The sequence below is a fragment of the Mytilus galloprovincialis genome, chromosome 8 (genome assembly GCF_965363235.1).
Source record: "Mytilus galloprovincialis chromosome 8, xbMytGall1.hap1.1, whole genome shotgun sequence".
In the NCBI taxonomy this organism is placed as follows: domain Eukaryota; kingdom Metazoa; phylum Mollusca; class Bivalvia; order Mytilida; family Mytilidae; genus Mytilus; species Mytilus galloprovincialis.
This window is the reverse complement of record NC_134845.1, coordinates 41073531-41217709: the sequence shown is the minus strand read 5'-3', so window position 1 is coordinate 41217709 and position 144179 is coordinate 41073531. Positions and strand designations below refer to the sequence as shown.

Genomic DNA, 144179 nt, shown 5'->3' with positions numbered 1-144179 from the left:
CAAGGATGTGAGCAATTATAGGTTCCTTTATAGCCTAAGGAGAACTATATTACTTCCATGATTAGACCCAGATCATTTGTAAACTGAAAACATAAAACAACAGACCTTTAATGTTAAATAGCAATACCATCTTTGTATTCAATAAAATATGGTACAAAAAATGACTACCAAAACAATATCTTAGTCTGAAAATCTCGAAAGCAAGTGTCATGGTCCTCTAATTTTAATTTTACTTGGAAATTAAAAAATAATAATTTCCAAATGGGCAAAAATTCAATCATAATTTTTTTTTTTAGAGATTCATTTTGACTGGTCATTTATATATATAAACAATAATGTGTCCATAGTACAAGGATGTCCCACTCACACTGTCATTTTATATGATCAGTTGACCATGAAATTGGGGTCAATACTTTAATTTGGCATTTAAATTAGAAAGAACACATCATAGGGAACATGTGTACTCAATTTTCAAGTTGATTAGACTTCAACTTCATCAAAAACTACTTTGACTAAAAACTTAAACCAAAACTTTAACCTGAACTTTGCACTATCTTTTTCTATGTTTAATGGACCGTGAAATTGGGGTCAAAACTTTAATTTGGCATTAAAATTAGAAAGAATATATCATGGGGAACATGTGTACTAAGTTTAAAGTTAATTGGACTTCAACTTCACGAAAAACTTTAACAAACGGACGTACACAGACCAGAAAACATAATGCCCCTCTACCATTGTAGGTGGGACATACAAATCTATTACAGAATTAATTATACAGGGAGTGAATAATTTCAATTATTGGTGTTGTCTGAATTTGAATACTTCGCTAAAATAGGAGATTCAATAACAGGTATACAACATAAATAATACATAATTTGCAAGTAGATTTAAACAAATACTTTACAATAAAAACAAAAAAATATAAATATAATCTTTAACAGGATACTACTCAATTAAAATTTGATAATAAACATAAATTCGATTTTAACAAATGTGATAAAAACAATAAAAAATTCTATAAGTACTCTATTACTCCCAAAATATTAATTTACAATGTTTGTCTGAAAATTTCAGCAGTATCTTCATATCCCCTCTGAGATGCAGCCATCATTGGAGATACCCCATGCTGATTACAATGAGAAGGATCAGCCTTGTGATTAAGTAACAATTTAACTATATCATTATGCCTCATGTCTGCTGCGGCATGCAAAGGTGGCAAAATTGTACAACTAGAAATTTTTGTGTTTGCCCCCTTTTTTAACAGAAGTTTTACAATATTTGTGTGACCCTCCCTTGAAGCTATATAAAGAGGAGACATTCCATCTAAGGTACATCTATTTGTTGTTTCATTTGATCCATATTCAAGCAAAATCTGAACAATTTCAAAATGTCCCCTTTTAGCAGCAATGAAAAGTGGAGATTCCACATCTGCAGTAATTTTGTTTGGATCAGCTCGGTGTTCTAACAAATATTTTACAACACCAAAATGCCCCTCTTCTGCTGCTTTATAGAGAGGCGTCACACCATGCACAGCTTCCAAATTAGGATTTGCCTTCTTCTTCAACAAAACTTTCACAATGTCTAGATGCCCATTTTGTGCAGCTATATGAATACTAGATTCGTTACTATCAGTACAAATATTTGGATCACATTCATAATCTAAAAATAAGTTAACAACATTTTTGTGACCTTTTTTAGATGCTACAAATAATGGTGACTCTCCCTCATTCAGGTAATCATCTCTAGCTAACTTATAATCACCTTGGTTTTTCAACAATAAGCTCACCATATCTTCTTGACCAGATTCTGATGCTCTATATAATGGAGTTCTACCTTCCTGATCACATTGATTTACATTAAGTCCCATTCTTATTAACATGTTTGCTAGATCACAATAGCCTTGACCAGCTACATCTAACATTGGTGATTCAAAACTATCTGATAATTCCTTTAAAGTTTCATCTATAATGGTTCTATTTTTCTCAAGGTATGTTATGAAAAGCTCTCTGAAAATTTTAAATTCTAATTGTCTATTTGAGAAAACATATTTTGAATCATCATTGTTGATGTCTTTGCATAAGCGTCGTAAGTAATTAGATTCATTATGGGATGGTACTTTGATAATACATTCACTCAAACTTTCTCCCAGTATTTCAAAATAAAACCTGTCCCGAATGATCTCAGCATGAGCTAATTCGAGAACAACATCAAACATATTTTGGCCGTAAAATGATACAGTAATATCAAATATTTTGTCATGAATTATGCTATATTGACAACCAACCTTTTTCACATATGATGAGATTAAACTATCTAACTGAGATTCAACATCTTTTTCTGAAAAATTTGACTGCATAATACATTGTTGTGAAACTTCATGCAAAATATGTCTAAACTTTTCATTTCTATTCAACATATTATCATTTATACAATTATTGAACAAAACAAACAAAGCTAATGTTCCATATGTTGTCTGGTCATTCGCTTCCATTATCATTAACAAATCATCTTTGATAACCTCAACTGGATTCGAAAAAAATCGTTGTATTTCAACGGAAGGGTTCCTTGAATACAGTTGACACAGCAAGGGGAAAAAATGGAAACAGTCAGAGTCAGGTAATAATTTCAAATTCTCAACTTCTTTACTTGGCAGGTAAATATCAGCTATTGCCCTCCTTTCTTCACTTGTCATAGCATATTCTGATGAAGTAAAATCACAAACATTGGTTTGAAGTATCTTAATATTCCTAACTTGTCTTTGCTTAAAGACTTGTGACCTTGATGACATTACAACTTTGACATGGGTCTTTGCTAAAATCTTCCTTATTTTCTTAGATAGAGTTGTCCAACCAGATACTAACTGCAAATCAACTGAAAACTTACCAAAAACATCATCATATACAAAAATCTGTTTCATACTTGGATCATACAATTCAACCAACTCTGAAGCAAAAGCAACAGGAACTATAGCATAATTATCTGCCTCATTAAGATTTAAAGCAATTTGGTGGATGGCTGTGGATTTACCACAACCTGAAGGTCCAATTACAGCTACAATGTTTTCTTCTTTAACTAATCTTGATAACTCTTTGATTGCTTTTGTTTCAATAACTTTGCCTTTTTCTGCCTTCCACTCTTCTATAATTTCTTTGTTAATGTCTGTAAATGAACAAATAATTCCAAAATGCAATGTATTCAATTCAACGTTGATCACTATTTTCAATATTAGATAAAACAGATTTATGCCAGTGTGAAAATGGTCTAACATTAATCAGGAATTTTTTATGGTTTTCACCAAGAGTGGTGTTTAAATTTTAATGTGTGAATTGTTTGCACTTTGGTAAATAAGATATTGTGAATTTGCCATAATAGCATTCATTGTTCGATTAATTAAATAAACTCATCATAGATACCAGGCACCAGACATATGTTTAGATTTCAAATGACTCATCAGTGACACTCAACTAAAAAAATAAAAATGCAAAATCAGAGTAGATGTTGTTTTGATAAGTGAGACCAAATAGTCCTTTGTTCTTTTCCTTTTGTCTTTTAAAATATCAGTTTAAAGTTGTATTAATATCATATTACTTACTACAAAGTCCTTCTGACATTGGGTCTTTCCTTTTACTGTTTTTCAATTCTAGTAGAAAGTCTTTGTCATTCTCATCTAACTTTGTCACCTTCGCTTCCTTACAAGTCTGTTTAAATTGGTTTCCACCTATTCTCTCAATCGTCTTAAAGGAATAAAAACAAAAGATTTGATATTTTTTTTAAACTCCCTTCACAAAATTCAACAAATTCGGACAGATGATTTTTTTTTTTTTACCAAAGGTACATCTTCCCGCCTCGGTCGTCGAGGGACCCACAGTAGCCCGCATAAGTCTTGCATGTGGCTTCTTGATTAAAAATTCAGATGATTAATCTACTTGAAAATGAATCTATTACAATAACAGACATAAACTTGCCGACACAAGTCTGGATAGGCAATTTCCATGTATTTCATGCGGAATGTTCTATGACTTCACACAATTACATACAATCTACAAAGTATGAGATTTCCCTGTCAATACGACTCTGAAAAATTGCATTAACAAGGTGTGATAGTGTTACTATGAGTGTTTAAACATGAAGAATTATCAAAAAATCGTCAAATGACAAAAAACATGTCAAATTGAAATGAAGTTATAGCTTGGTCTTATTGGCATGGTTAACATGATAAATCAAAGTGATGAAAATCACTCATGGAAAGATTAGAAGATTAGTTTGAACAATTTCATATTAAGGTATGGTGGGGGGAATGAACATTAACAAAGCACTATTGCTGAAAATTGCATAACATTGAGGTTTTTAGAAGGAAAAGAGCTTTTCAGTATGAGGATAAAATGAGCTCAAATTAAATATTATGGGTCTCCTAAATGCACAATTTTATTTAAACTGCAGTTTATATCTTATCCAAATAATGTTGCCTGTTCTGAACATGTTGCAAAAAAAACAAAAAAAATGCAAATCAAAAATTCTTCTACTAAGTAAATGTTACCAAGTATTCTTGTAAGACATAAAATCTACAGCTAAGAACTTTACAGTGTCAACAAAAATAATCTAAAAATGTCGTTTTGGGGCATTTTGTAAGTTAAAATCAGATTATTATTGGAAATTTATTTAGTAAGTTATAGGCCTTACTTGAATACCTTTTATATATTCATATTTATATTCATATTTCATTTTTTTTTTTAAAAGATCTTGTTCATCAATTAATCATTTATCTTCCAGACATAATTTACAGAATCACTTTATGTAATATAGATATAAAGAAACAGGCAATACATAAATCTATCATCCTTATATATCAAACATCTAATATATACATTTGTGTATTCAATTATAAGGTTGAATTGTATATTGATGGGTATGTATAATTATGTAAGACAGAGGTTGAAAGGTAATGTGGTCAATTTGATAGACAGCTTAGGATGTTGGGCATTGTAATTAAAGGTGTACCTTGTCTCTGATTGTTTGTTGATAATCACAGTTGTCAATCATACTAGTACTGTATCAATACCGAATTACCTAATCAAAATGTTTAGAAAAAAAGCCTGCACATCAACACACCTTAATGACATACATTCTTGAATTAACTGCTCTCAAATTATACCCATTTTGTTAGTTTATATGTGTACTATTTGCACATATAATAATACATGAGAACTATAGGGAACTATATTTCAGTGTGAATACATTTAGTAATAGTAGCTAACCTGTCATGTTGTTAAGGGAGGCCAGTGCCTAAGTAAAGATTTAGAACAAGTTCTAATCTTTCCAAAAACAATTTACCACAAATTAAGAGAGCTTTCTGTCAAATGGTCTCAGAGAATTAAAATAACACTTATAAATTTGGTGTGTCAGGAAAGCTTCACTTAATTTACCTTAATATCCATCTCAAATTCTCAATTACTAAAATTTTAAAGGTGTTATTAAGTTAAAAAAGGGGGTCAAAGTCAGTAAGAGTCTCAGGACGTTAGTTTCTTTAAATTGTCAAATCAAAATGACAGTGTAGTGATATCCTACTTAAAACTTTTACTAAATGGTCTCAGAGGAGCTAAATATGTTCACAGATATCATTGATATGATTGTTTCAAAATGTTTAATTTGATAACTCTCACAAAAAGGGTCAATCAGATCTTATGGTATGATCAAGATAATATGATTGCAAATTATCAAAACAACTATGAAAGCTTTCTATCAAATGATGCCTATGAATTGCGTTCAGAATTTATAAAGACTAATGGGTATTACAATGCTCCTTGCTGAGCCCTGAGTGGAGAACAAACACTGCATGTCACAGTGAGGCCTTCAAAATTGAGCAAAATGCTTTTAAAAAAATGCTTAGAAAAAGTGTTCGAATATGGTGATGTGGGGTTACTTTTTTTTAACTTGTACATGAAAAATTAACTTGATAAAAATAGTAAATTACTGATGGAGAAAGCGACTGTCCAAATACCATGGGGTCTATGCATAGCAAATAACAATCAGGAAAAGCAAACCCCTTCCACATAGTTGCCCAGTAGTGTGACTCCTGTAAACAAACATCTTTTAAAAGTTTACAGATTATACCCCCACCTACACCAAAATTTGTCAGACTATAGATGTCATTTCAGATTTTTAGTATTTTAGTATTTGTCCATTATTTAAATGAATAGAAAGCATCATTCAAATTCAAAGAAGATGGAACTGAAAAAGGTTGCTAGAATACCAACAATAAAGTGATGACAACAGTGGCAGGTCCAGAGGGAGGGTTCCTGGGGTTGGAACCTCACCACTTTTTGGAAAATCAATGCATTTGAATAGGGACATATGGTTGGAACCCTTTTTTTTAATTGGCTGAATCCACCTCTAGACAATCAAACTAACAGATAAGTAAACAGGACAAAAATATTGCAACTTCATTATTTTGAAATGAACTACATGTAATATACCTCACTTATTTCTTTCCACTTTATTTCAAAGATTTCATCAGACATTGTACAATCAGTGGGATGTGCAAACTGGTTCCTGAAATACTTCAATCTAGATAGGTTTGCTCCATCTGTTGTACTGTTGGGATCAGGATGTATATCTACTATAGGTATATCAGCAAGATTCCTTAATAAACAGATCATTAGTGAGAAGTCAAAGTTCTCAGATGATACTGTACCTGAAAGAAACAAATGTATAAACATAAAAGAAAATTATGGAAATATCCTGGGTACTATATATAGCTAGTACAATGTATATGAAACTGGTCAGCTGGTATGGCATAGAATTAAAGAAACAGTATTTAGGCTTTTTATAGAAATAAACTGTTGACCCAGAGATACAGTATCTGGCCAAAAGTATAGGTCACCTGCAAATAGAAGTTTTTAACCACCCTAACTGGCTATATAGTCCTTGCATAGTCAGTCATCACCTGCATACATTTGCTGTATACATGTATTTTATATAAACATATTTTTTCAAAAATATTTTGAAGGCATTTATGGTTGGATTTTTATAAACACGGTAAAAGACAAAGAATTGTCTAAAGACTATTTGTATTATTTGGCAAATGTTTTGTTTTCAGATGTCTTTGTTAGCTCTTGGTGTGAACAAAGAAAACATAATTTCACAATTTAATTTGGTTGAAATATATGACAATCTTTAGAATATTTGTGTTTATCTCATGAGACAAAGAAATTGACCCAAACAAAAATACAACTATTTGTCAGGGTCTTGAATAGTCATAAAACTGATATCCACTGATAGTTATGCAACTTAATATTATAATTAATCTATCTAGCATGTATAGTTCCTATAAAATTGACTTCCTGTAAGCAGAAAACTAAGCAATTGTCATCACTGCTGTAACACATCTGCCTTGCCTTCTGTTACTTTTTGTTTGAGATTGAGCTTTCTAAAAAGCTGAGGACTGTTTGCTCTATCCAATTTAAGGTTATAGGTGTGTATGATGTGGTTGTTGACTTAGTATTGGAAACGTGGTTTTTAAGATATTGATTGATATAAATTGGATTTACTTTAAAGAGTGTGCATTATACTCCCATGATTTTAAAACAATTGTTCACCTAACTTGTTGAAAACATTTACAATTAGACATGACTCTGGAGGTGCATCTCTCTGGAGGTGTGTCTAGATTGGCGGAAGTTATAAAATACAGATAGTGCATTTTTGTTGAATTGTATAGGAACATTATTTAGCAAAACAAATGGTGCATATTGCAGATTAACAAAGCAAATAAACTCGCATTATTAATTCATATTTCAATATTGAATTTCAGTGTGAAATACATGTCGTAAGGGGACAATAAATGTCTGACCCATGTTAAGAGGGAAAGGGGAGCCATATATTTTGCATGTAAAAGACACTCTTCTAGATTTCGAAAAAAGAGCAGGCTAATGCTGCTACAAGGCAGCCCTCTCACCCGCAAAGTGGAGATGAATTAATATAAGTTTCAATAACTTGTTTCCAATCCACTATAAATAAATATATTAAAAAAAAACTAAAAAATAAAAGGCTCCATGTTGAAGTCGTACCTTGACCTATAATGGTTTACTTTTATAAATTGTTTTTTGAATGGAGAGTTGTCTTATTGGCACTCATACCACATCTTCCTATATCTATGAATTAATGAGAGTTGATCGGAACTATAATACCCATAGTAAATTTTCCGGCATTTGATGTTTTATCCCGAGACAACAAAAGTCTATAATTCTTTATCTCATTAAAGCCAATCGCTATAACTTAGCCACATCATGAAAAAAAAAAATTCAAAATCTATTTGTGATAAGTAATATTTTCATATTAGTCTGTTACACCTGTTAATATTTTTGGAAAATGTACAGTTTTTATAAGTATAAATAGTTAGATATAAATGTGAAGATAAATACTGAAGTGTGTCATGTCAATTCCAAATTATAAAATGCTGAATATATAGTAAATAGTATAAGAGATTTTTTTTTTTTGATTTTTTTTTTATTACTAGTAATATAAATTATACTGTCACTATAGAGTATAGGGGAAATAACTCTAACATTTATTATGAAATTATTATAATCTTATCTCCCCTTAAAACATCTATTCCTTTGCTAGATTTATTTATAACTATATAATGCCATACTGTGAATAAGTTTATACATTCAATGTTCAATGAAGAAAATAATATGCGACATCTTATGTTTGTATGTGTGTATGTTTGTGTATGTCTTATTTGTTACAATTGTATATGTGTACTTATGAACTTGCTTATATGTTTTATAAATCATCACTTCAGATATAATCATGGATAATAATGTAACAATATTATCAATGAATGTGAAGGTCTTTTTTCAAACTATAAAAAAAGGGCAGATGTTTTTGATTGGGCTAGGAGTAAAAATACTTCCATAGTGTGTTTTCAGGAAACTCATAGCAATAAAGACATTGAAAAATACTGGGAGGATGAATGGGGAAATAAGTGCTTTTTCAGTCATAAAGACAGTAAAAGTGCAGGTGTCTCTGTTATGTTTAAAAAGGGTCTGGATTTTGTTGTGCATAATTCTTTTATTGATGATAATGGTCGTTACATAATTTTAGATATAACAATTTTTTCACAAAGATTAAGTTTTGCATGTTTGTATGGTTATAATACAGATGAAACTTCATTCTTTGACACAATAATGCAGAATATTTTAATCTTTAAAAACACCAGTGTTTTATTATGTGGTGACTGGAATGTTGTTTTAGATAAATTTATGGATACATATAAATATTAAACATAATAGAAACCTAACTCCCATAAAAAAATCGATGAAATCATTGATATTTTTGAACTACTTTAAATCCTTGGTGTACATGCTATCCAGAAGATAGGAAATATACCTGGCGTCAGTCCTCACCAATAAAACAAAGTCGCCTTGATTATTTTTTAATTTCAGAAGACCTTTTTTTCACTTATGAAGAATACAATTATCATTCTTGGTTATAGAACAGACCATTCGGCAATTCTTTTCACCTTTTCAGCTTGTTTAGAGAAACGGGGCAAAAGTTATTGGAAATTTAACTCTCAGTTACTTAGAGATGCAGATTATATAAAAAGGGTTAAATCCTGTATTAAGGATACTATTTTGGAATACCAACTGTCAGGTGATACGGAAAATCTTATTTCTGTTGAGTTGTCATGTAATGATCAAACATTTTTTGAGATATTAAAAATGAAGATTAGATCCTTGTCCATAAATTACAGCATTAATAAATCCAGAGGGAATAAAAATGTCACTCTCAAACTTGAAAATGATATTTTATATTTTGAAAGTATTATGAATCATTCTCCAAATGATGAGGTTCAATAATCTTTATTTGAAAAAAAACATGGAACTAGAAAATTGTAGACAAAAGAAAGTTGAAGGCTTGCTGCTTAGATCCCGAGCTAACTGGCATGAGAATGGTGAAAAGTGTACAAATTATTTTTGTAAATTAGAAAAGAAAATTTTTATTTAGAAAACCATAACAGAACTTATTGATGATTAAGGTCAGCATGTTTCAGAGCAATCAAAAATTCTGATGGAACAACAAATATTTTATAAAAATTTGTACTCAAGCAAAAAATTAGATTGCAATGATACATCATTTTTTAATCATAACATTAAGCTTACAGAAGAACAAAGTGATCTTTGTGAAGGAAATTTAACTTTTAAAGAATGTGCTGAATCTTTAAATTTATGAAAAATGGTAAAAGTCCAGGTTCTGATGGGTATTCTGTAGATTTTTATAATTTTTTTTGGGAAGATATTGGCCCTTTTGTCTTTCGATCTCTTCACTTTGGATATGCAGGGGGTAAATTTTCTGATTTTCAGTATCAAAGTATAATAACTTTCATTCCTAAAGAGGGAAAAGACAGACAGTATATTAGTAACTGGCGTCCTATTAGTCTTTTGAATACTGATATGAAAATAGCTTCTGCTGTTATAGCTAATAGACTTAAACCCGCTTTACCATTTATCATAAGTGACAAACAAAAAGGTTTCATTAAAGACAGATTTAAGGGTGAGAACACACACCTTTGATATTATTTGATGCACTATCTTGAGGAAAATAATAAGACAGGTCTTTTATTACTTGTTGATTTTGAAAAGGCATTTGATTCCTTGGAATGGTTATTTTAAAAAAAATCTTTGAAAAGCTTCAATTTTGGGCCTTCTTGATGTAGATGGTTTGAAACTTTATACTCAGGGGCATCAAGTTGTGTAATAAATAATGGACACATGTCTAAGTTTTTTCATTTAGAAAGAGGTTGCAGACAAGGAGATCCTCTTTCTCCCTATTTATTTATAATTGGGGTTGAATTATTATCTTTGAAATTAAAAGGTAATCCTGACATAAGGGGAATTACCATCAATGATAATGAATCACTTTTAAGCATGTACGCAGATGACACATTCCTTATGTTAGATGGAAGGGAAATATCATTGAAGGAAACACTTTCATGTTTTGAATCTTTTTATAAAATTTCAGGCTTGAAAATAAATGCTTCAAAGACAAAAGCACAATGGGTTGGAAGTAAAAAATATTCTGATTTTATTTTATGTCCCGACTTAAAACTTCATTGGTCACATTCAAATTTTAAACTTTTGGGGATGGAATTCTCTTTAGATTTAAGCTGTATCACAGAAATTAATTTTGCTAAGGAAATTAAAGAGGTATCTGCAATTCTGAAGAGCTGGCAACATCGAAAACTCACATTATTAGGAAAAATTACAGTAATTAAATCACTTGCTCTTTCAAAGTTGGTCCATTTATTGACTGCATTACCAAACATATCACACTCCAGGTTAACCCAGCTCACTTCATTATTTTATGATTTTATATGGAATGGAAAACCAGACAGAATTAAGCGAAACACACTTATTGGTGATATATCACAAGGTGGTCTTAATATGGTACATCTTCATTCATTTAATATCTATTTGAAAATTAGTTGTATTAAAAGACTGCTGGCAAACCTTAGCGGTGGCTGGCAGCAGTTGTTACTGGCAGACCTTATGCAGTATGGGGGTGAAAGGGTTTTAAATCTTAAGAAAGAAAAGTTTATTGAGATTTCTAAAACATGTAAAAATTCTTTCTGGAAGGATGTTTTACTATGCTTTTCCGCTGCAAAACCTATTACTGAGATTTCTGTCAGTGACATTTTAACCTTAGATATTTTGAACTTTTCTTCTTTGGATGATTTCCCATATTACATTCAATGGGAAAAGGGGCGTGTGCAGTCAGTAAGTGACCTTATTAATCCTGAAAATATGATTTTTTATAAATTTGAGCAATTTCAAGAAAAAGTACAAACCAACAATTTTATTAAATATTATGGTTTGATATCAAAAATCCCTAACACTATGAAAAAATGCCTTAAAGAAAACTGTCTAAATCAAGATTTAGATAAGTCTAACACTGGCGTATGGCAAGCCTTTTGCTATTTATTCCTACTTCAAGATATCTCATAAACTTTATTGATATCTTATATCGTTTATAAGATATCTTATATCGTTTATAAGATATCTCATATCGTTTATAAGATATCTTATATAGTTTATAAGATATCTTATATAGTTTATAAGATATCTTATATAGTTTATAAGATATCTTATATAGTTTATAAGATATCTCATATTTGTTTATAAGATATCTCATATACTTTATAAGATAGCTTATAAACTTTAGAAGATATCTTATAAAGTATATAAGATATCTTATAAATTTTAGGAGATATCTTATATAATATATAAGATATCTCATATAATATATATAAGATATCTTATATAATATATAAGATATCTCATATAATATATATAAGATATCTCATAAAAATGAAATTATATAAGATATCTTATTTAGTTTATAAGATATCTCCTAAAGTTTATAAGATATCTCCTAAAGTTTATAAGATATCTTATATATACTGAGCCAAAAAAGTTTAGCAACAAAAATGTGAAATTTTATTTTATTACAGAATCATAACAGCATATAATTTCAATTATTAAAAAATAGAATTATGACATGTCAGAAGCAACATGAATGTTTATCACTCACATTGACTAGGATTTGTTTTTTGTATGGAGCTGGGGAGGGTAAAAATTGGGAAATGAGTATAGTGTTGTTCAACATCAATTTCTCAGCCATGTCCTCAGTGCACCAATGAAGGATTGGTAGGCACACAAGCAGCTGCCCTTAGTCATGCACCGAAAAAAAAATGGCACTTGGTAATGTAAAGCGAAGGCAGCGCTCCTCCCCTGACGATACTTTTTTGGTCTATGAGTTAACGACCTATCCTGTGCAGTTGCAAGTTGTCGATATCTGTTTGTTAGTCTCTAAACTGTTGCCTTATGCACATTAAATCGAGCCGCGATGTAAGCAACACTCATTCTGGCATCAACCATTCCAAGAGCTTTCTGACGGTCATTTTCGGGGAGTCCTGGTTGACACCCCATTCAATATTTTCAAAGGTGTATGTGTTTTTCTTATCAATGGTGTGTTTCTGAACGTTAATGAAAAAGAAATTTTTAATATCGTTTTGAAAGTACAGTTACAGAAGGTAAAACATCAATTACACGTGCAAAGCTGTAATGGCGCGAAATCGATCACCAGGAAAAAAGTACGACTGTTTTAAATTACAGGTATAACTAAGAATTATATCAATGATGTTTATAAATTTTTTCTCCAAAAACAACAAAATGAAAAAAATAAAAATAAAGTGTTGCTAAACTTTTTTGGCTCAGTATAGTTTATCAGATATCTTATATAAAAGTTGTTTATAAGATATCTCATATACTTTATAAGATATCTTATGAACTTTAGGAGATATCTTATAAAGTATATAAGATATCTTATAAACTATATAAGATATCTTATAAACTTTATGAGATATCTTATAAACTTTAGGAGATATCTTATATAATATATATATATATAAACTACCAACTACCAACAACCAACAATCAAATTTTTGAAATGGGAAGAACTGTTAGGTATTGATACTACAGAAAGTGTATTTCATGATAACAAAAAAGTCTTGTAAAGATGCTTATTTAAGAACTTTTCAATATAAATTTTTACATAGAATTATTCCAACTAAATACCTTTTTGTACAAAATAAAATTAAAAGATACCAAATTATGTACTTTTTGTAAACTTGGAGAAGAAACCATTGAACACCTGTTTTTTGAATGCCCAATAACTTTTCGATTGTGGTAGTCTTTTTCCAATATTGTGATACTTATTTTTGTAAATTTTGATCTCAACAAAGAGAATGTGTTTCTTGGTTGCAAACATGAAAGTTTATTATTGAATTTGCAAATCATAATGACTAAGAATTATATTTACAAATGTAAATTAAATGAAACAAAACCAAATATGATTCAGCTAAAGAATAAAATAAAGAAATACCAATTTCTTGAAAATCATGTTGCAAAGTAAAATGATAAAGTCCAAGTCTGTGAAAAATTTTGGTCTCCTTTACATGTAATATCTAACTAAGTGTTGTTTTCATATTATCTATGTTTAGTTCAGAGAAAAGAAATAATTTATAAATTATGAGCAATTTTATTTCTTTAAAAAAAATGTATTAAAAAGTAAGTCATGATACATATGGTAGCAAAACAGATGAGTGAAAGTATTAGTGTTGTATGTGAGTAAGTCAGAGAGAGAGAGAGAGGAGAGATAAATCTAATACAATTTTTATGTAACCTAAAATATTTTTATTGTTAAAAATTAATTAGTCAGAGATTCTTTTTGTATATTGCTGTATTTTTTCTTCTGTATTTACCACTTGATACCATTGTCAGGTGGTAGTGTAATGGGGTGTGTAAAATCCTGACTATTGAAAAACAAATAAAAGATAAAAAAAAAAAAAAGTAATATTTTCAAGATGTCATGAATGTCGACTGCAGCTAATAGTTCTGCACCGTGATGAGAAGCAATAAATGTTCAAACTATGTTTAAAATATTATTAATTGACTGAAATGCATATAGAGAATACTAAAATATACGAATCTGTAATACCTGCAGTTCTTGGAAATAAACGTTCCCACACTGTAAATCTAAGTGTTAATAAATAGAACACTGCTTGAACGCTTTTTTGTAACACTTTTTGAACGTGTAATGGTGTTCCAAATGTTTACACGGTGTGTTCCCATTTCGCCTTAGTTGTGAATTCCAGGTAAAAAAGGTAAAAAAAATACTAAGGCGAGATGGGAATTGTACTAAGGCGAAATGTGAATTTAGATGAAAAAATTAAATAAACAAATTAAAGCTCTGTGTTTTTATAACAATATAAACATTAAGTAATTAGGGATTTGTGTCTCTTGGATTATTATTTTAACATTTATTTATAAAAAGACACTTTATGATTAAAAAAAATGTGATTTTAGAAGAAAAAAAATCTATAATTAAACATTATTCAGTATCAATTGTATGAATTTCCCACTGTCGTATTTAAATATATTACAGAAATTTTAAATAAAATAAATAAAATAATAAATATTGTTTTAAATTGTTTTAATTATATATAATAAAGATAATGCATGGTACTCTTTGACTTCTTAAAGCTTGGTCCAAATAATAATTTACCAATGATCAGGTCATTAGTTAGCTTTGTCTACATACTTACTGAATCAAACTCAGCAATTGGCTTGGGATAACTCTAATTTGTCACTTCACAATCTATGGCTTGCACATTTCTTTATAATTAATAATGATAATTGAGAACTATTCACATTCTTCCATTAAGTATAAAAAAAGTGAGTGTACCCCTTAAGGTATATCAGTTTTCTATTGACCATAGCAGGAGCAATCCTACATGTTGAGTTCCTAGAGACCAGTAGAGTAGGAAGGCATTTGATATGGAATGGCTACACACACCGCCAGAACAACAAAAGAGATACTTGGATCTCTTGGAAGTGCATAGACAGAAATTGCAAGGCTACACTATGCACAAGAAATGATGTCCCTTCAAAGATTGGCCAGCCATACAATCACCTACCAGACCATGCATCAGTCAAAAGTAGAAAGATATTAGAATCTGTTAGATCTAGATGGAGATCAGAAACTACACCTATACCATCAATTTATGATGAAGAAATTACAAAACTCAGAGATGCACCATGGGATGCCCAGACCCTTGAGACTGCACAAAAACTGCCTACCTTCGAAAGTAAGAGGTCATCACTCTATCGTACCAGAAATAAACTTTACCCAGGCATACCAAATACTAGACCAAGAATCCAACTTGAAGGAAAATTTCGCCAGACCACAAGTAGAGAACCATTTCTTCAAGCTGAAGATGGTGACATCAACAAGCTACTCATATTTACAACTGCAGAAAATCTACGACAACTGTGCACTGCAGACACTGTATACTGTGATGGAACTTTCTACACAGCACCACCAATGTTTGACAGCATTTTCACCATTCATGCATTTGTTGGCACAGCCATGTTTCCATTGGTGTATTCTCTGCTACCACAGCGAGATGCTGAATGTTATATAAGATTATTCAATCTCCTGAAAAACATAGCCAACCAACATAATCTCAACTTTCATCCAAATAAAGTGAGCCTTGACTTTGAATGTGCATCAAGAAATGCAGTATCTCATGTCTTTCCAAACGCAGAACTCAAAGGTTGTTTGTTCCACTACGCAAAAGCAATATGGAAAAAGACACAGGAATATGGGCTTCAAACTCAGTATAAAGATGTCCCAGATGTCAACAAACTCGTCCGTCGTGCAGCAGCATTACCATTACTGCCCTTAGATCGTTTTGAAGACTACTGGTTACATGCCTTGGAAAATGCACCACAGTCAGATGCTTGCACCAAATTAACAGACTATATAGTTCTGACATGGCTAGAGGGCACAACCAACCTGGAATTACCACCAAACAGAAGGACCCAGAACAAATAACCATTTAGAGGGCTGGCATAACAAGTTAAAAAAGAGAGTAAAAACTGCACATCCAAATATATTCGAAATTATTAATGTGTTAAAGAAAGAGCAAGCAGCTAACGAGGTAAAGAAGGTACAATATGCAGCAGTTGGCAAGATGCGGGGAAAAGCAAAGAAGTACAGGGAACTAGAAGAAAGATTCTCAACTTTAAAGGAATCACTACACAATGGTACGAAAGACTATATTCAGTATGGTGATGCAGCATCATACATCTTCAAACTTGGAAATTAGATGAACTTTGAACATTCAAATGTGTAAATTAGTGTCTTGCATTTCACAATATGAACTTTATGGAAATACTCATGTTTTATGTATTAGTGCTATTTATTATGCTATTATAATAACATTGTGCTTTGAATTCAGTGCTGATTGAAATAAAATATTTGTTATGATAGTTTGATATTTGTCTTTATTTTTTCATTAAAATATGAAATATCCTTATCCAATTTGTCATCACTACTAAGACTTTGTTTGAAAATATTATACATGAGTAAAAAAAAAATACAATTTCAGAAAAAGAAGAACTAAAAATAACACATTTTTAAAAAGTGGGACACAAGATAGTAAAAAAAAAATTAAAAAAAATATATCTTCTTTTAAATAGTATTTCATGGTAATATTTGACATCAAAATAACAAATATCAACTAATTGCAATACAAACAAAGCATAACTTAATTACAATGTTTACAGAAGCTCCCATTTCGCCTTAGTTAATTCTTGTTTACCTGAAAATTTGTACTAAGGCAAACTGGGATTAATTTTATATGTAAATTTTGACAGCTAAGGCGAAATGAGAATAAACCGTTTACACTAGTGTTCATCAATTGAATGTGTGGTGTTCAGTTTTTAATGCCTTTGTGTTTCATTTTTGAACAGTTGATGTTAAAGACCTTAACATTAGTGTTCAACGATTTAACGTGTCCGAATGTTCAAAATCTTAATACGTCGACGCGTTCAACAGCCATGTAACACTTTTTGAACGCACCGAACATGTTCAAAAACCAAAATGTTAAGATTCAGAACACCAGACGTTAACATTCAGAACAGTTGACATAGGTGTTCAAATTGATGGTGTTCAAATGTGAAACATGTTCTATTGTTAAGCGTACATAATTTTCAATAAGTACTAAACTTGATTAAACTGTTATAAAAACTATATTGAATCAGGCAGAATACAAAAACATATTTTAACAAGTAATTCTTTATATAATCAATTGAGCATATAAGTAAGAAAAGTGCACAAGAATACCTTATGATATCAGTCAGTGAAAACACATACATGACTTAAATATATATCACAAATAATTATTTTCTTCTACATATAGTTGCTATATCATGTGTATCCTAACCAAAATAGCATGTCAATGTGATAAGTAGATAGTTTATGATATAGATATTTGTCACAATGAACGTTTAAAAGTTTTCAAATTCCAACAGTTCTTGTACGATCACACACAATGTACGCTCAACTTTTCAGTGCATCTTCACGTAAAGCTCTCAACTGGGTGGCATTTTATGTGTTATCATCAACTTCCAATGCCAAAATCCTCCACAAAAAGTAATGTCTATGAGCCTATATATCCTGCAAAATAAAAGTTAAAATTATTAGAAGAGAGTTTTTCATAAAGCATCAAATTATGTAATAGTTGTTATGCTTTAATTTCGATATATACTAGAGTACAAATTGATATTCTGTGGCACTGAAATTCAAGTTTTGACATTATAAATTACATAAGTCGATTTCTTGACCTAAGGTATACAGATATAGAAATGATACACCTACATAAGCTATTAATATACATATATTGTCATACCTTTTTGACATCTTTCTTTTTCCCAACACTTTATAGCATGCAGAAATGGCCCTCGTGGGCTTATTGGCTACCGGTTTCTAATTCAAACATTCCAATCTAACGATTCCTGCAAATAAAAAAAATGCATTTTCTACGTCAAAAATGTTGTTCCATATGTTTACACTAGTGTTCATCAATTGAATATGTGGTGTTCAGTTTTTAATGCCTTTGTATTTCATTTTTGAACACTTGATGTTAGAGTTCTTAACACTTAGTGTTCATCAATTGAGTGTGTGGTGTTCAGTTTTTAATGCCTTTGTGTTTCATTTTTGAACACTTGATGTTAGAGTTCTTAACACTTAGTGTTCATCAATTGAATGTGTGGTGTTCAGTTTTTAATGCCTTTGTGTTTCATTTTTGAACGCTTGATGTTAGAGTTTTTAACACTTAGTGTGTATTTCAATTGAATGTGTGGTGTTCATTTTTTAATGCCTTTGTGTTTCATTTTTGAACACTTGATGTTAGAGTTCTTAACACTAAAGTGTTCGGCTAATATACATTGTACGTGTCAAAAATCATCTTTTATTCTGTATAACAGACAAACGATCACAGACTGGTTATTCGTCAGTTTAGAAAATCATCAGAACAAAGCTTACAGTTATTTATGTTAAATAATGTTCTTTAATTCGTCTTTTATGTTGAATAATAAAAATTTGGATATAACAGTTATGAATATTTGACAAATATATATCTGACATGAGAAAATAACAAGTAAGCCATCGAACTACCTACGGAGATTATCCTAACTTGTTACTCACTTCTTTCGTGTTCATGTGGGATAGAAGTCCCTTCTCCAGTTCTCTTCCTTATGTGTATCCTTTCTTCGTTTAACCGCCTAAATCACCAGCCGATATCTGTTTCCGGTATTTGGTACCCTGGTATATTTTTTTTAACGCGAGGTGTTCAAAATTTCGAGCGATTTGAACACTGATTGAACATGGAATGTTAATAAACTGAACGGATCACGAAATTAGATAAACATCGACATATTTTTATTACGATATTATCATAACAAGCCTCATTGATATGCATAATTATGTCACTTATAAGTAAATCTAGTAATAATAATAAAATAAGTTCATAAAATTTACATATATGCCAGCTTGGAAGTTTAATATTTCACAATTACTAAATTATTTGTCAAAAATTCACAAGATCATCATCCCGCGTGTACATTCATATTTTTAAATGAATTTCTTTGTAAATTTGCCAATTAGACGGATAGAAAATCGGACAAACAATTATCCTCTTTTTCAGATCAGAATTTGAACACCGGTGTACACTGTGTCTGAACACACATGCTAATATTTTTAACACAAACGTTAAAACTTTGAACACGTCTCTAAGCATGAACATATGACGTTAAAATATTGAACATTCGGTGTACAAATTTTGAACGCGTCCGGACGCGTCAGGCGTCAGGTAGATTTACAGTGCATTGAGCTGCATTGATAACTCTATCCCTCTTCAGATTGCTCAGCTTAACTTTGTTCTGGTTTAAGGTCTTGTGTAAAAGAATAGGAGCAAATTCTGTGTTAAATTGAATTCTAACTGCCTTGGGTGCTACCTTCATCATCAGATAATAGAACCTCAGATAGTTTGATTCTTCCTTAGGTATGGCTGCAGACATTCTTAAAGCTGAAATAAAAAAAATGTGTATGTATAAAATTACAGGCCTTTAAATATGAATTAAAATCAAGAAAGGATAAGCATTAATTAAGTGAATGAGACAGCATCTTTACATGAAAAGGTTAATCATAATACAATAGACATTTAGATGTGACTTTAGGGTTCCAATTACAGAAAGTTATATCAAAATTGTAGGATTCTCATTCTGTTTTTCCAAGCATGCAGAAGATTGTTAAATAAACAATAAACAACTGAGCCACGACCATATGATACGCCAGTCGTCTTCTGTGCAACGGTGCAACATGTGAAAAAATTTAATTACTCTTAAATAAAACTTTGAATCATCACCAAAAAGTATACAGGTCTTGAGATTAATAAAACTAAAAAGTGTGAGAAGTTTATTGCAATAACCATAAATTGTTTTTGAGATACGGCGTGACATGTGAAAAAAAACCACACCACTGTTTTAGTTATCAAGTCCTGTAACTCAAAATGTTTAACAAGAGTACACACGCTGAAATGTCTCGCCTTCTTTACTAATCATTGATATGATGTTAATAGTCCTAAGTATAAAGCTTTATTTAAAAACTGTCACATAAACTTAACATAAACCAAGATAACTAAACAAAGACCAATGAACCATGAAAATGAGGTCAAGGTCAGATAAACCATGCCAGGCAGACATGTACAGCTAACAATGCTAATATACAACAAATATAGTAGACCTATTACTTATAGTTTAAGAAAAATAGACCAAAACACAAAAATTTAACACTGAGCAATGAACTGTGAATTTGAGGTTGAGGTCATATTAAACCTGCGCGACTGACATATAGATCATAATATATTTCCATACACCAAATATAGTTGAGCTATGGCATATAGCATGTATAGCATTAGATAAAAAGACCAAAACTCAAAAACTTAACTGTAACCACTCCACCATGAAAATGAGGTCAAGGTCAGATGACATCTTCCTGCTAGACATGAACACCTTACAATCATTCCATACAACAAATATAGTAGATCTATTGCATAAAGTATGAGAAAAACAGACCAGAACACAAAAACTTAACTTTAACCACTGAACCATGAAAATGAGGTCAAGGTCAGATGACACCTGCCTTCCATACGCCGAATATACTTGCCCTATTGCTTATAGTATCTGAGATATGGACTTGACCACCAAAACTTAACCTTGTTCACTGATCCATGAAATGAGGTGGAGGTCAAGTGAAAACTGTCTGACGGGCATGAGGACCTTGCAAGGTACGCACATACCAAATATAGTTATCCAATTACTTATAATAAGAGAGAATTTACATTACAAAAAATCTTTTTTTCCAAGTAGTCACTGAACCATGAAAATGAGGTCAAGGACATGTGACTGACGTTCGTAACATGAGGCATCTATATACAAAGTATGAAGCATCCAGGTTTCTACCTTCTAAAATATAAAGCTTTAAAGAAGTTAGCTAACGCCGCTGCTGCCTGATCACTATCCCTATGTCAAGCTTTCTGCAACAAAAGTTGCAGGCTCGACAAAAATGTTATTGATTACATTATTAAAACTGGACAACTAAAATCAGGATAATAAGTTTGTAAATATCTATTTTAAAAAAGTGTTTTAATACAGTTGAATACAAGAATGAATTTATAACACACAACCCTATAGCAAATATATAAACAAACAGACAAAATGAGCTTGATGCTATCTATCTTACTGCACTTTTATACGAAATAGTTTATGGTTTGTGAATATTTTAATTGACTGGTATACCTGCATAACTTTGATTATTCGTATTAAATAAAAGGGGGTCCAAATACGAATATAGTTCCCTTTAATAAAAGTGTATTTTTTCCAGTGGCGGATCCAGAGGGGGGGTTCCGTGGGTGCGCACCCCCCCCCTTTATTTTTGCCGATCAATGCATTTGTATCGGGACATATGTTTTGCACCCCCCCTTTGCCCTGGGTTAGCACCCCCCCTTTCGAAAATTCCTGCATCCGCCCCTGTTTTCTTTCCCTTTCTCATTCATTTCTTAGCTTTTCTGGGTTGGAAATGAAAGAAGAGAGCTGATATAATTTGTTGGATATTTTATTTTAACTGATTTTAATAAGGAAATAGTGATTAGGCCAGGTGCAAAAAGGTAATATTTCTTGACTTGCCTATAGGGGTATGGATGTGTATTGGTCAAATTTGTATGATGTAATCATGCAATTTATCTGAAAATTGCATATATTTTTGGAATTGTACTGTACATTACACACAAAAAAAATTGTACAAAAAGAATAGGCAAATTTTTTTTAATGCAGCATAAAAAATTAGACTAAAATCAAGATTAAACAAATTACTCTATTCGGCAGCTTACATCAGGGGCGGATTTAGGCGGGGGCGTGGCGGGCGTGCGCCCCCCCCCCCATAAAAATTTGCAAAGCATGGGTTGACTTCAACATATTAAAGTATCAGAAGAGACCATTCAATCTTTTTTAACATTCAAATTATATAAAACAGTCAGTTTAAACAGAATCAACATGATTACTAATCAACTGACCTACGCTTTTTTAAAGTTCAATAAATAATTTCAAAGGAAGGTGTCAAACGCGGAGCTGCGTTTGATGACAAATCGATAATTGGTTTTTAGCAGTTAAAGTAAAAAAAAAATGTTACATTGAATTTTCGGTTTTTATAATCAATTTTATTGATAATCGAAGTTCCAAAACATCCCTTACTCACTTCAATTTCACAATTTCATCATGACACGGTCAAGAAAACAGTCGGCAGGTGAAATTCTTTTATTGAAAGATATAATATAGAAATACTGTTTCAAGCGAAAGGTTAGTTTTATTAATTTGTATCTCTGTGTCTTTATGTTCTCACTTGCAACCTAAATATTCAGCCGAATGCTGTACCGTATTATTGTATGCTTTGGATCCCAAAAAAATAAATATAACTGCGTAAATGCATCTCATTCTGATTTTAGTTGTTGGTGGCGAACACAGTAAAGTCTGGCACGACCTCCGAAAATCAAAAAAGTATTTTAAAAAGCAGATAGTAAGATTTAAAGGACAATTAAAAATCGCTGGTAGAAGTAGAACATTTATAGTTTGAAAAATATATTGGTCAGGTGAGCAATTGTGATATCGTCTCACTTTGCGTCCGTCTGTCCGCCCGTCTATCTGTAGATTGTTGTCAGGTGTGGATTAAGGCGGTTTCAGCTTGAAACTTTAATTCCTCGCTAATTTTAACACACAATAGTTCGAGATATCTACATTTCACCTCTTTAGAAGAATATTTCGATAATTTTAGCTAAAAAAAACTCCAAATTTTTTCCTCGCTCCGCTCGCCAAAAAATACAAATTTGCGCCCCCCTAACTGAAAATCCTGGATCCGCCCCTGTACATCACTGGAATGTTACACAAGTGGACTCTTCGGGTTACTTCGCACATATATATGACAACAACTTGTCAGTTCGTAACTGTCCTTGAACACTAAAATGGTTTGAAAGATCAAATGCCGAAAGCATTCCATATCCTAAACTGATTAATGAGTAATCAAAAGATTGGTGGTAATGCAGATGAAATCTTTGAACTGACTTTGTTCTTATTCCTTTTAACATTGTTTCCATGATACCATTCACTCATTTACATTATTGTTAAAATTGTTGTATAGATTGTATCTATTGTTCATATCAATCAATACAATTCACTTTTCTGCTATTACATGGTTGATTGATTTTTGGTGTTTTAATGCCACTTTTAAGCACTGCATTTAGGCTATTACGTGGGGCTCAGTTTTTATTGGTGGAGAAAGCCAGAGCGCACAGAGAAAACCATCAACCTTCGATAGGAAAACTGACGATCCTAGTCAATTAAGATTGGAGTCGAGTGCACCCGTCCACACAAGTCTGGTTCAAACTGACAACCTCAGTATTGACTGTCTAGTGATTACAATAGTAACTAATTAAACCACTAGGCCACTGATGCTCCAATTCCATGGTTGAAAGATAGGTTTTGTTATGACATGTAATTTGAGTTTGAGTAATTTTCCATGGCAGCTTGGAGATTGTATTAAAATGGTTTATTTTCTTATTTGACTAACAAAAAGAAAACTTGCAAACTTAATTAGTCTGATGAAAACCCTAACTAGATAGTAGGAAGAAATCAAGTAAGGTTTAGTGAAATGAAAATTGTTCAGAAAACAGCAAGATAATAATCAGTTTTTTTTTTAATAAATCAAAGTGCTGGATAGCAACTCTGGAAACTTTGCAAGTGTAGATGTGTATTATATAAAATAGGTTTAGTTTAAACTTGTATTATTTCAAATATGTTCAAAAATGTAGTTTATCACAGCTTTGAGGTTTTCACCTAAACCATTTTAATTATAAAAAAATCACATTTTTCATGTTTGTCATGTAAAATATGATATTTTCTATTGTAACCTTCAAATGCCATGACTTTAAATCTAATATAATCAAAATATATACAGAAAGCTCTATTAATTTTTTATGTGCCCATGTTTTAAAAGGACCTGTGATTTAATTATTTTTTTTATTAGTTTCTGTCCTTCATATTTGTTTTTAGTAAATTGTTATGTTACTAATTAACCCGTTAGTTTTCTTGTTTAAATTGTTCCACATGTTTCATATATCAGGGCCTTTTATAGCTTACTATATGGTATCACTAGGAGTTTTTCTCATTGTTGAAGACCATATGCTAACCTATAGTTGTTAATATATCTTCCTCCTCTCTTTTGGATAACATTTGTTCATTTGCCAAAAATACCACCTTTTTGTTTAATAAAGAAGACAGTAAACTTATTTCAACACTAACGTAACTTAGTAAATTATTTTTTCAAGCCCAACTAATCAAAAGCTTCAGAAGCTTAATCATTTGGAAAAATTCATCATCAATAAAATTGAGAATGGAAACGGGGAATGTGTCAAAGAGACAACAACCCGACCAAATAAAAAAACAACAGCAGAAGGTCACCAACAGGTCTTCAATGTAGCGAAAAATTCCCGCACCCGGAGGCGTCCTTCAGCTGGCCCCTAAACAAATATATACTAGTTCAGTGATAATAAACGCCATACTAATTTCCAAATTGTACACAAGAAACTAAAATTAAAATATAATACAAGACTAACAAAGGCCACAGGCTCCTGACTTGTGACAGGCGCAAAAAAACGACGGGGTTAAACATGTTTGTGAGATCTCAATGTCGAGATATGGCACAAAAGTTGTTATGAAATTGTAAAGCACAGAAAAGTATACAGCAAGACTCTTGGTAACGGTTAAATGATTTTACCGCTGGCAGTATAGAAGAATAGAATAGAATATCTTTTATTTCCATAAGAGGTACCCTCAAGGGGCATAGTGCATATACATATATCATGTATATATGACAATATAAAGTTACAATTTCAAATACAATAAAGCAGAACAACAAAACAGTATGCTAAAGTTAGACATTATAAATATTGCTAACAGTATGACTGTATCCCAGTGTTATGAAGTATAGGACTTCAGATGACTTGAGTGTCTTTTAAAGTTTTTCCACCAAAAACTCAATTTTTGTATGCACTGCAGGAGAGTGGAACTATCTTGAGGACTCAGAAGTGTGCTTCAATACAACAGAGGAGTTTAAAACTGCACTCCTCAACAAGTGCCACTAACTTAACCCTCTTGCTATCAGTCGTTTTTGAGGGTTGCATTTCATATGCCAGAAAATATGATCACTCAATGTTTGTGGCGTGACATGCCAAACAATGACGTCATTCAATATATAATGTGATGCCGTAATGACCATTACATTAAATGATACTGTAGAAAATGACTACCCTTTTTAATTTTCCGTTTTTGTTTTTTTAAAGAGGTACAGCAAATTACAACGAGAAGCTAGTAAAAAATTAAAACATGGACATATGTGTCCCTCCTGAAGTCAGTGAGGATACATGTGTCCCTCCAGCAGCAAGATGGCTAATGGGTGCAGACTAACCTGTCACACAATTGCCGAAAGGAATCTGTGACATACAGAAGTGGGAAATACAGACACAATTTAGGTAGACTGCAGTTGATTCAAGATGACTGATGTAAACAGGTAAGATATAGTATTGGACTACCTTTATAAATTTTGCAGTATGACAACAAATGTTACTAGAAAATAGCATCAGTGGATGATGACAATGTTGCTCCAGTGATAATTCAATGTCTGTGTTTATGTCTCATAAGTGAGAACCAAATACAAATGGGCGGGGACATGATTTAACCTGGTCCTTTCAGTAATTAAGTGCTAAGGTAAACTGTTATAATACAAAGGAACCAATGTTTGCACCTGTCCTAAGTCAGGAATCTGATGTACAGTAGTTGTCGTTTGTTTATGTAATATATACGTGTTTCTCGTTTCTCGTTTTGTTTATATAGATTAGACCGTTGGTTTTCCCGTTTGAATGGTTTTACACTAGTAATTTTGGGGCCCTTTATAGCTTGTTGTTCGGTGTGAGCCAAGGCTCCGTGTTGAAGGCCGTACTTTAACCTATAATGGTTTAATTTTTAAATTGTTATTTGGATGGAGAGTTGTCTCATTGGCACTCACACCACATCTTCCTATATCCAGTGATATTAGAATCTACCTAAAATAATAAAACCATTCCGTAGTTTGGACCAATATTAATAAATGCTTATAGTATACTAATAGTATAGTAAATAGATTATTTCACAGTTTTGAGTTGATGTTAAAAAAAGAATAAAAGGGAGAAGATACAAAGATAAATTTATCATCAATTACGACAGTCATTATGAGAATGTTAGAACAATCACTACAGTTCAAATAGAGACCGCATACTGTGACACATTACATGAGGGTTTGGATGGGTTAAATGATTAGAGAATAATGCCCATAAAAAAATGAAGATTAGAGAATAATGGGCTAGAAAAAAAAGATTAGAGAAATGCGTGGTCTAAAAATATAATGAATATTGAATGATTAATAAAAGAAAACGCTAAAAATTAACTCTCAGTTAAGAGAATTTTCCCTTCTTAAAATTTAAAGAAAATTATCAAAATTATCATTGTAAAAATATCATACAAGTGAAAACAAACTTGGTAAACATTTTTGGTTTCGTGATAACAGACTATAGGATTCAGTCGAAGTGAACTGGTTTTCGATACTTCTACTCGGACTTTTAAAAATAATAGCCGACTATGTGGTTGGCTTTTGCTCATTGTTGAATGCCGTACAGTGACCTTTAGTTGTTAATTTCTGTGTCATTTGGTCTCTTTGAAGAGTTGTCTCATTGGCAATTACACCACATCTTCTTATATGTAGACAAAATCACTGGAAAGAACTGATGAGAACTTGGACTTGTTACTTCAAGGAACTAGCACTTTAATCATGCAGAACAATACACATCAACACGTCATTGTTGAGAAACAAATGAAAGCCTTGCTGTTGTTTGGAAATCACCGTTCTCATTCATTTAAAGGAATGTTTTTTACTCTTTTTTTTTAAAGATTAAAGAAAACTGGGGGAAAAATTAGAGAATAATGCGTAAAAATCACTTTTGAAGAATAGACTTATTTTTTGAAGATTAGAGAATAAAGGGGTGAAAATTAAATGTTTACAGAATAACAGACCCCCCCCCCAAATTCAGACCCTCTTACATGTCTTCTTATGACAACAGCTGAAGGACGAGTTTCTCGTTACATTGAAGACCCATTGGTGGCCTTCGGCTGTTGTCTGCTCTATGGTCGGGTTGTTGTTGCTTTGCATTGCTTTGGAACATTCCGGCCCCATTCCCATTCTCAGTTTTATTGTTTTAAAACTAAGGAGACAACCATTTAATATTTTTTTTTAAAAGGGGGTTGGAATGAAAATGAAATATTTGGCCTGGTACTAAGAACCAGAGTCATATAATGCAATACATTGGATAATACAAATGCGAAAGACTGGATGAAAATGCAGGATAGTCGAGAATACAAATGTGTTCAAAAGTTAAATATTCAGTTTTAACAGCGGCAAATATGAACCTGCGTAGCAACAGATGTAAGTTATGTAAATAAATAAAAGTTAAGATTAAGAATTGTGCGTTTTAATTATCTGTTTATCAGGATCACATTCTATCGGGAGACTTGCATGTGGGGCCGGATACTTTGTTACATCATGTTACCGTTTGAGAAATGTCTCGCTAATAAAAAATTAAAAAATGTTTGAGACTGAGTCGACTTTAACTACAGCTAGCGGCTGGCTGACTAATTTATTGTTGTTGTCTAATGTCCAGTGGCAAATAGTACATACATATTCAGTCCTATGCTAACAAAGAAAATATTTAGTTTTAAAAATTGCATTTTAAATATAAGTGTTTTTAAATAACAATGAGTTGTCAAACAATTTCAGTAACTAGTTTTATATATTTGTACATTCGGAGTCAGGGATTGGGTATTGTTTTATTAAACAATATTTACATTAGATGTATGTTTCATTATGATACTTCGTTTTGATTGGCTAACTGTACATCACGTGTTATTCCGTAAAGAATGCATAACTCCATAAAACTTTTCATTCACGATAACACGTGGTCCCACAATAAAGTGCACCCGGTAGGTGAATTAAATAAAACAATAATAAAATTCGTGTTTTCATTATCATTGCTAAAAAATGTAATTATAAGTATTGACTGCTTCTTTTTAATACTTCATAGGGTTGTAAAAGCGTTGACGGCGTGCGCACATTTTACTTGAGTATGAAGCGCGAAAGCGCTTCATACAAAATGTACTTCGGTCAACGCATTTACACCCCAATGAAGTTACAAAAAGAAGCATTCAATTCTTAAATACTACAAGATTTGAATCATAAATAATTATGGACGTACTGTGATGTATACCTGTTCCAGACCGTATGAGTTTTTGGACCGTACGCGTACGGTCTGGACCGTAAGCGTACTTTTTCATAAAAAATTTTAAATTCACGCTAATGAAATATGTTAATCTCTTCGATCAGTAACATTAACCGTATTATGAACACTGAAATTGAAGATATCGGAAGTAAATATAATGTGGGAAGTCAATTGTTTTAGAATATTTAGCAACTTTACCAAAAAATGTGTAAGGGTTCCGCGGAACCCAGTGTCTCGCCTATTTTTGCTGTAAATCGCAGGCTCAACAATAATGAGGAAAAAAATCAATAAAAATATTTCTCTTGTTACTATTTTATGATTGTAAGAAAATCTAAGTCCATTTCTAAGTCCATTTAAAAGTAAATTACAGAAAAAACGGAGTAATCTTTTTACAAACTTTACTGCTGGATACAATAAATAAGCTTCTGTCCAAGTTTGGTACAAACCCAGGATAGTTTAAGAAAGTTATTAAAATTCTAAAAACTTTAACCACAGAGTGAATGTAATGGTTCCCCGCAGAAAAACTAAGTCCATTTAAAAGAAAAATATCGAAAAAATGGATTTATTTATTTACAAAATTTACTTCTGGATACTATCTTATGATCATAAACAAGCTTCTGTCCAAGTTTGGTACAAACCCAGGATAGTTTAGGAAAGTTATTAGAATTCTAAAAACTTTAACCACAGATTGAATGTAATGTTTCCCCACAGAAAAAAACTAAGTCCATTTGTAAGTAAAATACGGAAAAAATGGAATTTTATTTTTACAAAATTTACTTCTGGATACTATCTTATGATCATAAGCAAGCTTCTGTCTAAGTTTGGTACAGACTCAGGATAGTTGGAGAAAGTTATTAAAATTCTAAAAACTTTAACCACAGAGTGAATGTTTTGTTTCCCCGCAGAAAAAACTAAGTCCATTTATAGTATGATATGGAAAAAATGGAATTTTATTTTTACAAAATTTACCTCTGGATACAATCTTATAATCATAAACAAACTTCTGTCCAAGTTTGGTACAAACCCAGGATAGTTGGAGAAAGTTATTAAAATTCTAAAAACTTTAACCACAGAGTGAATGTTTTGTTTCCCCGCAGAAAAAAACTAAGTCCATTTATAGTATGATATGGAAAAAATGGAATTTTATTTTTCCAAATTTACTTCTGGATACTATCTTATAATCATAAACAAGCTTCTGTCCAAGTTTGGTACAAACCCAGGATAGTTGGAGAAAGTTATTAAAATTCTAAAAACTTTAACCACAGAGTAAATGTTTTGTTTCCCCGCAGAAAAAACTAAGTCCATTCATAGTAAAATATGGAAAAAATGGAATTTTATTTTTACAAAATTTACTTCTGGATACTATCTTATGATCATAAACAAGCTTCTGTTAAAGTTTGGTAGAACTCCAGTATAGTTTAAGAAAGTTATCAAAATTTCAAAAACTTTTACCACAGAGTGCATATTTGTTGACGACGCCGACGACGACGGAATGTAGGATCGCTTAGTCTCGCTTTTTCGACTAAATTCGAAGGCTCGACAAAAATGCAAATGTAAAGGAACATGCATGAACTGCATACATGAAAATGTAAAAAAATATTACGTTTATACATGAATTGTTTCACCTTGCGAAGTTGGGCGAGAGTACCAAAAAAGGATTCAGATATACAATTAAACAAATACTTAAAATTTCAATTGTTCGTTTGTTTATTTTATCTATGTAATTGTAATAAATTATCGATAACAATTTGTATAACTAAAAATAAAGATTGTTTTAATTTAACCCATATGATCAAATAACATGTAAGGTCAGCTCGTACTGAACCGTACGCGTATGGTCGGACCGTACGAGTATACGTATACGGTCCGGACCGTACGCGTACGGTCCAAATACTCATATGGTCTTGAAAATACCTATACATGCACGTGACGTGTTTGAAAGAAGAAAAAAAAATTAATAGTTTTAACTTAACATCCGAAATCTGAATATTACAACAATTTTAAGTCTAGTTATTTCAACAAGTTTACGACAATTTTAGAACAAAACTGCTTGAATTAAATTTCAGGATTCGTAGAGTATATCACAACTGAATAATAATTAAATGATCAGATGATTTCATATCAAGAGTTTAACTGTTGTGCTTGACTTTGATAAAATATTATCTGATTACCCCCTATAAAGCAATTACAAAGTTTTTGTCCTGTTCATGTCTGTTCTATTTAATACAATTCGTGGAGTCAAACAAACAAAAACAGAAATAAAACGACCGTACTAGAGCAATTTCATCAGTTCATGGTAATTACCAAATAAGTTACCTCTACAATAAAGATAAGAAGACTAATATGTAAGATTTTTATTTAATCAGCACTATTATCTATTAACCTATACAAATTTGACAAAATATATTTAAAAATTGAACACTGTTTTATAAATCACATAAATTTTACAAATTGGCCAGAGTTTTAATTTGCCGTTTGTCCTTTCGACGAAAACTGTCCCGAAATCTTTGCATCTTTTTTGCTACTGTTCTTTTATCTAATAAATGTATTTCTACACCGTCAGCATTGCTTTGATCTTTCGACCTCTTTGTAAACGATCTTGTAGCAGTCTTTATGGCTTTCAGTATCGATCTCGGGGTCATAGGGGAGTTAGGCGGTGCAGACGTTGGTATTCTTGCGTTTGACGGAATTGTGACATCATTTAGGTTGTAAATTGTACTTGTACGGCGTAGGATATTACTCTTATTGGTTGGTATAAACTTTATGGAATCTTTGTCAGAATCGTCTAAACTGAACACGTCACGTTCGATGGTTGATGACGCAATAGCTGTTAAAGAATCACTGCTGCAACATGGTGTTTCGTCATGAAGATGGACGCTGATCGATTGTTCAAATTCCAAATCGGTGTTTGTTGGATTTAATACAAAGATGTTGCCTGCTGATTGATTTGATTCCATCAATTGTTGACATTCCGAATCGATGTCATTCAAAATATTGTCTCTTGATTGATTGGCTTCCATCGATTGTTGAAATTCCGAATCGCCTAGTGTTTGATTTAAGAATAAAATGTTGCCTATTGATCGATCCGCTTCAATCGATTGTTGAAATTCAGAATCGGCAAGTGTTTGATTTAACGATAAAATGTGGCCTATTGATCGATTTGCCTCTGATTGCTCCCATATAGACGAAGACGCATGTGGAATGAATTCTCTGAGGTTTGTGGATGATGAAGAGAGAAAGAAACAAATATCACCAGTTAGTTCAGACATATCTGATGCACGATCTTCACTTGATGCAGTGTGTACTGTATAGGTTAAGTTGTTGTTGTTCGAGAAACTCTGCACTGTTCCGTCTAAATCATCACAGCCCTCTACTTCTCGTGTTATGCAATCTTCCTGGTAAACAAAACTTGCGTAGTAAAAGAGTCTCGATTCAAGTTCTTCTTGGTAGTCAATTTCCGGCATGTTCTCATTATCAGAATCAGTTGACATGTCGCTATCAGAACTCGAGCCGATGTCCTCGAACTGTTCGACATCAGAAATAATATTTTGATCATTATTGTCTATCTCGGTAATATCAAAATTATATGCACGAGCTATGTTCCTGTTATTGTCTGCTTCTGGTGTCGACGAAGCTCTGTCGTTGTTAATGTTCGTGAAATTGTCATCCCATGAAATATTCAAATTGCGCACTGGAGTGACGGTTGTTTCTGAAGTTCTTGAAAGGTTGCTATTGAGAGGTGTCCGTGTCAAGAATGTTTTCTGTGCCTTGTTTACAATAAGCTCAGGACTGTCTAGATTTACCTATATAAGTAAATAAAGGGGGAAAATATAATATTTTCTAGAAATAAGAAGATGTAGCTTGAGTGCCAATGAAACAACTCTCCATACTGGACATACAATTTGGATTACTCGCTTTTTCATTCTTGACTAGTACAAATGAGGATTAAAATTAGAATATGCGTAAATTAATGATTTGCATATACAAAATGAATACAATATTTAAAGTATTTAAAGCAAATAAAATAAACATTTGAGAATCGTTACATTTTTCGTCAGAAGAATCATCTTTTAAAGTTTTTAGACTGACAAATTGATATCAATTCTAAGGTTTACAACTTTCCATATGATATTTGAGTTTCCGTGTTGTTGTGTAGAGATGATTTGTATTCATTCATTTCTGTTCGAAAAGAAAACAGATCCCTTGAAACGCTACACTTTTAGCACAACACCTGACAATTGCGTAAAATGGTTTCAATTTAATTAGAATCTAAAAAAGTACGTAATGATAAATAAAATGAAAAAAAAAATCAATAATTACAATAGAGAAAATAATTATATTTAAATGTTTTGTCATAGTATATATATAATATAATATATTTACTATACTGAAACTAAACTTACCAATTCATTGTTTATCAAAATACGTTTTCTTCCTTGATTTTCTTCAAACTTCATCTTCACAAATTATTATAACAATCAAGCACTATTTCAAAATATTTTTTTTATATCTACTATACATAAAACTTTAAAATTTTGAGAAATTTTGGCTTTGGCTATTCAGTAGGATTAGACTGCAGAGAAAACAATGTCAACTTAATGGCAGGATCTGTTCTTATAATTAAACTGTAAGCTCATAATACTCTAACAGCTCACCCCAGTACTTGATTAATTTGATTGGAGATGTCTAACAATGCTTTACTCAATCAAGAAAATGACAACTTACTCACCTGTACTTGAGTGTTTACTTTTGTGTGTTTATTTACATTTTAGATAATCAATTAAGTTTTGGGGACAGAATACCTATGTTAATAATGTGGCTCCTTTATGTTTTCCAAATCTTTTTAAAATTAACACAAACTAATCTTTTAAAAACTGTATCATTTTGGAATTACCCCTTATATGGAAAGATATATCTTTTTAGCTTTGTTGTTGCTTCTATATGGGGTATTTCAGGACTGCTAATAGCTTCATACATTTTTGAATTCATGTTCAGTCGTGGAGTGGAACGGCTGTCTGCAGGTAATTGTTGATACATTATTTATGTTGTTTTTTTTGCTTAGTTTAAACATATTTATTTAGATTGGATTGGGAAACAAGTTTTGCAACTTATATTAATCCCTTTCCACTTTGCGGGTGCTGCCTTGTAGCGGCATTAGCCTACTCTTTTTCGAAATCTACAAGGGTGTCTTTAACGTGCAAGAGATGTGGCTCTCTCTTAACACGGGTCAGCCATTTTTTTTTTTGCTTCTTTGATGCTGCATTAACAGCTTATCGACACCTGGGGTGGTGTTCTCGAAACTATCTTAGGATTAGGACGTGTCCTAAGTCTATCTTATGACAAGTCTTTGTCCTAAGTCGTGTTCTATAAGCTCTCTTAACTTATCATATATCTCATTTTTCTTCCTAACTTTAGGACACCCAATAAGGTGTCTTAAGATCATCCTATCTTCATCCTAGTGTAATAAAGTTTAGATTTCGCATTTTGTTCATTATTTTATGTGAAAATCAACCTGAAATGAAACGCACCATCGTTTATTAGCTCGTATATAAAAAAATTGTGCATGATTTTAAACTTTGACTTCGTGTTTCACTATACGATTACACTACAAATTTAATTCTCATTTCAAAACAATTTGTTTTCCAGTTTAAATAACAATCTTTTTAAATATAATTACATTGGTAATTATGCATTTAATTCTGTACATCTATAATACTAAAATTACGAGGTCCAATTTGTCAGCCGTCATCACGTAAAAACGACGAATCAAAGAATTCAATTTTATATACAACTAATATAGTTCAAAGGTGTAGATTAAAAATTACACCACTCCAGACCCTTTTGTTTTCCACGTAATTAATATTGCCAATAATTAAGAAGTTCCGGGTCAAGTCCGATACCGATACCAATAGTATATTCACCTGTTACCTATTACCTTATCTGTACGTTCCGCATCTGACAGTCGCACCACCAAACGGTGTATTCAGTATTAATATGCTATATACACGGGTCATAATCACAGGGTTGACACTACTAAATTGTCAAATTGTTACCTATTGTAGTATTTTAATGACTTTCTAGGATAAAAATATGAATACTAAAAATCTGGACTAAAAATAAGGCGTATAGGTACAGTTTTCAATTTGTTAGCGGGTATGATGTGAAACAGCGAATCAAAGAATTCAACTGTATTCATAACTAATATAGGACAATGCTGTTGATTAAAAAATACTTCATTACAGGACCTTATGTTTTCCAAATAATTAATATTACCAATAATTGATTATAAGTTCCGGTACGACGGGTTCAAACAGAAAGATTTCAAAGCAGAGAAAACTGTTTATCTTATAATCGGCATGACTTTTTAAGATACTACTAAAATAAGGCTTGCGCATATAGTTTTATACTTTGATTCAGTCACGGACCCGCTATATCACGGGTTTGTTCTAGTGTTATTATAAAATTCTTAAACTATTTTATTAAATAATTTCGTCATTAATACATGTTTTATCAAAAAAATATCTTGAACAATTTAAAATTTCGACTTAGGATATGTTTAGGACGTCCTAATATAAGATAAGTCTGAGATAACTTCGAGGCACAACTTAAGAGTGTTCTAAGTTGATCTTAAGTCCATCCTAAAATTTGTCTAAGATGTGTCTTAGGACGAATCTTAGGATACTTTCAAGAACACCACCCCTGGTCATTTGGGCCAAAAACTTTTACCACTGAACTATGAAAATAAGGTCAAAGTCTGATGGAACCTGCCAGATGGATTTTAATCCGTTTTTTTCCTTCTGCATTCTACAACAAACATAACTAAAGGGTCTAAAGAGCCTGTGTTGCTCACCTCAACAATGACAACTTTTTAGTGAAAATGGTTATTAATGGGCAGTAACTCTAATATTGAGTCGTCTGATAATTTGGCTATGTTGACATATTTGCAGATTGTGTCTTGTTGATTTTTTCTCTCTATCTTTAACAGTTTTAAAACTAATAAACAAAATGAAAGTTAAGAATTTTTCTGACCAATTTGACATAAATTAACAGCATATTTAAAGTTTTAGGAATTTTTCATGCACAAACAAAAGACCTCAAATCTGATATGGAGATAATAAAACAATACACTACAACAATTTGCTGTACATAAAAGACATGAAGACCTGTGCATATAATCTAAGCCTCAAACACTTAGCAGTAGAAGATTTACAAACAACATACAGTTTTACTGCAGGTCTTTGATAATTGACAAAGTTCTTTGAAAATTGCTTTGTTATAAATTAGGCTGTTACTTTTCTCAATTGATAAATGACTATACAGTATTGGTTTTTCTCATTGCATGGGCTTTGCTCATTGTTGAAAGCCATATGGAGACCTATAGTTGTAAAATGTCTGTGTCTGTGTCTTTTTGGTCTCTTGTGGACAGTTGTCTCATTGGCAATCAAACCACATCTTCTTTTTTGTATATAAATAAACTGTTAACACAGACATGTAATTTTGATAATACAAATGTTGAAATTTACAATTAATCTTTTCACATGCAAGTTAATGAAGTTATGCAAATATTCCTAAACAAGCCAAAACACAAACATTAACTATGAACAAGTTTCAAAGTTGACAGAGGAGATAAGGCTATTATAATCTCCATGGAAACAAGACTTGCTAATACCAATACATTTGCTCCCTAAATATCATTGACAACATGAGCGGTTCATCTTAAACTGATCTAATACAATGTAAACTAAGCAAAAGTTTCAAAGATAATAGTGTATGACTGAGGCTGCAGTGCCAAAGAATCTTCATTGAAATAAGATGTGCCAACGCTACTACAACTACATACCGAATATCATTAACCTACCACAAGTTGTTTACCAAAAACTAGACCTAATCACAAACTGATACAAAAACGGTTGTCGCCACCTGGAAACAGCATACCTATGCCTTGCCTTTTGACTCTGTTAAGGCTAGACTAAAAAACATTAGTTGGGTCATTACTTTTATGAACTGATCCAATTAAAATTGAATAAAAACAACTTGGCAAGATAAACTCTATTCTAATGTTATGTTCAGAAATTAGGTATATTAATTGTCAGCACTTTTGACATTCTTGTACATGGTATCAATACATTATAACTTTGAGATGAAGAACAACAATAAAAGGATTCGTCCTTTGATCTTTTTGTTTGTTTGAGCATAATGAAAGTAAGAAAAAATTAAGCATGCTTTAGGTGAATGCTCATAACCTTTTAAATTCTGACATATTTTTATTATTCCACTCAATCTGTTTCTATGGGCTATCTTGAATAATAATCTTTCTTTTTTGAAAGAGTTTTTGTGCAGCATTTACCAGTATCATTTTAAAATATACACAATTCTGACATCCACTTTAAGTTCATGTTGTATATGTTTGCATTATATATATATTTGAAGGAAAAGTATGATGGGGCGGATCCAGCCATTTTAAAAAGGGGAGTTCCAACTATATGTCCCCATTAAAATGCATTGATCAGCCAAAAAAAAAGGGGGGGGGGTCAACTCCCCCCCTGAATCCGCCAATGGTATGATTGGTTGATGAGGTTTAACACCAATTTTAGCACTATTGGCATTATCTAGCTGGTAAGTTTTTAGTGGTGGAGGAAGCCACAGAGCCCAGAGAGAATCATTAACCATTAGCAGGAAAACTGACAATCCTAAGCAATCTTATAAATGATTTCAGTAAACGAACACACCTGCCACATGCAGGTTTCTAAATTACAACCCTTTAGTGTTGACCGGCTAAGTGAAAAAAATAAGCAATCAAATTAAACATATTTTTGTTTATTCTTAAATCTTAGATTGTCACAGTTAAGTATGATGTAGCACTTAAAAATGGTTTTTAGAGCATCGTTCAATGCTTTAAATGTCTTGACTTAAATCTGTACAATCTAAATGTCTAATCCTTTCTCGCCACATCCACACATCTATTCAAGGTTACATCAGAACATTCATGTAAAACTGACTTAATATCAACTTCTTTTGTCGTCTGATTTTGAAAATGGATTAAGTTTTTTGAATTTATTTGTCAATCCTTCATCCACAGCAGAATCTTGGTCTTTGTTTTGAGAGATTTCTGAAACGAAAAATAATGAAGAACATCAGTTTTTGTCCCTTTTTTCAAAAGAATAAAAACATCATATGGATTTCTTAAGTTCAACAGTAATCTGTTTATGATATCAATTTATGTTTGTTCTGCTCAAAAAACACAATTATACTTTTTAAAAATTTTAACATGCCATCACTATGACAAACTATTTGTTACTGGTCAATACAGTATGAAATGCTTGAGCACTCACAAACATGTTAAAACTTAACCAGTCACATTTTTATATCCGGTTCCCATTTTCTCCATTTGTTTATATATATTCATACACATTATCATTCATAACAACAAGAGCCACTCTAAAAATACTTATGAGAGACTATAAAATCATTTCTTCAAAACACACAACTATCTAAAATTATATCAATATGTTTATATTTTAAATAACACATCATAGCAGAAGTTAGCCAAAACATAACATAGTTCACTCTCATCAGTGAATAAAAACTTGAATTTACCATCAAGTGACAAATTCCCAATACACACGAACTGTTTTGTGAATATCTAATTTCCTCTAGTTTATTGTTTTTAAATCAACTTACCTTTTAGCCGAAGGGCTAAGACTTTGGTAAGTGAATATTTCAATGGTATTTGAGGATTATTTTCTTCCTGGAGTTGCTTTCCTTTTTTAATTGCTTCTTTTATTGATAAACCTAACCATTCTGCCTCTTCTTCCTGCAAAACACAATAAAAAATTTTGAGTTATTGTCAGAAAACTGGAAGATCCCCCCTTTTTTTAATGAAAAAAAAAACCAGAACTCGGAAACATAATAGCTTAAATTAAAAAAAAACCAACAAAAAGAAGCTCACGTCATGAGTTATAAACAATCCACCAACGTTTTATTCAAATTGGTTAGAGCGTTTTTGAGTTAATATCTGACATGTTGACAACGAACAGACAGACAGACAACAGTAAACCACAAACATACAGGCGTATAAAAATAAATGGTTTGTTTGTTTTTGGAATGGTAAGTTTTAAGTAGAGGAAAATAAGACTTCAGACAGCCCCAAGGTTTTAAAGTTAGCCACTAAATATAGAAGCTGGTGATATTTTTCTGGTTCCACCCATTTTGTAGACAGAGCAGATAGTATTAACTATAGTGGTTATTTTTTTATCTGAGGCATTATGAAGAAACCAAGTTTTGTACTAAAAATTCCATTCAGACAAATGTAAATACTATCAATCTTTTTTTTTTTTTTGGAAAAGTGGGATCTAACTTCTAAGAGTATAAGATATCTAATAAAAAGTTATGAAAACCAAGATGTTCATGTTATATCTTTGCTTCTTGAACTGTGAGATTTTGTAGTATGAGTAATTTTTTGCTAACTTGTCTTGTAAAATGCATGTTTTATCATAACTACATGGATTAGATGCTGTTTTGTTACTAAACTTACCGGAATGATAAATTCTTTGTATTTGTCACAAATCTTCTGCTTTTTCTCTGGGTCATCAGGATACATATCCTGTCTAACCAAAGCTAGCAACATGGCTCTTTTAAAGTTCATACCCAGCTTAGAATTCAGATCTCTCTCATGTGTCTATAAAGTAGATAAACTTTAAATCTCCAGCCTTTAAATTATTGTTGGAAATACATTTCTAAATCTTATTTGCTAGGAAAAGAGAATGCAGAAATTAACTTGCTTTCCATTTGGCCATTCATTTGAAAAATTCTATTTAAAGTGTGTACAAAGTCATTCAATTCATACATGAACAAGCAAATAGAACCAAATGAAACTTTTCAACAGATTCATTTCCTATTGGTTATTCTATAATCTTTTGGCAGTGATTATAGAAGTTTTTAACAACCTTAAAACAGTCCTACCAACATGGGTGGCTATTTTGGCAGTTCTATTGTCCCATTAAATAAATACAATGGCTATTGTTCTCTGTGTAGTTTATTCACAAGGACCTTTAAATTTCTACTAAGAATAATCTATCACTCATTGATTAATAGCCTGAATAAAAAAATATTTAGAATTTTACGTCAGATTTTCCTACCGGTAATAAACAAACAATGCAGTTTTAAAAAGAAGTAAATATCAAACAGATCTGACCAGGAATCAGACTCATCACTGTCAAGCTACAAATGAAATATGACATAATTGTGTGTTGTTGTTTTTCAGAAAAATGTTAAGCCCCTCCCCACACACTTCTTCACCAGCCCTCAATTTATTTAATTCTAAGCACATTGTATTCATCTTAGATGTTTTTTATGAGAAAACAAGAATGTGTCCAAAGTACAGGGATGCCCCACTGGCACTATCATTTTCCATGTTCCATGGACCGTGAAATTGGGTCAAAAATTTAATTTGGTTTTTAAATTAAAAAAGGTCATAATCATAAGCATCAAGTGTACTAAGTTTCAAGTGGATTGGACTTCATCTTCATCAAAAACAACCTTGACCAAAAACTTTAACCTGAAACTCACACTTTCATTTTCTATGTTCAGTGGACCGTAAAATTGGGGTCAAAAGTCTAATTTGGCTTTAAAATTAGACAGATCATATCATAAGCAACAAGTGTACTAAGTTTCAAGTTGATTGGACTTCAGCTTCATCAAAAACTACCTTGACCAAAAACTTTAACCTGCGGACGAACAAACGGACGGAGCCACAGACCAGAAAACATAATGCCCCTCTACTATCGTAGGTGGGGCATAAAAAACTCACAAAAATAATACACTTACCTTTAAAATGTAGTTATCAAACCCATTTGCCTCATCTATTAAATCTAATGTTCTAGGTGTTACTACTACATGGTACCATTTATCTAAAATTTCACTGTAAAATATTCTTCTTATCAAACTTGGTCGCCATATTTTTGGAAATCTGAAAAACAAAAATAATCTGTTTTATGTACAGAACTTATATTGTCCACATGCATGACAGGTGTTAAACACAGATAAAGTTTACTCTATGTTAGAAGTCACACCAAAGAATTGTTCCTTAGCTTTTAATTTATTCTGTATCATCAGATAACAGTAAAACCCTACCTTTGAAGCATGTTTGTTTATATTTGGAAATTTTCATTGTAAAAAGTGTCTCAAAATTGTCTCCCCTATTTTGTTTTTTCAGCATTTCTTGTGAAGGTTATCCGAGAAACATTTGGTGTGGTACAGAAATTTGCCTCATAGATTTATTCTATAAAACACCTTATAGCTATTTGTCAGCCATTACTACACATCACACAGGTTCCCATAAAATTTTGACGTCTTGATACAAAATATCTGAATACACAATGGAAAAGTGATTGTTGTATGACATCAATACATGCTGGACAGATTCTCATTTCAGCAATGAATAGGGCTAAGGTGAATTATTACACTATACACATTACTGGTTGACAAATTTAACAATTTGTTGTTCAAACATCAGTTTTATATTCAACAGTATCATAAACACTAACTGTGATATTCATCTAATCTCAGTTTTTATTATCTCCCTTTGTTTCTCTGTATGTCGGATTCTAATATTTTCTTGCAGATGTTCATTAACATAGTATCATAGAAGGTAGTTATTATTTGCTACAAGAATTGTGTCATATAGTGCTCTAAATATACTATTTTTTAATTACAATGTTTTAGAACTAAGAACTAATTTCCACCAAGAAATAAGTCTAATGCAAATAGTAATTCTAGATGGAAAGTTCCTAATTTAGCAAATGGCAAAATCAAAAGCTCAAACACATCAAATGAATGGATAACAACTGTCATATTCCTAACTTGGTACAGACATTTTCTTATGTAGAAAATGGTTGATTAAACCTGAAGGCAACTTACTCCAAGGAACGTTTCCTCTTCCATCTTGCGATATATTCTCCTTGAACAATTCCTTCGCCACCCCACAGGCCATCGTTGCATTGTTCTGGGTACACAACATAAACAGGTTCATCATTGTTAACCTCCCTGAAAAGAAAAAGCAACAAAATCCTAAAAATTGTGTTCTACATACTGTAAATTCAGAAATTAATGCGAGGTTTTTATTATTGCGAAAAATACGACTGAGTTGTAAACGCAATAATTTAAACTCGCATTTTGAATTTTTTTTTATGAATTTAACAGGATTTTTCTGAAAATCATAAAAATTAAAATCGCATTTAAGTCTAAAATGACAAAATCGCAATAATAAATGCACGCAATAATTTCTGAATTTACGGTATATGACAAATTCACAATTAATAAATAACATCTTGTACCGGTAAATTTATCTGCCTTCTGTTTACTTTTTAAATTATTCAATGAAAATATAACTGTTACAATTATTTTATTGTTGAAAAAAACCCACAGAAGTTGTGCATTATTGTTTATTGACATTTTATAAGTTTATGAGCATCAGATGATGGCTTCCAAAAAATATTTGAGCCAACCAGACATTTCATATCTGATGATCAGATGCAGTTTTCTGGATTAACCTTCATCAGAAAGGCTCATGCACACCTAACACTATGATAGCCAAAGATGTGTTAAGATATCTATAGATGATATAACGATATAACAACAACTATTCAGCCATTACATTTTATATAGAAGTTTGTATTTCGGCCCAAGGCGACGTCACTGACAATACGACGTCGACAATAAACGTACAATAGTGGGAACGTTATGTTCCCGCGATAATCTCAACAATATCTGTACAAGTGATTAGTGATCTTTAGCCATATATTCCTCAGCAATTTAAAACACTTCAACAATTATCTTTGGATTATAAAAAGGCTTAGGGTTAACTTATTCAAATACATGTTTTTAATCAAAATTGATAACAATAGCAGTTGGTAGAGAGATGAAAACAAATTTTGACAATATCTGGGATCATTTGGTGATGTGGGAAGATAATGTAAATGATGGCAGGGATCATTTGACTGGCAGAAGACATTTTAACGATTTTGGTGTGCCATTATACAACAGGTCATGGCAATCCCTACAATTGTGTGTTTACATAATTTGTTTTTTTACCATGTTTATCATGCTTATAGTTACTACAGTGATTTTTAGCTTCTGTGAACTACCATGAAAAGAAATACCAAAATATTGCTTGTATTGGACGGTATTATTCTACCCAACAGTTTTGTTTTCATTTCAGTTCTCACCATCGGTCAGTCTCTGGACTGATTTTCCACTTGCTCTCAGCTGGTTTGTAGTGAACTGGTTTTGGCAATCGTCTCATAAATTCCTCACATCTTTGTTTATAGTGCTCTGGGAAAAGATGATCAACCGACTGGTCCCATCTATATTCGTATGCTGCTTTTCCTGCAATGTATATAAACAATTAAATTCACATTGATGTTTAAAACCTTGAAATTTTAATATCATTTCATTTCATGGCTTTTTTTTGTATATAAAATATTGGTGAAGATTACAAAATGATTTTAGGCACTCAAACCATGTTAACAAAAATATTTCTAAATTTTATAAATACAGTCGAGTCCGGTAATTACGCCCTTCCAATAACTTTGCCCTTTACTTCTGTGTCTGTGTGTGTCTTTACTGAAAAAATTTTGGTATATTATTCTAATTTTGAAGAAGACAATTTACGTCATGCCAAAATTAAAGGAAGATAATTCAATTAAATTGTAAAGATCCTGTATCTTTAAGAAATGTGTATATGAAAGTTTGACACAAGCTTGCTGGTTTTTTTTTTGGATATTTTTTTCCATTCTAAAGAATTAAAAGAAACTATATTGACTCTGAAATAACATTTTCAGTTATATATTTAATCACTATATTTACTGCAATACTTTAAACCCATTGACAGGGATTGTGGTGCATTTCAGAATATTGAAGGATGGCTATTTTGTTATGAGAAAACTATTAACCATACTATTGACATTTTTATCTTTTTATATAATCATGTTTTTACTTTTCTTTTTTTTCTGATTTTAATAAAAGAAAATGTTATTCTTCTTTTTCACCAATTTCTTTATCATATTGACTTGATTTTTTTTTATATTTCTTTCCCCTTACTTATTGGCCCATTACTAAAACATGGTTTAATATATCATAAATCAGTCCTCCATACATGATTACTACACATGGGGGGACTTACCGTACAACCACACAGGTGACCAATTCATCTGATTGATTTTATTATCATTTCAGATATATCTTTGCGGAATTAAGATAATAAACGTAACATGGGGTTTAGAAAATATTTAAATAAAATTTGATGCAATTTTTATATAATAAAGAAGAAATATACACTATCAAAGCATTAGGTGGATGGAGTTCCTGGACCGCATCGTATTTGTAATTTTTTTTGTGGTCAAAATCCTTTAGGTTAATATTTACAGTTGTCTACGACTCCTGACCATTATTGGAAGATGATAATGATAATGATTTTTTCACCCAATCTGAATCCATGTATACTTAAATAAAAGTTCAAATACTAGATTCATAGTGTGCTTTTAGAAGTGTTGTGAAATCGTTTTATGAAGGTTTTGCAGGTTACAAAATGTAGATCACAGCAGCCAGGGAATGAGGGATCAAGACAGTACTTTTTTCTTTGGGTCAAAATTCATCCAAAGGCTATTACATTGTTAAATATTTCTCCTATTAATATAATTTTATAGAGCATTATACTGGGGTTCTCATTGGGGGGGTTATGATCCCAGATCCCACTTACTAATTTGTCAGGTTCCTGTATCCCGCTTACACTTTGTACGTAAGCAGTTCTCATTTTTTTGTCATTTCCCAGTTCCCACAAGACCTCATTTCCTGTTTTCACGCCACAATAATTTGACTTTCACATGTCACGCTTACAAAAAATCGGCAATCCCCCGTCACGCTTAGAACTCAATGAGACCCACCTATACAACTTATCACTAATCCCGGCGGCTGACCCAGCTGCTTGAACTTTTGACGCATACAACAATCACTTTTCCATAGTGGTGACAGATATTTTGTATTGTGATGTCAAAATTTTACGGGAACCTGTGTTATATTCAGTAATGGCGATTAAATAGCGATAAGGTGTATTAAAGGCACAGGCACAAGTGCCTGTGATTAGAGGACACAAAATTTACAACTGAACAGCGAACTACACAGCATACACGACTCGCAGAAAAGACACTGAAAGGCTTTATTTTTGCTTTATTCGCTGTATAAGATTTATCTTACGGTATCTGTTTAGCTTAAGTGCATTTCTAAGAGCTGGTACAACTGTTCCATTAAACTTGACTCTGGACATTTTCGTCTGTGTATGTTCTGGTTCCCACTACCTAGCGTCAAGTTTATTTTTGAGCGAAAATAGTGCACCGGCTTTTCGGTACCAGTTTGAAGGGTATACTAAAAGCATGTCAGCGTACCGGGACAGTACCGATTATACCTATATATTTATTTTGGACCATAACATATATTTTGATATACTGTTCTGGAATTAGTTTAATCCAAATTTGACTTTATGTCTCAATTTTAATATTTTTTGCATTCATCTTGGGGTTTTCTTTTAAATTTGTGTTCATTTAAATGGCATAAATTATGTTTTACTAAACATGATAATATTCACGGATGACGCTAAATTGGTCATATAATAAATGATAAATTATTTGATACGACTTCAGTTGCATGTACATTTAGTTGTATCTAGCTTGGACATACTATTAGTCCTAGTTTTTAATCATATACACAGCTACTTTTGCATAGGTACTATTTCTGTACTAAAAATATGAAGTGCTGGAAATTTACGGCTTTTAATATTAGTTTAAACATATTTATTTATAGTGGATTTGGAAACAAGTTTTGCAACTTATATTAATCCCTTTCCACTTTGCGGGTGCGAGTGCTTTTAATATTCAGTACAATTGTGTTCATTCAAAATTATCGTAATATTTAGGTATCTGTATTTTACAGTACTTTATTTGTACTTGAAATATAAGTACTACAGATTTTTTGTTACGTCCGTTGAATATTCAGCATTTAAAAAAAAAATCTATTTCAAATCTCTTAAAGTTATGATTTTCAAACATGGAATATTGTATTATTTCTGTACAATAGTCGGTTAAAGAGCTCACCAGAGCTCATGTTTTCTCTGTTATAATGTATATATATGCCGACTCTAAATAAAATTTACTTACTTACTTACTTACAAAAATATTTAGTACAAATCAAGTACTGTAAAATACAAGTACCTTAATATTACAATAATTTTAAAGTAAAGAAATAGTACTAAATATTGAAAGTAAATTTCCAGTACTTGATATTTTTAGTACAGAAATAGTACCTATGCACAAGTAGCTGTGTATAGTTGAAATTTTATTGCCGTAGTCTGTTAGTATGATACTATATGAATGTCACAACATAGTCTAGTTTATGGTTTAGGAATAGAAGCATAACAAAATATTGAAGCACAATTGTAATTTAACTGAGCCCAACTAACAATTAAGCACAAATAAAGAAATGTCTCACATGTGCGAAATTTAAGGCATAATGTGAACATTTAGAGTGAAAACTAAAAATATGAAAAAGTTTATCTACATGCAGACAACAGCATTTTAAACCATTCTAGGACTATCAAAGGCTCTAAATTGAGGGAAAAAAATATTTTCAGTCGTTAACATGCTCACGTATCAGCTGAAAATTGTCTTTCGAAACGTTGTAGTTTTTACATGTGCAATATACATTATATTATACTGTTGATTCATTTATTTTCGTTGGTACCAATTTTCGTGGATTAAGGACAACTTGCATTTTCGTGAATGAAAATATTTTTTCCCTCAATTTAGAGCCTTTGATAGTCCTAGAATAGTTTAAAATGCTGTTGTCTGCATGTAGATATATACGAATAATACAGTACTGAATCTGTAGTACTATATTTGAAAGAATATTTACAATCTGTTCACACTAACAGACAGGTGCTTATTTATTATGTAAAAAGTTTCCAATTGCCATTGATCTTAGTCTTTTTATATGCAGTGAAGGCTCCGTAGTATTGTCAAGCAACTGTTGATATGAGCTTGAATGATCATCACACACAAATCTTATTGCTCTACATATTTCTTGCATTTTTTTTCTTCTCATTTTTCGGATTTTTTCTCTGTACAAATATGCCATGCCAAAGCCTGAATATTTTCCCGCCTCGGCCAAAGGACTGAAATAGAAATTTGACAAAATAAATGTATAGAAAAAGTCCACAAACGTTTCAAAATATTTACAAGTATTGCTAAGATGGCTGCCTGCATATTTTACCAATATAAATATCAAAATTCAGCTAATTTATGCCAATGTCAAAAAGTTTGACAAATAACACACAATAAAGCATGATCAGCACTTTGTATAAGTATAGCCTGCTTAATGAATTTTGTTATATGAAAATGAGAATGGAAATGAGGAATGTGTCAAAGAGACAACAACTCGACCAAAGAGCACAACCGCCAAAGTCCAACAATAGGCCTTCAACTCATCGAGAAAATCCCGCAATCGAAGGCGTGCTTCAGATGGCCCAACTTGAAACAAAAATGTGGACTCGTTCAGTGATAATGGACCTCATAATAACCTCTTAAATCTATAAATGAACTATAATAAAAATAAAAATAAATCATACAAGACTAACAAAGGCCAGAAGCTCGTGACTTGGGTGACAGGCGCAAAATTGTCGCGGGGTTAAACATGTTTTGTGAGATCTTAACCAACAACTAGTTTAAGAATACATGTGTTTCAGTTATTGCCGTTGAAAAGAATGTAGGACAAAAAGTCACAGGACAAAAATTTACAGACAAAAAGTCACAGGAAAAAAAGTCACAATTATTTTATTCTGACTATTCTTATTTGAATAAAAAAAATACCCTACGAGTTAATGATTATTACAACCAGAATATGCCATCTTTGACGACCTGACAACACGGAATATCCCTTCTTAATAAGTTTTTCCCCAACTGCCGGCAACACCTGAAATTCTTTAAGAGTTTGCGTGCATTTATTAATTTTGAACTTGAATGATTTAGATTCCAAATTGAAAATAGAAATAAAAACATCGTAATCATGACTACAGTAAGATAAAGTATTGTCATCTGCATAATTATACAGGGTTCCATTTTTTATGTATATAAATCAGAATATATCATGCATTGATAATGCAAATTTATTGGTTTTGACAAAATTGTAGACCCTGAATGTGATTATATACCATTTTTATTTAATTTATTGATAAACAAAAAAACAACAACAAAAAAAAACCACAATTTTTATTATCAGTGTCACTATTAATACAGCCGAGTTGACTTGGGGCGAACATTAACAGGGACGAACGCACTGCCAACATTCACATCTCGTGCCAAAGAGACCTAACAAGGGATAACATTTTTAATTTTGTATGATTCTGTTAAATCTTGTTTTTACTTTAATTTTTCATTTCAAAAAATAAGTAAGATAATCATGATAACAATACTAGATGTAATTAAACGTAAGTAAGTAGCTTTTATTCAAAGTGTTGGATGGGACGTGATACGTTTGTAGTACTCACGTTCCGGTCCGACTTTTAAGCGGGCCGACTTGACCTATATTCTTGTAACCCAACAACATGTAAACAATATGGAGGATGGTACACTTGCGATTTAGTAACACGATCGTTTCTTTAGTTTACAACTAGGCGAATATACTGCAACTATAAAAAAAAAAACCTCGCAAAATTAGGTACTCTACTAATTTTATTGGGTTAACGATTAGAAAATTAAGCTCGGTAATGTAACAAGTTTACGTTAAGTTCACTGTAAGTTGTAACTTGTAATATCTAAACATGTTTTACTGGTCTGCAAGGATTTGTATGGCCCAGTTTCAGTTGCAGTCAGACATTGTCAGTTTTTCTCAATATTTTTTTTTAAAAGAAAGTCGTTTGATAAAGTGGGATTCGAAGTGTCCACACTGCACATGCTGCATTGTTATGTGAATAATGATAATTTTGTCATCCCTGCAATATAAATATATACAAGAATTTTGGGGTAACACGAATTACCGAATAACAGTGTTATTATCCGAATAACTCATGTAATTACCGAATAACTCTTCAAATATCAATATTAACACATTTAAGTGACTTTTAAACATATATTATTGAATAAAATTATAATAGAAGTGTATTTTATAACCTAAAAATAAAAAAAAAGTTGCAGGTAAGTTAATATTGATCATTATAAAATTATGGATATCGGTGTGTACTTCCAAGATGGCGACCAAGGAAAACGTAAGAAATGAAGGAAAGATAGATTCCATACAATCCCTCAACGTGTTCATCTTAGACCACCAAAGTGGAGCCCTCACGCCACGTCACGGCAATGAACAATGTGAGGGTGGGCATTTTTTAAAATAAAATATGGAATAGTAAACTATTTAAATTAGTTTTTGTTTTAATTTTAGTTATTAAAAAAATATTATCTTTATCATATTTTTATATTTGTGATTTAGAAATGGATGTTAACTAAGCCCCTTTAAATCTATAAAATTACAACTATTAAGATATCCTGCACAAGGCACGGGCTTATCTGTCATAGTCCGCGAAAATACTTTATTTAGAATTTATTGTAAAAAAATTATAACTACTATATTCCAACGCTACCTGTGGTGGGAAATACGAGCGGATCGGGATCTTCAGTGCAGCACTCAGAGCATACATATGCATCATGTCAGCATATGTACCAAGACATCCAACATCATGAGCCAGTTGTAAATATGCGGCAACTACTATTCTGTTGTCTTGGACCAGATCCACAAACTTTGTATGATCACTATCATAAAACAATCAATGGTTGGCAAATTGTGATTGATAATTTAATAAATGAAATTGTAGATAATTAATATGAATTAAAACTTTGAACTGTAGTCAAAGCCAGATTGATAATTTATTTAATAAATGAAATTGTAGATAATTAAAATGAAATTAGAATTTTGAACTGTAGTCAAAGCCAGATTTAATTTCAATTTTTGTATAAATACAAGTAGAATCTAATTTTGAAATAGATTAGTAGTTAGTTGGCAATCGTTTTGGTACTTGGACACAAATCTACAGAATGTTATAATGACAAAGATGAACCTAATACTAATAACACATATGACAATGACAATAGTGATCAAGGAAACCTAAAAACGTATGAAACCTCTCAATATGCTGAAATACATGATCAAAATATAGACAGGTCTTACACACATTCCACATTCGGTAGTTTTGATACGGGAACTAGGTATTTTGGACAGGGTTTTCCTTCACCACCGAAAAAAGATCATATAGTACAAAGATGAACTTTCATACAAACATTTGAATAATATTGTACAGTAGTTTTCCTTTTTTGTTAAAATAAAATTTGAATAAAAAAGCACAATGATGAGAAAGTTGACCAAACAAAACCATCAGTATCGACCCTAATATAGGTGATTGACATGATGTGTGAAATGTGTTTTTGATATATGAATTTTACTACCTTTAAGTTTTGTAATCTATTTTTGACTCTATCTTTTGACTTCCTTCTTAGCATGTGTATTCACAACTAAACTTAAACTCAAATCTTTTTATAACCTGCTATTTTTTATATTTTGTTTTGTTAAATTGTGTACAATTGTTTTAAATGTGATCGTTAATTTTTCTATAAAGTCAACAACAATCTGAGTGCTATAAAAAAAAAAAAAAAAAGAGAGTAAAAAAATAAAAAAAAAGTTTTGGTACTTGGACATAGCTATGTTGAGAATTTGAGACGTTTGTGTGAGAATAGGCGGAAACCCCATACCTGGGAGAACCCGTCTAATGCTCATGGGAAGGTCTCTGTTCAAATGCATGGTTATCCTGGTGCCACGTTCAAGAGATTCACTGAAGCAATTGAGGCTGGCTTGTTTGTGCATTATAGTCCACATGTGGTTTTTTTGGAAAACAGCACACATGTATTCATGGCTTTTTATACAAAATTAAAGTGACTTGTAAAAACATTTATATTTGCCAATGAAAATCTTATATTTAGTTTTGAGAAATTTTTATTAGAATAAACATAAAAATCATCCATTCAGAAGCTTTGTTTTTATTAAAACAATCAATTATAATAATTTTTTGATTAGATTTGAATTGAATATGTGAAAATTCTTAATTACATTTTATTTAATGTTGAGTAAAATTGTTATGAAAAGTAATTAGTGATTGGAGTAATTGCATTGCTTTGATGTACTGGTTAAATTTTCAAATCCTTTCTGAAAAACAATTATTAGACAATTCTCTGTATATACAATAAATTATTTAATACTATATTTTCATAGCGTTTTCCTTTGAAGGCATATATGCAATCTTTCTTTTCTTCATTTCTTACGTTTTCCTTGGTCGCCATCTTGGAAGTACACACCGATATCCATAATTTTATAATGATCAATATTAACTTACCTGCAACTTTTTTTTATTTTTAGGTTATAAAATACACTTCTATTATAATTTTATTCAATAATATATGTTTAAAAGTCACTTAAATGTGTTAATATTGATATTTGAAGAGTTATTCGGTAATTACATGAGTTATTCGGATAATAACACTGTTATTCGGTAATTCGAGGTACCGAGAATTTTGTGACTGTTTTATTATGAATTTCAAAGATTTGACAGAAGAGATAAGATTGTAACATTAATGCATGCATATATAACTACAATCCCATGTATAATGGTAATCATATTATTAAACAAGGGTCGTAAATAGACAATAACTGTTTAGTGTCTTTAAAATCAGCTGTATTTGTACGAGGCTAGGAAACAAGGTGTATGCGAGCTACTACACCTGTTTCGAGCCCAGTACAAATACAGCTGATATTTAAAGACACTAAACAGTTATTGTCTTTATCCTGCAATTACTTCTGTAAATTGTTTGTGTTTTGAAAACACAAAAACTTACATATTTAGCATTTTATTTCGATTTGCAATCCCTTGAGGCCCGCGTAGTAATATCAAAATCACACATTACGCTGAAGATGGATTCGCAAAAAAAGAATCTCGAATGGTCAATAATAATACATCGCTCAAGGTCATAAGGTGAATAAGTATCTATTTTAACATAACAACTAATTTCAACAGTAAAAATTAAAAACAAAACATTGTCCAATTTGAAACAGAAGTGTACGAGTTGTCCTACGCTTCAGACTTGACTTTCACTAAACATGCATGCTGAAATTGACATGGCTGATTTTGTAACACAATCATACACATTCAAGTTTTGAAATCGACAATTGTCATCGTCATTGGAATGCAAGTGGAATGCACATTCTGAGGTCACACAGGTTCAAACAATACTCAGTCCGGCAGTGGGCGGAGCTTAGAAGCGATATCTGTATAGTATACAGATACAGCATAGCGATATCTGTAGGGCTGTATCTGTATAGTAGGACACCCAATTGCAGGATAAAGGGGGATATCTGCTCAGAAGAATGCTAAAATAACAGTGCCATTTCACGACAAACAAACAATTTTAAATGTCTTGCACATTGATCTTTTTACCGATTTCATTAAACACTGTGAATAACAAACCTTTTTCACTGTTGCAAGGGAATGAGCAAAACATGTTGCACAAAAATAACCCTTTACCACCCTCTTTAACCATCTTCAATACACCTTTAATATCACTATTTGTCTGCCATTACTTGACACCACATACAGGTTCCCATAGAATGTTTATATCACAAAAGAAAATATTGATTCCACAATGGAAAAGGGTTAATTTGTTGTATGACTATAGTTCGATTGTTGCCAATTTTCAGGTCAAGTGCTGCAGATTCCCAAATACTGAAATAGTGTCGGTGATAAAAGGTCTTAGATATTAAAATGTTGACATCTTTTCATTGTAAGGCAAATTTCGTTAATATGAAATGCTTTTGCTTAGCATCCTTGGAACTCTTTCAAACTGAACTATGGGTTACTACATGTATAAATTTTTCCTCAAATGATTTAATATTAATTCTTTTTAGAAGCATACACAAAATCATCAGTGATTAGAAGAACTGTCAACACAGAGCTTTCCCTAATGTTGAAAACGTATTACACAAAATGCTAAGAGTGATTTCATATTTAAAAAAGATTTCTTGAAATAAAAGTAGATTACAAAATTGTATCCAATTATTGGTTTAATGAGGTTACCAAATCTATGGCCAAATAAAAGTTTTATATATATATGTCACTATGTGGTTCAAATTACATGACCAACTCTATTTTAAACCCTCTACTATAAAACTCTTTTTTTTTCATTTATGAAAAAATAAAAATAAATTCAAATGAATAAATTTCCATGAATTTTTATGAATGTGAATTTAAACAATTTAATTCAAAGACTTCTGTCATCTGAATTTCTATCAGAAGTACTACATTTGCATATATCCACTATGGCTTAAATGCAACAAATTCTTAACAGTTTGCATCAAAGTTGACCAAAAACATAGCATATCTGTTTATTTGTACAATCAAACACATAGAAAATGAAGAACTTGTTTTTTTTTATGTGAATGATATGGGAATCAAACTCAGTAAACACCAGATTTTGATAATCCAAAATAAAAAAAATAGAAAAAATTGCAGACCTACCAACCCTTTTATTTTTATAGGTGTAACTGGAACCACTCATATATACTTTTATACTGCTTTGGCCGAAAGTCTTTGATGGGAGAATACACAGCACTGCTCTGTACCTGAGTTTAGGTTAAGCACTAGAGACTCCAACCTTTTATCCCCTAGTAGCTACATGTAAATATATACATGTACATGTGTGGTAATTTAATAAGTTACTGTCACTTTTAGAATTAATCCACTAAATGATAAAATCTTAGGTCTAAAGAATTAAGCAAGCTTTGAAAAACACAACTGAAGAGCTATATCATTAATTCAAAATGAAAAATACATAATCTAACAAATACTGTCATAACTTGCCAAACATTTTCAATTGAAAGATTTTGAATCAAATTTCATACAAGATTGTATTTATAATATCCTTTCAGATTTGAATATCATTGAACGTAAAACATGGCTGGAAGAGACTTACCTGGTCGTGAAAAAGGAGCGTTCCGTTTTGGTACAAACAGACAAGTGGAGATAACTCTGAGAAGTGAGCTAGAGGATGTTGCTAGAAAATCAATTACAGAGATAGCTGTCAAAAGGGAGTTAAATAGAATGGCTCCTTTGGATGATCAACAGAAAACAGCGAGGTAAATAATTGGACCCTAAAGAAAAACAGATTATTTAGACAATATTAAAATGGCAATTGTTGAATTATGTATACAATGTATTCAGGTGAAATAAGTTATAATGGTTGAGTCAACCACATCATTCTCAGGAATTAAATCATAAGGATTTCTGAAATTTAGTTTCATGGTTTATACAAGTCAGCTATACCATGTGATGCATTTTCAAATTCATCACTCAATAAATTAGATTCCTGTTTACTGAACACTCACATTTTTTACACTATATTATCGAGATTATCCTGTTGCGGCTGGTGTATCATCAGTGAGCAGTAGCACACAGTTTTATTTATTAAATTTGCACATGACACAAAACTTTATAAATTTACTATTTACATACATATATTATACTGTTTTGTTATCAGTAAATGGCCAGAAAGGTAATATATATCTGTGTGATAATTTAGATCTATAAATGCTTTACAGGAAAGTTCTGATTTTGGTTATTCCTTTTACTATAGGTTTATTTTAACTTTAATTATTGATTATCAAGTTCTAAATCATTCCAGTACTTTAGATTAAAAAAATTGAATGATAACATATTGATTAATATCAGTTTCATATTTTGTGAGTAACTCTCTTATCAAAGAATAGTTTAGAAATAGGAACCTAAATCAGAACTTGGACCCTTGCCATCTTTCTAGACATTTCATTTCTGGCACATTTTTAAGTCTGAGTTAGGATGCACACATGCTTTCTTTTTCACTGTAGATTTTTTTTTATGGTTTCTGTTTAGATTTTATTATTTGAAGGTTACAGTTCTGTTTTGATGCAGTACATTTTGTAGTATCAAGCATTGAATGAATTTGTATGGTACTGGATATATATATATGTTTAGCAATTTGTATGTGTTAGTATCCGTAAACACAGTATAGCTGTTATTTTCATATATTGCGGAGTTGTAGTACTATTTTTATAATGGATAAGAATTAATCTTATTTTCTAGTTATTTTTAATTGAATAATAATATCACATAATCTGTTCTCTTAATCTGTATTCTGTAATATATAATTTTTCATCTAATAAGATTATCCTTGGTGGATAGAATAATTCAGAAATTGGTGTTGTTGCCATTTTGAGGTTGAAATAGTTAAATTGCTTGATATTTTCTATGCATTCTCTTATAGTATTTCACACTGGCAAATCAAGCAAATGGAAGAATTGAAAATGATTTCAAATTCAAAAATTCAACCGCACTTTTAAATTTTGACCATTTCTCCCTGATAAAAACCTATCATAAGGTGTCGTCATTTAGAAGTAAGTGTTTCCATGCAGACAACATATTGTTTTTCTGAACACTGCATTATTATAGCATAAATTTCCAATGAAAAACAAAACAAACACTGGAAAACAGGAACTGAAGATTTCAATGAGAAAATTTTCTTTAAAAACCTGCAGCCAAAATTCCAGAAGAGAACACTTTTTAAGGTGGTTGTTACTGTATATCTTTTAAACAGCTCCTATAGCAATTCTATCTGCTTACTATTTCTATGTCTAAGATAAATTCATAATGATGTAATAGTCTGAAAATTTACTCATTTTTTTAGGTTTTGATAATTGTGATGAAAAATTTACTCATTTAAAAATTTTTTTTTTTGATAATTGTGATGAAAAATTTACTCATTTAAATTTTTTTTTTTTTGATAATTGTGATGAAAAAAATTTCGTGGATTGAGGAAAACAATAGAATTTTAGGCTTTTGCCAAAGTTTAGATACAAGGTTATAAAAAATTCTTGTGGATGGTTGAAGATTTAAATTCCTGGCTAACCTCTATCCATGAAATCCCCATAAACTGGTACCCCATGAATAATAATGAAGTTAATCAAGTCTTACAGCAACTGGCCATTCAAGGTTTTGTCATTTGGTGGTTACTGTATATCTTTTAAACAGCTCCTATAGCAATTATATCTGCTTAATATTTTTATGTCTAAGATAAATTCATAATGATGTAATAGTCTGAAAATTTACTCATCTTGGTTTTTTTTTATGTTTGTGATGAAAATTTTACTCATCCTTTTTTTTTTTTTTTTGATAATTGTGATGAAAAAAGTTTCGTGGATTGAGGAAAAAATAGAATTTTATGCTTTTGCCAAAGTTTAGATACAAGGTTATAAAAAATCTTGTGGATGGTTGAAGATTTAAATTCCTTGCTAACCTCTATCCATGAAATCCCCATAAACTGGTACCCCATGAATAATAATGAAGTAAATCAAGTCTTACAGAAACTGGCCATTCAAGGTTTTGTCATTTGGTCCGTGGAAGATTTAGATAACAAAAATTACTGAAAACATTTCCAAAGAAAATATTCATCCAAGTCATCTCTTGATGTCTGAATTACAGAAAACTTCAACCAGCTTTTGTACCAGAAAAGAAAAGAGAAAAAAGGAAAAGAGATCCAATTTACCATGATGACTTACTCAATAAAGATTTAAAGGTAAGTATAAATAAAAGGTGTTCACTGATTCAACAGCTTTTCAATGACAAATTTAACCAAAGGACATTAAGATGTTCACAAACATATATGAACATTTAAATATTTAAAAAAGAGACCAGAAATTTCATTGTTTTATTTTTTTTTTCAATTTATACAATTTTTTTTTTTAAGTGATTTGTTTTAAAATATTTTAGATGTATATCTTAGAAAAGTTATTTATATTGTAGATCTGTAAAACCTTGTTTGTAATTTGAAGTATTGTTATAATACATAGAAAAAATAGAATATTAATCACATTAACAAATAACAAATAGTGTAATTCCCTTTATATGCAATTGGTTCAATTCTTTTTTCCTCTTCATCAGGTACCATTTTCTTAGATTAATTGTCTCCAGCCTTTAAATATAGAACTGGAAATACTTGTTTTCTATTGAGGCTTAATGTGTTTATCTTAAAACCACAAAGTTAGAACTGCATGATTTTTTTACAAATTGAGAAGATTTATATACAAAAAGAAAAGAACTTAAGTAGTATTCTATCACTAAATCAGGTGGGATAGGTTTAAAGATAACTATAAACTATATATAACTATAGACTATAGCAGTAGAAGAATCTATTTATAAAATATAGTATATTTTTAAAAGGAACAACCAAAGTTTATGCTGGTACCTTATAATCCCCTGGATAAGGATCAGGGAAAAAATGTAGAGGAACCAAAAGAAAAAACAAGAAAATTACCATATAGTAAAGATGAAACAGTTACCACACAAGGTTAGTCTAACTTTAATTCTGAACATTTATTTTACACAAAGTTCAAAATTTTTCAATCCATTCGGATGCTTTAAATATAAAAAAGATGTGATGGGATTAACAACAAGACAATTCTCCATGAGAGACCAAATGACACAGAAATAACAAGTAAAGGTCACTGTACTGCTTTCAACAATGAGCAAATCTTATACCACATAGTCAGCTGTAAAAGACCCTAAATTGACAAATGGTAAACAATTCAAAAGAGAAAACTAAAGGCCTCATTTATGTACAAAATAGCGAAGGAAAAACAAACATGTAACACAGCAACAAAAGACAACCACTGAATTACAGGCTACTGACTTGGAACAGGCGCATACAGAATGTGGCGGGGTTAAACATGTTAGTGGCTGTCCAATCTAATCTGATGCCACACTAACCCCCTAATCTCTGGACAGTGGTGCATCAGAACAATACAAGAACTGGACAAAGCAGTAAACAAATAGCGCATATGATCAATAACAACCACTCAATCGCAGGCTCATGACTTAATGTCTGTCTTGTACATCTTAATCTGTTACAGGTTATGCATTAATTTGTTTTCCTTTTTAGCTCACCTGGCCTAAAAGGCCATGTGAGCTTTTCTCATCACTTGGCGTCCGTCGTCGTCGTCGACGTCGTCGTCGTCGTCGTCGACGTCGTCGTCGTCGTCAACAATTTTTCAAACATCTTCTCCTCTGAAACTACTGAATGGATTTGGATGAAACTTAACATGATTGTTCCTTAGTATATCCTGCACAAAATGTGCGCTTCGATTTTTGATCCGTCAAAAAACATGGCCGCCGTTACTTAAAATAGAACATAGGGGTCAAATGCAGTTTTTGGCTTATATCTCAAAAACGAAAGCATTTAGAGCAAATCTGACATGGGGTAAAAATGTTCATTAGGTCAAGATCTATCAGCCCTGAAATTTTCAGATGAATCAAACAAACCATTGTTGGGTTGCTGCCACTTAATTGGTAATTTTAAGGAAATTTTGCAGTTTTTGGTCATTATCTTGAATATTATTATAGATAAAGATAAACTGTAAACAGCAAAAAAGATCAGCAAAGTAAGATCTACAAATAAGTTAATATGACCAAAATTGTCAATTGACCCCTTAAGGGGTTATTGTCCTTTAATGACAATTTTTCACAATTTGTTCATCATATTTGCTAACTTTAAAAAATCTTCTCCTCTGAAACTACTGAATGGATTTGGTTAAAACTTAGCATGGTTGTTCCTTAGATTATCCTGCACAAAGTGTGTGCTTTGATTTTAGATCCGTCAAAAAACATGGCCACCGTTACTTAAAATAGAACATAGGGGTCAAATGCAGTTTTTGGCTTATATCTCAAAAACGAAAGCATTAAGAGCAAATCTGACATGGAGTAAAAATGTTCATTAGGTCAATATCTATCAGCCCTGAAATTTTCAGATGAATCAAACATCCAATTGTTGGGTTGCTGCCACTTAATTGGTCATTTTAAGGAAATTTTGCAGTTTTTGGTCATTATCTTGAATATTATTATAGATAAAGATAAACTGTAAACAGCAAAAAAGATCAGCAAAGTAAGATCTACAAATAAGTTAATATGACCAAAATTGTCAATTGACCCCTTAAGGGGTTATTGTCCTTTAATGACAATTTTTCACAATTTGTTCATCATATTTGCTAACTTTAAAAAATCTTCTCTGAAACTACTGAATGGATTTGGTTAAAACTTAGCATGGTTGTTCCTTAGATTATCCTGCACAAAGTGTGTGCTTTGATTTTTGATCCGTTAAAAAACATGGCCGCCGTTACTTAAAATAGAACATAGGGGTCAAATGCAGTTTTTGGCTTATATCTTAAAAACGAAAGCATTAAGAGCAAATCTGACAAGGAGTAAAAATGTTCATTAGGTCAATATCTATCAGCCCTGAAATTTTCAGATGAATCAAACATCCAATTGTTGGGTTGCTGCCACTTAATTGGTCATTTTAAGGAAATTTTGCAGTTATGGTCATTATCTTGAATATTATTATAGATAAAGATAAACTGTAAACAGCAAAAAAGATCAGCAAAGTAAGATCTACAAATAAGTTAATATGACCAAAATTGTCAATTGACCCCTTAAGGGGTTATTGTCCTTTAATGACAATTTTTCACAATTTGTTCATCATATTTGCTAACTTTAAAAAATCTTCTCCTCTGAAACTACTGAATGGATTTGGTTAAAACTTAGCATGGTTGTTCCTTAGATTATCCTGCACAAAGTGTGTGCTTTGATTTTTGATCCGTCAAAAAACATGGCCGCTGTTACTTAAAATAGAACATAGGGGTCGAATGCAGTTTTTGGCTTATATCTCAAAAACGAAAGCATTAAGAGCAAATCTGACATGGAGTAAAAATGTTCATTAGGTCAATATCTATCAGCCCTGAAATTTTCAGATGAATCAAACATCCAATTGTTGGGTTGCTGCCACTTAATTGGTAATTTTAAGGAAATTTTGCAGTTTTTGGTCATTATCTTGAATATTATTATAGATAAAGATAAACTGTAAACAGCAAATAGGATCAGCAAAGTAAGATCTACAAATAAGTCAATTTGACCAAAATTGTCAATTGACCTCTTTAGGAGTTATTGCCCTTTAAAGACTTTTTTCACAATTTGTTCATCATGTTGACTTACTTTAAAAAATCTTCTCTTATGAAACTGCTGTATCAATTTCAGCCAAACTTAGGCTAAATGAGTTTCAGAGTTTCAGAGTATCTAGTATAAATTTTATATTTCATTTCCTTGTATGTCAAGAAACATAGCTCCTATGGCTAAAATAGAACATAGGAGAAAATGATTTTTTTTTGCTTTTGAAGAAAATAGGACGATTCAAAGAACATTTAAATAAATTGAAAAGCCAAAATAATCATTGATGAGAGATTAAACCAAAAAAATTCAGGTGAGCGATTCAGGCTCTTGAGAGCCTCTTGTTTGTGATTCAGAAATGAAGATGCCAAAAGTTACATCTCTTGGAGTTTTGCCAAACAGAGAAAGGTATATTGAATTTATCTGAGAAATAATTTCTTCCTTTTACTTTTATTTTACAGTTATACAATGAAGTTTTTTACTATCCTCTATGCATATTATTCTCTAAAATTAAATGTGTAAAAAATCAGGAAAAAGAAGTTTTAAACATTGTATCAATACATTGTATATACAAAATGTAGTACTATTTCTTATCTAACAATTGTAAACTGTTTTTGATGAATTTTAAACTGTTTTTGATGCATAGCAACAACATAACCACTGAATAAGCTTAGTGTCTCAAGTTTACACTAATTTTTCTGTAGATTAAAAAAAACTTTATGTTTACCAGAATTAGAATTTTTTTCTAATAGCCTTCAGACTTAATAAGTAACACATGAAAAAATGAAAAGATGTTTCATACTTAGCCTTATAAGATATATAAGGATGGATTGCTGTTCTTTGCTTAATGTCATGTGGCAAATATTTCATTCATAATAAGAGACAACAGGAGAAGTATTACGGAAAATTTCTTTAAAATATAACAAATTATCATGAATCAAGACACATTAAATTCTGAAAAAAGAAATAATTTTTCATTATATTATTGAGAGAAAAAATCTAATTAAAGATACTAGGCTTATAGTTGTGTATGCCAGACTTGGGTTTTGTCAAGAAAAGACTCAGTGACACTCCAGTAATTATTCTGCAACAAACCAACAAAATAGATATTTAACTGTTAAGAATTGCACATGAGGTGTTCCCGCTACCGCTCTCCATGTACACGACGTCACCGTTGTTGTGACATTAGCTTTTCAGAGTTCAATACATGTATCATTGCAAGCAGACGTTCTTATTTACGAAGCCTTAATTTGTGTCCGATACAACCACTCTATGATATTCACCCAGGATTTTGTTTTGAAGCTTAGTTTGAACCTTATTAAATTCAACTTTTTATTTTATTTTCAGTGGTGAAATCACAAATCTGAAGGTTGTAATGGAAGGAAGACCTGTAGCTCCAGGGAGAACAGATGTGGCTCTTGATGAAATGGCGATGGTAAGATATTCATACAGCATATTCTGACATAAATTTTCCATTTACATAGAATTTAATCATGGAGGGGTTCTTTCAGAAATTGCCATGATAATTGTAAAACCCTGGAAATTTCAGACTACATGATTAAAAACTGCATTTACCAACTACAAACAAAACAAAATGTAAATTTTATGACTATTTCTATGATTATAGTGGTCGTCAGTTTAGACCATATGTTTGCAACTGGAGATGTAAAATGTCTAACGTGACGGTACCCAAATTGCACCTATTTTGACAGTTTTTTCATCTACATTTTTTTATGATAAAGACAAAAATGTCCATTCTGTGTTTATTTTGTAGCCGTATCCTTCTTTATTATAAAGATACACCAATTTGATTTTTATTCCATATGGAATCATAGAAAAATTGGTCTAAACTGACCTCCAAACCATCAATGATTCTGAAAGAGGAGTACCCAAATTGCATCCATGCTTAAATTCACATCGTCAAAAGTCTAATAACAGAGCTTTTGTTTAATTTCTTCAAATATTTTGAACAATTGGATATTAGTCCATGCTTACTATTCATTTTTTTTAAATGGATACTTGTAACATATGGTATTTGCTCATTTTAAAAAAGATGACGTTTTGATGACGTCGCATGGCGACGTTTCAGTACATTTTGCTTTTTCAGTAAACACTTCATCTGTTGATAAATACTGTGAACGTTTTGTGCATATCTAAATAGTTTTACCTATGTTGAAAAAGATGTGCTTAGTATCTAATCATAAAAATACAAATTGTTTAGTCTCTAGGAAATCTTGTAAGATTTTCGGTGCTAGTTTTGCTAAATAGGTGCAATTTGGGTACTCGGTGCAATTTGGGTACCGTTATGTTAGTTTATTATACTCTATACAACAAAGTTGTACTGATTTTAACCCTTTCAAAATGAGATTCCTACAATAAATCTGTTGTTCTGAGATAACTTTGCTCTTCTTCATTTCAAATTTGATAAAAAAAAGTAAAAAACTTGCCTCCTAGTCAAAATTATTTTATGATACATGCAACAAGAAAAGTGAAAATATTTTTTTTGAAGATAAGCTTCTTTCTCTGTAAATTTGGGGTAGTTTAGTATGTCAACTTGCTTACTGCGATTAACAAAGGTTTCAAAAGATAAAACTGAAACAATCTTTTAGATTACTCTACATAAAGCTAAATTCAATGTCTAGAAGAAATTATTATATATCTTAAGCACATGTGAAAATACTTCATGAAACTAAATTAAATACTTTATTTCAGGCAAACAAAATGCACCCTACCACCCCAGCCTCACCTGTACCAAGGGGTGAAGACAAAGAAGGACTAAAATATGAACCTGTATCAGGGAGGAGAGAAAAGAAAGACAAACTGAAGGATGAACTCAAACTAGACTTGGAGTCAGAGGAATCTAAGAAGAAGCCTGCTATATTAAACTCAGAAGGAACAACACAGAAAATGTATTTCATGGAAAGACAAAAACCAGTGCCACCTCCTTCTTCACTGAAAAAATCATTCAAAAGGAAACTGAAGGGCACTTGTATGTATAGGACTAAAAGTGTATTAGTTAGTGTGAAAAAAAACCCTTTAACCTATTATACTATTTAAAAGGAATAATATATGAATTCAGAAAGTTATTTGTGCAAATCTGTTAAAGCTGTATGAAATTTGCAATTCATTTATGCCACTCTAGAAGACTTTCTTATATGAAATATGCATTAGATAAATATAAAAATAATTTTTTTTAAACATTTATAAAACATTGCTTTATTTCTAAATCAACTTTATATATGTTTTAATATTAGCAACTGTTAGGCTGTAAGTGAGCGTTTTAGAATTTCCACTTTCAAGGACCACAAATAACTTGATTTATATTGTTATGGATGACTAACAGCAGCCATGTTTTATGGCAATGTAAATTCAAGAAGTTTTATACATGTGTACAATACAAGATATTCATAGTTGACATTTAAAATCAATAAGAGGATTTAGATGATACTATACGTTGTACAACAAAAAGTACATGTATAAATGACATGGAGATATTATAAGATCAAAAAGGAAACCACAAATTCTACATCTTTTGCATGATTATTTTATATTCAGTGACGACAGCCTTAGTTGAAGGAGAACCAAGTTTAAAAGACACACGCTTTCCTGAGGACTCTGTTTATCACCAGTATGATGATGCTATAGATGTTATTGACCAAGACAGAACTACGTCTAGATCAGTCGACGATGATACTCGTAGTTCTACATCCAGTGTATCATCTGTAAGTCTTGTAATATTTAGTTTATATTAGAAGATGTGGTATGAATGTCAATGAGAAAACTCTCCATTCAAGTCACTATTTGTAAAAGTAAACAATAATAGGTCAAAGTAAGGCCTTCAACACAGAGCCTTGGCTCACAAAGAACAGCAAGCTATAAAGGGCCTTATGTTAAACCATTCAAACAGGAAAACCCTTCTGGAGCACTGGAAATCAACCCCAGTTTAAGATGGGGTTTAGTGGTTGTCATTAGACATTTATAGAAAAACTAATCGAAGAATTTAAAAAATAGAACATTTTTCAATGAGTGACCCAAAAACACATCAATTCTTGAATGCATGCAACAGTTTCATGAACAACCGAATTAATTAATGAATGATGTTTTTGTTAAGGAGAAATTTAAGGTTCCTATTGAATAACTCTATACACAGCTACTTTTGCATCGGTACTATATCTGTACTAAAAAGCTGTAGTACTGGAAATATACTTGTAATATTCAGTATTATTTTACCACCTTAAAATTATTGTAATATTTATGTACCTGTATTTTACAGTACTTGTTTTGTACATGAAATTAAAGTACTACAGATTTTTGGTTAAACCATTACATTTGCAGCATTTTTAAAGTTTGGTCTATTTCAAATCTCTTAAAATTATGATTTTCAAACATGGAATATTGTGATTATTGTTGATATTATTTCTGGACAAAAATTTTTAAGTTCAAATAAAGTAATGTAAAATACAGGTACCTAAATATTACAATAATTTAAAAGTAAGGAAATAGTACTAAATATTAAAAGTAAATTTCCTGTACTACAGATTTTAAGTACAGAAATAGTACCGATGCAAAAGTAGCAGTGTAGATAATACAACTTTTAGATGTATTCAAATGGCCAGTTTACTTTTCAAAAATTTAATTGTCCATGTAAATACCAACTAATTCTGGGGAAAGGTTTTATTTTATAAGCAATAAATAAAATTATATAATTATAAGATGACATCATGTAGGTATTGAATGAAATAAAACTTAATATTTTTTAAAAAATGCAGGTGAGATCTGCAAAAGACCTTTTGGAAGAAGCAAGAAGAATTTCTAGGTCAGGTGATCCTCTGTATAAACAAAGAGATAAAAGAGGATCAATGTCTCAAAGAGAAAAGAAAGATCATAAAAAGGATAAAAGAGGTAAGATTATGTTTCTATACATTGACTGATTGGTGGTTGCTTAAGGTCCAGTGGCAAATATTTCATGCATGTTCAGGATGATATTTTTTACAATATTGTTTATAAAAAAAAAGAGGCATAAGAAAGGCGAAAGATACCAGAGGGATATTCAAACTAATTAGTCAAAAATAATCTGACAACACCGTGGCTAAAAAAGAAAAAGACCAACAAACAAACAATAGTACACAAAACACAGCATAGCAAACTAAAGACTGAGCAACACAAACCCCACCTACAATTGGGGTGATCTCAGGTGCTCCGGAAGGGAAAGTAGATGCTGCTCCACAAAAGATATGAAAGAAATAATACAAAATCACTGGTGGAAGATGACAATAAACGAGAGATAAAAGTAAAAAACAAACAAAAGTCTTCCGAGCATTACATGGAAAATTTAAGACCAAGCAAAACAAATCAATCTAAAAACTGGGTGTTGCATATTACTACATGTTGCATTACATTTATACACAATGACAGTCGCAGAATTTTCAGTCCAGCAATGTAAATATTTTTATAAACACAAATATTCATTGAATTGGAATGATGAAAAAAACAAACAATAACAAACCCAGTATAGAAATAGAATAAGTAAGTGGCCGAAAAAACATTGGATTTCGAAACATTGAAATTCCTTAGCTTTTAAGGCATGGAATACATGATATCTAATATTCCTTAAAATTATTGAATGTTTTCTGATAGCCTGTAGTTTTTCCTTTGCTTTTACCAATAAAGTGGCATTTGTTTCAAATTTTTCTTGTAAGTCATGTGTTTTCTTTAAATTTATTAAGAAACAGAAGAACCTACGCCAAGGAGACAAGAAAGATCTGTTGATGAGATTATATCATCTCTAAAGGCTAATAGAGAAAAACCGTGAGTTGTTGTTTTACTTTACCTGAACATATTGTTGAACCATAGGATTGTTGTTGGTATTTTTTCAAATTGTACTATTAGATTTTTACAAAAATTGAGCTGCAACCAAATTAACTCAATTTCTTTATAACTGCTGGTCATTAGAATATAAAAACATTGCACATATTTCTCACAATAAATTAGCGTTCATCTACAATTTCTAGGACATACTCTGTTAAGCTAGAAGTCACTCTCTAATTACAAAATGCACTATCCTTATGATAAAAAGAATTTCATTTTATAAAATACATATTTTTTAGAATTTAAGTTTTTTTTATATAGATAAAAAGGAGATGCGGTGTGATTGTCAATGAGACAACTTTCAATGTAAGATCAAATGACAAGTATGTAAATATTAATTTTTCTGTATACTTGTAGTGAACTGTCTGAAGCTGATAAGAAAATTCAGGAGATTATGGAGCGTGTTATGTCCAGAACCAGTGCTGTTATAAGTAAGATATATTTAAAAATTATCAGGATAATTTCAATGGAATACAAGTAAAATGACCACTAATGATTTTTATGCCCCACCTACGATAGTAGAGGGGCATTATGTTTTCTGGTCTGTGCGTCCGTTCGTCCGTTCGTTCGTTCGTTCGTCCGTCTGTCCCGCTTCAGGTTAAAGTTTTTGGTCGAGGTAGTTTTTGATGAAGTTGAAGTCCAATCGACTTCAAACTTGGTACACTTGTTCCCTATGATATGATCTTTCTAATTTTAATGCCAAATTAGAGATTTTACCCCAATTTCACGGTCCACTGAACATAGAAAATGATAGTGCGAGTGGGGCATTCGTGTACTGAGAACACATTCTTGTTATATATGTGAAAATTTTCCTTACAATTTGAAATTTTTAAATTGTATGCATATACATGTATGAAATTAGGGTAAAAATAAAAATAAGGTTAAATTCAACACATGTATTTATAAATCTTAATATATTTAATTTATTGATATAGTAGTTATCTTATTACTATACATTAAGTCAAGTTATAAAATTAAGTTATACAAATTGTATCAGTTAAAAAATAAATAATTACCCTAGAATCTTTAATTTTGATCAGTGAAAAGTTTAAAATAAGAAATGAGAGGAAAGTTTTGTACATAATTATATGAAAAACTATTACTACACTTTTTAGGTACAGATTTAAGTTTTTTTCATCAGTTTGCATTGATTTCAATACATTTAAAATATATTTTTTAGAGTCTTTCTTTTGTAAGTAAACACTCACAAAGGAGCTTTATGGAAAAGAAAGTCAAATAGTTTTTAATGACACATTATATTTCATTGATTTGCATGGAACTGAAGGTTTTCACCTGATTTGAACTTTATTTACTACAGGAAGTCACAAATGTTTTTAGCAGGTTTTCTATGATTTTACATGAGAGCACATGGTTATATAAAAGATGTATTTGTGTTCATCTTTTATCCTTGGTATACAATTGTCACCTTGAAAGTCATTTTCAGAGGAATTTTTCTTTTCAACAGAATATGAAATCAAAAATGTGATAAGGTAGCTTAGGTTTTTATGGTATGTTAAAAAATAAATAAATTGGGGATTGAAAAGAAAGATGACACTTTGTTTGTTGCAAATTAAATATACATTTGGAATGTAACACTTACACTTAAGAGTATAAGAGTTGGTATTAAGGTATTTGGTGGTAGATTAGATTTGTGTTTTAAAATGGAAGAATCTTAGAGCTTAAAACTTTATTACATTGTACTTGCATGTAATTACTGCTACAAAAAGTATTTTGTGAATGTATTTTTCATGAAAACATTTTTGCTATTCAAAGGTCTTCTGCTTATTATCAATCTATTATCAGTTTTGTGTTCAAAAAGACCAGCTGTCATAATTACTAGTAAATTCATACATTATTATATGCATTTATTATTGCAATTGTTGAAGAATGGTCTTAAATGCAAGATTAGTTTTTGCAATTATAGGAAAAGCTGCATATAGATCAGAAAAAGCACATACATACCGAAACACTTCACAAATAAATTAAGGAAAAAGTACAAGAAAAGCACTTAATCTGTAATATATATTGTATAAAAGTTAGCAAAAACAATTTCTTCATTACAGCTGAAGATGACAGTATGACAATGGGAACAGATTCTGCTCGAGGTAAATACGTTTTTTTTTAAGGCAAAAGACAGGCATTAATTTTTTTTTTAAATTTCATGGTAAACATGCACATGTTCATGATGTATTGGGAAAAAAAAAATTGAGATTTTTTTTATGATTTGCTTTAGAGCTGTTCCATTAAATTAAACATGAGTTCTAGGGAAGGCACTTCAACTAAAGGTGAGTGTCAAGACTCTTTTTTGTATTACAATAAAACCTCATTAAAATGCAAGATATTTATAAGATAAATCCCATTTTCAAAGAGCCTTCCCTGGGTACTAATTTTTATTTAATGGAGCAGTCTTTCAATAGTTTCATAAAGATATCTTGTGATATGATTTGTGATGTTTCTTTAGTGTTGTAATTGTGAACTTGTTTATTCCTTACTATTATCGTTCTCACAGATGAATCAGCAACATCTATTAAAGATGTTCAAAGTAGTGGTCCAACACCACAGCCTCCAGAGGTTAATGTTGTATCACCCACTCCAGATGATACAGCAGGCCCTAAATCTCCAGTAGCAGACGCAGGTGGTAACAACATATCCCACAATTCCATTAACAGTTGCTAATAGTTACAGTCTTCTGCTTTGTGTTACAATATTAACAAGTTTCTGTTTCTTTCAGTGAAATACCATGAATGTTTAGAATTGAAAAATGAAATTCTCTGTAGAGAAAAATTGGGACGTCTTTCATGATAACTTATAAAAATTTAAATTATGGAAAAAATTGAAGCCTCTGTTTCATCTTTTATACTGCATATGAATCTCTACAACGTTCATGGTATTATTTCTATTTTCTTAAACATTTGCTGTTTGCTTTTGTTATTATTGAGGAAAATCTTTATTTCTTATAAAAGATTACTTCAGTATTTAATATTGGTATTTCTAATTCTTGAAAACTTTTCTTGTTAGTGTTATTTAAATTTTACTTATCATTACTAGAAATTATGCAGTGGTTTACTAATAAAACCAATGATATTTATTTAACAAGATATTATAGTTTGGGATAATAATGATTTTTCTTGCTTTATCTGAGAAGTTTTAAAACTGTTTACGGTAATATAAGTTCGAAAAAAATATCTATCGTCTAGTAAAATTTGCCTTAACAACTTTCGACACCTTTTGATTAATAGGAAGTTTTTAAAGTTATTCAAATTTTTATTCCATTCACTCTCAAAATCTAAATCTAAGTTATAAATACAAAGATTATACATATTTGCCTTGCATCAATACATACTGCTTTTAGTAACAATCTTTAGATATGACATATTGATACTGGCTTTTATTTCTCTCTTATATAAACTAACTGAGTATATCATATATCATAGAATTAAACAACATCATTAATACATGTAATCTAATATCTTACAAAACAACTGAATATAAGGAATTAAACATTTATAATAAATAATTCTTATATCTGTTATAATTTATAAATTTATTTTAAACTCATTTGTCTGTATTTTTGGAAAGAACAATTTAAAAAAAAAATTAGCATCATAATTTTCGTTACTTTAGCGTGTTCAATTTATGAACTATTGATTTTTTTAAACAGTACAGATTTCTGTAATTTGTATACTAAGACCTGATTTTTTTTAAGATCTGGATGGTTAACAGCATTGTGAATAACAGGCAAACAGAATAGTGAAAAATAGGTCAATAGAAAGTATAGACGGCTAAAAATAAAGAATGGAAAATAATTGGCAAAAAAAGGGAAGAAAAGAGAAAAATGGTTTAAAAAAATAAAGTTATGAGGACCCTTTTTAAACCCCTCTTTATAATTAATATTTATGTTTTACAGAGACAGATAAACAGGAAGCCTTGACAGAAGATGATGAATCTAAATCAAAAGGTACGTAGATATAAAAACAAACAATATACTTATCAACAGAATATATGGGCATAAATGTCAATGATTTATTAGCAAAGTTTTAAAGAATCATTTTTCACCTACTCACACTTTTTTTATTTATTTCTTGAAATAATGGACTTGATATTTGTGAACAATTAAGGTCATTAAGGCAATTATTATTTTGATAGTTGTTTATTTTTAGAATACCAATTTTGATGTTATCTTAAAAATCATTGTTAAATTAGCATAGCAAAATGAACTTATAGAATTTTTATATATTATAGATGATGGAATTACCAGCACTGATGAAAAATCTGAAGAGAAAGTCAAAGATGAAACAGCACAAGTGAGTTATCTCCCATTTATTATGTGTTAAGTTTAGTCATTTGAAGCAAAGGAAAAGCATTGGAAATGACTGATTTTATTGGTTGAAAAATTTCCACCGAGAAATGGAAGATATTTATTTACATATTAATGTGCACCAAAACCTAAAAATTCAAAGATAGTTTGATAAGGGTAATTATAATGTATAAACAATTTTTTAAGAAAAGCTTTAAAGTTTCAGATTACAACTGGATTAATAAACCTGGTCTTGCCGTGAACAAAGTTATATTGGTCATGTTTTGATCATGAAATTTGTTAGAAATACATTTAACATCTTTAAGCTTAAATTTTTTCAGGGATTATTTTAGGTCTTATGATTATAAGAAGATGTAGATATCACTGTATTGACATGCACCTTTAATAAATGATAGCTATTTATTCTTATGATGGTAAAAATCAAAAAGAACCAATATGATTTAATTGACATTGACATGATAATAATTATGTCCATTTTAGGAACAAGTTTCAGAAATACCTCCACCAGCAGTGACAGAGTTGACAAAGATGACAACAGAATATGAGGATAGTAGTGATGATGACGAAGCTGAGGTCATAGATATTGCTAAAGTAGGTCACTACTATCTAATTCATAAACAACATAGTTTTAAATAACGTTTATACTGCAAAGAGAAAACAACCTATTTAAGAGAAAATTAATATTTATTATGCCCTATTTACTGTGAATTCAGAAATTATTGTGAAATAATGTGTCAGCGTCAGGTTTTTAATAATAAAAATTCTTATTCATTCATTCAGTAGTAATGTTCCTTCATAAATTTTCGTAAATCGCTTTAATAAGTATTCATGTTTTTCAACTGATCAAAGGCTTTCAATAGTAAATGCATGCAATAATTTTTGAATGTACATTACTAATGTATAATTGCATTTTTGAAACATCTTTTAGAATTGTTTATTTGTTTAGGTAAACAATGTTTTTTAAACTGCAAGTGGTAAATACAATTATTAAAGAGCAAGTTAATATTTGTTTTGTACCAATTATGTACCTATAATTGTAATTCTGTGTGGAACATCATGATAAAGTTTATTCATTTTTTTATATTTATATGTCAAAAACTTTCTACATTAAAATTGCTTCTCTTTTTGTTAACATTATGACTGGATTTTACTGATAACCTTCCTGTCCATAATTTAGGCTTGGGAAGATCTTGCAGTTCCTCCAAATGCTACATATGAAGATCTAGTCAGTGTATCTGGTAAACCTATTGGCATTCAGGAAAGGTCGACAGGAAAAGCTGAAATCAATCATATAAATGTCCAAAGTCAGGCTGTATCCTTCCTGTCAACATGGCAACCAGCTGTTGAACGAGAACCTACTATGGAACCAATTTTAGAGGTTTCCACGCCGCCAAAACATATCCACCATTTTTGTACTGTAACTAATGAGTACCAGTTACCTGAACAGTTTAGACATCTTGGAAGAAAGTATCATGCTCCAGAAAAATTCCTGGTACCTAAACAACCATTTAGAGTAAGTTGTTCTTTTAAACAAAGTTAAATTCAATAATTAACAATGACAATAACATCAGATTTGGTTTTGCTTTGACGAAGCTTAGGAGCCTTACTCAGACACAACTTCTGTAAATTTAAGTTTAGGAAACCAAGATAAAACTGTTTCATCTTTAAAAAAAAACTCTTTTTGTAAAATTCTCTTCTTAAAAAATGTTAATACAATTGGCAATTTGCAAATTTAAACGTACATAAAAGATGAATGATTTTGTCTGTGATTATTCTGGATTTTTGTTTATATATAAGAGCATTAGTAATTCCTTAATTTCAATATATTTTCAAGAAATTATCAGAAATCATAAAACTATGCATGTTTGTATTTCAGTTTGCCAGTAGAGGGCCAAGCTTCAATGATGCATTAGATGAAGAAACAGCTTCACAGCTGTCACATGTTGCAGAAACAAGAGGCACAGAAGACACTAGAATAGCATCAGCTGCTCAGAGGATCCTAAAGGAGGCAGAATCTGACAAAGATAAAAGTAAAGAGGAAACCTTAGAAATCTGGAGACAAAGAGCAGATGAAGTGGTATGTTGTTCTGTCAAATCAGAGCAGAAAATTGTTCTCACCTGTATTAATCTTTTACCCTTAAGAATAAATTTCTGGTAGCAATGCCTAAAAAGCTAAGTTTATTTTTGGGGGCATTTTGAGTATCAATAGACCTTATGGCTATTCAGAATCTGTGACAACTTAACCTGAGAAATTATGACTTTTGAACTTATGATGTCATACAAAAATCACTTTTTCATGTGGCGTCAGACAGTTACTGGAACTTCTGTGATGTACAGTTATGACAGAGGAATAGAGATAAGGTGTAATATTTTGCATCCCACTATTTTGAATTTCAGTAATTGGTATATTTGTTTCATTGCTATTAAACTGTACAAAATCACGTTTTTTCAGGAGGTTTTTTTTTCAGATTGGGCTGAAGATGGTTAGGGTAAAACTATTTCTTTTGTTTCTTATTTTAGATATTTTTTATTGGAAGTAAAAGATGATTTAGATAATTATATTCTAGGTAGTTGTTTTTTTTAGAGGAGAAGGTACAAAATGGGTAAATAGAAGCAATATACTTAATTTATATTATAAAACATAAATTCAAATTAAGATTGTAATGTTGTCCTTAAGATGTCTGTTAATATTTTTCATTTTTTGATTGGTTGCTGTTGCATTGAGGTATACACCACTTTTACCTTTGTGGATGATGATTGGTTGCTGTTGCATTGAGGTATACACCACTTTTACCTTTGTGGATGATCATAACATGGTCAACATGTCAATATGTTTTACCCATAATTCATATCCTAAAAAATTGTATTAAGAGCAGACATATAAATTTCAGAAATTGGGAAATAAGTACATGTATTATGTGATTGTACAATGTTACTTTTTTTTGTTATCTATAACCTGTCTTTAGTAACTTAAATGCATTTTTTTTTACAATAGTTTAGTCAGCCATCAATATCAGTAGAAGGAACCAAATTATCATTAAAATCAGATGAATCCAGATTGTATTGGACACCTGCACCCCCTAAGTTAGATGTGGCACCTTCCAAGGTCAAGGATATTCTGTTCCCAGACTATGAATCCAAAAGTTTGTCCATGGAAACAAGAGAATTATCTGCCACACAACAAGAAGAAATGGAAGATAGTTCTGAGTCAGAGGAAGAAGACATGGAGGTCGATATTGAACAAGAAAGATATGAAGAAATATATAGGTATATCATTTACTTGGTGTTGAGCTTAAATTTACCTAAATTTCATGACTTTATTTCGAAGAATTTCAAATTGTTTTGGTATGATAGAAGTTAAAATATTAAGTTGGAAAATTTATTACTTTTCCAAATAATAACATTCAAAGGTGCATGACTTTTTCCCTATCATTTTGACATGACATTCTTGACGGTAAACATAACTGATTTAAATGAAAAAAAATGGAGTCTAAGTGCCAAATTATTTGTTTTATGCATAAAAACTTTGTTTTTCTATTGGTTCACTAAATTAACTAACTTATTTTTAGCTCACCTGGCCTAAAAGGCCATGTGAGCTTTTCTCATCACTTGGCGTCCGTCGTCGTCGCTGTCGTCGTTAACAATTTTTCAAACATCTTCTCCTCTGAAACTACTGAATGGATTTGAATGAAACTTAAAATGATTGTTCCTTAGATTATCCTGCACAAAGTGTGTGCTTCGATTTTTGATCCGTCAAAAAACATGGCCGCCGTTACTTAAAATAGAACATAGGGGTCAAATGCAGTTTTTGGCTTATATCTCAAAAACGGAAGCATTTAGAGCAAATCTGACATGGGGTAAAAATGTTCATTAGGTCAAGATCTATCAGCCCAGAAATTTTCAGAGGAATCAAACAAACCATTGTTGGGTTGCTGCCACTTAATTGGTAATTTTAAGGAAATTTTGCAGTTTTTGGTCATTATCTTGAATATTATTATAGATGAAGATAAACTGTAAACAGCAAAAATGATCAGCAAAGTAAGATCTACAAATAGGTTAACATGACCAAGATTGTCAATTGACCCCTTAAGGGGTAAATGTCCTTTAATGACAATTTTTCACAATTTGTTCATCATATTTGCTAATTTTAAAAAATCTTCTCCTCTGAAACTACTGAATGGATTTGGATGAAACTTAGCATGATAGTTCCTTAGATTATCCTGCACAAAGTGTGTGCTTCGATTTTTGATCCGTCAAAAAACATGGCTGCCCTTACTTTAAATAGAACATAGGGGTCAAATGCAGTTTTTTGCTTATATCTCAAAAACGAAAGCATTTAGAGCAAATCTGACATGGGTAAAAATGTTCATTAGGTCAAGATCTATCAGCCCTGAAATTTTCAGATGAATCAAACTACCCATTGTTGGGTTGCTACCACTTAATTGGTAATTTAAAGGAAATTTTGCAGTTTTTGGTCATTATCTTGAATATTATTATAGATAAAGATAAACTGTAAACAGCAAAATGATCAGCAAAGTAAGATCTACAAATAAGTTAATATGACCAAAATTGTCAATTGACCCCTTAAGGGGTTATTGTCCTTTAATGACAATTTTTCACAATTTGTTCATCATATTTGCTAACTTTAAAAAATCTTCTCCTCTAAAACTACTCAACCAAATTCAACCAAACTTCATTTGAATGATCAGTAGGGTGTATAAAATAAAGTTTGTGTTTTATTTTCTATTTCGTAAAAAAACATGGCCGAAGGCATTGTTTACCAGGTGAGCGATTCAGGCTCTTGAGAGCCTCTTGTTGTCATTTTCAGATTGGTTTTCAAAAAGAGTGATTCCTATGAAGACTTGTCAGAGTTAGAACAAGCTTCTCAACAAAGAGTTGATGACATAAAATGTAGAAGGATTAATCCTTATGAGCCTAGAAAACTTCTGAAAGGGGAAATACCACCAACCAAACCTGAGCCACTTGGACATGGTATGATATTTATAGATTATTGTTGATCATCTCAAAGAGATTGATTTTCTCGCTTGAACCGGCAAGGCGAAAGAGAGAAAAGAAATGGAGTTGAGATGAACAATGATAATCTGTTTATTGCATTTTTAACCTATGACAATGTTATTAATTTCTTGTCTATTTCATTAGCAACGTCATGTACCCCCTTCCTTTCTAGCGATAATTTTCATATCACTAGACTCCGCTGAGAAAGGAAATTATCAGTCAGTAAGATCAAAGGAAAATTTCGTAAATTAGGTATAAAGAATTTTATATGTTTCAAGTAAAATAATGTTGTCTTAATTGGATACAGTTGATATTTACAATTTGTGTAAAGTTTTATTCTGAGGTGTAAAAAATGAAATCATTGATTGTATTTTACAATATTTGATTTTGATGTATTAACAGTGCAACTTAAGTCCCCAATTAAAATGTGTTCTTTTTTATGTTATTATTGGATTAAACACATTTTTTCTAGAGGTTATTGATGTGTAAACAGGGGTGATTAACTCACACACTGAATAAAAGTCCAAAGGAGGACTTTTATGTAAAGTTTGTATGTAAGAGGAGTTGGCCACCATATTGACTTTTTAAAATCCATAAATGTTTGTAAAATGAAACAGAATCTAAAATAAAATAGCACCTACCTCCAAAACTTTATTTTAATGAGATATTATCTGAATTTGAAGCGTTCAAGTAACGAAATAATCTATCTAATGAAAGTTTTAATTGTATGACGTAAATTCGCCAAATCATTCATGAAATTTCGCGGAATTTTATTTGAAATTGAATTTGATACATTTTCGAAGCTTTAGTGTATTTATTTTATTTCTTTTTTGTTATATATGCACTAGAATAGTCACAACTGTTACGCATTTGTTTTTTAATCTCAATTTGCTGAAAATCCCGGGATCACTGCAAACTTGTGTATTGCGCATGAATAGATTACGAAAGGAGTTTTGAAAACATGGTTTATTGAAGTGTAAACTTAGAGAAAAATTCTAATTGACCAATCCAATTCAAGTATTTATAGATATGCAAAGTATTATTCTGTCTTAAATTTGCTTTATTTTTTCAGCTATTTACTTATGTTAAAGATTTTTCTAAATTAAATTTTTAGCACAAGAAGCTGATAGTAAACCTTCTACACCAGCACCAGAGTTTAGGTACAAAAGAGATATGCCAGACAGTGAAATATTCCCAGTGTTTGTACCTCTTAGGTATGATTATCTCCCTTTGAGGACATAAGATGTTTTAACAATGACTTTCAGATGCTCACACGTTTAAGCTATACAAGATAAATGAGCAGATTTTTGTGTCAATATTTCTTCAGATTTATTTCTGTTTAATATAATTACACTGGATTTTATATCTAAGATTATTAAAATGTCTTATGAAAATTGGCAATTATTTTAGAATACTTTATAAATTAAATCATATAACCCAACATTGGTTTTACTTTTTCAGGCGGTCCAGGTCTGATCCGTGTGTCTTCAATGCAGATGATGATACCCTCTTGGTACCTCAGTCTTATAACATAGCTGTGGATGAGGTAATTTAAATTGATAAAAGCTATATCCTCGTTAATTGATGAAATCAATCTTCAATATACCAAAAGACATTATCCAAAAATAGGAGAGAAAGATGTTAGCCTTTGTCAAAGACCCTCCATATCTAAAATAAAATTGAGAATGGAAATGGGGAATGTGTCAAAGAGACAACAACCCGACCAAATAAAAAACAACAGCAGAGGGTCACCAACAGGTCTTCAATGTAGCGAGAAATTCCCGCACCCCGAGGCGTCCTTCAGCTGGCCCCTAATCAAATATATACTAGTTCAGTGATAATGAACACCATTCTAATTTCCAAATTGTACACAAGAAACTAAAATTAAATTAACACAAGACTAACAAAGGCCAGAGGCTCCTGTCTTGGGACAAGCGCAAAAATTGATGCGGGGTTAAACATGTTTATGAGATCTCAACCCTCCCCCTATACCTCTAGCCAATGTAGAAAAGTAAACGCATAACAATACGTACATTAAAATTCAGTTCAAGAGAAGTCCGAGTCTGATGTCAGAAGATGTAACCAAAGAAAATAAACAAAAATGACAATAATACATAAATAACAACAGACTACTAGCAGTTAACTGACATGCCAGCTCCAGACTTCAATTAAACTGATTGAAAGATTATGATTCCATCGTATGCATATCAGGCACAATCCTTCTCGTTAGGGGTTTAGTATGATACCATCATTACATATATGAGAAGAACATAACCCGTGTCATGCACCATTTTTGGGGAATATAGGAATCAAACTGTCCATCCGTCTGTCTGTGCATGTGTCTATGTGGCTTGTAAGGACAATTCTCACTAATCAAGAGATCACAGTTTGAAAACGCTTCTTGGGGATGTGCAGGAAGGAACATAATTTTGGTGTTACATGATAAAATGGCAATAATCAAATTAGGTGAAAAGGGGATCTTTTTGTCTAATCTGGAATACTTAATCCTGAAAACTATTATTCATTATTTATCCACATGTCAGAATAAGTGGTATTTTGTATGCCTTCAGATTTCAAGACAGAAACAAAATATAAGACAGATGAAGTTAAACTGGAGGGAAGAAGAAAAGAAAGCTAAGAGGGAAGCAGAAATGGAAGAAAGATTGAGAAGATTGGTATGGATAACCCTTGATATTTTGTTTGTTTATTTGCTGTTATTTTCATTTGAATTTAATACTGGTGACTTAATCCAAAGTCTGATTTTCTTACTGAATTGTTAGACTCCTTTACATTTGAATGACTTTACATGAATTTCTTATTTTTAGAAATTTTGATTGAAGAAAGTCTTTCAATGTTTTAACGAAATGTTCAGTATAGAATTATCTACCTTGAATATAAGGCATAAGTAAAAACGAATACGGCATTGATTGTAGCACAAATTACTTACTAAATATTTTGGCGCTTTCATGCTTCTGAATTACATACATGCAGTTCTGTGTCACAATACCATAAGAAATATGAATAAAAAGAGTAGTGAGGTATACTTTACTGAGACAGCAACCCAAAAATAACCAACAGACAGGGCAACATACAGTATTTTACAAGGCTTCTGTCATTACAAGATGTTAAACTGTAGAGATCTATAAAAGTTGTGAATAAATTCAATAGAAACATAAAAGATTTGCCATTAGCACCAAATTCTCCATATATAAACAAATTAAAAAAATCATACCCACAAAATTAAATGAAACCTCAGAATGACAACCACTGACAAGGTGTCTGACTTTAGGCAAGCACTCACATTTTTGATAGAAAAAGAGTTCTTTATTTATTTATATCTTCAATGTTGATTTTATTTACCAACAGGAGGTACCTGAAGGGGAAAGATATGATCCAAACGAAGTAATGGCTGTTCCTTCATTTATGAGGCGGAAAGGTAAGTCAGGGGTTATTACAACTTCTAGCTTGTTTTTGTTTGGAAGGAATTAATCTAAATATGGTATATAGGATATATAATATAAAGTACACCTGATTCAAAACAACTCATGTTGCAAAAACATCTGAATAAACAAGCATGATATATCAAATTAAACCTTTTTGAAGCTATTACCAGTGTTCAATTTTTAGATACTTAAATGGTCGTGTTTTGTAATATTTTCAAATAAAGGTGCAACTTTGCCAAATGAGTGTATGCTAATTTCCTTTTATGACAAAACATTTGGTCTATAATGGTAAGTTGATTCTTAAATTTATTTTGCCATCATATTACAAGTTTCTCTTAGACTTACAAATTTTGTTGGTATTTTGTATTCTGTTCATCTAGGAATTGTTTTATTAATTTTTATTAAGGATGTCTGCTGCTCTAATTTAAAATAACAAGGATTTCATGTGATTGCTTAAAATGAAAACAACTTTGATATTTAAAAAAAATGAAGTAATAAAATCGATAGTCTCATGTGTAGTTTTCAAAATACGAGACATTTAGAAGATGGCGGGAAAAGGGTTTTCTTCAGACTTTACTATTTGTTAACATTGGAATTGTTTTTTACCCTTTAAACCAAGAAAAAATAACAAGGATTTCATGACAAAAATTCAAATGGTCATCAATGATCTATTGAACAGATTTATGAAGACAAAAGTGGGGTCTCGTGTAAAAAATATTTTAATACATTTGTATGGATAAAACCTGAGAAAATCGAAAATATGACAAGAATTCAAAAACATGACCAGCAGACATCCTTAAATTTACAACTTTCCTTTTAAGCTGATGAGCCTACACCTGCAGAATTAGCTCTGGTAGCTGGTAGAGCTTATGTCATACTGCCTAAAAAGTAAGTAGAATAGGGGAGATAACTCAAACATTTTGTCATAGAAATTTGACAAGGGTTATTTTCTTTATTTGTATTTTTTGCAACCTCAAACCTTTTAAGAATTTATACCTAGTAGGAAGATGTAATTAAGCACATCTATTTTGATTATTTTTTTTCATGTTTGTAAGTTTTATAGTTGATAAATTAATAGAGTTATGTTGAAATTTAACTATTTACTAGAACACACCCGTGATATCACGGGTCCGTGACTGAATTAAAGTATATAACTATGCGCAAGCCTTATTTTAGTATCAGTATTGTCATCTGATAAAGTCCTGCCGATTATAAGATACACAGTTTTTCTCTGCTTTCAAGTCTTTCTATTTGAACCCGTCGAACTGAAACAATAATATTAATTATTTGGAAAACAAAAGGTCCTGGAATGGAGTATTTTTTAATCAACAGCATTGTCCTATATAAGTTATAAATAAAGTTGAATTCTTTGCTTCGCTGTTTTAGGTCATGCCCACTAACAAATTGAAAACTGTACCTATACGCCTTATTTTTAGTCCAGATTTTTAGTATTCGTATTGTTATCTTAGAAAGTCTTACTGATTAAAATACAACAGGTAACAATTTGACAATTTAGTAGTGTCAACCCTGTGGTTATGACCCGTGTATCCTGGATACAACGTTTGGTGGTGCGCCTGTCAGATGCGGAACGTACAGATAAGGTAATAGGTAACAGGTGAATATACTATTGGTATCGATAGCGGACTCGACCCGGAACTTCTTAATTATTGGCAATATTAATTACGTGGAAAACAAAAGGGCCTGGAGTGGTGTAATTTTTAATCTACACCTTTATACTATATTAGTTATATATAAAGTTGAATTCTGTGATTCGTCGTTTTTACGTGATGACGGCTGAGAAATTGGACCTCGTAATTTTAGTATTATAGATGTTAAAATTGTTCTAGATATTTCTGTTGAATTATTTTATTTAGGAAAAAGAAGAAGAAGAAAGCCCCTATAAGCATGGCTAGATTGGATGAAATTGAAAAATTTCTGCGATCAACTCCAACCAAATTGACCAGAAGTAGATCTATGGAAAAAATGCACATGACTGTTGAGAAAGACCTCAGGGTATCAACGTAAGTCTTTACTGAGTACTTAATTGACTAGAATTGTCAGTTATCCTGCATCAAATAAATGGTTTTCTCAGTGTATTCTTGCTCCAACAACATAAACTGGTCACCGTGATATAGCCAAGAGTGTTACAAGTGGCATTAAACACCAACAATCAATTGATCAGTTTTACATTGTACCACCTGATTAAAGTTAGAAAGTTCAAGAAACAAGATATACTGTAAACCAACTTATTTTCGCAGATACTTTATATCGCATTTTACCTTTTCTAGACCACTTCGCGGCTATTTAATTTCTAGATTTTCTGACTTACTAGATGAAGTTTAATAAAAAATTATCCAAGTTTTAAATATTAGCGACAATTTATATTCGTGTTATTTTTTTACTCGTTTACTCGCGAAGTTAAATCGCTTGCGAAAATTAGTTGGTTTACAGTAGTAATAGGGTTAATATTGTTTTATGGACTCAATTTTAGTTTGAATCCAAGGTATCTATTTATCAAGTGAAACTTAACATTTGTGGCTTCCTGAAGAGAATGAGACATGAAAATAATAACTGGAATTACTTAAAATATTGAACAGTTATACAAACCACTAATAGCCAACTGCTCATTAAAAAGTAAGAAGGAAAGACAATAATATTATAAAAACAAGGTTCAGATAGCCTAACTAAGTACAAGCAAGAAAAGTGTCTGGGTTAAACAAGTTTTAAGTGTTCATAAACTATTTATATTATTTATTTAAAGAGATTCAATTTATTGTTGAATGTAAGTCTGACAATCACTTAATATTGATTATAAGAGGTAAGACCATATTCAATCAGTTTGAAGGTATGCTACATAAAAACAAAATTTTAACATCTGTTATAATATATACATTTTACTTTACTTTTTTCAGTCCAATGAAAAAGAGCAAGAATTCAAAATTTTCAACTATTTATAACATTTAAAAATTATTATAGTGAAACACTTTTTTTGTGATTAAAAATATTGCTTTTCTCTATCATTGTTATTTTTTTCAGTAAAATAAGATATGGGCCAAGAAAGAGCTTAGCAAATATACTAGACTTCCAGGCATTTGAAAAGAAAAAGAAAATGCCGTAAGTATTCAAATGGTACAAAACAGGTTTTAAGAGATTTTTCCTGTCAAGTCACTTTAGGAAATTACTCTTGAACATTAAAGTCAAATTAGTAAATTACTATCTACATTTAAACAAGCACATAGTTTGGGTCTTTGGAATGTTACATCTTTGAGTAGACCAAAGAAAGTGAAGCCTTTAAATTTTCCTAACCAAAGTTTACTAAACAGAAGGCATGTTTTGCATATTGGGAACAGAAGCAATTTGATTTAACTCTATTAAACTGATTTACTTCACGTTTACCATACACAAAAAACTCTTCAAAGATACCCTGTGAATAATTTTGAATGCCAGACAAGTGTTTCTTCTAAAAAAGACTCACCAGTGAAGCTCTAATGAAAAAGTAAAAATGCAAAATGAAGTATTTTAAGTGTCCAAGCTTTGAAGACACAAATTCCATATAATTTTTCCATTTACAACTAATGTGAATTTTTTCTGGGGTTAAAAATCCTTAGTTTTTTTTTTTTAACAAATCAAACTTTTGTAAGCGTTAATTTATAAACTGATGGGACAAGGATTAGAATTTACGGGTTTACTCACAGTTTTCATAGTTGTAAACTATAAAATGCAATGATAGCATACTTGTTACAGATTCAAGTCATATATGTTGCTCCATGCAGTGTTCTTTCTGTATAAACATTGAGACTAAGTTTAATGAATTCAGAAGTATTTGTTCTTAAGAATATTTATTGGCATTTAAAGCACGCATCCAGGTGTGGGATATTTTCGCTGTGTTGAAGACCCATTAGTGGCCATCTGCTGTTTTCTGCTCTTTGGTTGGGGCTGTGGTCTTTTTGACATATTTTGCATTTCTATTCTCAATTTTATTTAAATGGTATATTACAGAAGAGATATGAAAGAGAGAGATTGGGTACGAGATATGTGGAATGGTTGGTTTGATGAGCTGTACCCACCAACACCTGAGGTATCCTCTGATGAGGAAGAGGAGGAAGAACAAGCTGCAATGTCACCCAGAAAGGAAGAAAAACAGGAAAAGAAAAGGTACAGTAGTTTAAAAAATTCTCTCTAGCTTTTGGTTTACAAAAATATCCCCCTTCTTTTTAGTTTATGATACAAATGTGAGGTAAAATTGTTATGAGTTTTTTAAATCAATTTTGCCATTATCATGATTATGTGATTACTGTAAACCAACTTATTTTTTGGTGGATATTTTATGTTGCGTTTATCCAAAGTTAAAGTATGACACATGTTAAAATTTTAAATTCCTACTGTTGATATAGCAGTGTTTTGTATTTTAGAAAAGGAGTTAACGCACATATCTTTTTTGCTGTAGATGATTGACGTGCAAGGGCGGATCCAGCCATTTTTAAAAAGGGGGGGGGGGGGTCCCAACCCAGGACAAAGGGGGGGTGTTCCAACTATACATCCCTATTCAAATGCATTGATCGTCCAAAAAAAAAGAGGGGGGTTCCAACCTCGGGACCCTCCCCCTGGATCCGCCATTGACATGTGAGTTGCATCGGATAGAAATCTACCTTATGCAAGTTCACATTTACATGTACATGTATACAACTTTGATTGGTTTTAGGAACATTTAATATGTTCAAATATGAAATAAGAGGTTCTTATAACAACTCAATTTTCAAACAGTAATAGGCTTTTGATAGAGATTTAATTTCAAGCCAAAATAGGATAACAGAAATATTGATATTAGCTTGCATAAGGGTCTATTTCTATCAGACGTAGCCCATGTAATGTTATATCTTTGTTTCAGGAAAGAATCCATCACCAGTGCTTTATCAGAGAGTATAAGTGTTATAGAACCATTACAGGAAAATGAAGAAAATCAAGAATTACTGGCTGTAGGTTTAAGTTATAATTATATCATCACATTTTTAAAAATCAGTCTCTGTAGTAATGTTTAGAGTGATGTAAAGAACATTAGATTTGATCGTTTTGGAGAAAAACAATTTTTGTTAATTGTGGAAAAATTGTACTTTGGTGAATACATGAGTTCCTGTTTTGAACAAATTCTATTTTTAGCCTATAGGATTTATTTTTTTTATTTTTAATATTTGAATTTCAGTTCTCCTTTACTCACATAAAATCCTAAAAAAGTTACGATTACTATTGTTAAAAAGTAGATAAGTTTGTTTGACATGTAAGATGAATTTTATGTTCAAGGAAGGACAGAAACCAAACAAGAAGGTAAACATGTATTTCAAAGACAAGAAAATGATGGTTACTGGTGTCTTATTATAGAATATAACTATAGAATTACCTTTATAACTTATCTTTCAGCTGTATACCTGAGGTTATAGTTTAAGAAATCCTAGTCAGAATATAATTTTGATTTCAATTCAGTCAAAATAATATATAAATTTCTCTCTCTGGAGTTTTGTTCCTGCATCAAGGTGGCAGATTTTTGAATGTATCATTTCCCCCCTGTTTGTCCCTTTGACATAAGATTTCTTTAATGTATTATTTCTCCCTGCCTGTCTGTTTTATTTCAAATCAGATTTCATGTTGTTTATTTAATATTGATAATATAGTAGGATATAAACCTCTTTTCATATACATCCATCGTCTTGGCAAATAGTTTGAAATTTTTTATTTCCATTTCTGGAAATCACTCTGGGATTACCATTATATATATTATATATTTTTTAATGCACCCTCTTCACCCTTTACAATTTTTTTATTGTGTCCAATCCCCTTTCAACTTTTCCTCAAATAAATTTTGATTAAAGATCAAATGACTGTTAACATGGTTAATGTCATAGATATTCTTCATCATTTTCCCACAAACATATGAATTGTACTACATGTATTTGCAGGAACCATTTTAGTTTTAAAAATTTATATAACAATGACAATGAAAATGTAATGATGACAATGTATATTTGTTAGGAAAATTATGAAGGTAATAAAAAAAAAAACGATCACTCTCTAATAACTGCAATAATAAATGCAAGCTAAAACTTTTGAATTAACATTACTTCATGTAGATGGTTAATTCTGCCATTTTATTCTATTTATAGATATTACATGAAGAGGTAGAGAAGTTAACAGAATCAATAGAAGCTACCACAAGACCAAAAGCATTTGATCTGTGTAGAAGAGGTGCTTTGTTGAGAAAGATTGGTATGGTTAAAAAGGCAGAGGAGGATCTTAATAGGTATATAGAGTAGGACAATGGTCAGAAGTAATTTGGCAATAAATAGATACCTTGAACAATCTTATGGGAATTTAATCAGTTGGAGCATGGTCAAAAGCTGAAGACACTGATTGTAGCAATTAGACTATATATTATACAGAGTTTTGTGAAAAAAATTATACGTGTAATGCAAAAAGCCTACATAGTATTTTGTGTATCACATCAATTCAGTTCAAATGTTACTTATGCATATTTAAGAAAAGCTGTCTGGTTGTTATTTTTTTATTATGCCCCACCTACGATAGTAGAGGGGCATTCTGTTTTCTGGTCTGTGACTCTGTTCTTTCGTCCGTCTGTGCGTCCGTTCAGGTTAAAGTTTTTGGTCAAGGTAGTTTTTGATGAAGCTGAAGTCCAATCAACTTGAAACTTAGTACACTTGTTGCTTATGATATGATCTTTCTAATTTTAAAGCCAAATTAGACTTTTGACCCCAATTTCACGGTCCACTGAACATAGAAAATGAAAGTGGGAATTTCAGGTTAAAGTTTTTGGTCAAGGTAGTTTTTGATAAAATTGAAGTCCAATCAACTTGAAACTTAGTACATATGTTCCCTATAGTATAATCTTTCTTATTTTAATGCCAAATTAGATTATTACCCAATTTAACGGTCCATGGAACATGGAAAAGGATAGTGCGAGTGGGGCATCCGTGTACTTTGGACACATTCTTGTTTGAATTATTTCATATTTCTTCATGTCAGGGCATTAATAGCTGACAACATTCTATGGGTTTTATATATTGTTGAAAGCTGTATGGTAATATAGTCGCTCAAATCCAAGTCATTTTGATATTGTCTGATAGTTGTCCCATTTGCAATCATACCACATCTTCTTATTTTATATTTTACATTTCAGGGTAATAAAGATGGAGCCAGAATTAATTGATGCATACTGGCACAGACATTTACTATATCTGTTACAAGATAAGAAGAAGGAAGCTCTCACTGATCTTAACTTCATCATCAAGAAAAATAAAAAGCATGCTGGAGCTTGGCGATCCAGGTATTTATAATTTAGTCAAACCTGCTATTAAGGTTACCTCTATAAAGTAGATACCTGACTTGCCAGGTCACCACCCTCTCTACAGTCAAATCTGTTATAAACATCACTTTTATTAATCAAAAACATGTCTTGTTAGGTAATTACCCTTTGTGTTCCACTGTTGTGATACCTATACATTTAGAACCTCAATTCAAAAGTCACCTTTCTTTATAAGGTTAGTTTTATCTTGTCTTAAGGATGACCTTTACATGCCCGTTTTACTGTACTTTTAAATTGTTTTTAGAGTGGTGTGTTTAACCCTAAAAAAGAAACAAAGTAATGCATTATTGCTGATGATGGTGATTGTGGCTGACGTCATAGAATGAGATTTGATCTATTCCACACTGTGAAAAGTTTGATTTTGAAAAGAGATATGGATACTGTTTGCTATTACTAGAACAAACAAAGCAAAATGTAAAAAACATAAGGAAATGAAAATTTCTTTTATTATTTCTTGCTTGTAGTTATATATAATAATCACAACTCCTACCTGACAATTTAAAATTTGTAATAAAAGAATGCAGATTATGCATACAAAAAAGAAGATGTGGTATGATAGCCAATGAGACAACTATCCATAAAAGACCAAAATGACACAGACATTAACAACTATAGGTCACTGTACGGCCTTCAACAATGAGCAAAGCCCATACCGCATAGTCAATATAAGGTAATTATAAAATCAACACCACAATCAAGACACCATATATGACATATTTTATGTCTTACGGGAAAAGTGTCGACCCTCCTCTGAGTGCTACTACATCAATAATAACTACATAACACCGTTGGCAAAATAAATATTTAAATGTTTGAGGAAGTGAGGAAATTTTTTAAATTAGATATAGGAAGATGTGGTGTGAGTGCCAATGAGACAACTCTCCATCAAAATAACAATTTAAAAAAGTATACGGCCTTCAACACGTAGCCTTTGCTCACACCAATCAGCAAGCTATAAAGGGCCCCAAAATTAATAGTGTAAAACCATTCAAACGGGAAAACCAACGGTCTGATTAATGACTATTAGCAAATAAAATATTTTGTTTTAAAGGGCTGAAATATACAGACAACAAAATAATGTAGATGAGGCGATTATGAATTATAGACAAGCTATTTCACTAAATCCCAGGGACCATGAAGCCTACTTTAGAAGGGCAGAGATGTATGAAAAGGTATATACATTATTTGAGTTGTGGATTTATATACCGGTACCATGGATTATATATTGTATTTAATGGTAACAGTCAAATAAATATTTTAACATTTGAGCATGTAAAAGACAATTACCTGTAAATGATATGAATTGTTACTTAAATTAAAATTCCTTTTATTATGTCACTCATTACAGATATGCTTTTTAGAACACCCATAACTCTTTCACAGTTGTAAAGTCTTGTTGAAAGAATTTAGAATAGAAAGAATATGCCTCTGTGATGTTAAATTTACAATCTCAATTATCAAATATTGCAGTAAATATAAAGAAGATGTGGTATGATTGCCAATGAGACAACTCTCCACAAGAAACCAAATGACACAGAAATTAAAAAATATAGGTCACCATACAGCCTTCAACATTGAGCAAAGTCCATACTGCATAGTCATCTGTTAAAGGTCTGAAAAGTCAATATTACAATTTTTTTTATAATTGAATTAAATGGTACTTGTACTTTTTTAACAGAAAGGAGACAGTCAGCTGTTAGCATTAGAAGATTATTCCAAGTGTATCAAAATAAACCCCATGAGAACAGATGCTATATTGAAACATGGACTTTACTACTTCAAAAATGAGTAAGTTACTGTAGATTTTTCATGGGTTCATCCAAAAATTGGTATGTTTTGAATGTTTAAATCTTATCCACACAGAAACTTTTCTTTTTATTAAGAGTAGATCTCATGAAAGATAAGAGAGAAAGCACTTGTTCAGGAAAAAAAAATGACACACACACACACATATGGGGTCACATATATATATGTATATATCATTACTTTTTTTCTTTGGTTATAAATGTTTTTTTTGTTTACCCCTTTTTTAGCTCACCTGGCCCGAAGGGCCAAGTGAGCTTTTCCCATCACTTGGCGTCCGGCGTCCGTCGTCCGTCGTCGTTGTCCGTCGTCGTTAACTTTTACAAAAATCTTCTCCTCTGAAACTACTGGGCCAAATTAAACCAAACTTGGCCACAATCATCATTGGGGTATCTAGTTTAAAAAATGTGTGGCGTGACCCGGCCAACCAACCAAGATGGCGGCCATGGCTAAAAATAGAACATAGGGGTAAAATGCAGTTTTTGGGTTATAACTCAAAAACCAAAGCATTTAGAGCAAATCAGACAGGGGTAAAATTGTTTATCAGGTCAAGATCTATCTGCCCTGAAATTTTCAGATGAATCGGACAACCCGTTGTTGGGTTGCTGCCCCTGAATTGATAATTTTAAGGAAATTTTGCTGTTTTTGGTTATTATCTTGAATATTATTATAGATAGAGATAAACTGTAAACAGCAATAATGTTCATCAAAGTAAAATTTACAAATAAGTCAACGTGACCGAAATGGTCAGTTGACCCCTGTAGGAGTTATTGCCCTTTTTAGTCCATTTTTAACCATTTTTCGTAAATCTTAGTTATCTTTTACAAAAATCTTCTCCTCTGAAACTACTGGGCCAAATTAAACCAAACTTGGCCACAATCATCATTGGGGTATTTAGTTTAAAAAATGTGTGGCGTGACCTGGCCAACCAACCAAGATGGCCGCCATGGCTAAAAATAGAACATAGGGGTAAAATGCAGTTTTTGGGTTATAACTCAAAAACCAAAGCATTAAGAATAAATCTGACAGGAAGTAAAATTGTTGATTAGGTCACGATCTATCTGCCCTGGAATTTTCAGATGAATCGGATAATCGGTTGTTAGGTTGCTGCCCCTGAATTGGTAATTTTGAGGAAATTTTGCTGTTTTTTTTGTTATCTTGAATATTATTATAGATAGAGATAAACTGTAAACAGCAATTATGTACAGCAAAGTAAGAACTAAAAATAAGTCTCTATGACCAAAATAGTCAATTGACCCCCTAAGGAGTTATTGCCCTTCATAGTCAATTTTTAACAATTTTTCTTAAAATTTGAAGATTTTCAATAACATTTTCCACAGAAAGTACTGTTATAGATAGAGATAATTGTAAGCAGCAAGAATGTTTAGTAAAGTAAGATCTACAAACACATCACCATCACCAAAACACAATTTTGTCATGAATCCATCTGTGTCCATTGTTTAATATTCACATAGACCAAGGTGAGCGACACAGGCTCTTTAGAGCCTCTAGTATAATTGTGTTATCAATATTCATGTTAAATGTTTCCTAGAAGAAAAATTACGGCAAAATATATGCTAAAAAGATTAGAGGGTATATATAAATCATACCAATACATTTTGAGCTTTCCCCTCTAAAATGTTGGTTTTATTCTAATGAAAATTGTCTCATGTGTAGTACTTTTCGTAGACATGTTTATGTTTGGAAAAAGTTTTTGATGAAAAATGAAAAGCATGTCAGTGGATTTTTAAAAACTTTAAAAATGAAGATGATACATTTATTATTAATAACTAAAAACCTTTTTAAATTCTTGAAAGGCATTTTCTATAGAGAACCTCTTATTTATTTTCAGGAGCTGGCACAATGCTATAACAGATTTCACAGATCTTCTTAGAGTAGACCCACTGAATGTTACAGCTAGGATCTACAGGGGCCAGGCTAATGCTAAGATGGCTAACTGGAGTCCAGCAGTAGAAGACCTCTCAGCAGCTATACATTTAGACCCACTAAGTTGGGAAGCCTTCTACCACAGAGCTTGCATTATAAGAAAGTACGACTTATTTCATGATATAACATAACTGGAACAAAGCTTAAAACAAACTAGATTTGTATTACAGCTATACACTATACTTCTTTAACAAAAAATCCATCCACTTGTTAAATATAGTAAGAAAAAAACAGTAGAAAGGAATTTAGACAAAATAAATTGTAAAAATAATGAAAATATTAAACTTTGTTGATAAAGTTGATCTATATGGCATTTGAATAATTTTTTTCTGATACAGTACAAAGTTTTGCTTAATGGCATATTTTAATGGAGCCAAACATAAGACAAACTCAAACAGCTAAATTATATTTAAATTAATAAGCCCTTAAAATGAATGGCTTTTAATTTTAGTGTGGCTTGAAGGTAAATTAAAACTTTATTATTGAAGAGCAAGATGTTTACAAGCTATGTAATTTTATTCTTATTCTCTGAAGACCTCTAGTCTATCCATACACCATACACCAGTGTAATCTTTAGTCTATCCATACCATACACCAGTGTAATCTTTAGTCTATCCATACACCATACACCAGTGTAATCTTTAGTCTATCCATACACCATACACCAGTGTAATCTTTAGTCTATCCATTCACCATACACCAGTGTAATCTTTAGTCTATCCATACACCATACACCAGTGTAATCTTTAGTCTATCCATACACAATACACCAGTGTAATCTTTAGTCTATCCATACCATACACCAGTGTAATCTTTAGTCTATCCATACACCATACACCAGTGTAATCTTTAGTCTATCCATACCATACACCAGTGTAATCTTTAGTCTATCCATACACCAGTGTAATCTTTAGTCTATCCATACACCATACACCAGTGTAATCTTTAGTCTATCCATACACCATACACCAGTGTAATCTTTAGTCTATCCATACCATACACCAGTGTAATCTTTAGTCTATCCATACACCATACACCAGTGTAATCTTTAGTCTATCCATACCATACACCAGTGTAATCTTTAGTCTATCCATACACCATACACCAGTGTAATCTTTAGTCTATCCATACACCATACACCAGTGTAATCTTTAGTCTATCCATTCACCATACACCAGTGTAATCTTTAGTCTATCCATACACCATACACCAGTGTAATCTTTAGTCTATCCATACACAATACACCAGTGTAATCTTTAGTCTATCCATACCATACACCAGTGTAATCTTTAGTCTATCCATACACCATACACCAGTGTAATCTTTAGTCTATCCATACCATACACCAGTGTAATCTTTAGTCTATCCATACACCAGTGTAATCTTTAGTCTATCCATACACCATACACCAGTGTAATCTTTAGTCTATCCATACAACATACACCAGTGTAATCTTTAGTCTATCCATACCATACACCAGTGTAATCTTTAGTCTATCCATACACCATACACCAGTGTAATCTTTAGTCTATCCATACCATACACCAGTGTAATCTTTAGTCTATCCATACACCATACACCAGTGTAATCTTTAGTCTATCCATACCATACACCAGTGTAATCTTTAGTCTATCCATACCATACACCAGTGTACTCTTTAGTCTATCCATACACCATACACCAGTGTAATCTTTAGTCTATCCATACACCATACACCAGTGTAATCTTTAGTCTATCCATACACCATACACCAGTGTAATCTTTAGTATATCCATACCATACACCAGTGTAATCTTTAGTTAGTATATCCATACCATACACCAGTGTAATCTTTAGTCTATCCATACCATACACCAGTGTAATCTTTAGTCTATCCATACACCATACACCAGTGTAATCTTTAGTCTATCCATACACCATACACCAGTGTAATCTTTAGTCTATCCATACACCATACACCAGTGTAATCTTTAGTCTATCCATACACCATACACCAGTGTAATCTTTAGTATATCCATACCATACACCAGTGTAATCTTTAGTCTATCCATACCATACACCAGTGTAATCTTTAGTCTATCCATACACCATACACCAGTGTAATCTTTAGTCTATCCATACACCATACACCAGTGTAATCTTTAGTCTATCCATACACCATACACCAGTGTAATCTTTAGTCTATCCATACACCATACACCAGTGTAATCTTTAGTCTATCCATACCATACACCAGTGTAATCTTTAGTCTATCCATACCATACACCAGTGTAATCTTTAGTCTATCCATACCATACACCAGTGTAATCTTTAGTCTATCCATACCATACACCAGTGTAATCTTTAGTCTATCCATACACCATACACCAGTGTAATCTTTAGTCTATCCATACCATACACCAGTGTAATCTTTAGTCTATCCATACACCATACACCAGTGTAATCTTTAGTCTATCCATACCATACACCAGTGTAATCTTTAGTCTATCCATACACCATACACCAGTGTAATCTTTAGTCTATCCATACACCATACACCAGTGTAATCTTTAGTCTATCCATACCATACACCAGTGTAATCTTTAGTCTATCCATACACCATACACCAGTGTAATCTTTAGTCTATCCATACACCATACACCAGTGTAATGTATATTTTTTTCACACTTGTAGAGCACATCCAAAGAGAGCCTTACATGACTACAGTGTATCTTTACTGATTAATGATACTGATGACAACGTCATGTCTTATCTACACAGAGGAATTCTATATAACTCAATGCACAGGTATGTATTAAACAAGATCCTTAAAAACAATATGAAATTGTTATTATTCCTCCAATACTGATTTTTATGATTTTTGTGGGTAAATGTGAATCACAAATACAAGTGTCTTAAACAAATCAAATTACTACAGGGTTTTATGATGAATTTGTCAAAAGCAACAAATTTTCAAGTGTGCATGAAAATAAATGATTCCATTGTATTGGTTATTTTGTAGTATTGCATTGTTTTTCATGTAATATAAGAATAAGGAGGTGTGGTATGCAAGTTGATGAGACAACTATCTTCCAGAGTACAAAGGTGGTAGATGTAAGCAGCTGCAATTCACTATAGTGTTTTGTGTGTACTTGGGTTTGTGTTTACAAAAAGAATGTTGCTGTTTTAACTACAACAATCCAGAGCTCTTAATTTGTTTGCTAGCAGTAGGCTATTTTAAAAATTGTGTTTACTGGGGTAAATATTAGAAACTTTTGTATAAATTATGGTAGGCAATGTCTTATAATTAAAAAAAAAATCCAATATCCAATATATTTACTTTGTGTTTCAGATATGATGATGCTACCCCTGACTTTAAGAGTGTATTGACGTTAAGAAAGGATGTGGCCTGTGCTCATGATATTTTCTTTGTTTTTAGATATGAAGATGCTATCCCTGACTTTAAGAGTATACTGAAGTTAAGGAAGGATGTGGCCTGTGCTCATGATACTTTCTTTGTTTTTCAGATATGAAGATGCTATTCCTGACTTTGAGAGTGTACTGACGTTAAGGAAGGATGTGGCCTGTGCTCATGATATTTTCTTTGTTTTTCAGATATGAAGATGCTATCCCTGACTTTGAGAGTGTACTGAAGTTACAGAAGGATGTGGCCTGTGCTCATGATATTTCTTTGTTTTTCAGATATGAAGATGCTATCCCTGACTTTGAGAGTGTACTGAAGTTACGGAAGGATGTGGCCTGTGCTCATGATATTTCTTTGTTTTTCAGATATGAAGATGCTATCCCTGACTTTGAGAGTGTACTGAAGTTACGGAAGGATGTGGCCTGTGCTCATGATATTTCTTTGTTTTTCAGATATGAAGATGCTATCCCTGACTTCGAGAGTGTACTGAAGTTAAGGAAGGATGTGGCCTGTGCTCATGATATTTTCTTTGTTTTTCAGATATGAAGATGCTATCCCTGACTTTGAGAGTGTACTGACGTTAAGGAAGGATGTGGCCTGTGCTCATGATATTTCCTTTGTTTTTCAGATATGAAGATGCTATCCCTGACTTTGAGAGTGTACTGAAGTTACGAAAGGATGTGGCCTGTGCTCATGTTAACCTTGGTCTAATATTTATGAATCATTATGAAAATTACCACAGGTTTGAGAGTACAATACTTCTTTTATCTTCTCTTATAACTATTGCACACGCATAAGAATTAAACAAGTGATAAACTGAAACTAGTTTATACATGTGTTTTCATTTTGTTAGCCATGACATTCTCTTAGACCATTGTTTTTAAATTAATGATTTAAAACATAATCTGTTGAGAAAGTCTTCAATTGTATTAAAAGTTGGATGTTTGATCTTATATCAAAAGGAATAATGTATGCATGTGTGAATTTGTAAAGCATTGTTCTGTTGTTATTATTATAAGAAATTTATCAAAATCATATAGCTATTCATATGAAATTTTACTGAACAATTATCATTTCAATAGTAAATGGGTTTTTTTTTTTAAACATTTTTTTCAAATCAAGCGTTGTTTACAGATACACAGTTCTGGTTTAGATATTGTAACAGTTTTTTCCTGTATGTTAAAATGTTTGATACATAGTTCCGGTTTTGATAAATTAAGATGTTTTTTTTCCTGTATGTTGAAATGTTTATCTATGAAATTTCAGAGCTATAAAGAAATTTACTGCTGCCATCAAAGTAGATCCTACATATGTCAGAGCTTATGTATGTCGAGGTGAAGCTTATCACAAAATACATGAAGTAAGTCAGTTTATTATAGGTCATTACATACCTGCCAACTTTTCAAAATGCCCATGGGGGTTTTACGTGAAAGATGGTTCTTATAGTCCTACAAAACCTTCAAAGGGGCCTGCAAATATATTTCAATGTGTTTTTTTTTTGGTTTCTTCCTGCTTTAACAAGCTCATAGCCATTGTTAAATGAATTGTTTTCTTTAAAATAATGGACAAAATTGCTCTTACAAATTTTCCACTTGGGACCCTCCATGGGGGAAATCCCCCGCAAATAGTGACAGTTGGCGGGTATGTCATTATTGGCCCAGTGGTCCAAGGTGTTCTACTGTATCACTAGCCTGTCAACACTAAGGTTGTGAGTTTGGAACCCTAAACTTTGAAGGTGTGTTTGACTAGTATTGTCAGTGCTCCTACTGAAGGGTGGTTGTTCTCTCCAGGAAACCCTAAACTTTGAAGGTGTGTTTGACTAGTATTGTCAGTGCTCCTACTGAAGGGTGGTTGTACTCCCCAGGAAACCCTAAACTTTGAAGGTGTGTTTGACTAGTATTGTCAGTGCTTCTGCTGAAGGGTGGTTGTTCTCTCCAGAAAACCCTAAACTTTGAAGGTGTGTTTGACTAGTATTGTCAGTGCTCCTGCTGAAGGGTGGTTGTTCTCTCCAGGAAACCCTTAACTTTGAAGGTGTGTTTGACTAGTATTGTCAGTACTCCTGCTGAAGAGTGGTTGTTCTCTCCAGGAAACTCTAAAACTTTGAAGGTGTGTTTGACTAGTATTGTCAGTGCTCCTGCTGAAGGGTGGTTGTTCTCTCCAGGAAACCCTAAACTTTGAAGGTGTGTTTGACTAGTATTGTCAGTGCTCCTACTGAAGGGTGGTTGTTCTCTCCAGGAAACCCTAAACTTTGAAGGTGTGTTTGACTAGTATTGTCATTGCTCCTACTGTAGGGTGGTTGTTCTCTCCAGGAAACCCTAAACTTTGAAGGTGTGTTTGACTAGTATTGTCAGTGCTCCTACTGAAGGGTGGTTGTTCTCTCCAGGAAACCCTAAACTTTGAAGGTGTGTTTGACTAGTATTGTCAGTGCTCCTACTGAAGGGTGGTTGTTCTCTCCAGGAAACCCTAAACTTTGAAGGTGTGTTTGACTAGTATTGTCAGTGCTCCTACTGAAGGGTGGTTGTTCTCTCCAGGAAACCCTAAACTTTGAAGGTGTGTTTGACTTGTATTGTCAGTGCTCCTGCTGAAGGGTGGTTGTTCTCTCCAGGAAACCCTAAACTTTGAAGGTGTGTTTGACTAGTATTGTCAGTGCTCCTACTGAAGGGTGGTTGTTCTCTCTAGGAAACCCTAAACTTTGAAGGTGTGTTTGACTAGTATTGTCAGTGCTCCTACTGAAGGGTGGTTGTTCTCTCCAGGAAACCCTAAATTTTGAAGGTGTGTTTGACTAGCATTGTCAGTGCTCCTACTGAAGGGTGGTTGTTCTCTCCAGGCAACCATAAACTTTGAAGGTGTGTTTGACTAGTATTGTCAGTGCTCCTACTGAAGGGTGGTTGTTCTCTCCAGGAAACCCTAAACTTTGAAGGTGTGTTTGACTAGTATTGTCAGTGCTCCTGCTGAAGGATGGTTGTTCTCTCCAGGCAATCTGGCTTCCTCCAACAGTTTGTCTTAAACAATGGTTGTCATTTTATGAGGGGAGTCGTTCTATTACTTGACAATAAGAAAAATCTGACAGCATTTCAAATACACTTTAACTAATAGGATTTTATAAGGAATCATTAGTCTTAAAACATAATTTATTGTTTACCCATGAAACATTATATAGAAATTAGTTCTTTTAACTTTGTTTGTTATGTGTTGTATATTTTTTTTTATTATGGTTCCATTTATGTGTAGTGACATTTTATTTCAAATTGATGTTGGTTTTTTTTACAGTAAATTGATTGTCCATTTTTCTTTCAGTTGAAACAAGCTTTGAGTGATTTTACTAAAGCTATCCACTTGAGACCAGATGTACACCATTACTACATGTATAGGGTAAGTAGGATAAGTACAAGTGGGATACAATTAGACTGGTACACTTAATGTAATATTTTCAACATAACTGATTATGTACTGGTATAAAGTATCACATTGTTTACATTTGATAAAAAATAACTTGTCTCAGCTATTGACATTTAAGTTGATCACAATTATATGTAACATTTTCACATTGGTATATATATTTAACTACTAGAACTTGTTATTTCTGGAAGCTCAGGCCTCACAGTCATAAAACTTGAGCATGATTTTTGTACTTCGACTCGAAAATCAACCAATCAAATTGCTGGATTTAATGTTTCGAGCATGATTTTTGTGCTCAGAGCACTGAGCAAAGTGTTATGCCTTCAAGGCCTGTTCTCACCAAAAATGTAAGATTATACATTTGTAATCCTGCTTGTAATTTCTCAGCTTATATTTCAAGCAAAGTGAGAAATTCAGCAATAAATAGACAATACAATTAAAATTAAATAATGCGATTGTGAAAAACTTATTATGAAGGATGTAACATGTCTTCTAATTGGCTGACATTATTTCGTCTATCAGCTCATAGACCTAATTTAGTCATGTGATCCTGACATCATTAAAATATTTTCAGGGTTTATTCCGGTTTAAAATGGAATTAAGAGTTAAATTAAGAGGAATGAATGTAATATTTTTTCTGTTCATTCGAAAAAACACAAAAAGTATGCTACGCTTGTTATTCAGTGTGCACCACATTTTTTATGTTATTTCTTTATAGACAGACAAAATATTACAGTCATTCTTTAAATAGAATGTAGAGCGTTCAAGATGTATATGTGAAGACAAACACATGCATTTTTCGACAAACTTACTTAATTTCATTGTTTATGTTGCAGGGACAACTAGTGTTAGAGATGGGTAATTTGGAACTAGCAGCTTTCTGTGTCAGGTAATGAAGGGATTGTATGAAGTTATTTATAGAATAGAGGTCAAGTGGGAATTTAAGGATATACCTCCTCTATATTGATATAGGCAGCTTACTAGTTATATATAGATTAAAGGGAAACTTCGCAAAAAAATCAAAAATTGATATTATGTCCATTCTGTATAAAAATGCTCAAATTTATAGATATTAAAGTTTTATTCCGCTAAATAAGAGATCACCATCGATTTCAAATTTTGAGTATCAGTTCTCTACTCTCTGCCATCTTGTCACCTTCTCCGATGAAAAATCCCGATATGTCAATAAACCACAAAGGAACAAAACTACAGTAAACGATGTAGTCGTAATTGCGTGTCGATATCTTGTCAATCGTACGGTTGTTTTATCTGACTGACTAACTTGATACGGAAAATGGTCTTATATTTTTAAATAACCATATAGTCTGTTATTTTTAAACTGATAATATTGTAATTAGTTAAAAAGTCAAAGTTCAAATCATAAAATGATAAATAAGTGTTCCGTGGAAATTGTTTTCGAAAATCTAATTCGTTCATAATTCTTTCAAGTAATAAACTTTATTTAAATAAATTCGGATCTTCCCTTATCTGATCACCAGCATGGCTAAAGGTATTACTCCCAAAGGTATTGGAAGGGGTGTAAGGTGACACGTCCAGGTATTCAATCGATTTCCTGTCCGGCGGGCTTGCAAGTTCATGCATCGTTTCACTTCTGTAGGTATTGATCAGTGTACACGACCGTTACTTATAACTTTCCATTTTGAACTATCAGGTGCATGTATAATATACATTTTTGTCTTGCGTGTCCGAAAGTGATATAATATACTAGTCATTACTGAACTCATACGCTTGTTTATAAATAACATTTCTGGTGTAAAGAATATTATTTATAAAAAAAAATAATACAAAAAAAAATAATTGAAGAAATACAAATCTATTTACATATTTTTCCAAGGGTTAATTTGGGAAAATGTAATATATACTCGTTGTCAATAGTTTAGGACAGATTGGAACATACCAGAATTATTGATCTAAAAAAATGTGCGCACTTGTCGACGATTCGTGTATACATACGCCTGGTAGAAAGTTACGGAACCATAGTCAGTAGCGCAATTTAAAATAGAATGAAATGCAAAACAGTGTAGCTGTGGCCATTGATTGACACATTAAAATCATCCATTGACTGGGACAATTTACGCGAACGTTTGTCTGTAACGACCACTGTTCACGACGTACCTACGATAGACATTTAAACTGTGGGGTCACCAAAGGTTTCTTAACGCCTTTAATTATAAAATAATTCGAAAAATTAATCAGGAATAACCTTTGTGTTTTGATTTATATAATTGATATAAATCAAAATATCGTGTTATTTCTGATTAATTTTTCGAATTACTTTATTTAGGTGTTGAGAACCTTTGGTGACCCCATAGTTTAAATGTCTTTAAAAAGTACATAGTGAGCATTGGTCGTTACATACAAACGTTCACCTAAATTGTCCCAGTCAATGGATGATTTTAATGTGTCAATCAATGGCCATAGCTACACTGTTTTGAATTTCATTCTATGTATACATGTATACATTGAACATAAGAAAGAAACATACATTTTGTGTAAATTGTGGTAAAAGTTTTGTAAATAGACTAGTCCATGTATGCCAACAGTATGTAATCAACGAATTCGATAGACTATTGTATACCAAAGGAAGAAGAAGAAAAAAAAGAAACAATTTGATTTAAATACAGGTCAATTTATAACTTGCTTTGGTTCATCGAAGTTAAGAACATAGTAAACTCACAGATTTATATATTAATTAAATTGTTCTCGAATAAAGGACGAAATTCGTCATCATCACAATTGTTCCAACATTCATGTAAAATATATGCAACTGGACGTACACTAATAATCCCCAAGGAATGTGAATATTTTCTAGGAAAACTATTGAGTATCAATTTCGGGATTTATTTTCTTTCTTGATATTCAATGACAGCAATTTAAAGAATAAACTGCTTGTCGGATATTTGTCCGCTTTAGGGGTATTCTTGCAAGTTGAACAGACTTATAATAACATTCAAAAATAGGGAAAGATAACATTAAATTCGTTGTCTTTTAATTTTAAACATCGTTGATCAAATAGTTATTTAAGTATATATATACGTTGGGAGACGACGATTATTATAGTTGTCTCAGATTTTAATAAGGACGTTCCCCATTATGAATAAATTTGGTTGATGTTTATCACACTTGAAAAGAATATCTATTCGTAATTTTTCGATTCCATTACAAAAATATTTTTTTCTTTATTCGTACATATTATATTCCGCTTCGGTAGAGTTATCTTCAGATAGTTTCATATATTAATTAATACATGGCTTTCAAAAGTCTAAATGTAAGTGTTCTCGTACATTTTTTCGCCTAATAAAGACAAATAAAAATGATTTAGTAAAGCTATTTCTAATTTCTAAGTCCCCCTTTTTTATGAGACATAAATCTAGGACAAGACTTGTATATCATTTCATTCTGACATATGAATTAAGTTTCCCGTCTTTAACCGAAAATTGTGTATTTCTTAGTAAATTAACTTATTTGAATTCAAATAAATAATAGCACCAAATATAATTAAATAATTCCACGGCGACCAATTTTTATTTGTCACCAACTTGAATATGTATTTTTAATGTGTGTATTAAATGCTACCACTGATCCGAATAGACAGTCACACCTGGCAAGGTGTGCCCTAGAGGCGTGGTTAAATACCGAAGTGCAAATAACAATTTACCTTTCAACAAGCCATCTACGAGTATTGCCACAGAACCGTGAATACACACATCGTATAAACCTAGCCATAGCAGAGATAGTAAAAGGTCAATAATAGTACACCAACATATTGTCTTTACAGATTATTGTACTTTAATTTGTTCACCTTATCAGTCCGAAAATGCATTTATTAAAAATAAATTTATAACTTTTTGTGTTGTCTACAAAAATAATTCGAATATATACGTTTAACATAGATAATTTATCTCAAGAATGAGTACAATTGAACGTCTGTGCGTTTTATCTTCTTATTATCGGATGGTTATTAGATAAAGCATAAGTCATCGGCGCGCTTACGATTACGTTAAAATATGATTAAAAACCAAGACTTTTAATGATTGTATTTTAAATCCCGGCATGCAAAAATCAGGAGAAAACGTCACGACCTACAGGAAGTAGTTGATATTTTTTCATTAATTATTGAATTTCTCCTTTATTACTGCACATATAGCGATAAAACTTTGTGAATATATATATTATGTCATAATGAACATATTTAAACCATAAGTAAAAAATCGTGAATTTTCCCTTTAAGAAAACCAGATACAGTTATATGTTGGCTTTTTAGATAGTTTTTATTAAAGATAGATGTAATAGAATTTTAGTAAGAACATTGTATGTAGAATTGTGGGGGAATATATAACTCCAACAAAGTATGTCATTTGAATAGGCTTGGGATTATGGGTGACTAAATCTAGATTTTTATATGTGTATTAGAGGTGTTCTTTGTATTTGTTTTATAACTATTCGACTATTTCATCATATAATTGGCTGTGTTCTTAGGATGTTTGTATATGGCCAAGATCGACAAAAAGAATTGAGAGTGATAAATATGCTTAGAGGGTAATTTCCTAAAGCACCAGTTGTCCATAAATTATCACAGTTTTGACATTAATTTACAATATTCAAATTGCACATGTTTGGTTAACTAATGATAATTTTAATATTTCAGCTTTAATTATCCTTACCCTACCATAACAAATTGCTACAGCACTCTATTTGATTTTAAGAAACAATGGCCAAAAGTTGTTATTTTTCCTTCTTTTCACGTTTTTGATGCCCTTTTACCTTTTAGGTTTAATGAGTATAATGCATACAATTTTGCAAAAAAAAAAGGATTTGAAATGAATAAATTTGTATAATTTTTCTTAGGAGTCAAGATGTAATGATGTAAGATTGTGAACTCTGCAAGGATCTATGGGATATATTCTAAAAATAGGCTGTGTTCAAAATAATAGTTCCTTCTAAATTATATAATGAACTTTTTGGCTTGTTCAATTAGTTAAATTTCTAGGCAAAGAGATAAATTTGAATTCAATTACTCTACATATATTGTAAGATAAAAAAATAATTCCATTTTTTTCATCTCAAGAAGATGAAATTTGAAATAAAATATCTTGAACAGTGACAATATTTATTTTGAACATTGCATCTTTAATTCTCAAACTGAAAAGAATATATACTGAAAACTTCTTCAAATCTGCTTATATGCCAATCATTGATACTCAGATGCAAAAGAACTCTTGTCTGAATTACAGAAATACTAATATATTTTACTACTATTTCATAGCATCTATAGGCAAGTCCTCTGCACATTCTAAAATTATTATCAGTAACACTGTTATATTAACAATGTATTATAAACTTGTATAATCACAACCTTCTTACTTCCTTCTATAAATTATTAATTATTTCTTACTCCTAAACCGTTAGCTAATGCTTGTTTGTCTTTACTGATTTCTTATTTCAGAATACTTGAGTATATATCTATTATCAATATATTATGCAACTCAAATTTTACCAGTTTGATGAAAAATCCACCCCACTATCCACTTGCGTTTGTGAACAGTAGGGCCTGGCTTTATTCAGACTGAAGTGTTACCTTAATGTTTTTGTAACGTAGATTTACTTTTAAAAATGTTGATCTGTTAAATTTAAAAGTGTCACATTTCTTACATAGAATTTATTTGTTTTTATAAAATGTTGGAGCAGTCTGTTTAAATGTTTTATGTAACTTTTACTTTTTCTGTTTCAAAATCTGTATCCTAAGTATATGTCAGTTTAAACATATTTATTCTCTTGTTATATAGTGTGAAACAGTTACTCACTAGTGTTTTATGCATTTTTCTACCTCTGTGAAAATATTTGCAGAAATTTTGCTTGTCTGATACAGTTGCCCCTTCAGTTATAAAAATAATAACAACATTGGTTTCACAGTCAAATAAAAAATTATAATTTATCACATGTGAAAGAAATTCTGTTATTTCACTCCTTTGACATTATACATGCAATCATTGTTTTATGGCATTGTGAATGAAGTTGCATTAAAAGGAAGTAAGAACAAGGAAGAAAAATATAGAGTTCTTTCAATCGTGTTATATTTTTTCAATATTGGACCACTTTTAAAGTTAGTTATTGTCTAAATACATATTTTCAGATTATCTTTTATCAGTGCACTTTTTACAAACACTCAACTGAAACTGATTTGTTGAGCAACACATATTTTTTGATAGTATTTTGATTTCAGAAACTTATTTTGATTATTTTTTTTTTTTAATATAATGAGACTATTAAAATAAATTTGATTTGATTGATTTTGCAGACATGCTTCAGAACTAAGTACCGATTCTTCATTAGGACAGATGCCAACACAACAAGCAGTGGTTCAGTCATTCTTGAAAAATTACAACAAGGTGAGATTTCAATAAGAAAAATTTGTATCATAGTCAAGTTGTTTTTTTGTCAACAAATTGAGAATCATGAATGTTATTCGTAAACAAATTTTTAAATCAAAATATGAATTGGTTAGTAATTCAGATGGTTTAAAAACACTGTGTATGAAGCAGCAAGCAAGCAGTTTCAGTACAATTTATGTTTGTGTGCAAAAGAGGTGAAATATACCAAAGGTACATTCAAACTCATAAATCAAATATAAACTGACCACACCATTGCAAAGAAAGAAAAGACCAAAAGACAAGACCAAAAGACAAACAACAGTACACAACACATGACATAGAAAACACATACCAAACCTAAAACCAGAGGTGATCTTAGGGTTCCACAGAAAACACATACCAAACCTAAAACCAGAGGTGATCTAACACATACCAAACCTTAAACCAGAGGTGATCTAACACATACCCAACCTAAAACCAGAGGTGATCTAACACATACCCAACCTAAAACCAGAGGTGATCTTAGGGTTCCACAGAAAACACATACCAAACCTAAAACCAGAGGTGATCTAACACATACCAAACCTAAAACCAGAGGTGATCTAACACATAGCAAACCTAAAACCAGAGGTGATCTAACACATACCCAACCTAAAACCAGAGGTGATTTAAGACATACCAAACCTAAAACCAGAGGTGATCTAACACATACCAAACCTAAAACCAGAGGTGATCTACACAACACATACCCAACCTAAAACCAGAGGTGATCTAACACATACCCAACCTAAAACCAGAGGTGATCTAACACATACCAAACCTAAAACCAGAGGTGATCTAACACATACCAAACCTAAAACCAGAGGTGATCTAACTCATATCAAACCTAAAACCAGAGGTGATCTAACACATACCAAACCTAAAACCAGAGGTGATCTAACACATACCAAACCTAAAACCAGAGGTGATCTAACACATACCCAACCTAAAACCAGAGGTGATCTAACACATACCCAACCTAAAACCAGAGGTGATCTAACACATACCCAACCTAAAACCAGAGGTGATCTAACACATACCCAACCTAAAACCAGAGGTGATCTAACACATACCCAACCTAAAACCAGAGGTGATCTAACACATACCCAACCTAAAACCAGAGGTGATCTAACACATACCAAACCTAAAACCAGAGGTGATCTAACACATACCAAACCTAAAACCAGAGGTGATCTAACACATACCCAACCTAAAACCAGAGGTGATCTAACTCATATCAAACCTAAAACCAGAGGTGATCTAACACATACCCAACCTAAAACCAGAGGTGATCTAACACGTACCAAACCTAAAACCAGAGGTGATCTAACACATACCAAACCTAAAACCAGAGGTGATCTAACACATACCCAACCTAAAACCAGAGGTGATCTAACTCATATCAAACCTAAAACCAGAGGTGATCTAACACATACCCAACCTAAAACCAGAGGTGATCTAACACATACCCAACCTAAAACCAGAGGTGATCTAACACATACCCAACCTAAAACCAGAGGTGATCTAACACATACCAAACCTAAAACCAGAGGTGATCTAACACATACCCAACCTAAAACCAGAGGTGATCTAACACATACCCAACCTAAAACCAGAGGTGATCTAACACATACCCAACCTAAAACCAGAGGTGATCTAACACATACCCAACCTAAAACCAGAGGTGATCTAACACATACCCAACCTAAAACCAGAGGTGATCTAACACATACCAAACCTAAAACCAGAGGTGATCTAACACATACCAAACCTAAAACCAGAGGTGATCTTAGAGGCTCCACAGTGTAAGGTAAGTACAGTCTATGTTTGTAATGGTTTTTATGCCCCACCTACGATAGTAGAGGGGCACTATGTTTTCTGGTCTGTGGCTCTGTCGTCCCTCCGTTCGTCTGTGTGTCCATTCAGATTAAAGTTTTTGGTCAAGGTTGTAGTGGGCATCTGTGTACTTTGGACACATTCTTCTTTGTTTAAATTTGACCATTTTATTTTGACAGGCAATAGATGCCTTAGAAGCAGCCACACGTGTCCAGCCAGTTCCCTCTATGTTTATGTTACTTGGTAAAACACAGATGAAGGCCAAGGAATTCTTAAAGGCTATAGAAAGTTTCAATAAAGCATTGGAACTATATGTAAGTTTATGTTTTGATAGATTATAACTAGATATTAAAATGTTTCATATTGGACCTATAAAAGTGTTGGCATATTGTATTGTTTAAAAGATTGTCAAATAGTGTTAACATATAGAATCATATTTAAAAAGGATGCTTTTGAAGTATATTTTGAAAGTTATTCACATCGATTTTAAAAAGAGGTTGATCCAATGTTAAATTCAATCTTTCTTAGATGTTTGAGATATGTTCACAATAATGTAAAAATTGAGATCAGGTTGTAATTTAAAAAATGAGAAATGAGAATTTGAAAATATACTCTGCCATGTTTTTACACATCTTTGAAGTTAATTTGATTTTATGATTATTGTTGAAATTTTCTGTACAGTCTTTTATTGATAGAGTAAGTAATGACTGGTACTAATAAAACCTTTCAGCAGCTGTTTTAATGACAATATATATATAAACATATACTCTGTTGATTAGTGAAATTTTAATTTTTGTAAAATTGCTGATATTTATTGACAAACATTCATGCTCATTTTCCAGAAAAAGATTGAAGGGACAGTTCATTAATTTAATTTTTTGGTTGGGGTTGGGGAAGGGAGATGGAGTGAAAAATATTCAAAATAATGGTTATACACTTTGACTTTTGAGGGCAAGCATTTGAATAGGTAATTCTATAATTGAATAAGAATTAGAATTCTTAACCATATTTCTATTGAATAGAAAACTACGATAATTTCCTTCAAAGAGGACTTATTATTCATGTAAAGAGAAGCTCTAACTTAGTTAGCTGATATTGTAATTCAGTATAAACATCTAATGCTCTTTGCATTGGCACTGTACTTAAGTCTTATATCTCATGCACATATATCTCATGCAAATATGGCTCATGCACATGTTTCATGCACACGTATCATGCAAATGTAATCTTTTTCTATGAAACTATTTTTTTTTTAACAAATTTGTACCCACACCATGTTTACTGTGTTTGTCTGATTTAGACAAAATCATGTTATTCTTATATTATATTTTACTTAAAACTTGACTAGAAGATTTGCAAGTAATTGAATCCAAAATGCCTGTAATACTGTCAGGAGAATTGGAATATTGTAAAAACTGGTACAACCAACCACTTTTATTTTAGAAGTGCCTTTGGCAAGTCAATATAAATGACTATATCAATTATATCCATGAGGATGGTTCAAGAGGTTAAAAAAGCCAGCCTGTTTTAAAAGACAGATCTTAATAAGGAATATATCTTTAATATAGAATAAGGAGATGTGATATGATTGCCAATCAGATGTTCATCCAAGAATTGTTTTTTTTAAAGCTACTGTAAATGACGTCATAAAGGCTTGCATAATTAATGAGTTTTTTTCCAGTGACAGACAAACTCGAAAGTGGTCAATTACATACTTCTTTAAAAACATGTCAACATACAGCAATGAGCAAATCTTATAATAAATTTTCATAATGCCCTGTGATAATAAATGTGAAACAATTCAAAAATGAAAACCTACACCCTGATTTAACTTATGTTCCTTAACAGTCAATTAATGTCTAGTTATCCATTACAAGAAGAGCATTTATCATACCTCAGATGAGACTGTCAAAATCATTACTGTAAACCAATTTATTTTTCGCAGATATTTTATTTTGCGTTTAGGCATTTCTAGCTCATTTTGCAGCGTTTTAATATAGAAATTCTCAAATTAACATGATATAGTAAAGTAAGGAAAAATCAAATATTTAAAATTAACTACTCGAGAAAATAAATTGCTTGCAAAAATTAGTTGGTTTACAGTATTTGGACTAACAGAGTGTTTATCTAAGCCTAAGCTAGGTTTGTAGTTTCAAAATCTTTGATGAATTCAAATATATAAGTTTGAAATTGTAGTATGTGTATTTTACTGTATGTTATTTATATCCTATCAACAATTGTAATAGGTCAAGCTAGAGAAAATGGTAAGAATTGGGAATGTATCAACTATATACAAATATATAAACATTTCTAGCATTGAGATGCAGGGAATTCAGTGGTGCATGACAAGCTTCGTTTCCTTTGATAAAAAAATAGAACTTTCACATCAATTTTGCACATAGAATTATGGTTTAGTCAGGATTAAAATTAGAGTGAGGTTATGGGAGCAGAGCATGATATTTTTATGACATATATACTGGAAACTTGAAATAGAATGCATTTATTGGTGCAACTGGTGGGATTCTGCATTTAGAATATTTGTTTAGAAAACAAAGCATCATAGAAAAAAATACCAGATATTAACCCCTTTTTTTTAGCAATTGTGTAATAATCGGATGTGCTGTAAACTGTTATTTTGATATGGTAATAAAAGTGAACTGTAATCGTAAAAAGTTAGAGTACAAGATTGGTAAAAAAATTGCCAAAAGACAGTTACTCATCAATCACAACTGTGCAAGAAAACCTCAAAAAATGAACAATTGACCAAATGATATACTATTGTATATAATGATAAATTTCGTAAAATACAAATGTTAAACAATCTGCCTTAAAAAAACTGAAATCTATGTATTGAAAAATAAGAAAAAATGAATAGGAAGACCAAGACAACCACATGACTTCAAATTGACGTTGAAGAAATGCATGTGGTTCTAGATGAAAAAATCATGACATAAAACAATGTCTGGTAAAGCTTACAATGCTTTTCTATATCTTTTCTCATTCTGTATATCAAGATTCGTTATATGAACTATATAATTATGCTAAGAATATATGTGATGCATTTAAGCATGTTACCGTTTTACAGTTTCTAAATCTTTATTCTTCATAATACTCTATCTTTACTTTATCGTTACAATGGCTAGTAAACATATGTCTTTTGCTTTTTGCATGAAAATTTATGGGAAAGTCTAATTTGACTGTTAATTTGTCAGATAGGTACTTTCATTTAATTTTTACTGATGTTTACATCATATTTCGTCTGTTTGAAAGAAACAACTTCATTTTCCTTGTTCTTTTCTAGCAGTCATATTGTTTAAAGGAATTTGTGAAGCTTCTAAGCAGGCAAAAATAATAACTTGCCAATAAGGTCTGACAATTGAATACTGTAAATTCAGAAATTATTGTGTGCATTTATTATTGCAATTTTTGAAGAAGGGACAAAAATGGGAGATAAATTATTGCAATTTTAGGAAAACCTGCATACAGATGAATGTATCACATATCAGAATGCAATTTCTTATTATTGCTATACTCACCCACTTGCATTATTCACAAGTACAGTATAAAAACCTCAAAATAATTTCTGAATCTACAGTACTGTGAACGTATTTTTTCAAATACTTTTTTAGGGATAAGTTCTTCTTATCAGACTTTGTGTGACAATATATTTTCAGGTTTTTTTCCATTGTTTGGTGTATTTATATATTTTTTTCCATTGTTTGATGTATTTATATATTTTTTTCCAAACTGTGAATAAGATTAGTATGGACAGAAATAATCTTAATGATTTAAAATTATATTTCAATGTAAGTTTAAGGCCAAGATTTTGTAGAAGCCAAATATTCTTTGTTTGTAACGGTTGGAGCTTTTGTTTTTTTTTTTCAATTTGCAGAATTAGTACACAACTAAATCTATGTCATTAATGAAAAAAGAACCAGTTTATATAAACATAATGAGTTTTTATTTTGCCTAAGCATTCATGTGTATATTTTGAACATCTTTTGAGGTAAATGATGTGCTTTTTTAAGTATTTATTAGATTGTTTTTTATAATTTGTTTTATTAGGTGTATTTACACGTATGTAAAAAACAACATATTTAAACTTATTTATATCATGACCTTCTTGCCTAACATATATATTTAGGCTGAAGTGCAAAACCATAGGCTTAAACCTAGTCCATTCTTAAGATTTTTAATAGGATTAATGATCATGTTAATGATAGTCAAGTGTGTCCAATCCTTTATGCATCCTTTTGTTTAGGTAGCAAGTCCTAGTAAATCACTGAGGAAGAGAAAGCTTAAAAAAGTCTTTGTCTTTAAAATGGTGCTACCCATTTTAGATGTTTTTTTAAAAGCATTTAGAAATTATGCTGCACTATATAATAGTTTGTGCTGAGTTCCCCCACCACTGTATTAGAGGTTTATCCCTGTTTGCATAGTTTTAGTTAATGATTAGAAGTCCTGTTTGTCAACTGAAAAAAATAAATGGCAGTTTAACTATCATGCTTAAGTGCTTGCAGTAAAAAAAAAATTAAAAAAGATGACTAATCAATCAACAACATAAAAGTATAGTTTTTATTGATATTAGTTTGTCTTGTTTTGTTTATTGATACATATTGTTGTTTTTTTTAAAGATTTTGTTAACCAATTTCAAACTTGTGTTGCTTCATCCCAATATAGTGAGTTCCCCATATTATTTTCCAGCCGATGAAGAAAAAACCCTTTGTAGTATTCAGATCCACTGATCCAGTGTTCATTAATGATTAATTTTTGGATTAAACATTGCATGAATTTCTACTTTGATAAGGACATAAAATTTCTACTTAATAATGAAAAATTCAAATTAATATCTTTTGAATATGAATCCTTGCAGATTTTTAATGTTTTTTTATGTATTGTCAGACTTGTTGTAAATTGTTATGTATTAAACGAGGGGGATGGTATTAAACACATGCAATGTCAGCACATATAATTAATATTTTTCATTGCCTGTAATTTCAGAAACCTTGGAAAACTGGTGATCCCTGGCCAAAGGAAGCTGCAGAAGCTCATTTCTTGATAGGGATGTGTAACATAGAATTAAAGACATATATCAGAGCACTAGAGGCTTTCTCTGAAGCTATTAGACTCAATGCTAATTATCCTGATGTAAGTATTACAAGCCCTCGGTAGATCAATGCTGTATCCGACCCTAGTTCTGATATAACTGTAATACCAATTCTATTTAGCCTTTACAAGACTTTGTTTGTATGAATTTGTTGGAACTGCTTTTAGAAATTTAATTTCAAGGACTAGCATATAAAAGGGAAGGCAGTTTAAGGGGCAGGTTATTTGACCAATTATATAGAAAGGGGGAACTTTATCTTCAGAATTTTAAGATATTAATGAAATGATCGATTCCACTTTTTGCACTATATTGCGGTCAGTTTTTATTGGTGGAGGAAGACGAAGTACATGGATAGAACCACAACCTTCAAAGAAAAACTGATAATCCTAGTCAATTCAGATTGTTGAGTTGAGCGAGCGTAGCTGCCATGTTTGAGGGATTCAAACTCACAACCTCAGTTTTGACAGGCAAATAAGTGATACAGTAGTTCCACTACTTAGACCACTTGGCTGCACAGGACACATTAATGAAATGAAAAAAACAATTTATGCAACACAAACTTTCATTTCAATATTTCTTCAATACTGTTTTTTTTTTTCAGGCATTGTATCAGAGGGGAGTGACCAGGATGAAGCTTAATCAATTATCCAAGGGTATCCATGACTTCAACAAAGCTTTAGCCAAGAATCCTAAGATATTCCAGGCATACCTAAGTAGAGCTTGTTACTATGGGATGAAGAAGAACTACACTAAAGCTATATTAAGCTGTAATGAGGCTATCAAATTACAGCCTCGAAGTGTTAGAGCATATTTGTACAGGTAGAGTGAAAAATCAGACAATATATTAAGTAATAATTCAAATTCTATAAAATTCTTTGTTATATTTTTATAAATGTAGACTTTTGTTGATTTCAAGCAGAGGTATTTCATTCTATGTCATGGCATTTTGTAAGACTCATTGCATCAATATATGGTGTAGGTAGCCCCTTATTAAAAGAAAAGGGTTTACTATGAATTATCTCCCCCTCTTCGTACACTTTGACAGTTTGTTGGTCTTCATTTCAGTTTATTTTTAATGTCTTTTTTCAGAGGGGCTTTGAAATTTCATATAAAAGCTTATGATCTAGCTATCAGAGACTTGACAACTGCTACCAGTATAGATAGCCAGTGTGCTCTAGCTTACTTCAACAGGGCTGTATGTTACCAGGAGAAAAAAGATTGGCAAAAGGTTTGTACCAGTATAGTTGTTTGTAGTAAATGTAGAAAATATGACCTTGGCCTCATTTTCATGGTTCATTGATTAATGTTAAGTTTTCCTGGTTTAGTTTGTTTCCTCAATATGCAATAGGTCAACCATGTTTAAAGCATATTCGGTGTATGGAATGATTGTAAGGTGTTCATGTATTTCCAGTTTGGTTTATCTGACCTTTACCTCATTTTCTTGGATCATGTTATAAATTGATGTAATAGTTGTTTTAAAGCTTTATATTTAGGACTATTGACATAATATCAATGGAAAGTAAAAAAGGCGAGACATTTCAGCGTGTGCACTCTTGTATAACTTTGAAGCAGTCATGAATCTTTCAAAAAATTAAAAATTACAATTTCTCATAAACCATATGACCTTTGATAAACACAGATGTGAGGTTAACAACATTGTGACAGCAATCCACTTAAAAAATCTAGAACAAAAGACATCTACTTGTCTGTTACATACATGTTTGTCAGTTTTATGATTTTTTTAAAATTGTTTCAATAAATCGTGAAATTATTTTTAAGGCTTTTTAATTTCTTAACTTCTCTTTTCAGGCTTTGACAGACTACGGTATTGTTCTGCTACTTGGTGCTGATCTACAACTCAAGGTAATGTCAGTTGTCAGCCATGTTTACTATTTATAATATTCAAGAAATGAGCTTTGGTTTATTGGGTTATTTTTTATTTTATTTTTTGGGGGGGGGGGGGATTTAACTGCATGGCTTTTGAAGATTTTTTTTTTATTTTAAAATTATTATTCAAGTATAACTTTATTTGATGATGGAATAAAAAATGATAAAAGTGATTATGTTTTAATGGCCATTTATTACAAATGTATTAAAATATTGTGACTTTAGGAGAAATTGTTTATTTCTTTGGCTTTAGTATTAAACGGTTACAAGTATTTTATGTAACAGTGTTATATTCAAACAGCTTCCTAGTGAAATTGAAGAGGAAACTAGAAAAAGGTTTCAGGTGTGTCAATAAAACAGTGTATACTACTAAGACAAGAAATGTTTAATGTGTTCAGATTGTTCATTAAGAATTTAAAATTTTAAGTGGGAGTTTTCATGTGAATATGTTCTAATCATGGTGATGGGTTACAATACAAGAAATGATAAGACTGTAATGTGAGCTTATTAAGGGGGGTAGTGGTAGCCAGGTTTGTTGTAGGTAGAATGTAACATTAATTTCATGGATTGCCTTGATTGTGATTATAATTTTCAGAAATTTTCTAATCACTAACTGGAAAGGTATTTTGGAGAATTGAAACATAGATTGTCTTTCTACAGAATTGATTTATTTAAGAGAACCATGGAGATCAATCCACAAACAATTAAAAGAAATATGTACTGCAAATCATAAAAGACATGAGATTACAAAAGGACAATTTTTGCCATCTTGTCAATATTTGAGAAAATATTGTAAGAAACGCAATCAAAACCCTTATCTAACTGACTTAATTGCTCTATCTTCCAAGATCTATTCCTACCTTTTTAAGATCCAAACTATAAAAAGACAACTACATTTTATAGTTTGGATTTATGAAATTTTAAGACATCCGCAGCATACTTTGGTATCCATCCTTATTACTACTCTACCAGTGTTGCACTATTGAGTTGTTCATAGTGTATGAATCTATATTCAAAAAAGGTTCAAGTTAAACAACAATTATGGACAAAAGAAGTGTACTCCCAATTAAAAAAAACAAAAAAAGACAAAAAAAATACTGAACTCTGAGGAAAATTCAATATTGGAAAGTCTCTAATCAAATGGCAAAATGCAAGTAAATAACACAGGAGCCCATAGAATATAAAACACTTCACATATCTACTGGAATAAAGATTTTATAACATTCAACCAATCATCTATTTTTCATTTGTTTATTAATTGGAAATGTTTGCTGCTTTTGTAATGAAATATACCAAATTCATTTAACGAAAGGAAATATCTAGTAATGAGCAACAAAAGAAGTGAAGTCAGCTTGTCTTGCCAGCATCTTTATAAAAAAAGGATAGAAATTTTTTAAAATATCCTTCTGATAACTGCTTAGCTGCCAACCAACTGTGGTACCTGCTTTTAATGCAACAGCTTTTAAATAAATTAATTGTTTTTTAGGTGCTGATCAATAGAGGCTTGTTATATTTTGAGAGGAAGGATTACATCAATGCTTTATATGACTTTAAGCTTGCTGCTAAGATAGAACCAAATGACCATAGAATTCTACATACTCTAGGACTGTGTTATCACAAGTAAGTATTATCAAGAATGGCATTAGATAATTTAGTGTCAGACTATCTTTTAAAATCGAGTCTTATTGAAATTAATTTGCCACCGTCAATTTAGAGATTGACATGCTGTAAACACAGACACCTGTCTATTGTTGAACATCCTTTGTGTACTAATATTTTGGTTGCTGTCTAACCTAACATTGTCTTTTTATATATGTACATATAAAGAATCTTTGGGGAGGGATGCTTAATCCTTTGTCATCCCATATAAAAACAGAGGCCAATATTGAGGTTATATTTCTCTTGCTAAAGTTTTTTAATATCGTTGTTTTTGTTTTTGTTTTTTTGCTTGTTGTTGAAAAATTAAGCAGAAATTTTTTGCAACTTTTTGTATCTTTGCCAAACACAGACAACTGTTAAGTCTGTAATCATAATTTTTCAAAAAACCACTCTTTTGTCTTTTAACGGGGTACTAGCTGTCAAATTCATGGTCTCCGATTTGAATCAAATTCTCATATTTGATTTATAACAATGTAAAACATTTATCCAAACTATCAAAAGTCTAAAATAAACAGTTTACAGAGCATGGGGTAGATAATATATAGGTTCGTTTCGTGTGTGTTTTAGTCCAGAAGCCATCTAATTAACCACCGATTTGAACTCAGATGACCATATAAGCGATGTAAACATAAATAAAGATATGAATAGATTAAACCAACACGTGCAATAGGATTTTTATAGGTCAGTTTTATAAAAATAGATGTTTCTCATTGTTTTTAACCGCATAAGAATGATTTTATATGCATCGAATTAGTAATCAAATGATTTACCGTAGTTTCACTTTCATTGTTGACATTCTTTTTCTTTAAATAACCAGTACACGTACAATGCATGCATTGTCAATCTCTAGATAGGGGTTAAATTGAAGTTCACATGAATACGGATTTAAAGAGGTCGACTCATTCACTTGCAAGTGAATAGCTAATTTTCAATGTTTCTTAGCGTAATTTGACAAAATTGAACCTTTTTGGCTGCAAAAAGCGAATTGTTATTTTACTATTTCACTTTCATTATTGATTGAACAAAAAAAAATCAAACTTTAGATTTTTTATATATCTCGTAGCTAGTGCCCCTTTAAAGTTAATCTTTGTCAAAGAATTGCAAGCAGCTCATTACAAATTTAACAAAGATTTAGGATTTTTCAGTAACAATGAGTAAAATATTAATAATTCTACCTATCACTATTATACAAAATTTTTCTTGATCTTACCAACTGATAAATTCCTTTCTCAGCACATGCCCGTTGTTAATTTCCATAGGTAAGATAGCGATAAACAGATTATCATTGGTCATCTCATTCGATTGCTTTTCACACTTTCGCAGTACCTGCTCAAGCGAGAAAGTCAATCTTGTTGAGATGATCAATGATAATCTATAAGTAACACCTGAAGGAATGCTCAGTCAGAAAATCTCAGGCACCCAAAGTGTTTTTAAAGATATTGCAGATGGGGCAATATGCGCAATTGTTTCTACATAGGCGGTAATGGTAACGTTTTCTTATGTTGCTCAGCCCATATCGTAAACTTGTATATGTATGATGGCTTGTTTCGAAGCTGAGACATTTTTACATATGTGGTTAAATTTTCGGGGTACGAAGTGTGATTCATTTTTCCGTAAATTAGCAAACCCCGAGTATCCTTTTGCGATGTGGCTCCTCGTGGTAAAAAATCCCATTTTTGACACAATAAGTTCTTTAAAAATTTAATACTTTGAACACATTTAATGGCTCCATAGTTTTTACACATTTATTCTGTGTTCCCTTATTTTCTAAATTAACACAAATGGTTTAGCTCAGTCATTTGTTTATCATAGAAATGTGTCAAATATCACTACACAGAGATTTTTTGTTTACACGTGACTTTTGAGTTCCTCATTTCAAGGCGCATTAGGGATATTGTCCCATATTGAAATCCATAGTTCTGATTTTTCCAAATATTTTTAGGTGATCTTCATCGGTATGACATTCTGAATAAATCTGTGTATTTTTGTCCATTTCTGAAAAAAAATAAAGTCGTTTCAGCACTATATGGCAATGACACTTTTATCGCTATATTCATTTATTTTTAATACAATGTGTATGTATAATTAATTTTCTTCCAGTGTACCTTCACTATTCAAAACAAGGATAAAACTTCTGATAATAACCTTAAATTACAATACACAGACCCTGTTAAAGCATTCCATAACATTTTCTTGTGTCTAAAAGTGCATTTTGACAGAGAAATTATACAAAAATGTAGATTTTATAAAAAAAACCCACCAAAATAATTATTCTTACTAGTGGACATCTGGTATCTAATACTGTGGAAACCACTCGAAACTACGGAGAAATTCATTCTTATCATGTAATTAGAGTGCAATGAAGTGCAAATTTTCAAAACTTGTCCTTTCACATAATTCTATTTGAGAAAAAAAGGCTTTTTAAATATAGTTTGCAGTGTTACATGGGAAACAGTTGCTGCAAGATTTAACTCGAAATATCGAGTCGAAAAGATCAGTAACCAAGCCTTTTCATTTAATATCAAGACCATAGCAAGTTTTCATATTAGCATATTTCTAACATACCGACTGTAATTTCAATTGCACAAATACCATAAATAAATAATTTAGAGCTTGGCTACAAAAACAAAATGCTTACCAGTTATTCAGGACTTTTTAAAACCTTTAGTTTGCCATCTCATGTAAAAAAGTAATGATATGTCTGGAACTGAAATAAGACAAAAAATTTACTCAGGCTGTGTTATCATTTTTAAATTTAAATTACATAAGTATTATTGAGAGAGAAAAATCTAACTTTTGAAAGTTTTATCGCAAACAAAGAAAAAAGCTTCTCCCTTGTTGCCTATCCACCTTCATTTAAACCGTTTATATTAGAAGCAATGAGTAGTAGCTAACTAGCTTAATAGTTGAATAGCAATATTTTTTTCAAGAAGGTTTGACCCTCCCCCCTTTTCACTGAGAAATGTCAATATCTAGTGTTATGCTCGTGTGTATTAAAAATAGTAATTCATGATTTTCTTAATACATGTACATGTTTGTTTTCTGTTTATTTGCATATGATATCTACTGACCAGGGTCAAATCATTGGATAAAAGCACATGCGATGATGTATCTCACTTTACTCGTGTGAAGTGTGTTATCTCCCTTGATTGTCAGTTATTCCTGTAGACCAGAGTGATAATTACATAACCAAGACTATATTGTGTTATGTTTACTTACAATTTAATAATATTACATGTAAGTTATTTCTTGCCTTTTTCAATTAAATAAACAATTCCTTCGGATCTCTCGGGGGTAAACAAAGTTATGATTGTGCCTAAAAAAAGTGTTCAGCCCCGTGCCAGTAATGCATTTGAAAAGCGAAAATTTCATTGCCTTTTGGCTGATCTTTATCAATAATATTTATCTTAAACTGTTTATGATAACTAGGTATAAATAAAAAAATACTAACCATCATTTTCACAATTTTCTGTGGTGTACAAGGTGAAATCATCTTAAGATATCTCTGGATTTTTTGTTAGAAGATGGGGCAATATGCGCAATTGTTTCTACATAGGCGGTAATGGTAACGTTTTCTTCTGTTGCTCAGCCCATATCGTAAACTTGTATATGTATGATGGCTTGTTTCGAAGCTGAGACATTTTTACATATGTGGTTAAATTTTCGGGGTACGAAGTGTGATTCATTTTTCCGTAAATAAGCAAACCCCGAGTATCCTTTTGCGATGTGGCTCCTAATGGTAAAAAATCCCATTTTTGACACAATAAGTTCTTTAAAAATTTAATACTTTGAACACATTTAATGGCTCCATAGTTTTTACACATTTATTCTGTGTTCCCTTATTTTCTAAATTAACACAAATGGTTCAGCTCAGTCATTTGTTTATCATAGAAATGTGTCAAATATCACTACACAGAGATTTTTTGTTTACACGTGACTTTTGAGTTCCTCATTTCAAGGCGCATTAGGGATATTGTCCCAGATATTATAGAAACTATTTCAGCAGAAAGAAAAAATGTTTTATTCATTTTATAAAACTGCAAGTGACAATGTTGGTTTACTGTATATTTTGTAGGATGAATGATTTAGACGAGGGAGTTAAGGTATTTACCACATGTATGGACAACAACCAGTTCTTCTTAGATGGTATCATAGCCAGAGGCAATGTGTACATGGATTATGGTACTAAACAAGGAATACAATTTGCCAAGTAAGTAGTATGTGTGGAGATTTTTATATTCAGGAGAAAAGTAGTGCACGGCTTGTGGAACTTAATTTAGAATACTGGCCTACACTTCACAAAAAGTCTTCTGACTAAAATTGAATGTAAGTATATACTTCACTATTCCTTGACTTACCCCGGTACAAGTAATTTTTGTTGAACAATATTTCATGATTTCTAATAATTGAAAGCACTTTTCTATAGGGTAATAAGTATTAAAAATGGATAGCATCATAACAAAAAGAAACTGACAGTTGCAAAAACATTTTTTGTTTATTTGTCAATAGTCCTTTTGAGAATCCTTTAAAAATGGATATTTAAAATCAAATTTATGTGAGTCACTTGCAAAATAAGTACACCTTAATTATGCCAATTTTGTGTGATCACCTTATAAATGAGCCTAAGTTGTTTGTAATAGTGAAAACATTTATACATGGCATATACAATGTAAAACCCCAATCTTCAATAAAGATTACGATAAATTATAAAAAAAAAATGCAAGCTTACTTAAACCATGATTTTTTTTAGGAGAGATTATGAACGTGTGCTTAGACAGGAACCAACAAACTTGTCAGCTAGAGTTAATCTTGCCAATACTCTACAGGTCCTGGGTAAATTTATGCAGGCCTGGAACCAATTTACTATAGCTATATCAGTCAGACCTAGTAAGTATATAAAAACGAATTTCTGGTATAATTATCGTTTACAGCAAAATGAGTTGAGTGTGTAGGTAAAGGTAATATCTTTGACTCTCTAGCTTGTTAGTTGAACCGTGAAATTGTACATGGATAACTATACTACCCTTTTTCAGAGTAGTCTATTCCTAAAAACAGATAGATTAGTTAGATTGGTTATCTGTCGGACTAGTCTCTTAAAGGAGGGTAGTATACCTAAAACCTAGAAATGACTCCCCAGTTCAACTAGCAAGCAAGATAACCTTTACCTACACACTCAAAGCATTTTTCTGTAATAAAGGAAAATTCTCAATACTTAAATCATGAATTTCAAGGCTGCAGTATTCTGTATAGGTCAATGTTAGAAACTACCTAGAGTTGATATAATGAGATAAAGATCTGTAGGTTGGGACATTTTCAAGCATGCTTTAGGTTTATGATTCCTTCTGTAGGCTTGAGGATTTTGAAATTTTCAAGGTGCAATTACATCAAAACAGCAAAAATACTTAATATTAGAGACATGTTATTTTGTATATATACCGAATGGCACTGATATTCATAGCAATAATATTTATTGCTTCATTGCATTTTATAGTAAATCAGGATTTTGTTGCAAGTCAGCCAATATTTTTACAGAAAATCCTCAGACTTAAGTACAGATATTTTTGTTTTTTAAGAAACTGTTTGATTTTAGATTATTTTTATTAGTACTTATGGATAGCAGAAGGAACAAACAAGAGGCCATATTTACTAACTTTTATTGTCATTTTTGTAGCATTTAAGCCAGCATTAGAAGGAAGAGCTATAGTCAACCTGCAGATGAGTAATACATTTGCAGCCTTCCAGGACATCAATGCTGCTATTAATGTATCCCCAACTGCAGAACTACTGACAAATAGAGGAGTTATTAACCAGGTAAAGTTTAAAAAAAACACTTAATTTGCCCAAAATGGGAATGAACCTTTCAATTAAAATGGACTTGTACTCTGAAATCTTTAGAATCTGATCTTGCTCTAAAAAATTATAAAATTATTTGATTTTAATTAGTCAGTCACATGAATGATGAAATTACTGGAAAATCTGAAATAAAAATGAGTTTGATCTTTTATATGACTTAGCTTGTCACTTTTTAAATCAATAAGTTCTACCATTTACATGACATAACTATTTTTACACAGGTGTCACTTTTTAAATCTGCAGGGTTGGATATCTTCCTCTAGCAAAACTTTCCAGATGTAGATTTGCCAGAGAAGTGATTTCAAATTGTTTACATGATGCTTATCTCACATTGCATTAAAAAAGTTGTGTTTTTTAAGATGTAAATTTACTGTGACATGTTTTATATTTCAGTTTATGCAGGATCCAGTAAATGCCATGAGGGATTATCAACAAGCTTTGAAGTTAGACAAATCATACTCCCTAGCGTACTTCAATGCTGCTAATGTTTACTTCCATACTAGGCATTTTAAACAGGTAACAAGATTTTAGTAAAGAATATTACGATTAAGTATGAAATTATCCTAACGATTTCTATTATTATTATGCGAAACTAATGCAACAATAACACAAAAGAGGTACATAGTGATTTATTTTGGTTTTTATACCCATATGCAGTGATATTTTAATCAAAACTCATAAGGTTTTTAGTCTGATTACCATGTTGATATGTTGTACATGGAGGAGATAAACTTCTAAATGAAAGAAAATTTAACTTTGTCATATGTATAATAATTGATATGGATTGTTATCACCTATAATAGAAAAGAGAGAATATACAGTATCAATCCCATGACACTAAATCAGCACATACATAGCAAAAAGCACAAAAAGCAAAAGAACAGTGTACTATTTCTGTTCTTCATCAAAGTCACAATGAGGCCTTTAATTTGTAGCATTTTGATATAATGAGTAATAAAAGATTAAACCATCTCTACACAAACACATTTTTGATTTATTTACATATTTTGATATGAAATTTTTGGTAAAATAAATGCACACACCTATGTTATCTTTTTTTTTAGCATTAACTATTTCCTGAACAATGAATTCCATATAGCAAATAACAAATGTATTATTATTTTTTTCAGGCATATGAATATTATAGTAAGGCATTAGATCACAACAGAAAAGATGAGTCAGCATTATTAAACAGAGCTATTACTAGGGTAAGTATTTATGATTTTGAATTGAAGAAATCTATGTCATCTATTTCAATCAAAATATTTTAAGAAGTACTGGTATTTGTTAATTGCAAGGATGTTTTTCTACTATTATGAAGGTAGACTAAATGTAAATATGCAAAGGAATTTGAAGAAAAATAGTAAGTCAAACCTGTTTCACCATTGTGTTTCAAATACCCCTCATCCACCCCTCCCATTCCAACTATCATTCTAAAACAAACTATTATCAATTTAGAAATTAAGTTTCATGGATTCATTTAAGGATTGGTTCAATATTTTACAGGTTATGATGAGAGATGCACAAGGTGCTTTAGAAGATTTTAAGGCAGCTATTAAACTTAGCCCATATACAGCACATATATACTTCAACAGAGGAAACCTTTATGCTTCTATGGGTCATTTTGATAAGGCGGAGACAGACTATTCTAAAGGTAAGAAAAAACAATATGAGTGTAAAAACATGACTTACAAACCAAAGATGCCATGGCAAAAACCAAAATCGATCAAAAGACAGGCCACAGTATACAAAACACAAGTTAGAAAACTAAAGACAGAGCAACATGAACCCAAAGGGAAGTGAATGAAAAGTATATATATATATATGCATGTTTTATTTTTGAGCCACAAAAGACCTTTTGTCATGAGTTTAGGAACTTTCCATCTCAATTTTTAGTTTTTATAACCCCCTTCCCTACTTACTTAAATACACTCTGACTTTGAGCTGAAGAACAGCAATAAAAGGATTTGACCTGAATTTATGGCTACAGGTCCTTTAAATAATAACATATTAGGTATGAAACTTGTTTTTGTCAATACTTTTATACCAGAAGCCATCCCCAAAAAGACTTATCCAATTATATTGAAAATGCTGCTATATTTTATTTGTTATAAGTCAAATCTTATCATTTTTCTATTTTCAGCTTTGTCTTTAAAACCAGATGATCCATTAGTATTGAAACGACGAGCAGATGTGAGGGGGAAACTTGGCAATCAAAAGCAGGCCATACAGGACTATAGATATGCTATAGAAATTCAAAGTAGGACGGAAGAATCTAAAACATAATGCTGTTATAGACCTTATATCAATGTGTATGAACTGCTTTGAAATGACTATTCATTGTTGCTTAAAGTTTGATGACAAGTCAATGTACCTATTGTCCAATTCCTTAAACAAATCTTTTACAACAATTTGATTGATAGATTTTTTAATTGAATTCATTTTCTAGTTTCACAGATCCAGCTGACTGTTACCAGGAACTGTCCATTTAGGCTACCATTCAATTATTTGTTGTAAAATAAATGACAGTGATTTTTTACTTGAATTGTATTTCTGGGTAATTAAATGGAAAGGCATTGCATACAAGGTTGTATTTTGTTTCTTTTTTCATTTTTAAAAGAAGTACACCTTTATATCTTTGTTAACTTTCTTTTTGTTAAATTTTGGGGATATGAAACTGGAACCTATATTTGTGATACTTTTATCTCTGATTTATATGTCATTACATAAAAAATCATTTGTCACCATGAATTTTGATAGATTTTTCAGAAAGACTGGTGCAAATATTTTATATTAATTTGATTAAATCTTTATCTCTTCAACAAATATTTTTTAACAGTTCTTATTTTGCATCAAATCTTTTTTTCTTTTATGAACAAATTGGCTTGTTATTTTATAATATACTGCTGATAGTTTTCCGTCCAATTAATTTTGTCTGTGATATTTGTAATATGGAACTAATGAAGTGTGACAAGTTTTATATTTAATTTATTGTACTGTTAAACTATTTATTTTTATACTTGTTAAAATATTATATGATGTGGTATTTTGTTTGAAACATGATACAATAAAATAAATTCTTTAAATATGTGTTTGACATTTATACCAACTAAAGTAAAGACATTGGTCAAAGTGATAAAAGGACATTGAGATGGGTAGAATGTTTGCATAATTTTAAACTATATTTTAGTCTAGTATTGAGGTATGATTAACCTTGAAACACTATGATCTATCAATATTTTAAATAGTTTTCTTATTGCCACTATTCAGAAAGCAAAATCAATTGTATTTATTAGATGAATTGAGGTAAGTTTGTGTCAATTTTAGAAAATCACTTAATCCGCTTAGCAATTTTATTTGAATTTGAATTGGAAGTTTATATCAAATCAATTTCAGATTTAAGTTTGATGTTTACATTTTTCAAACAGAAGAAATTACTAAACAGAGATTAATTTTGATATGATGCTTTTCTTTCACCTTGCAATCAAAGTTATCTTGTCATCCCAATACTTAGTAAAATATTTTATGCACACCTGTGATATTATCATGAAACCTGCGACTTCAATTCTTAAAACAAGGAAATATCTGTTGCACATCTGGCAATTTTTTATGCCCCACCTACGATAGTAGAGGGGCATTATGTTTTCTGGTCTGTGGCTCTGTTCGTCCGTCCGTCTGTGCGTCCGTTCGTCTGTCCGTCAGGTTAAAGTTTTTGGTCAAGGTAGTTTTTGATGAAGTTGAAGTCCAATCAATTTGAAACTTAGTACACTTGTTGATTATGATATGATCTTTCTAATTTTAAAGCCAAATTAGACTTTTGACCCCAATTTCACGGTCCAATGAACATAGAAAATGAAAGTGGAAGTTTCAGGTTAAAGTTTTTGGTCATGGAAGTTTTTGATGAAGTTGAAGTCCAAACAACTTGAAACTTAGTACACATATTCCCTATGGTATGATCTTTCTAATTGTAATGCCAAATTAGATTTTTTACCCAATTTTACGGTCCATTAAACATAAAAAATGATAGTGCGAGTTGGTCATCCGTGTACTTAGGACACATTCTTGTTTATAAATATTCTAAAAGTATTGAAATCTATATGTATTTGTAAACTTTTCAATCTTAAACCATGTTTTTGTTTTCAAATCAAAATGACAGCTTTTCTAACATGACTTTTTTGTCTGCTTCAGAATGATGAAGTACTGAACTTTCATATTAGAATTGAAATAATTGATTCATGTCAAACTTATGCTCATTTAAACATGGGTTAGCATTATACTTGGCATTTTTTTACACCCTGGTTACTATTAGTATAAAGATATTGGAGATATTGGGCTGGGGACTGGCAATATGACACCTATCTATTTTTAAATGAGCAAAGAGCACATGGCATGACAGAATTGATTACCAGCACCTTTTTGTTTAAATAGGTTGAAACTTTCCACTTATTAAGACCATGGATGAGTTTGATAATCTAAAGAATTAGACAGAGAGGGGTTGTTAAAAGTAACGAAAATTATTATAGGTGCATTCCACATTTTTTCATTTTTTGACAAATCTTTGAAATTAAAAAAAATACACCCTGATATTGAGATGCAGTATTTTGACACTTTAGTGAACCCCAAAAAAGTCAACTGGATGTTGAGTGATGCTTTTAAGAAAATGGTTAAAACCTTTTAATTCTGATTTAGGAATTGTGTAATTAGGTCTTTCCACTTTTCCGTGGACAGACCTATTGGTTTTCTTCTGATTATTTTTTTCTTTTTCTTCCGCCTACTTTTTTTCCTTTGCTGTTTTTTTGTTTTGCAAGATGTCGCTTGGATATTTGGAATATGATATCGAACAGTTTATACACTTTTGAAGCCGACCCTGCTTAACTGAATACTTTCCCATATAATAGATTATCTCCCCAAACACTGTTTTTCTTGTGATCTGTAAGGCTTTGCAACTGTATAAGAAACCGACAAAATTATTTTTCCTAATTGCTCGTTATATCCTCAGGATGTTCTGTTTAATTTTGACTGAAGCCGTATAGATATTCCATATGAGAGTTATTTCCCCTTTTGTATTTGATACAAGTGAAATGTACTTTCAACTGGAAAACCATAAGTGATAGAGGCCTAGGGTCTTTTGATTTGAGGTCCTTGGTCCAAAAAAAAAATTGAAAAAATGAGGTCAAGGTCAATTTTGGCTTGTGATCTCTTATTTTCTGAAATCATAAAAGATATCTACAAAATATTTTCACACAATTGTTAGTTGCGACATCTCGTAAGACATAAATTTTAGTCGATTTGGGTACGTAGACATTTGATGCAAGTTTTCCCCCCTTACATATCCAATATCAGTCGTATGGTAATATAACTCCTTAACAGTATAAAGTAGAGGCCTTTAGATGTATGATTAGAGGTCATTGGTCTATGACCTTGAAATTGAGCTCAAGGTCATATGTTAATTTAACGTTCTAGATTTTGACCTTTGCTTTTACTTCATAAGTATACATGATAAAGCCATGGGACTTTTTGCATTACGTTGCAAGCAATGAGACCTTGAAAATGCCAACCGGAAGTGACCTTTTTGTAAACCAGAAGTAGCTATTTTTTGTACTAAATTAATGTAAAAGTATATAGAACCATATATTTTTGGAATCAGTGTCAGGTTAACTGTCAAACAATACCGGAAGTAACATCTTTTAAACCGGAAGTAAAAAATTATCTCCCTTATTTATATCTTTTTGTATAGAAACCTTATATTTTTGCAATCAGCGTACAAAAAAGTACAAAACGCTGTCATTTGACGCTGAAACTGACATTTAAAATCAAATTCTAATATTTTCATTTTAAATTTATCCTTACTGGTGGAAAGACCTATTGTTCTGTGAACAATTGGTTTTTCATTTTTAGAATATTCTTTCTTCAAGAAACAATGATGATTTTGACACCATTTAAAATCTATTTGTCTAGTCAACAAAAGTCAGCTCACAATTGAAACGACCACTTTACATTTAGCCAGAATATTAAGTCTGTATGGTTTGGATTGTGTGAGGGAATTTTACCAACAGTCAAAAATGGCTAATGTTACTAAACATGGAGAATGTGGAATGCACAAAAAAGGATTGAAAACATCAGACTTCTGTAAGTGACAAGAAAATTAAAACTTTTCTACAGCGTAATGTTTAATAGTCTACTAGAAGTGTGTCATTGTTCTCTTCATTTTTTAATATCTAAAACTTATGTTGCCAAAATGTTTGTTGGGGGGTAGGGACTGTTTCCCTTTGTCCCATAAGCTCCTATGGCAGTGAATAAGACCGATTTATTGCACATCAAGGCACATTAGTATCTCAATATAATATCTGTCAAAATATCACAAAGTTACATTTAAGCTTATCTGATCCTTATTGATCTGAATTCTATAGTGAATACATTGCAATACTTAGGTGGATTCAAGTGTAATGAATTCTTAATGTCAAATGAAAGTAATAAATGCACCAACTCTTCATAAATATTAGATAAATAGCATTCATAGTCTATTACAGAAAGAAAAAGGGAAAATCACATTGCTTTTCAAACATTTTTTTGTCTCTCCTTGATGCAGTCAAAGAGCGAGACATAGATATGCTGTTTTTATGTCGTTGGTGGCAGAAGTGTCGTCAGCAATTTATTAGTTTGTGATTAGGTACAGTTAATGGGAACCACTATTGATAGGTCTATAATATTTGGTATGCAGTTGTATTATCATTAGCACATCTCAATTTCATGTTGATTACTTGCATCTCTCAGTAATAGTCTATTGTCTGTGAAACTTTTACTTAGTTTACATGTATTAGTTTGTGATTTTGTGAGTTTATGGGAAACCACTAATGGTAGGTCAATGATATTTAGTAAGCAGTTGCATTAGCATTGCCACATCTCATTTCCATTGATATTATTTGCCCTTTCTCAATCATAGTCTATTGACTTTAAACTTTTAATTGGTTTATATGTATGATCTAAATTCTATGGTGGATACATTGCAATGTTGAAGTGAATTCACGTGTAATGAATTCTTAATGTCAAATGAAAATAAATGCATCAGCTCTTCATAAATATTAGATAAGTAGACTAGTTTAAGTGGTAGGTCAACAATATTTTGTATGCTAATGTATTTTTGTCGAGCCTCGGACTTCTGCCGCAGAAAGCTCGATATAGGGACAGTGATCTGGCGGCGGCGTTAGCTAACTTCTTTAGAGCTTTATATTTTAGAAAGTGGAGACCTGGATGCTTCGTACTTTGTATACTAGTATATATCATATATTCATTGTCTTATATCCATTGTCCTTGGCATAATTTTCATGGTTCAATTACTACTTGAAAAATTGTTAAAATTTTGTAATGTTGATTTCTCTCTAATGAGTAATAGAAAAACTATGTTAAGTATGTGCATTCTTTGCAAGGTCCTTATGTCCGTCAGACAGTTTTCATCTGACCTCGACCTCATATTTGTGATCAGTGAACAAGGTTAAGTTATCGTGGTCAAGTCAATATATCTGATACTTTTAGCAATAGGTCAACCATATTTGGTGTATGGAATGATTGAATTGGGTACATGTCCAATTGGCAGGTGACATCTGACCTCATTTTCATGTTTCCCTTGTTGAAAAAAAAGAGGTACGAAAGATACAAGAGGGACAGTCAAACTCATAAATCGAACATAAACTGACAACGCCATGGCTAAAAATGAAAAAGACAAACAGACAAACAATAGTACACATGACACAATATAGAAAACTTAAAAATAAGCAATACGAACCCAACAAAAAACTAGGGGTGATCTCAGGTGCTTCGAAAGGGTAAGCAGAACCTGCTCCACATGTGAAACCCGTCGTGTTGCTCATGTGATAACAAATCCGGTAAATAGTATATTTCGGTAAGTCACATTCATGAAAGGGAAGGGGATTGTAATTACGACGTAAGGAACATATCCGATATCATTTGTAAAACGGTTATTCCATAACTGTCAACCAACTCGTGATGGCGTCCATAAAATTAACGAAGGGATGATTTCAACTTCACCATTTGGAACTCTTGGTTTCATAGCTTCCTTGTGAGCAGAAACCTTTATCAAGAAAATCATGATAGAAAATGCATGCACGGAAATATCGTATCAATTGGGAGATATATACCCGGTATGCAGGAGCTACTGGAATGTTGCTACTTAGAAATGGAAAGTTTACAATTGGAAAGCTGAAATCATTTCTTTTGTTGTTAAGTTGTTTTCAACCGACCCATTGTCAATTCCTAGATGTAAGTCAAGATATGAGGCGGACTTAACTGTATCTGTTGTATCCTTTATCTCTAGTTCGATGGGATAGATGCGTTCAAAATAGTCACCAAAATTTAATATATTTAGCAAAAGAACATCATCTATATAGCGGAAAGTAGAGTTAAATAATATTGCTAACTTCTTATCTTTCTTCCTAAGAAGTTACCGTATAAAGTCAGCCTCATAATAATAAAGACACAAGTCGGCAAGAAGAGGGACACAATTGGTCCCTTTTGGAATGCCGACAATCTGTTGAAAAACACGTCCTCTGAACGTAACAAATATGTTGTCAATCAAGAAACCAAGCATCTTGATAATGTCAGTTTCAGAGATTTTTTTGTTTGAATCAGAGTTATCCTTTATAAAGTAGGATTTATCCCTCCCTAAGACAAGGGAAGGGGATTGTATCTACGTTGGCCATTCTTTTGTATGAAACAAAGCAATGCCAACTCTTTCAATTTGTCTTTTAGTTTGGAATGTGGAATACTTGTGTAAAGTGTAGAAAAGTCAAATGTTTTTATACTATTGCAAGATGAAAGAGAGTTAGATTGTATATACTCTAAAAGATCTTTGGAATTTTTTAGTATCCACATCTGATTCAAGCCACCTCTAGAATAGGCACTTTCACTATAACTTTGAAGCCCGGCTTTGATTGCTGATAAAATAGATGTCAATAATTTAGAAAGAGATTTGGTGGAGCCAATATAGTGATGGAAGATCCAGTTCTTCATCTTTGGATGAAATTTCAAAAAGAACATAGAACAGATCTATGATTATCCAGGATTTCCTCTTTGGTAAGTGTTGTGAGGGTATATGTTGAAGTTAAGTGTTTGTGTTTTGGCCTTTTTTTTCTTAAATTATATGCAAAAGGTCAATTAATTCGGTGTTTGGGAATATTTAACGATAAACATTTCAGTCTGGTAGGTTTGAATTGACCTTGACCTCATTTATACTGTTCGTTTCTTAGTGGTAAGTTTTTGTGTTTGTGTCTGTTTTTCGTAAATCTAAATAACTAAAATGTCAACTGTATTTTTTTTTCCAACGGAAACCATTAGTGGTAAGCCAATGTTAATTCATATACAGTTTAAAAAGGATAAACACATCTTATTTCCATGGAGAATATTTAACCCGCCCTTCTCAGACATGGTCTATTGACTTTAAACATTTGGCTTATGTAGTTTACATGTATTAGTTTGTGATTAGAGTAGATCAGTTTAAGATGAATCGCTTATGATAAATCAATGATATTTGGTATGCAAATTTATTGGCATTTGCAAGTCTCGTTTCTATGGGATTTATGTACCCCCACCACTCATGGTTCATTGAAGTTAATGTTTGTGTTTAGGTTTGTTTAAAGGGAACGACCTATGAAAAGTCAATGGTATTTGTTAAGCAGTTGTTATAGCATTGGCACATATCATTTCCATGGAAATTGTTTAGCACTGTACCGTCAGTCATGGTTCATTGACTTTGAATATTTGTATAACTTACATGTTAAAGTATTGCTTTTTTACTGACAACAAAAACAACTTGTTAGGTTTGAATGTGTTTTATGAATTTATTTCAATCTTAATCATCAATTTCTTTGCCCGTTGAAACCTTTAAGTTTTTTTTTCTCAGTACCATTTTGTTTTTATAAAGGGACGTAACATCACTACTAACCATGTATGAAATAAGCCCCGCCTCCCTTCTAACCTTATATGGAATATAAAGGGACGTAACACCACTACTAACCGTGTATGAAATAAGCCCCGCCTCCCTACTAACCTAATATGAAATATACACGGTCTCAACGCGGACGCTTTTAACCAATCATATTCCTAGAAATGTATAGGAGGTAAGATAAATCATGTTACCTGTTAGTTGTCAAACCACCAATTTACCCACTCCGATTAAGAATGTATGTAAAAGTTGTAAAAAATAGCGTTTGATGTCATTAAATATTGTTTACTTAAACAAATCAACAAATTATCAAATTTATCAAAGGGAGAGATATGAAGAAAATTTTGAGCCGTCAGTTTGCACTAAGTCTTAACATATAGGATAGTATACTTTATGCAGTACTACCGAACGTTAGTATTTTGCTACATGACTTTTTTATTTAAAACATATGATGAAAATTGACATGTAGAAAGACGACATATATGTACTATTCAGAATATACATGTTTTTTTCAAAGTTAAACTTAAGGTAAATATTTAGAAAATGTGTAAATTGCAAAATTTGGTATATTGTTCACCCTTATGAATAGAATAGGGATTTTGAAATGGTGATCTGACACCTTTAAGGCAGAAAAGCAGTAAAACAACAACAGAAAACAATTGCTTTTTTGTTGTCTTAAATGATCTTTGTAAATGCAAGACGGCACATGTCAACCTTTTTTTGGCATAACAGTTACATGTTGCAAAATAAGAGCCTTATTTTTGTCAAGCCTGAGACCTCACAGAAAGCAGAAACTAATGATGGTGATTCGACTTTTGCAATGGCGGCGTTAACAAACTCCTAACAAGTTTAATATTTCAGAAGGTCTGGATCCTTCATGCCTTGTTCATAGATGCCTAATGTTATGAAGTTTCTGTCCATCATATGTCTATTGTCCTTGACATATTTTCATGGTAAAATGTCTATTTGAAAAAAGTAGAGTTTTAGAATTTTTTCCTGTGTATTCCTTGTAAGGTACTCATGCATTTCATACAGTTTTTCACTTGATCTGAATCTAATTTCATGAATCAGTGAACAAGTTTTATTATTAGAAATGCTAAGGATTTTCTTATCCCAGGCGTAGATTACCTAAGCCATATTTGGCACAACTTTTTAATTTTTTGGATCCTTAATGCTCTTCGGCTTGATACTGGTATGGTTCTCTAACTATTTTGCTCCAATAGTCACTGTTTGGGCAGAACTCTTGTCTAGCATATCAAATTATAAGTCTGGTACGTTTGATAAATTATTAGGTTTTCTTGATCAAATTCATATCTCAGATACTATAAGCAATATGTCTACTTTATGTACTGTATGCATTGATTGTATGGTGTATATTTCCAACTGGTAGGTGTCATCTGACCTTGACTTAGTTTTTGTGGTTCAGTGGTTAAAGTTAAAGTTATGGTTTTGTGTTTTGTCTGTTTTTTTAATAATGTTTGCAGTTTACACTATTGTCGCCATGATGATTTTTTTTATGAAATATCATTGCGGCATTCCAGGTATTTGGCAGACACATGTAGTTTTATGTCATACTACATAACTCATCCATATATATCCTATAAATTGTCTCAAATGAAAGTTTTCTAACTTAACTTTTAGTGACTTACAGTAAAGGGATATTGCTTCATGACAATATCTGTATTATTAATTAATCAATGGTCCCTCACTGACACCTGATAAAAAACAGGGTTGTCAATATTCCTTGACACTTCAATACTTTTTATTGAACTTACATTGCATTTCTCGATATATGTCCATATGCCATAATACATCGAATGCTTCTCTTGCATCCATCCGATCAATCTTCAGACTTGAACTATTTTCGTTGTCTCAAAATTGGTTTGGCAATGACCAATGACGCAAAACACGTTACTTCGACTATTGTATATCCTTTTTGAAGTTTACTTTGCCTTACTAACATTTTGTTTTTATTTCTAGATAAAGTATTTTCTCCACAACTCTACCAAAATGAACTTATAATCGTTATTGTTCTATATGAGTTAGGGTCATCTTTTGATTTTCCACCATTTTTGAGTTCTGGATTTCTACTAAGTATTGGTATAGGTACATGTTTAAATGAGAAGGTGTTTATAAAAGTTCAAATGAAAATTAAATGATGATCCACTACATTTTAGGTGTTCAATAGATATATTCAGCTCATATGGTGACTTCCCATTCTTAAAAAATAAGACTGTTTTTCCACCTTGTCGTTTGTTACAAGTTCGATGTTATACTGTTTTTCTTCTGTGAATTACTAAATTATGTAAATTTTGAACATCTTTTTCCACATTGACTTTCATAACCGGGTCTTACTCTGTTGAATTTTCCACGGTATTTTTTATTTTACCTCTAACGTCTTCTCAATATTTTCCAAAATAATTCGTTTATTTCGATTTCTTATATTTTGCATATCCGTTTTTGGTATAGTACCCTGACGTACTGGATCATGAATTGAGTGAAGGAATTGTATATTTAAATATAATACAATTCCTTGGTTGAGGTCGAGTCTGGTTCTCTCTCAAATGTTGTGTGCATGGAGATAGTATCAGCACTTTGCAAAACATAAGCTTTTTGAGATTCATCCTTACCATTATTAGAATGAAAAGTAGTTTGCTTACGGCATTGTTTTAGTAGTTTCTGCTTTTCCATTTTTTAATGTCTTTTCTCTTAATTTCCCGTCATCTCTGTGCACAGAAGTATTCATTTCTCAACCCATGATAATGTCATGAGTATTTTTCTACTTTTTCTACTATTTCACCAAAGGCGGACACATAATCATCGCGCGTTGTGGTATTACCTCTCTTGGCATGTATGTGCAGACCAGTATTTTCTTTCCTACTCTAATTTGGTAGCAACTATCTTATTTTCACCATCTGGTAGTAAATAAACTCATAATTGCTACCAGGATTAAAATTTTGTATTTGCGTCAGACGCGCGCTTCGTCTACAAAAGACTCATTGGTGATGCTTGAATAAAAAAAGGTTAAAAAGGCAAAAAAAAAAATGGGAGGTTGAAGGCCATTGAGGACCAAAAATTTCAAAAAGTTTTGCCAAACACAGCTTTTTAATTAATTTAGTATTCTGTTTGATTTATATAAGGAAGCTATTCAACCGAGAGTTCCAAATGGTTAAGTTGAAATCACCCCTTCGTAAATTTTACGGACGCCATCACGAGTTGGATGACCGTAATGTAATAACCGTTTCACAGATGATATATGATATGTTCCTTATGTCGAAACTACAGTACCCTCCCTTTTCACAATTGTGACCTACCGAATTAGACTTTTTATCGGCTTTGTAATAACATAAGCAACACGACGGGTGCCACATATGGAGCAGGATCTGCTTACCCTTCCGGAGCACCTGAGATTACCCCCAGTTTTGGAAATCCCATTTATGTATATGACACTACTTTTTACCGTTCTTATCCAATAACCTTTGGGGTATCACAATATCAATCGTTAAAACAGTTTACCAAATTACAGTATGATTTCGACTCCCACAAACTGATCAACTAGATATATAATAATATTATTATTATAAATATTTTATCAGATTGCTCAAGTGAAAGTATAAAGTTTGTGATGTGAAATAAAAATAATAATACTTACCATCCAGCTCAAATTTATGTTGCGTGTCGTTTGTTATAGATTGTTTAAACGTTACAAAAGTTGAAAGAATTGCATCGTTTAATCACTGATTATCAAACCTGTTTCAACTGTAAAAAATGCATGCACATGATGTTGGTATTTAAACTTATTACGCGGCAAAATAGCTCCTCTCGAAGATGTTTATATGGATAAAGAGGCCATCGACCCTCTCTATATATTTTAATTCATTGTCAGTTCATCGTCTGCATCAGATGATGGTATGAAGATAGTGATAATAAAGCCTTTTTTATTGAAAATATAAGCAATGAAAGAAAGGAAAGCAATACCTAAATTTGAGTCATTTTCGACATTGTTTTGATAACAATCATGAACATACCTCTTTCTATTCGGAACATATGTTTAAATAATTCATTAAATGTTAAAGTAAGAAAGAAATGCAGAAAAACTGTAGACGCATTTTCAGCGAGTGTATAGTTTGTCAAAAGTTTATGTTAACTTTGCAAACGTATGCTAGAAAGAAATCATCTAAACGTGTGCTCGCTGAACCGTTATTATTTGTGTTAGAGATGAATGCACTCTAAGTTTGTTCCGATGTTGGAGCGATGTGTACATTTGTTTTCCCCTTCACATGTACACTTGCGAATTTCAATCGCCGGATTTTTACGAGAAAGGTCACGCTAAGGTAACTGCATACAGAAAACGTGTCGGCGAATTGTTTGCTGGAGGCAAGCAATTAAAAAAAGTAAATTTCTTAAAAATGTGGACAAATTAAGGAATTTTCTTCAGAAAAAAGTATTTGTACATATGTTTTATAATACAAATTAGCCATTTAGTTATAAAAAAACCTATGCATATTTTTTTTTAATTTGACGTTTCTTATGACTTTTAACATACCAAGAAATGAAAGTTCAGAGATATATATGTATACTATTTTTAGATAAAATTTATTTGTTTATGAGTACGCATCGCAAATTTAGAATTAAGGCGCTCTCTAGTACATTTAATAGTAAACTATAATTTACAGGCTATAGTTATTTTTATAGCCCCGTCGACTAAAATTCGGCCATATATCGTGTTAACCTTTAGTTTTCAATTCACTTACTCCAACTTATAATGCATGTAAAAGTAGTCAAAACTAGAGTTTGATGTCATTATTTATTGCTTAATTAAAAAACCAACTTATTTGCAGACACGAAACTTTTGTCGAAAGAGAAATATATGTAGAAAATTTTGATCCATGAGTTTGCATAAAAAAATGAAGGGTAGTATACTTATTAAGATTTCCAGAAAATCGGGGGTTAGCTTTAACGGTACATGTCCTCCGAACGTTATTAGTATTGTGCTACACGACTTAAAACTTGACTCAGAGTTGACAGTTGGCAACTTAAAACACAACTCTTCAATTTGATAGTATGTTAGAGAATAGTTATCAAAGGTACCAGGCTTATAATTTAATACGCCAGACGCGCGTTTCTTGTACATAAGACTCATCAGTGGCGCTCAGATCAAAATAGTTGAAAAGTCAAACAAGTTTAAAGTTGAAGAGCATTGATGTCCCAAATTCCCCAAAACTGTGCCAAATACGACTTTTACTATGGTTATCTATGCCTGGGATAAGAAAATCCTTAGTATTTCGAATAATTCATAATGTTGCAAACAGTAAATTTATAAAAATTACCATATAATTGAGGGGAAATGATAGATTCAATTATTTACGCGATACTTTCTTTTACAATACTATTATGTCAATAATGTCTTTATGATTAATAAGTAATTATGAAAAGGATTTAAAAAACCACAAACTATTCTCTTAATTATGTGTCATACGGGTTTTGTTCTCTCCATATATTCTATGACGTAGTGATAATAAAACCATAACGAAAGGGATTGTACTTTATTTTCATATGAAGGAAACATAATCTTTCAAACATTTGAAGTGGGGGTTGGAGCTAAATTTTTAGTAAGGGTATCACTTCTTAGCGACAAGAAGCGACAAGAAGACTATTAAGGGACAAGAAACATTAAAGACCGGTCAGTTACTGCTAGTAGTCCTTTGTTAATTTGTGTATAATTGTCAATTTGTTTAGTATTTTTGTTACATATTCTGAAATTGGACTCGGACTTCTTTTAAACTGAGTTTTACTGTGCGTATTGCTATGTGTTTGTTTTTTCTACATTGGCTAGAGTTAAAGGGAGAGGGTTGAGATCTCATAAAACATGTTTAACCCCGCCTGTACCTTTGTTATTCTTGAATAAGTTTCCATTTTATTTCATTAATATATTTTGAGTTTGGTATGACGTTCATTATCACCTAACTAGTGCACATTTTGTGTCAGGGTTCAGCTGAAGCACGCCTAGTTCCTGGTGCAGGATTTTCTCTCTGTGTTGAAGACGCATTGGTGGCCATCGACTGTTTCTGCTCCTTGGTCGGGTTGTTGCCACTTTGACTGATTCCCCATTTCCATTTTCAATTTTAATGTATGCTACGGATAAGCCTCCATTCATTAGAAACACCTTTATGATGAAACGAAGGACATTTAGCGCACTGTATCGGCACATATTTAATGTGAGCATTGGCCTACCCTTTTTCTCAGCCTGGCCGATATTTACCTCCAGAAAGTAACCTTCTAAAAATCGTTCATAAATAGAATGCAACGAAATCGCACGAGCACAGCTACTTACCTAGTTTGCTTATCCTCAAAATATTGAATTTGTAAAATTAATTGCAAAATAGACGACACAAAATAAGAGAATAGGTCGTCACGGATGCCGCACAAATGCCATTGGCAAGATCGGGAAACTGGTTAGGACAGACTTGGATTCCAAACCGATACTGCTAAATGCAGAGCTTATAAAAATCCTACGATAAAGGATATCGGAAAGATCGAAACAACTAATCCAACTAGAACCCTCAGACATCAAATAAATTGGTCTGATTGATTCAAACATAAAACTAATAATGGATCTCATCTTGCCATATGTCCCAAACAGGGCTTAAAATATTCCAAACGACTATCTTATTTACCACTAGTTATATAAGTTCATTTTGTACAGAATGTAAGATGGTATTAACACCTTGAGTGAACTGCATGTGTTCTAAGTTATAACTTTATATATATAGGTAATGTCAGCTCCTATTGACACTCCTGATGGCAGTCTTTCACAATGATGATAACAATTTTTAGTAGCAAAGGACTATACAATTCAAAATGTAAGGATTATAAACCGCCCCATTTAAGTTTAAACAATAAAACAAAATATTGTTCAGTAAAAAGAGATCTTGCTCCTTTTCTCCTCATACGCCCGTTTAACATTGTAAAATTAACAAACATTCGTCGTCTGTACGTAAATTTCTCAAATTACTTTAAAAATGTAAAACTTTGCACCTATATTGTTCAAATTTTTCATCTTGTTTCTATTTGTTTTTAAAATTCAGTGGCGAATCTTTTATCTGTTTGTAGAATTAGTCATTTTAAAGAAAGATACAATAAGCTTAAACTTAATGCCAATGATGTAAGGTTTCGTTATTCTTTTTTTGTAATTTTATTCGACAGAGTTTTTACATAAATTTTACCTACTAGTATTATAAAGATAAAGTGCACATACTTAACTAAACGAACATATCGATCCTTTACCAGCCGGTACCGACAGAGTATCGTACCTTATAATTATTGTGACTTGTACAGCAAAGTATGACATACATAATGACATCAAGGTCACATGACACAATAATGTATATAAACTCATCATTGATTCCAGGATCAAAATTTTATATTTACGCCAGACGCGCGTTTCGTTTTAAAAAAGACTCATCAGTGACGCTCGAATCAAAAAATGTTTAAAAGGCCAAATAGAGTACAAAGTTGAAGAGCATTGAGGACCAACAATTCCTAAAAGTATATAAGCTGAAAGACAAAACGCTCTCAGTCAATCAGATGACGTGTTACATCTAAAATAATCATATATGCATGTTGTTCAAATTGCTTTAATTAGCATTTACTGCAAATATCCAACTATCCCTTAAATATTGTATCGGACTTTCAGAAAACTTTGATTTCCCTGTAAATAAAACCTGACTTCTTTTTTTGCAAATCCATCGTTTGTCTTCGAAAATAAATCTTTCCTGACAGTTTAAAATGTAACCCATTCGCCGTTCACTCTATAATGAAAGTGGCAGTCCCGACCTACAAACACGTTAATTTCACAAATTTGTTAAATAAAATAATACGTTGGCATCTTCTGTCTATTTTGCACCTGCATATTTATACTCGAATTTTAAAAACTGAGATCTATTACTGGATTTTATTTATAACAATTTACTTTGAACAATCCTTATCGATTTTAAAAGAAAATATGTCGGGCTTTTTTTTTAAATGGAGGATTTAAGATTTCTTGTGCAGATATTTCAGATGAGATTTGCAGTTTTCGTTATTTTAATGGCGCATTACTAGATATTGCATGTGTTGACTACGCTTATTTGTGGAGAAGGTATTATTTATTTTAAAAAATAAACTGTTTACTGTTCTCACAAACATCGATTTAGACAATATAAGTATAGTGTCTTGAAATATTAAATTATTTGTATGAGGCTTAGAAACAAGGGAAATACGAGGATTTACCGAGCATTTTCCCGTTTCGTGCCGAATACAAATAAATTTCATATTTTAAGACACTATACATATATTGTCTTTATACTGAAATCGATAAAAAATAATAATAAAAAAAAAATATGTAACAAATATTGTTAAAAAAAAAGTGTTTGGAATTTCCCTCTTGGGGTAATATTTTGGGGTATTTCCCTATGAGCGTAGCCCAGGCGATAAGACATTGACATTTTAAGGAAGTACAAAGGGAAAATGAACTTAATTTATAACAGTTAAAACACATGGTATATAAATTACCAATTTGAAGACATAACAAGTTTAAATTCATAAAAGTTTGACCACTGTTACTACACGTTGTCATGGTTGTGACGTGACGTTGTTGATTAAAAACAGTAGCTCAGGTAAGTAGGCGGGGCTTATAGGTTAGTTGAGGTCATTGACGTATAAAGCTAACGTATCTGTATAGTAAAATAGCTGGTTGCAGTATTATCATTTTATATTATCTGAATAATAATAAACAAAAGTAAAGACTTCAGGTAATCCAAACAAATGTTTTATACATACTTGACCTAGTGTAGAGAGATAATGTTTACTTAGAGATTGCATAAAATCAAATATAACAAAAAATTGAACAGCCTTTACCAGCCATATACGACTGACATACCTGCGTACCTTTACCCTTACGTAAATTGATCAGTTTAACACAGCATTTGAGTCATTTATTTTGTATACATGCGCCGTTGGAAAGATTGCAGGTCATACAACTATTTTTTGACAATTCCTTTCGACTTTTCTTTTCCAATTCTTAATTGGTCATTATTTAAGATTATTCATGACGATTCTTTAAAAGGACAGAATCAATGAACATGCCACACTTATTATGAGAGTTTTTTTTATAGGCATCTGAATTCAAATATATTACATTATGACGTCTATGAGAAATTTGTTTGGCTGGGTTTCTGTTTTATTTACTGGTATAAAATACATCTCCTTTAAACATATTTGTTTGGCATACAAAAATATGAAGAAAGCTGTATCTTCTTAAGCATGTTAAGTTATTAATCACTTGATGTTGGTGCCATGACGATCAGCCATATTTACTCAATTAATACCATAGAATGAAATGGTTTTGCCTTTATAAAACTTCAGTGATCTTATTAATGGAACTTGATTTCTTATTAAGCTAATTCATTTATCTTCCAAAACATGTTTCTACAAATATGTTGATCGTGACGGATTCAATTAAATTTCGTAACTTTGTTATTTTAATGGCGTATTTCTTAAATTTGCATTTCTTGACCACGTTTGTTATTTTAAAAGGTATTTCCAATTTAAGAATATAAACTGTTTCCTGTCCCAATGCACAGTACTTTTATCAGCTGAAATATAATGCTCCAGGTAAACTAGACACACATTTATACATACTTCACCCTGTTTAGAGAAATACTGCTCACTCAGAGATTAGATACAAAATATTGGTACACCCTTTATTAGCCAATTGTAACTGACATAGCTTCGTACCTGTAGCCTTATATAAATTGATAAAACTTTACAAAACATATATTACTTGCTGTTTCATTTACAGGTACCATATATCTCCTTTGATTCGTATTTGTTTTGCATTAACAAATATAAAGAAAGCTATATCTTAAGTTATTAATCACGTGTGGTTGGTGCCACGACAATCAGTCGTATTTATTCATTTAGTACCGTAGAAATTGTATATGCCTTTATAAAACTTAAGTTATCTTGTTAATCCAGATCAATTTTTTATTCAGCTGATTCATTTATCTTTCAACATATTGTTTCTACAAATATGTTGGTGGTGACAGATTTAATTAAATTTATATCAAGTCCTTGATAAAATATCCGATGATATCTTTCTTTTTAGCTGTCTCTATTTTAAACTTTGTTAGTTTAATGGTTGATTTCTTAAAATTCATTTGTTGACCAAGTTAATTATTTTTAATTAAAAAAGATAAACCGTTTCCAGTCCTAATACACATTATTTATATATCAGCTGAATATTATTACATAAAGGAAATGCTCCTGGTATACAATACAAAAGTTTTATACATACTTGACCCTGTTTTGAGATATATTGATCAATCTGAAATTGTATAAGATTAGATATAAAATATTGGTAGACCTTTTACCAGCCAATTGTAACTGGCATAGCTTTGTACCTGTAGCATTTAAATAAATCGATCAAACTTTACAAAACATTAAATTCTCTATGTTCAATGCATGCACCATTGGATAGAATGCAGGTCAATTAACTATAGACTCGCATTATCTTTTGTCATGGATCTAAAAGAACGAAGACTATGAAGTAAAGGTAGGCATTTTTTATAACAAAATTTTAACAATTTCTTTCGATATTTCTTCCCCAATTTTAATTGAAGATTAAGTTAATTCATGAATTGTCTTTCCAAGTACATTATCATTGAACATGCTACACTTATTATGTTAGTTATATATAAATAATCATGTGAATTCAAATACCTTTATGTTATACATTTAAGTAACATTATGATGCCTTTTGTGAAATTTATTATTAATATTCGAAAAAGTCATATCGTGTTAAGTTATTAATCACGTGATGTGGTTCCATGACAATCCGCCATATTTACTCAATTAGTACCGTTGTAAATTGTATAGGCCTGCATTATTCTTCAATCATCTTGTTAATGGAACCCCGATTTTTTTATTAAGTTAAAAGTCATTTATCTTAGAGCGTATTTTGGAATCATACTTGACCTAGTATAGAAAGATATTGTGCACTTAAAGATTGCATATAATTAAATATAAAATATTGGAAGACCTTTTACCAACCAACTGTGACATAGCTTCGTACCTGTAGTTTTACGTAAATTGATCACACTGTACACACCAATTAAATCTATTATTTTCAATAAACGCGCCATTAGGTAGAATAAAGCTAAAATAACTATAGACTCGCCTGATCTTTTGTTATTTATCAAAAATGAACTAAGGCGAATTTAAAGTAAAGGTAGGCATTTGTTTGAAAAAGCTTTTTGACAATTACTTTCATTTTTTCTTTCTTAATTTTTTATTTAACAATATATATCCGTCCGTTCGTTCGTTTGTTTGTCAGTCCGTCTGTCCCGCTTGTGGTTGACGTTTTTGATTCAAGGTTTCGGTCGAGGTAGTTTTTGATGAAGTCCAATCAACTTGAAACTTAATTCACATGTTCCCTATGATATGATCATTCTAATTTTAATGCCAAATTAGAGTTGTTACCCCAATTTCACGATCCACTTAACACAGAAAATTATAGTGCGGATTGGGCATCCGTGTACTATGGACACATTCTTGTTTATTCATGAAAAGTCTTCACAGGTACAGAATCAATGTACATGCTATACTTTTTATGTGAGTTATTTGAATACAAATACATATATTATTAAAATATTATTATGGTATCTATGAGAAATTTAATTAGGTAGCTGTTTTATTTAAGTACCATACATCGTCAGGATTTGTATTTGTTTTGCAAATATTATAGGATAACGACAGATAAATAAAGGCAACAGTAGTTTACCACTGTTCAAAACTCGTACATTTATGGACAAAACACAAAATTGGGGTAACAAACTAAAACTGAGGAAACGCATTAAATATAAGAGGAGAACAACGACACAACATTAAAATGTAACATACACAGAAACGGACTAAGCATTAGACAAAATCCGATGAGAATAACAAATATAACATCAAAACCAAATACATGAATTTGGGATAGAAAAGTACCGTGACACGTCTTATAGTAATGGGACAGAACTTGACTCACACCTTTCGAAAATAGTGAAATACTACAAACAAGCACACATGAGAAATGTTTTAATCATCAGTGTTCCATGTTGTCTTCTTCTTTTCATAACACTTTGACCAAACCAAACAAGATGACCTGAAAAAAAGTTAAGACAACATTAAGCAACCGACTTATTATTGGACAGGTCAATTCTACTATAAAAATACCAACATGGAAAACATAAGATGCCCGAAGGTGTTTTACATGTCAGTTAACCTTTCGAAAATTCTAATTACATTTTGCTGATGATGAATCAAGTGATCAACCAAAAAAAAAAAAAAAAAAACACGAAAAAAATAACCCATAAGCAGAGATACAGACTAATGACCATGGTACATTCACAACATACAAACATAACAAGAATAAAATATGACAAGACCAAAAACTATTTACGAAACGCTGACCATAACCGAAAAGAATAAGTACCACGAACTCAACCATTCACCACCTATCAAATCAGGTACTTCGGTAATTATTCCATGTTGCACTAGCGACATCAACCTTGCTAATATCGTATTGTTCGTGCAAATCAAACATTCCATGGTATAAAGTGTAAAACATTATCCCAAAGTAGTCTTTGAATTTAAATTATGCTGTTAAACATTGGATAAAAAGGTATTAACGAGAAGCTTTAAATTGAGGTTTCCTTGAAAGCAGCAACCCGCTTTAATTGTTTTTTTTTTTAAGTGTAAGCACTTTTATTGTATAAATTATGGAGATATACTGTTTGCTAGTGCTGCTTGAACTGTTTTCTCAATAATGGTTGTCAAGAATTTTCTAGAGAGAAGTATAATAACACTTATACTGCTGGTGAGGTTTCGTGTAGTTTTTGTTAGCTGTTGTATTTGTCTTTTTGTCATGAAAGTCTGCCCTACCAGATAGCCAAAACGAGTGTATTGAAACTGCCTGCATCTGGAAATAACCTCAGTTTTAATGGGGTTGGTGTTTATCATTCATGTAGTGTCTTAACAGTAATTCAAGGATTGCTTGCATTGGTATTAACTTTTCTTGCTTGTGTTTTAAAAACTGTTGTTCTGTCTAATCTATGGTTGTTTGACGCCATGATTCAATCTGGTTTCACTTTAACAAACTATTTAACAACTTATGTCATCTTTAGTTTTTTAGTGCGTTGGAATGTGAATTATTTAACCATATATGATATTCTATGGATTCATTTATTTTCGTGGGCATCAATTTTCGTGGAATAAGAAAAACTTACATTTTCGTCGATATTTGATTTCGAGGTTTTGCCGCAAAAGTCTGCATACAATCTTATTAAAAATTGGTAAATTGTTGAAAATATAAAATTTTAGTTCACCTGTACCCCGCAAAGTCTTTAGAATTAATATCTCACTAATAATAATAAATCTAAAACAGTAGCTAAATTTTACAAACACACTAGGTAAGTTTTTTGTTAAAAAATTGTTAAAATTGTTCAGTGTATCGTGTCAAAACTAGCATATATTATGTGAAACCCTATTTACCGTATCATTATTTGTACACAAATATTTAAAGTTTGAAAGGGTCTTTTAAATATGACAAAATCAAATTAAAGATATATACATTGCTTAGTCATACTTGTGTAATTTATGATAGCAAGCTTAAGGGAATTTAAACGCGTTTTTTACAAGATTTAAACGCATTGATTTTCTTTCATGTAGTAACATGATATTGGTCCGCGTCAACTATCTTTTTTACATACCAATAAACAGGTCGGGACCACTACCTTATATGGAAATGCATAAATTAGCATACTTATGTTCTCGCACATGTAATTGTTTATTTACATGTGACGCAATTTATTTTTACCTAGGTTTTTGACCAATCCACTAAATGATTCACAATGCATGATGGACTACTACGTGTTTACAATCAACCAAGAACACGTGTTATTTACTGAAATACAACACATTTTTTCCTGCAATGCGGGATTCACAATTTCGCTTAGTTTTTTATTTTGTGTATCCTCATTTATAGTTCGTGATATAAAGTATTACTTCCATGCTCAGGTTAACGAAGAGTTGTTTCTATGCGAAGAAAAAAGGGTTTGAATTACCCGATATATAGCTATTAACATGTTTGATGATGGCACAGAGATTTCATGTATTTGTCTACCAGAAGCAACGAAATAACAGCGAAAAAACACAATTACCAATGAGACAAACTTACTGGTGTAAAGTAAGCCGTCGATAAAATGCAGCCGGTGCTGATATTCAAGAGTACAGCAATGTTCGTTTAGATAATTAAAGGCAAATGTGGGATCCTTGAATTTTGTGTTCGTAAAAAAGGCGAAGAAATATTTACATACATGGCAGTGTTAACAAAATCTATAAGTATGTTTGTTGGTCACATTTAAGTATATGGGACTTCCAAACTGTTCCCTTTTTGTTGAAGGTAGTGAAGTCAGCAACTGTAGTTTCAGTTTGTTCTTTTTTTAACGGGCTCGGAGATTTGCCAAACTGAATAAAATCATTACAGCTGATTTTTTAAACCTGAAAAGTAAAACTTTGGTTGGCTTGCTTGCTTTGTTTGTATAGTTGTTTATACAAGCTTTGAAAATAAGATTGACATCTTTAAACAATATATATATATAGGCATAGTTTAACTTGTATATTTTATATTTTGTACAATATACAAACAAAGCAAGCAAGCTAATTAAAGTTTTGCTCCACATGCATTAGGAAATATGCTGTAATGATTTTATCCATATGTATGTGCGACAAGGTGGAAAATTTGATATGTTTTTTGAAAATTGC

General features: G+C 31.5%; 3 protein-coding genes and 2 long non-coding RNA genes across 15 annotated transcripts; 2 read left to right on the top strand and 3 right to left on the bottom strand.

Moving 5' to 3' along the window:
* Nucleotides 1-2382: 2382 nt before the first annotated feature.
* On the bottom strand, nucleotides 2383-3727 carry LOC143041939 (uncharacterized). The gene is made up of 2 exons (XR_012967843.1): nucleotides 3593-3727; nucleotides 2383-3159 (listed from the first exon to the last, which is right to left on the bottom strand). It is a non-coding gene; the product is annotated as an uncharacterized LOC143041939 (long non-coding RNA).
* Nucleotides 3728-14142: 10415 nt separating this feature from the next.
* Nucleotides 14143-16455, top strand: LOC143043030 (uncharacterized). The gene is made up of 2 exons (XM_076215529.1): nucleotides 14143-14186; nucleotides 15312-16455. The coding sequence occupies exons 1-2, from the start codon at nucleotides 14143-14145 to the stop codon at nucleotides 16453-16455; spliced, it is 1188 nt and encodes a 395-aa protein (XP_076071644.1).
* Nucleotides 16456-37681: 21226 nt separating this feature from the next.
* LOC143041938 (large ribosomal subunit protein bL28m-like) lies at nucleotides 37682-45255 on the bottom strand. The gene is made up of 7 exons (XM_076214104.1): nucleotides 45125-45255; nucleotides 43099-43258; nucleotides 41792-41917; nucleotides 40700-40841; nucleotides 39408-39551; nucleotides 38555-38687; nucleotides 37682-37982 (listed from the first exon to the last, which is right to left on the bottom strand). The coding sequence occupies exons 1-7, from the start codon at nucleotides 45192-45194 to the stop codon at nucleotides 37879-37881; spliced, it is 879 nt and encodes a 292-aa protein (XP_076070219.1). The 5' UTR covers nucleotides 45195-45255; the 3' UTR covers nucleotides 37682-37878.
* A 3258-nt stretch (nucleotides 45256-48513) lies between these two features.
* LOC143041936 (uncharacterized) lies at nucleotides 48514-121833 on the top strand. Of its 10 annotated transcripts, none has more exons than XM_076214094.1 (56): nucleotides 48518-48634; nucleotides 53939-54145; nucleotides 54547-54561; nucleotides 56523-56616; nucleotides 57261-57387; nucleotides 60389-60440; nucleotides 61380-61467; nucleotides 62745-63021; nucleotides 63588-63754; nucleotides 64802-64934; nucleotides 65759-65840; nucleotides 66258-66331; nucleotides 67964-68005; nucleotides 68410-68535; nucleotides 69808-69858; nucleotides 70143-70204; nucleotides 70699-70809; nucleotides 71396-71731; nucleotides 72095-72295; nucleotides 73214-73485; nucleotides 75047-75210; nucleotides 76349-76448; nucleotides 76696-76780; nucleotides 77805-77909; nucleotides 78601-78670; nucleotides 79499-79565; nucleotides 80552-80698; nucleotides 81714-81791; nucleotides 82677-82832; nucleotides 83566-83653; nucleotides 84833-84969; nucleotides 85864-86010; nucleotides 87101-87221; nucleotides 87728-87837; nucleotides 89705-89902; nucleotides 92473-92586; nucleotides 93831-93944; nucleotides 94469-94562; nucleotides 96500-96574; nucleotides 97438-97490; nucleotides 101102-101161; nucleotides 102921-103011; nucleotides 105048-105182; nucleotides 107115-107132; nucleotides 109870-110016; nucleotides 110577-110794; nucleotides 111065-111203; nucleotides 111785-111838; nucleotides 113349-113482; nucleotides 117597-117731; nucleotides 118272-118408; nucleotides 119193-119332; nucleotides 119768-119890; nucleotides 120505-120582; nucleotides 120881-121028; nucleotides 121518-121833. In XM_076214094.1, exons 2-56 carry the CDS (start codon nucleotides 53964-53966, stop codon nucleotides 121658-121660), a joined length of 6615 nt encoding a protein of 2204 aa, XP_076070209.1. In that variant the 5' UTR covers nucleotides 48518-48634; nucleotides 53939-53963; the 3' UTR covers nucleotides 121661-121833. The 10 variants fall into 10 exon arrangements, with proteins under 10 accessions (XP_076070210.1, XP_076070216.1, XP_076070217.1 ...); XM_076214097.1 differs by lacking the exon at nucleotides 101102-101161 and adding an exon at nucleotides 101471-101488 and having other exon boundaries at nucleotides 68410-68538; XM_076214093.1 differs by having other exon boundaries at nucleotides 68410-68538.
* Nucleotides 115004-117502, bottom strand: LOC143041937 (uncharacterized). Of its 2 annotated transcripts, none has more exons than XR_012967842.1 (3): nucleotides 116741-117502; nucleotides 116160-116228; nucleotides 115004-115516 (listed from the first exon to the last, which is right to left on the bottom strand). It is a non-coding gene; the product is annotated as an uncharacterized LOC143041937 (long non-coding RNA). The 2 variants fall into 2 exon arrangements; XR_012967841.1 differs by having other exon boundaries at nucleotides 116973-117502.
* Nucleotides 121834-144179: the final 22346 nt, after the last annotated feature.

Coding starts and splice junctions, on each gene's coding strand:
- LOC143041938 (XM_076214104.1), bottom strand. CDS start 45,194: ATGTCCAGAGTCAAGTTTAATGGAACAGTTGTACCAGCTCTTAGAAAT. Junction 41,918..43,098: donor AGTCCAGAGACTGACCGATG/GTGAGAACTGAA, acceptor TTTTCTTTTCAG/GGAGGTTAACAATGATGAAC. Junction 37,983..38,554: donor CTTAGCCCTTCGGCTAAAAG/GTAAGTTGATTT, acceptor TTTTCGTTTCAG/AAATCTCTCAAAACAAAGAC.
- LOC143041936 (XM_076214093.1), top strand. CDS start 53,964: ATGGCTGGAAGAGACTTACCTGGTCGTGAAAAAGGAGCGTTCCGTTTT. Junction 103,012..105,047: donor TCTTGAAAAATTACAACAAG/GTGAGATTTCAA, acceptor TTATTTTGACAG/GCAATAGATGCCTTAGAAGC. Junction 119,891..120,504: donor ATACTAGGCATTTTAAACAG/GTAACAAGATTT, acceptor TATTTTTTTCAG/GCATATGAATATTATAGTAA.
- LOC143043030 (XM_076215529.1), top strand. CDS start 14,143: ATGGTAGCAAAACAGATGAGTGAAAGTATTAGTGTTGTATGTGA. Junction 14,187..15,311: donor AGTATTAGTGTTGTATGTGA/GTAAGTCAGAGA, acceptor GTACCCCTTAAG/GTATATCAGTTTTCTATTGA.